This window comes from Orussus abietinus, unplaced genomic scaffold (genome assembly GCF_000612105.2).
Source record: "Orussus abietinus isolate OABI.00-Male unplaced genomic scaffold, Oabi_2.0 scaffold11, whole genome shotgun sequence".
NCBI classification, from domain to species: Eukaryota; Metazoa; Arthropoda; class Insecta; order Hymenoptera; family Orussidae; genus Orussus; species Orussus abietinus.
The window spans coordinates 61,631-198,379 of NW_019396016.1; the positions used below are offsets into that span (position 1 = coordinate 61,631).

The window sequence follows — 136,749 nt, forward strand, 5'->3', positions numbered from 1 at the left end:
ACTCGCTTGAGAAATTACCACGGGACTCGATTATGGGGCCGTGGAATGTCGATCTGGTCCTTTCGCGTGTCTCGGGACTTCGATTTCGGATAAAGGAGACACGTCGCATTAGAATCCTCCCTGCAACAATTGGGGAGGTTATTATCAACCCTTCGCGCTCTACCGATCATATTCGAAAGGATAAGATGAGAAGAATTTTAACCATTCCGAGGAAATCGTTCAGGGGATAATTTGATACCTCTTCCTGCGTGATTCAGTTAACGTATAGTATACGTCTCTTATACATGCCGCATTTGAATCCACCCTGCGATTATTGGGATGTCATTATCAATCCTCTGTCCTTTACCGATTGTACTTGGGGAGATGAAAGGAGATGTAATAAATTAATTCCTAACGTTCCATTACTCACCCGCGTAAATTTTCTCCAAAGCAAGCCATCGACTATCTCGGATTTATTAATACTCACTAATATTCTATGATTATGGAGCGAAGATGGAAATCGAGGGGTTTCAGGTATAGAGGCGGTTCCGCGGATTCCGCGCTAAGGAAGGGATTTCTCCCCCTAGGGTGAGACTTTTATTTTCCCCGGGTTCAGCATGCGCCGTATTAGCATAGCAGGGATAGTTGGCTAAACTCTGGATCCACCTGGCAGCCACGGGGATCCTCATGGCACTCGTGAGAAAAGGTGGAGTACGGTGGAGGCCGGTATTAAGGAGGGCCTGCCGGTCGCAGGTGGTGGGGCGCGGCTGAAAAATGGTTCTAATAGAAAGGATGCCTCATATATTATTTTCCATTGTGCCTACCTATATACGAGCCGTCCATGGGCACATATGTGTGGGGCACGAACGTAGATCGAGGGGCACCGATATGTACACATGTATACGTCATGCGTATATACGCACACTCCGTCGTGGGACGCCGGAGGAGTTGCACCCCGCGCGTGCTATGGGCGGCCAAAGTAATCCCGTTTGGCCCACCATAGAAAGTAAATTTCGGCCATTTCTCGAGGATAATGCCTCGAGGCGGCGCACCGAGCTACATCGAGGTAATACCGCCGTATTTTGGGGTTCCACGGAATCCAGACCTGTCTCCAAAGGGGACGTAACGGATCTCTCGAGTGGCACGAGAAACTCCCCTTCCGAGGGACTCGCTCTCATTTGCCAGGACGAACCCTCCAGGAGAGTCCCGGAAGGTCCCGACAAGGACTCCCCTAAGTAGGCGACAACCCCGGGGGTGAAAAAGCATAATTTCTCAAATATCCCCACGTACCCATGTGCGTCAGCGCCAAGGGGTGAAACTCCTGAGCACCTGACGAGACAGTCTGCACGGGCAGAAAAAATAACCCGTAATTAGACATTTAACTTGCAAGCGTCCCAGTGGAAAAAGAAGAGGAAATTGTACACGCGGAAGGAAAATTCCCGTCATTTCGGGAATGTTATCGGGAAAGGAATTCCAGTTCGCTTGACCTAACTCGTTTGTTTCGGTCAGTTTAAAGTGTTTCGGTTAAATTGTCAGGTTAATTTTGTGAAATATTTTACTCAGTGAAAAGCTTTGTCAACGGTGATGTCCTTTGCCAAGGGTGCAAATGTCCTTTTTTTTTTGCGAAATCGCGTCCCTCTAGCTCTAAATTCACTTTTATATATATATATATATATATATTTTTGGACGTTTGAGGGACTGCTTTTTTTCCCTGGGGAATTGCAAACAAATACCCCTCGGACGAGCGGCATGCGAGGGAGGCCGGGAGAATTTCGAAAAGAGCGTTTAACAATCCCATTACGCGTTCCAGGCCGGGGATCTCTTTTTGCCGAGATTTCGGCACATATCCCGCGGAAAGGCGGGCGAATGGCAGAAAGCGATCGAATTACTCTCTCATTCTGATCCGCAATCGGTCGCTTTGATCCACGCGTCGATAGGATATTTCGGGTTCCAATTAAATCGGGTATCCGAGTTATACGAGAGACCGGGCATGCCTATATCTAATTCTTTTTGCCCCGTGTATGCTACCCGTAATCTCCGGTATGTAATCGGGTATTTGGGTACCCCCGGTACTCGGTTAGAAACAGCATTAATACGATTACGAGGGAGGCTGCCTATGTGCCAGTCTGTGAAAGACGGCACACGCTGTATGAACAACCCCCGGCCACCACCCCCTATCGGTTTGCGTGTATTGCGCGTTTACGCGCACTTACCCCCTACGTGGGCACCACCCCCCGCGGATTCCGCGTCTTACGGTATTGATTTTAGATTTTACTTATGCAATTGGCAACATATTGCGGGGTAATTTTCACCCCCGTCCTGCCCATGGAGAACCACTCGGCCGCGAGAGCTCGGCCGGACGTGAAATTAAAATTTATTTAGGGGATCCCGTGGGAGAGATACCACCCCCTTTGCACGCCTTGGGGTGGATATTTTTCGGACGACGCCCCTTTGATTCTAAATAAATCTCACAGCTGCTGCCCTTTTTGTGCTTCCTCGGGCGAACAAGTGGACACAATGCGTGTCAACCCCTGACGATCGCACCCCATTTCACGTCTTTTCCACCTTTTCCCAAGTTTTTAGGCGAATCTTCTTATGGGACGGTAGCTCGTGTTAACTCGCGTGTCATCAAAGGGACCCTATTTACGATCGCTGATAATCGCACCCCATTTCACGACTTTTCCGATTTTTCCTCATTTTTCAACTGAATTTCTCTACGGCACGATAGGTTCTGTAAACTCGCATATAACGAAAGCTCTTTCGGAGAGTGAAACGTGTTTTTGAATATTTTATGCTTTTTTATATTATTAATTACTGCTTACGATCGCTCATTTTTTAACATTTTCGGCGATGAATAATTAAGAATAATTATTAATCATTCTCATAGCTTAGAAATTTTACTTTCATTGCGGATAGCAGTGTACCGATTTCTTTTTGTCTATTTGCAGAATGTTTTGTGGTTACTTTTGATCGGCTGTGAGATGGCGATTTTAGACATTGATTACCGTCGACAACCCTTGTTCGGGTCGAAGGGTTCGAAGAGTAATTTCGTAATTCTCGGGAAACCAGCCACCTCCTTCCCCACACCAAGAGGCAAATATTTGAACGATGCTTCGGAAAATTGCTTCCTCGGTGTTGTCGGCGGAATCCAGATTCCCTTCATCGGGGAAAGCTCCGTGGGAAATATCCCGCTAATAGTGTCCAAGTTTCGCCGAGAAGGTGGAATCTCGAAGAGGGAAATTTGATATAAAATTCCCAAGACAGGTGTAACTAAAATATAATATATATTTGTATGTTTCGTCTCCATCCAACGATACAGTCGGCTTATATTTAACAAAAGTACCGTCTATTATGTCTAAGATAAGGTATTGCATTCGCGCGGTTCCGCGCACTTGACATACTGATAACATCGAACGTCTCTCGTTACAACGTTTGAGAAGGTAGAGTCTAAAGAAAGAATACAAAAATACAGTCGCGATAGATTTCACCAAAGGAACATTTGAATACTACCGAAGAAATTTTTCCTTGTTTGTTCAAAGAATAATTATTGTCAATCAAATAATCTCAAATAAATTGCCATAATTCCGATGAAATGTTCCATCCAATTCAATCGAGTGCATTTCAGTCAAATAATTATTCCTTGAATTTACGAAATATTTCCTTGGCACTATTCGATGAAATACTTCTCTGGTTAAGAGGAAATACAAAGGGAACGAAAGTGCTTATTATTCAACGTATCGGGACGTGCATAAAAAACTGCAGTCGATAGCGAACCCAGGAGCACCGATAGGTAGCAATTACATGTACATATGTTTCGTCCTTGTACAGGGATTTTAAAATCCTTGTAATATCGACTTAAAAAGGAGAACAGATATATGAGGTAAATTTACGGTATTATTGCACTCGTGGCCTTCGACCGCCTCATTGAACGTCCCTTGACAAAATATGCATAAATCTTCCCGGAATACAATTTCCCTCCTTGGAGTGAATCATGGAGGAACTTTGCGAAGTCTTCCGAGGAGAGTCCGGAGGTACCATCCGAAAATATATCGGCCAGAGTCTCTTGGCAGGGAAATAAATTCCACCAAAGACTTTAAAGGGTCATCTTCAAACCCAAATACAATATCCAAAAGCATTCGTATAAATTAATCCCCTCAAGCCACACCTTCGGCGTACAAACACTTAGCCGAGTTCATTTATCCCTCCTCAATGAATTGCACCAATAGCTCAAATCACTTTTTTTTTTTTTCCCCACGAAAAGCTTCAACCAACCAATTTTTCCCAAATACAGCAAACCATCCATGCCATTGAAATCTCAGCCAAATAATTTCCGCCAAATGTCACAGCACATTTCGCGATAAGTCAAAGAACATTTTGTTTTCAAATACAGATTCTAATTTTTGGTATTTGTTTCGCCGTGGTTCTTAATATTTGTCCTTGGTTGGAGGAAGTGGATAAATCCCCCCGAAGACGCTGAAGAGCCATCCTGAAGACGAAATAAAAAAATGGAAAAGTATTCGTATGAATTAATTCTCTCCTGGGAATTGTGCGATTTCTGGATTCCCGTTTCCGGGGGAGGTCGAGGGATCGATTTTCGAAATTTTCCGCGAATCCCCGAGCAGGCCGACGACCCGAAGAGAGTCGGGAAGAAAAAGAAAGGAGACTTCGGCTAAATCTTTGGACTCCTTTCCCGGCGGCGTTCAGCAAGACGGAAAGAGCCATGTCAAGGGTTTACTTGAAGAGGCGCATTTCAGGCTCTACTTCCCCCCATTCATCGCGATTCTGGAGATAGAGCTCCAAAAGATTTTCCCTACACCGCATCCGAATGGACCCGCTCCGGGGTCACCAACCAGAGCGTTAACCAGCACCCACGATGGCGACTCCCCGAATGGCAATTGTCCGTTTTGTTGAAGTTAACTGGCCCATTAAGTCCACCCACCTACGGACCCATTCACCGCCGACTCCGGAAGATCCTTTACAAAAGACATTCTTGAATTTAACTCGGGCCAATTACGCGATTCATCGCCTTGTCGCCTCGGAGATTCGACGGTACCCCGAGACCGTTCCAAGGAGTCGTCGAAGACCCCCTCCAAAGAAACTTCAATCTGCGAAAGTTCCGAATGGCGTGCCTAAAGGTGCCTAAAAGTACCTAAAACCTGAAACTCCACGATTATTGCTCTGTGACCAAATTACTGGCCCTGACGTCACCTGCCGCGAGATCGGCACCTTGAAGTGCGATTTCCCGTGGATTTCAAAATGGTCCCCAGTTACTCTTCACCTAAATCACGGAATAGACATCTAATTACGATAAGACGCCAGTTGGAAATGTACTCGACAAGTATCTTCAGAGTATATTGGTACTATGGAACCGCCTGATTTTTTTGCGGAATTTCCATCCTCGTAAAATCGTTTTAGAGTAAGTGAAAAGAAATTGCACAGAATGTCCTTGATTAAAAGCACTAGATGAGTGCAGGATAAATCTTTTGAAATCATGCTTTTATCAAATTGCAAGCAAAGGGACTCGTCCGATGACCGGTCGAATTTGTGTCTGTAACTCCTTTCCCTAGATTTAAAAAGAAAGAAAGTACACCCTGTATGTATCGGTACGCGCTTTCGCACGTATTATACTTTGGCTTAAAGAGTAGCGACAGAATTGCGACACATCCGCGCAGGACCTGCGACAGGATTGAACAGAGGAATTCCGGATTGAATTCGTCCTGGAACTTTCCCGAATGGGATGTCTTATTTTTCTTTTCATCTGAAACGCGACGCGAACGAGAGAAAGAGAGAGAGAGAGAGAGAGAGAGAGAAGTCGACGCAAGGCCGGACGAAGGGAAATTAAAGCGTTGCATTTAAATGCATGGAATTCGAAAGACTTTTGCGTGATCGAGGGAAATCGATTCCCTTTCCTCGGATCGCCGAATCGGTTCTTCTTCCCCTGAGATCCTGTCGAAAATCTGCGCCACGTTTCGCACTCACGACACACACGAATTCGCGTCGTCTGTGTGTCGTGCACTCAAGTGTGTATATATCGGACTTAGTTTTTCACGCAGTCGAAACATGATTTTGGCTGAAAAAAAAAATGACTCGATTTGGTGGGCGATCCTGCGCCCACCAAAAATGTCCTTCGAGCCTGGAGAGTCTCCGACGAGGACTACTTTCCATATTAGAGATATTTCAGGACTGCCTAAGATATACTTCCCCAAAATATCGAAATTTCCTTTGGATCTTTTCGATAAAGTCGTCAAAATGATATCACTCTCGTCCTTTATCCTTGGCATGTCAGCGGAATTTTTCTGTATACTCGAAACGAATATTTTCTTTTTTTTTCATTAACAAATAATTCCTGAGCTGCCTAATAGCTAAGATCATTTAAATTAAGGTCAAGTTTTATCCACTCGCTATCAGCCTTCAATTGCGTTCCATTTTTGATTTTGGAAAAGAGCACGAAGTCTACACTTTCGCCGCTTTAAGGTGTCATGAAAGGGTTATTCTGTATACATCAAAACGTTAAAATATTTATAAAACTTGTCTCCAATCTTAATGCATCAAATAATTTGAAACTTCAATACTTGATTACGCATCAGAAAAATTTTATAAATATTTCAACATTTTTACATATGTAGAATGACGTCTTTATAACACCTTAACACGTATGATACTCTAGGAACGTACACGTGAAGAAAAATATTTTGTTACCCATAGTTGACAATATTCCGACCATTTGTTTGAATTACGTATATAACAGTGGCTAAACTATGAAACTTCAACAAACCCGTGAATTTTTGCTAATCTTTGTGTGTAGGTAAATACGTATATGTCATCTCTTCCTACGACTGCGAGTTGAAAATATTCAGCTACATCGAGATAGTCTGTCTAGCTCATCCTACTTCAGAATTTTGATTTTCTCAGTATACGTAGAACTCGTCCCGCGAGTCAGTTATGAGCACCTTTGTCGTGGCAAATAATGTGAACGAGCCTTAAGTTCTTCACAGTAAATAAGTCTTCGTAAAGTTCCACCACGTCCTTCTCACTTATGGAGTCCTGCTCTGCGATCTTCAGGATATGCGGGATGAGAGTCCTAGACCTTTCCGTTCTGCAAAAAAAAAAAAAAGAACGTATTAATACAAAGCGGAATTTTTTTTGTAAACACATCTTTAAATTGTCATTATTATGTACAGTTTAAAAAAAGAATGTAACTAAAATTCCATTACCAAGTACAGGAAAAAATTCAAGAAATTTACCTTTAAACCGCATCGTGTAGATATTAAAAAAATGTACCTTGAAATTGTCATTACCACGTGGGAATTTAAAAACATGTACCTTGAAATTGTCATTACCACGTGGGAATTTAAAAACATGTACCTTTCCCAAAATCCAGCCCTCTTTCATTTAATACCCACGTTGCATCGAGAATATGCAAATACGATAGCACGAACGGTATGAATTTGCATGTTAATATTTGCATATTAGGGAGCGCCAACAAAATCCTTGCTCCGAAAGCCCCTCAAGACCGAGGTGTTGAAATCTCAGAAACATAATCCTCGAAGCTCTCTAAGACACACCTGATGAGACTCAAAAGGACCTACTTGTGATCGAGATTCCACGTGGAAAAGAGGATCAAGTCCTCTCGAGATCTGTAAGGATTGATCCTGTGCCTCTCCCCGTAAGGACACTTCTCTGCATTCCAGACTCCGCTGCACCTAAACTCGCCATTTTTATCACAGAGAGCAATTCGGTTTTTCGGGTCGCTCGACGTCACTCGATAAGGACAAATTAATGGGATCCTTTCCATTTGACTTTTCTCGCGCGAGGACATTTTCCTGGCATCGGTTTCGTCCTGGCCGCAACTCTCGTCCTGGATAAACGTGCCATAGATATGCGCGTCCAGATTCTTCAGCATGCAAGGACAATGGTCGTAGCAATTCCTTTCTTGAAAATCCGTTTCGTCCTTGGAGTTCGATTCCTGCGGCTTCGCGCAACTCCTATCGAAGTAGAAGCCAAAATAGTGGTCCTCTTTCAGCTGCATTTTGAAAAAGGATATCGTGTTCAGAAGGTTCATCCTTGCTTGGCTGTTATTTAAGTACACCTCGGAAGTCCTGATTTGCTCGATCGTTTTATACAAGTATCCTCGTATCCTGTCTTGGCATCTCCTATGCATATAGGCTTCCTAGAATTGGAAAAGAAATTTTATAAATTAGTAATTAATTACATCCTTTTCTTCTCTTTTCTTTATTTGGAGGATTACCTTCGTCATCGCGTTGGTCTCCAAACCCTGGAACCACTCTGGATGATCATTCCTGCTGCTGAATCCAGTTTTCGAATCATTTTTATTCACCGCGCTGTTCAGCACCGCGACCTTGGTTTTCAGATTTTTTGTGAGAAATTTTGATACCGCTTCCCCGGCCATCAGGAAGTCCATGTTGACTCTCTTCAGCGTCTCGTAGAGCAGATCAGCGTCTACGGGATCGTCATAAAATTTGTCCTAATTAAGGTGTCACTCAGGGAGGTCCGCTTTAAATCGCGCAAAGGCTGTGATATTGATTTTAATATCTCCTCGCATGAAAGAAAGTGCCCTCAACTGGGACAGCCTGTATCAGCCTACATTAAACGACCTTGGTGTAGCGTCGATGAAAATTAATTATCCAAGGATCTGAACTTTTACCGAAAATTCACGTAAATCATTGAATTATTATAAAAATGCCCTTTAAATAAAGACACCTTATATCAGCCTACATTAAAACGATCTTGATATGAAGTCGATGGCAATAATTACTCAAAGCTCCGAATGGTCATTAAAAAATCATCTACATTACTTACAGACATTAATAAATTTCAATAAAAAGTAATCAACCGGCGTACCTCATATCAGTAAAAATTAAATCAACCCGGATGTAGACTCGATGCCAGTAATCAGAGAATCCAAATTCTTGCCGATTTATATAAAATACTAATTATGGAAATATTTATCGAAAAATATTGGGCGTACTCTAATTACTAACCCGACATGACCTTCTCTCCTGGCCTGAGGAGGACAAGGGTGGTCTGTGGTTCCAGGGTGCGGAAATATTCCTCGTCCACGAGTGAGCCATCCAGGAGGAAAATTTCGACATTGGTCAGATCATCCGTTGACTGAAAATCCAGAAGTAATCGCATTCGATTATATCGCTGGAGCAAGTCGATAGGGTGCAGGACCGCGGAGGGGGAGGGGTGCACCCGACATTACTCGCGAGTTTGCGGGGGTGCTCTTTTCGATCACCTCCCACGTTCGTCATCTCGTTTTCTCGATAGCTCGAGTTTCCGGGTTTCGGATTAGTCCGCGGATCTCGTGGCTGGCAGTGACCTTGAGACCTTGGGGCGCATCAGGATTCGGCCGGCGACCTTGAAAAATTTCGCGGCCGCGACCTTGGCCCGGCTGGTTCGATACAGCCACCTTCGCCACCTCCACCACCTCCGCTCTGGACCGATAGGATCCCTTTTCAGAAAATCCGTCCGCACTTCCAGAAGGTCACGACTTCAATTTCACCGCGGTAAAATCTGCTCCCCATAGGAAATTCAAATTTTCTCCCGAAAGGATGCCGACTTTCATTTTCATTTTTTTTTTCTTTCCGGGGGATCGGTCAGATTTTCCACGGTTCTGGTAAAGTGGAACTCGAAGGAATCGGGAACCCGATTGGCTTCACGGCGTTGGCTACGTGGACGGATGGGCGAATTTAAGAAGTTGAAATGAACGGAAATTATATTTATTAATCCAACTCACCAGGCTAAATTTGACGCAAGCCTTGCGTTTCAATTCCTGAAGACCCCGACAGGCGATTCCGAACTTCCGAGTGCGGTTAACGTCGGTGACCTTGAACCCCTTCGGCTGCAAGGAAGAATAAACTGCAGCAATTGCACCGGAAATCATTCGAATAATCGCGCCTTGAACTTCCTAGAAGCCATTTTCTCGCGCGAGAAAATTTCGAAAAATCGGATTCTCCATCCCGCACTCACCTGGTCGGTTTTACTCTCTTCGGGGTCTTTCCGCGAGCCCCGAAAAATGAACATGACACTTCGGGGAGGAAAAGCCACGGAAGAAACGATACGTCGAACCCGGCACTTGTTCGGACTCGCGAGCGACCGGTGTCGTCGCTACGGGAATTCCCTCGCCTGGAATCCAGACAGATGACAAGTCTCTCTAGACCACCGAGGAGAAGGAACGGAGGCTGCACTTTTTGGAATGAATTTTTTTCCTGTTTTTTATTTTTTTTTTTCTTCCGCGGAAGGGGATTTATCGGATGACCGAGGCTCGCTAAAACGAGACCGGGTGCTCGTCGGGGAAAATGAAAATTCACACTACTGACAAACTCACTGGGAGTGGGTTGTGGTGTTGGACGACTCCCGATTGGCTCCGAAGGAAAGAACCTGCGCCTGCGAATGCTCGCCATTGCTCTTCGTGATTCTCCCGCTCGCCCTGAAGATGGCGATTCTTCCCGGGCCTTCCCAAGCCCGCAGAAATCTGCCTTACCGACGGGTCGCTCGATAATTCTTTCACGGAAATGACGATAAGACGTTTCGTATCTGCGTGAACTTAACTTAGGCTACCGTACTAAACTATCGAAAAGAGTATATTTAATTTTCATCCAGTGGAATGGTTCGACATTTATTTCAAGAAAGGTGTCAAAATATTACGACGTTCCATATATAAAATCCTAATCTACTTTGGAACATTCAACTATTTAAAATTATATTTATTTCTATATGTTTGCCATTGAACGGAAGTTGGGTCATTTTGACACAGTGATTATGTTAAAATGTGTATGTCGTAACCGGATAGTAAAATACAGAATTTTGTAACATGAAGTATCGTGCTTATCATTCCTCTGTCCGGAAATTATTAATCGCAAGTAATTGTGAGAATATGGTAAATTGTCAGATTGCATATACTCACAAAGGGCAGATGTGGATTAACATATTTTTTCATTAAGAAGGAACTTAACAATTCTCTGCGAGTTCCATTGATTTCAAAATCTTCAGGTTCTGTATTAGGGTATCATTATAAGTTGGGAATTATTTCCTGCTACTAGTTCTCATGATAATTTGTGCGTCATTGAATACGTCAGCTATTTCTAAACGACAAAAGTGGGTCATTGATTATTTAAATTTTCGTCGGACAAAATATCGACAAAATGTATGTGAGAAGCAATTAGTAGTCTGGCATAGTCTAGTCGCTTCCTTAATGAAGAAATTGCACGACGAACGACAAATGAAAAATTGATTCCTCCTTCAGTGCACCTATACATGAGTCCTCCATAAATGTACAATGCAATTGCGAGGTTTAACGACGTTAATCGCGATACTTCAACGAGTGCTTTAATTTACCAAATCTCGAAACCTCAGAACCCTTCGCGGCCTAAGTTAAAATATTATTTGCAAGCTCGACTGACCTAAATAAATTGCAGGTGGAATTTTTCATTTACGTAAGGGAAACCAAGTCAAATCGTATGGAAATCTATGAAGACCCGTGGTTCGATTTTAATTCATTCACGAATTCCGCACTTGATTTCGCCAATCTGACCTCGAACCTCCACTGACCTTGCCCACTCCGTCATATTTCTTCGGTCTGTCTCTTTCGGTGTAAGTAAAAAAGAAAAAGGCCAAATAATTTTTTTACGCAAAAATTCCCGCAAAGGAAATAATGCAAACATTTGATCAGGGAATGTCTTATTAAAATTCCCGTTTGATTTCTTTTCTTTTTAATTATAACCATATTTTACATTTCCTCCGGCCCACGAGAGCGACCTTTGTTACCGATACGATTGCTGCGCCGTTTCGGAAAGGTGCGCAAAAATATGTGCAAAAATATTGGAAATTTCTCGAACTCGGTGCATAATTACTGTGACGTGGCATGTATTAATGTACAGTTGAAGGAAAAAATTTAAGCCCGGGAAGGTTCAGTAATAATGGCTCGCAATCAGGGAGACGACGGATCAAATTTTTTTTTTCGTCGGACAAATCCGTTATAAACAATTTTTTGACATCAAGTACAATGGGTCCTCGGCAAAACGATTTGAATAATTAGCATTTTTGTAGAATGTTTTTATCACTTCCTCCCAGGAGTCACTGCAAACATTTTTATTATTTAGACACATCTTTTTGTTATTTCAAAATTGAGGGGCCTGGATTTATTGTTGCATATTCACATTGTTGTGAATCCCATACCGAAGAATTTCCATTGCACAAGACGAACTGGTTGACCAAGTGAGAGGTAGATTCTAATCATCATCAAATGACTGGATACGTAATCATGACTCGCGGCAGTTACTTTTTTTTTATAAGTTAAGTTATTTTCCCCATATTGATCCGTAAGTGCATGTCGGTTTAACACGAAATGGCGAGATGCTTCATCACTTTCATACCACACTCTATTTTTACACCGACGGGGTCATGAAGTAATGACATTAACTCCCATTCACCCCATCCAATCATTACATGAAAGAAATAATCACGAACACCTATCTCTTTATTGCCGACATGATTTTTATTAAATGACTTTCTCATTAAATACCCCATTATACTACATTTGTAAATATTTTTCCAGCTGCCTAATTTTCTCAAAGCTAACTACCGTATAAGATATAAAAAGTTAATAAATGATCGTTAATAAATTGGGCGGAAGCGTTAGGTTAACCATTACATAAGTCAATTAACGTCCGCGATGACGTTCCTGATAATGCACACATGCACTTCCGCGGCTTATTAAATTAGCAAGTTTATTATTTTTTTATGCACAATTTATGACGAGCAGTAGATGGGAATTTTTGTTTAGACACAAGGTATGATCTGCGTAGACTTGTGGCATTTCTTACTTGACAATTGCACCTGACATAATTGCGCGTAACAACGGTATGGAAGTTGACAATCGACCAATGAGGTGGCTCGTTCTTTCCAGGTTGATAAAAGTGGAGCATAGTTCTGCCTTTGGATATAAATCGAGAGACAAGATAGATTTTCGATTGCCTTACAAGACAACTTTTTGCCGATTTGTATTAAATGACCCCTGAAATAATTGCCACTTCCGGGACCAGCTGCATTGCAATGTCAATATTAACGACGCCCTAAACGAATGGAAGAAATTTAATGAGAATGACTGGGCCTCGTTGAAAATGCTCTGTAACGAGAGTGACTTGAAGACAAGAATCTACTTTCATATCCGACACTCCTGACCGGGTTATAAATTGTTCAACTATTTTTTACAAAATATTTGGAGTCATCATTGAAACGTACGTCAATAAATTGTTCTACATTTCTTTGGAAAAATCCACCTCTGGGGGGGGGGAAGAAATATGTTAAAAATTGTTCATTTAACCGCGGAGCATTTTGTGCAATGGGGTAAAAATTTATTATTGTTACAGGCAAATTGGCTTCATCGAAAAAGCTGTTTGAACTGCAAATCCACGCTTCGGCGTTAATGCAGTCGCTGGGCGGTCATGGAAAATGCACAGCTGGGTCATCAAAATTGCACGGTCGATCACTGCCATGATTATGAAAAGCCATTATTTATTCATCCGATTTGCAACTCGCAGATTTTCTACGACAGTCCCGCGGCTCCGAGTGGCCGAGCCTCAATAACGCGAGGGCCGATTAATTCGGCATATTAATTAGCGATTCGACCGGGATCATGCTGAATCATGAAAAATCGACGTCGACTCGCGGTTCGTCAGCGAATTTTCCCGTCGACGAGCTTAATTCAATCCGCGATCGGATAAATGATCGAGCTTAATGTTGCGTTAGAGTAATGCCGTGCAAATTCTGTCGCGCCTCATAAAAATAACCACAATGACCGGAGTTATTAGTTAATTATTCATATCGTTAATCACGCTTAGCCGGTAACTAAAATAGCTGGAATCGCGACCCTATACATCGTATGGGAAAGTATTAACATTACCAGCTCCTCTTTATGGCGACTTTCTCGATGCAATTGCACTCGCATGCCACTTTATGTGTTTCGGTACTTTGATGTTTCCTTGAGACCAAGGACATTGGATTGCAAATTAACCGGCCGTTAAAGTAAATCAAATGATTAATGCAATGACTGTCCGTTAACTGCACCTGCGATGCGAGCTACACTTGATACGGCGACATTGCCGTTAATTAAAAAAGAAAGACACGAAGTAAGAGTATGAAACTCCAAGTTGAAAAGTAAACGCAATTTTTTCCCCGGGTTACGCAGTCGTGAGAAAAACTGACCTTTGCGGGTAATGTTACAAAAATTCAGGAAATATGCATAGGCAATTTATTTCTCTCCGTTTTTGGTATTCCTGTTTTTTAACCGCGAATGACAAACAGGTGCATTTGGAATTTCAAACGAAGGAAATTAGCGTCAGGGTGAGAGGGTTTATCGTAAACCGTGAATGAACTTGATATTGATATTCATTAGGTACCTCGTCTGGGTGTCATTGATGTAATGACAAGGTATTTAAGCTTGAACCCCGCCTTAGGTAAATTTACTTGTGACAACACTTGGCAGTCAATATTATCCTCGACATGTCGCAAGTGCCGCGAGCCGCGTCGGGTTTTTCGCTGTTTTTCTACCCATTTGTCAACGTTAGGAAACTGACATTAACCTACTTGAAAAACGACCGATCGAATTTCAATGCTCGATAAAGCGAGACTTCTGTTTCGGAAAGGACCAGTTCTTCAGCCTTGGGGAAATTGTCTGACACCGCGGAAGAAATTTCCTTGAACCAAAGGAATATTTAGTAAATTCGAAGAATAATTATTTCACTCGAATAAACTGGAATAAATCAAACGCTACAATTCTTCGGAATAATGACAATTTATTTCAGTTCATTTCAGTCAAATAAATATTTTTCGAATTAAGAAAATATTTCTTTGGCTCGGTGAATTTTTTTTTTCTCTTTATTTTTTCAATGTACTTTAAACCAATTATGAGGACATTCGGCGGGTGAGAATTTCGGGGAAAATCCCGAAATCTGGGGAAAGACGCGGAGGTCGATGTCACGAGGAAAAAATTCCCGGGAAATTACGTTATCCTCAGTCGGCGCGTATCGCGCGTTGCATAAATTAAAGTCCCGATAAAGCACGTGGGAGCGCCGATTTTTGCCAACTTTTTTTCTCTACCCTAACGTTGATACATTTTGCATTCGTTGGGGCTTCGATCGCTAGAAAATTTCAGCCGCCCGGAGGACACGCCGTGACGCAATTCAATTTCCGGCCAGGCACTGTTCGTTGTCACGAGTGAAATGCAAAATGCATATGCCATATTTACATAGGGTTGCGCAATGATTAATGCCGTGTTACTTAAGCAAAGGATGGCTCGCTTCTTCGAAAAATCCGGGATTTCACCGAAGCCTTCCCCTCGTCGACTCTCCACACACCAGTAAAATCGGAAATGCATATAATAATTTTTAATTAATGATTAAACCGAGACTGCCACTAGTCGTGCGTTTGTTCCTTCAATTTTCGACTGCATATTTCGGCAGGCGTTTTGCAACGGCTTGTCGCTGCAAAAATTCCAGGTAAAGAGGGTTCTGGTACATTGTATCATCCCGGTCTAATTACGAGGCTCATCTCGACAATCGCTGGAGGTCATCAACTCGATAACCCGACTCCGTGCTAATTTCTTCTCCAGAAGAAATGACGGTTTTCTCCCGCCTCTATTCTGATGCTGCAAATCTCCCTTCATTTCAGGGGATCACCAAGATGACATTCTACAGGGTCTATTAAAAATCCCCGTGACAAGTCTCGACAATCTTCCAAATAGCGACCCCTCAGATATCCAAGCGAAAAACTGTGAAATCCAGAGGCACATTGTGAATAATTCACAATTTTTCCCCCATTTATTTTTTTTTTCTCTTTTTTTTTTTACGTCGAAGTTGGATGCGCTCCGGATATCAGCGCGGTGGGAATTATTTAAATTAATTACAGAATCTCGTCCACCAGGCGTTTCGAAATAGAGTCACGTAAAAAATGATTATCGCGCAGACTCCGCAAAAGGCAGGCTGCTTTTGTCACAATCTTTTCACTCGAATGGCATTTTTGCCTCGGGATCGCATTACATTGCACGTCTCCGAACGATTAAATTGTTTAACATTGTCTCATTCGCGATGGCCAATGCGGACGTTATCACTGCCAAGTTTTCTGACTCGTGTCCTCGGAATAAATGCAATCGACGGCAGCATCTCGCAGGATTATATTAAATTCAATATTCCGAGAAATTTGTGCATAAAAGGGAGATCGTTGGCAAGGGAAACCGCGCATGGAGAGCGAATCGTAATTGGAGACTATTTCAATCAACAGAGAATTTTTACGAAAACTCCCGAGGGCGGTAATTTGCCGAATTTATGAAACTTTTGGTGGGCGTAGTTTAGAAATGGATTTTAAAATTTCACTGGGAAATGTAGGTGGCTTTAGAAACCGCTGCCAGCGCTTTCGCTTCCACGTTGCCCTGAAAGACGGCATTTCGAGCACTTTTGAGCATACTGACGTCCACTTTCCAACTCCGTCCGTACTTGTAAGAATTCCGTGTCGTAAATGCACTCATACGTACGATTAACAATTTTTACAAAGAACATAAGGGCACCTGAAATTCAATTTCCAAATTATTCGTCTATAATTCGTCAAATTGCTTAAACCTCGGGTGTGTCCACCTGAAATTCAACTTTCAAATTGTTGGCAATAATTTGTCACATTTCTTAAATTTCGGGTATCCACATTTAATGAAATACTTTGAAGTCCCCCTGGAAAATAAGGGGCGCCTCTAAAAACCGTCGCCAGCGCTTTCGTTTCCACGTTTCCCTGAAAGGCGGCATTTTGAGCACTTTTGAGCATAATGACGTCCACTTTCCAACTCCGTCCGCGCTTGTCGTAAGAATTTCATGTAAATGCACTCATACGTACGATTAACAATTTTTACAAAATCTGTAAGGGCACCCATGGACACTTGAAATTCAACTTCCAAATTGTTGCCAATAATTTGTCGTATTTCTTAAATTTCGGGTGTCCACATTTAATGAAATACTTTGAAGTTCCCCTGGAAAATAAGGGGCGCCTCTAAAAACCGTCGCCAGCGCTTTCGTTTCCACGTTTCCCTGAAAGACGACATTTTGAGCACTTTTCCACTTTTCGGGGGTAAAAGGCCACGCGCGTGCCGAATTTCTGGCCAGCATTCAGACCGAGGTGACACTCGAGAAAGACCCACGTCTGCGAAGTCCAACCGAGAAGAGCTTCCCGAGGAAAAGCTCGGGGAAACTAGACGACCCTGGAAAAGTTCCGGCAGCTGGAAGGAAACATTATTGGTCGCGAAATCGCGCACCAAAGGTACCGCCGGCCCGATAACGCGATCACGCGATATCCGAACTCGAGTTTTCTCAGGCGTGACGTGCCAACATTGGCCAAACTTTCAGAAAACTTCCCACCAGGTTGGTCCTCGTAGATTGCCACGAAAGGACGTGCTCGACTCGCGATACATCGATGTGATAGCGCCGAAGACGCGTCGTGATAACGCCTCGGGTAGGCGTGCAATTTTTCTAAATAAGAGATTGGAATTATCACTCAAAATCATGTCTGCTGATATTGAAGCAGAACCGATAATCATATTTGCAGGGAATCGTTTATAAACAAATTCCAACGAATTTAAATGTTCGCGCGCGTAAAGAAACGCAGGTAATTAATTTGAAGCGCCTCAAGTCTCGCGCCAAGATCACGCTACTAGAATTTAGGGGATTCACTATAATCAATTAAACGCACGAAGGGGCGTATTAAAAAATATCCCGTAATTTATTCTAAGCGCACTTTTTACGGAATTTAGAAGTAAAGTCTATATTGGCGCAAAGGTTATGTCACATTGACGGGCGTTTCGTAAGGCAGGACCCCCGGGGGATTAATTTCGCGGACACTTTTCAATCGGATTATGCGAGGTGAACCTTCAAGTGTATTAAGAAGTAATTAAGGATCTTACTCAACGTAGTACACGAGCGGTTCGTTTCAAGCGCGCGGATTCTCGGTACTCGTCGAGCGAGTTCCCTCTCGGTACGGAGAGTAAAATCTTGAAAAAAAGAAAAAAAAAGAAAGGATTACTCCATTGGTAACGCATTTCGTAGACATGCCGCAGGATTTCCGGGCAGTCTGCGCGTTCGCATTCTTCCGTGGAAAATACGCATTTTTCCATGGAAAATACGGAAGAAGAAAAAAAAGAAGCTGCCCTCGTGCCAGCTTTGTTATTTCCCTCGGTCGGCGCTAAAGGTATGACTTTCCCATGGATTATACGTGGTCCACGTCCGAATGGGTCGCCCAGCGCGGTATGTCGGAAAAATGAAAATTCTCGAGCAGAGCTTGAAACTCGCCCGATCCGCGAGTTTCCGGTTTAAAGGGCTCCTTTATTTCGCTCGGCCAACCGGAAGTTAACCGGGCCAACTTTTCCGAGAGACCCTGGGGACGTCGCACGCAAAGAACCCGCCACTCGTGCTTGTCGCAACGATACTCGGGTGCCTTGAAAATAGAAATTAAACAACGCAGGTACTCTGGGAAAATAAATCGCCACGAGTTGCCGATGTACCTTGGAAAACTTATAGGATAAAGCATCTTTCATACGCGTACTAAAATGAGACGATTTACCTATTTCGGAAGAAAATGACAGGATCTGTAAGCTTTTCCTGTATTTCTTGGCGGTTGGTTTTCCGAGGTGACAGAAGAGAGGATGTCAAATGCTGTTTTGCTGGAAAGCACATTGAGTACTCTTCCTTTTCGATATACCACTTCAGAATGGATGCTCCATCAGACAAGTCTGTATTCCTGGAAAAATGAGATACCTCTTCGGGAAGTAATCCCACAGTTCCCTGGTATCGATTCCCTCCCTCGGGAAAGCGGGAAAGCGAGAACGTCTGGGAGTCGGGATCCCCGAAGTGGTTTCCCTTTCTGCAAATCGAGTTCGAAATAAAAATGAACCCGCAGAATTTTTTATTGCTAATTCTAGGGGTTCAAGAAAACCTACGTAAACCTTTGATTTCTCTGTTCCAATTTTTCTCCTTACTCCGACTGTTCCGTTTGAATTTCTCTTGTTAACCCCATAATTACAAAGCGTCACTATAGTTGCTCCCTTCCTTCCTATGTATTCGAAGCGATAAATAAATATCGTATTCATATAAAATATTAGCAGCCAAGCTATCCGTACAGGTGGTACATCTCCACGTCCAACTCCGTCGTAGTTAAAGGGTTAAATCTCGTCGAACCAAGTACAAAACGAAACGTCGTTTTATTATAAAGCGTCACTATAGTTGCTCCCTTCCTTCCTATGTATTCAAAGCGACAAATAAATATCGTATTCATAAAAAATATTACCAGCCAAGCTATCCGTACAGGTGGTACATCTCCACGTCCAACTCCGTCGTAGTTAAAGGGTTAAATCTCGTCGAACCAAGTACAAAACGAAACGTCGTTTTATTATAAAGCGTCACTATAGTTGCTCCCTTCCTTCCTATGTATCCGAAGCGACAAATAAATATCGTATTCATATAAAATATTATCAGCCAAGCTAACCGTACAGGTGGTACATCTCCACGTCCAACTCCGTCGTAGTTAAAGGGTTAATCAAAGTAGAGGCCGCGATTCCCCAGAGTCAGTGTCCCAGCTACGAGGTTTCCTCACCACCTGCGATACCAGAGGGTGTAGACCTTGCCGATGCCTCGATGGAGCCATTTCGAGCCCACCTCGAGGACTCTGCACTGGTGCTCCGGCTAGTGAGTTCGGAGTAGGGATGCAGAACTGTGGGAATCGGTGGCATCGCGCCTCGGCGGCGAAACGTTAAAACGCCGCGGCTGGAAAAGCTTCGGTTGATACGACGCTCCTTGAAAAACGGAGCTTGCCGAGGCTCGTCTTGGTGGTTCATCCGGAGACGGAGGAAAAGATCCGCGGACCTTCCTCGAGTCGAGAAGTGCCCCAGACCGCAGCCTCGATTCCTTTGTCAGTGGTCCTCCGACCAGGGCGTCAGTCGGATCGGACCCGACAGGGTCAGCATTTCGACCGAACCAGTCCAGAACCGTCTGGCACGTCAACCGAAGACCACCAAACAACATTTGATACCAACCAACACCATTCGCCTTCTGATCGGGTACCAGAGGGACCAACGCCTCTTCATCCCCGTCATCGAACGCTCGACTACAGAGGACCCTGAAGAGTGCCTCGAACCTGAATTAAATCGAATCTCTTCGGTGCTTTCTGATTCAGGAGGTCAGTATGGAGCTGGAGACTGATGTTGCAAAAATTAAAAAAAATATATAAGTGTGATCTGTTAAGGATGATTGGGGTCTATGATAAGATTCACGGAGTGGTGGTACCTTTTATCGTGTTAGAGTTTCGTGACGATGAGTGGATGGTCTTCGTGGTCTTGCGGGGGTGGGCTTGAAGACTCATCTTGGAACTGGGCTTGTTGACAATGGTGATTGACTCAAGATTGGCACAATTTCTTGTACCAGATTTCTTTTGGGTACCTGTAGCTCGTTTGCATCGCCGTCCTTGTTATCGAATTAATCATGGGAATCTCGTCTTTCGTTTCTGCAGTCGAAGGGGACGTCGGAAATTGATTTCGTCGAAACGTGCTTTTCCCTCCTGGCAAACAATTTGTTATTGCAATCCTCTTGGAAGTCTCGATACCTCGAGAAGTGGGATTTATTTATTCGTCACGTGGTGATTAAGTCGGCCTCTGGGAACGTACGTTACCAGAATGATATTCCCCGAGTGACGCAGCTGAGATCCGGTACTTCCTGTATGGGATGAAATATTATCGCATAATATTATCTAGATAGCCCAAGATGGCGTATCAACGAATTTCTCATTAAGCCCTCGTTTCCATTTTACATTCTATTTCAAGGAGAAAATTAATTAACCTCCACGAATCTCCGACAACTCCAGGGGTGGAATTTTCCTTTTCAACGATCGAATTCATTGGGTAGGTGTTGGACTCGAGTAAGCCACGGAATCGAAGGTATCTTTCTCGACAAATGATTCAGCACCCGTCGAAGCAGGGAACGGTGAATAACGTTGATGGAACTTGCTTCGCAGTGGCCATTAAATTTGCCGGACTGCGAGTCGAGCTTGAGTAGGTCGTCTTAATGCTCAAGAATCGAGCCTTTCGAGGCATGAAATATCCGGGAATTTCGAAAATCTCATCCTCTTGCGGACGTTGCGGCAATTTCCACGGGAATTAAAGGCGTCCTTCGATCGGAGATTCCCTCCGATCCCTATTAAAAATTCCACCCGATGATTTTCTTGAAAGCCATCCATCAGTTTCTTCGTCCGAAAGTGCCGTATACGTTTCTTCCTCCGCGCTCGAAAACTCCGCCTAAGGAGGAGCGAAAAATATCAATTAAATTTTTCGGTTACTCCTCCAGGATTGCTTAATGCGCCGTAACCGGCTATTTCGCGACTTTTGTTTACTACATGTCGTAAAAAAATATTATCCGGTAATCATACGCTCCACGAGGTTGACGAAACTCCTCTTTTCGGCAGGTCGGCGCGAAACCGCGTCGAAAGTGTTCCAGAATCGAAAAGAGGTCTGGCCTTCGTGAGTGGTCCTTAATTGGACTTGTCTTGTCTTTGTTCTTGCCGATCTCGACTTTGGATTCGGACTTACAGTCTCTAATCCAAATTCGAGCTGCCATTCGCTTGACTCTTGACTTAAAAGTCCCTCGCAAAATAAACTCGATTTGCATAGCGACAGGTTCCTCTTGGAGGCATTTGTTACGTCTCGTGTACGGTATGCAAATTCAAGGCAGGACATTACAACACTTGGGACATTCTTCTGCCGGTTATTCCATAAAGTATAGATTTATCGCGGCCATCTCGCAGGGAAATTACGCTCGCATGTAAATTTCCGTTCGACCACATACGAGGAAACACGTGGAGGAAGTCGCAAAATGAGTCGCACTTAACAAAAATTTTAATTTTTTTTTATTTCCTCATCGGCACGTGTGTCCGTTCGAACTTTTAGATCTCTTTGTCGCTGGAACTGGAAATCATCAAACTGACCATAAAAGTTCTATGGCATCGAGTGATAAAGGAGTCACTACACTCACGTGCGTCATTCGTGATCGTGGATTTTCTTTTGCAAATACTTTTTCCTCCCATTGACAACGAAGTAAATCCGAAGATCTCACCTTGAAGTAGTTTCGAAATCTACCGGATTTTCCTTCAGGCTACCAGACGTAAACATCTGAAACAGAGTTGAATTCAATCAGGTCGTCATTTATTGTAACAAAAGGACGCGATCGTGAACATTTTTTATTAGTTACTTTACAAAGGAGATTCGACGATGCGGTCAGAAGGTATCGTCCATTCTACGAAATCATTTCTTCCGACCCATTCCGTCTAGTTTCTTGAATATTAATTATTGCGTCCTTCTGGAGGACATTAAAATCGGTCAGTTATGGTGAACCGAGAAGTGATTTAATAATCCTCTTCAACCAGCTTTCAGTTATGGAAGAATTGCGCAAATGCAACTTCTCAGCACTTCTGCTCTTTATTGATCCTTTATTCGTTCTCTTTTCTTTACGAGAAAATATAGAGTTACATCGGATACACATCATGTCTAGTAACGAGACACGACGGTCTCGTTGTAATAACTTAATATGACCAATTTAATTGTTCTTTACCAGAGGTCCTTAATAAATCGAGAGAAAATAGATTGCGGAACATTGACCCATCTAAATCATAAAAATACTGTTTCTTGAGAGTCGAAGTTCTCCGACGATTAAAAGATATCGCGTCTTCCCAAAGGAACTATCAAAGAGTATGCCGAGGAGCCAGAGTAGATGTAGAAGCGATCCTGGACCAGGGTCCATTGGCCCATCGTAAACTCATTAGACTTGCTGGAGCTCGACCGGTTGCAGAGCCTTGTAAGGGGGAAAAAAACCAACTCGTTCGCCTTTACATCTCGAATAGCGCCATTGTGAAGCAGAGGCGAGGATCTGCAGTCCTTTGAGATGCTATCCGATGAAGGGCCGAAGCACCGTGGAGACGTTTTCGCCGCCGAAATCCCTCCTGAGGTCCCTCTTCAAGGTTCTCGAATTACTCGGAAGTAGGCCCCGACCTTGCGCTTTCTGAAAAATCTCGACTCCACCTTGTACCATTCACCTCCGAGATGCGATTCCGAGATGATGCCAATCTCGTCCCGGCTTTCTGCACGATCTCGCGTCTTCAAGGTCCCAGGATGCTCTTTGAAGACCTTGTCCTCTTAATCGTCATTCCTAGAGTCCTTTTCATGCCTCCTCTCTAAGAGCAACCGCACCCTGCCCCCACCAGAGGTTATGAAAAAAGTATTAATTAATCGAGAAATTGCTCATGGGGCATCCAGCATTTCTTGTACGATGTTAACTTAACCATTTCAACGTGTTTGATCAGAGGAGACCCGTAACGACGATAACCTGCCGATAATTCGAATGTCTTTTTCGTCGTCCTTGCTGGAATCCTTTTCATGCCTCCGCTCGAAGAACAATTGCGCCATGACCCCACCTGAAATTTAAAAGAAAAAAAAATGATTAATTAATCGAGAAATTGCTCATGACACGCCTAACGTTCCTGGTCTGGTGCTTATTGAACCATTTCGACACGTTCGATTAAGGGAGACCAGTAATGGCGGGAACCTGTCGATAATCCGGATGATTTTTACTGTCCTGATGATCTCGCGTCCATTATCGATGTCATCGACGTAATACCGGTAATCCTGGTAACCGGCAAGACTATCAGTAAATAAGCATTTATCCTAACAGTTTCGTCGGCGTAGAAAGTGACTGGGTAGGCGTAATTCATTGTTACGACAGAGTGTACACAGGTCGTCCAATCACCGGAAAAAAAAGCGGCCTCATTGTCAGCTCGTCATCGACTCGATGCTAGATTGGAAGCAGCGATCGACAGCTGTCAGGTGTCTCGAGCGAAAGTACCAAAACCGGAGCTGGACAAAGTACAGAAAATAGTTGACCTGCTGGAAGGTGTCCTGAAACCGCCAAGAAGTGCCCAATCGAAGTGATCAGCGATCGGGAAATATTGCTTCCTAGGAGTTCTTGGTGCAGGGACACATCCAGACTGTGAACCTGGTAATCAGGGAAGAAAAAGTGTCGAATCGCCCCAGAAGGATCTGGCTCACCTTGGTTGAAACTTGTTCTCAGCCACATTCTTCAAGGGCATTGCCATTGCCGGGCGTTAGCTTGGAGAGGAAAAAGGGACTCCTATGAGCTGATCGCAGTTCTAGATCGCTAAGCTTCCTAAAAATAAAGGTAGAACCAGTGGAACGAGGTCCTGTAAGCGCCGGAAGTTGGATGAACAGAAAGGGATCATACCAGGACTGATGAGACCCTTTTTTGGGGGTCCTTTCGACGATCGCCTCTGGCCGTCATTTCGGAGCTTCCAGGGTGGTGCCTTTCTGCAACTGCACTATGATTATAATTTCGGGAGGATTGTTGGCGCAGAAATAAATCCCGTAGAAATTTTCAAAGCTTGCCATTCTCTAGTCATGAACCACTTCTCGGGTTTCTGGAGTCGCTGTGGGGTTCTTTTGCAACTCGCATACGTGGGAGAATTGTTCCACACCAATTTACCTTCCTCATTGTCCTGATGCAAAAGGTAAATGTGCAGTCCCTGCAATTACGTCCAGTGATTACCGCCTCATTCTGACAATCAGAGGCTGAAAACATGAGTACTGGCATCCCGAGGACAGAGGAGGTATTTTCTTCTCGAGGATGCTGCTGATGCGACATAATTACGGGATTAAGGTGAAGTGAAAACACCCTCGAGTATGACGCTTCGAATTAGACACTTTTTTCGTCAAGGTATCGGACCAAAATGTCTGAAAGTTTGGCCCTAGACTCGGAGCTCCTAATAATTATCCTGACATTGAAAAAGAATTTAGATTTTCGAATATTTTTCGACAGCCTAGACCAGAATCAAAATGACGAGACGAATGACTTCGATGATTTTCATTATTTTTCGCTTATTTGCAGATTGTCCACTGGCGGGCGAGAAACATGGCGGGGATCGTCGAGTGGTATCGTGATCTCATGAACAACAGAAGTGGTAACGAGCCTGATTTAATGAATTAATTTCTCTTTGAGTTTGGCGATCAAATCATTGATCACCTGGTCGATTCCGACGTGGGCTTGACTCTGAATATCATTCTGCAGATCCAAGGACCAAGGACTGGTTCCTGGCTTCTGGACCAGGACCCGTCATCACGATAGTCGTCACGTACGTGTACTTCAGCATCTCCGCCGGACCGAGGTACATGCGAGACAAAAAGCCATACACCCTGAGGAACACCTTGATCGTCTACAACTTCATCCAGATTCTGCTCAGCATGTATCTGTTTTACGAAGGGATGGCAGCAGGCTGGTTCCGGGACTACAGTTTCCGGTGTCAGCCGGTGGATTACTCGGACAATCCGAAGGCCTTAAGGGTAAAAAGTCGATCACGGGCATGAATCTAAAAACAAAGGGATAATGTTAAGGCGGTATGAAACGGGACATTCTACATATATCAATACGTCTAAAATTACATACACAAAAATTGCAGATGAGAACAATAGGTATGTTTAAAAAATACGCGAAGACGCTAGAAAAGAAAGATGGCCGCCGCTCGTTCCCTTGCCCGACATCTTGAGCGTCACACGTTACTTTCCATCCCTTCTTCTAACAATTAGAGACATGGTCACAGAAGTGGCTCCAAAATAAAACTAAAAGACTCTTAAAATCATGGTAACCTAAAAGTAATAAATCCTTAAATTAACATTTCAGATGACGCGCGCCGTATATGCGTACTTCATGTGCAAGCTGATCGAGTTGCTGGACACGGTGTTCTTTGTTCTCCGGAAGAAGCAGAGGCAGATCTCATTTCTTCACGTGTACCACCACGCAGCAATGCCACTTTGTGCCTGGGTGGGGGTGAAATTTGTGCCAGGTGGACACGGGACACTCCTGGGAGTCATCAACGCCTTCATCCACATCATCATGTACACCTATTACATGCTGTCGGCCTTTGGGCCGCAGGTGCAAAAATATCTGTGGTGGAAGAAGTACCTGACATCCTTGCAGCTTATCCAGTTCAGCATTGTCGGGGTCCACAATGCAAATTTGTTGCTCACCGACTGCGCCTTCCCGAAGACGCTCGCGTTCCTCCTCTTCGCGAACGCCTGCTTGTTCCTCTACCTCTTCGGCTCGTTCTACGCGCAGAACTATTTGAAATCCCGCGCCAAACTGCAAACCAATGGCGTCGCTGCGCCAGTCGATGACGCCAAGTCGGACTGAGCTCTGTTTTGCCGACCGAGCCGCTCGCTAGCGAGATGGAAAAACATTCTTCTCACTCTGGGGTACGCTGAAGTCGAGCAGCGGAGAAATGGTCCTTTTCTTACGCGAAGATGGCGGAATTAGGTCGCAGGACGAATTTCGTCGGATTTTCCGACCGACTAGGAACATTTCGACAGGGAAAATTTGGGTTTGAAATGCGATATCTCCGTTTTATGCTCCATTTTGTATATACGCGGAAAGCACGCGGAATCAACGCGGTAGGCGCATTAGGCTGATTGATTAAGCCGTCTTAAGGCCATTCCGCGTCGATTCCGCGTGCTTTCCGCGGGTATGGAAATATGGATATGGCAGTAGAAATCGACTTTTCCTTCGCCTCGGGTCTCCTACTTACCGACGCGGCGCCGCTCGGCCGTCGATAATCCAGCGATCTGCCGTTTCTTCGTTGAAAGTGGTCGATAAGGAAAGAGAATTTCAGACCGATTGTGTTCCGCGTAAATTTTTCGGAAGGGTTTTATTTATTTATAACGGGTGAGAATTCTTGGGGATTTCTTGGGGCGCGCCGCGTCGGTAAAGAAAAGAGCGATCGTCGATCTAAGCAATCAAGCCGGCGGATATCAGCGCAGTGATAACGAGAAAATTGACGTTTAATTACACGCAAGTGCGGGTGATGCGATTAATCGCCAGGAAAAATTGAGTGAACCGAATTTACACTTTCTCGTGGCAGGTAGAATTTACATGTACGCCGAATTAACGAACAATTAAGTACACAGTTAGTATATTTATGTACTGTCTAAGGGTTTCATCTCCTACCCAGAAATTCGATTTTACTAAAAAAGCGCAAATCAGTCTGAATCTCTTTACTTTTCTTCGGACAGAATTAAACAAATCGTCGCCGTTTTACAAGATAAAAGAGTAAATCAAATGTATGCGTCTATTGCCTTACAATTTGTACTGTTTCCACGGAAAAGTGTTCTTTGAACATCCAACTGAACAGTCGGCTTATCGTAAGTCTACCTTGAGAAAGCACCTTTCCAAAGCGAAATACAAGTATCTTTGTACAATTTCACGACAATTACACAGGTTTTGTACATCTTTTTCAAACGTTCGATGTAACTCCTGCCCGATACTTATTAGACTTTATTCCAAAAGATGCCTTCGAATTTCTGAATGGATAAGCGATTGACTTTATACAATGATATTCCGCACTTTTAATGTAACTTTGTACGGGAAATCGTGTACTATTATTTTTTTTTCTTTTACCGAAATTATTACGTACAGTGACGTCAGAGGTTTTTGGACACGAACCCACGTTTTGTTAAATAAAAGAGTTTTAAACCACGAGACTTAGTTAATTTCGAGGTCAAGATGGCGGCGATGGAGAAACTCAGAAGCCGAAGGGAAGAGAGCCTCGTGTTAACGGATATGTTAATAAAAGAAAATGGATTAACCGAATTACGATGCATCTGCATAATCAATAGCTGTAGGTGACCGATGTAAGGTCAGGACCGTGGGACCTGGAAGACCCTGTTTCCGGCTATGCTAAATCGCGTGTTTGTCCTCCACCTCGTCTCTCTACTAATAAAATGAAATGACAAAAAAAAACTAAGAAGCATTTTGGAGTACTCGAGGTATTTTCAGGGCCGCTCGCGAGTCTGATATCTCCGGAGATGCGGAAATGAAATCAGATTTACAGGTGAAAATTGGTACACGCGTCGCGTGCCACTTTGATAACATGAAACTCCCGGTAGGCCTTTTGGAGTATTTACTGGATTTTAAAAGGACACGTGTGAATTACTATACGAATTTATACAACGATAGAAGAATCGAAATGCCTTCGCTGATGAAATATTTCATCGATCGATGATAAGCCGAACGTCTTCAGGGTCTTACTTCCTGGGTGGGGATAAATCGTCATCGAAGGAAGCTCCGGGTGGGGACGAAGGGGACGACGACCTGGAAGAAATTCATTACACGAAACAAAGGTGTGAAATCACGTGGGCTATTTTTTAAATCGAAGCATATCGTTCCCCCGTTGATTTTTAATTAATTTCGTAAACGTGGCCTTACACACTCGCGCAAGCTCGGGGAAATTTGCCGAGGCTTAATTATTTTTATTTAATCAGTTGGAATTATTTATAACCAGTGCCTGCGTAATGGGAGGGACTCTCGTTGAGGGTCTGTCGAAATTTTTACTCAATGAAAATTTCTGCCTTTGGAGGAATATCGGTATCAATGGAGACTCGGGCTCTTAATGACGGATCGTCGCCTAAAATCCCGGGACAATAGCTACTAGGAATATCCGGCGAATCCATTACACCTTAGACAGCCTTTGCGAATAAATTACGACCAGCGGCTATGCAAATTGATGAACAGTGTAATTATTTACTCGTACAAAAATGTGACCCCCGTGACATCGATGACGTCCATACTGCTGAAAAATGTCCACTCTCGGCACACAGAGTGGCCCCGATGTCTTCATATATTCCTCTCCAATTAAGAAATAGATTAGCTGAAATCCTGAAAATTGATAAGGAATTGTCAAGCCAGGGGCGATGGAATACGTAGATTGCAGCTAGGTGTATGTACTATCAAATGACCTTAATGAGCATTGGTACTCGCAAGTAGTCCCTAATGCGGAAAGCATGCGAAAGCTTTTTATTATTAGAGCTGATTGCAACAATTACGGGTACGCATTGTTGGGAATACGGTTTTACAAAGAGATTAGGAAATCGACGTTGGATGTACTTTACCCATTGTTGGATTGCGCTATTGAGCTCCATTTCGCAAAGCCGTACCGAAGAACGTGCAAATTGTTTATGTCATTCTAATAAATTCACGTCGAGTGCCCTTGAATTGTTACTCGACGAGCGAGTCGTTTTTCCCCTGTCCGGAAACACGACACAAAGGAAAATTCAAATGCGCAGAAAAAGATGCACTCGCGAGAGTGGAATTTTAATTTCACCGGCAGGAAAAACCAAAAGTGTGGCCAGCAAAGTTAACAAGTCAAGTTAACACCTGAGAAATGTCTTTCGTGACACTTTTTCCACTTCTCGAGATTCTTTTAACCAGCTATTCGGTTTCCGCGCGATTCATTTTCGCGGCATTTTCCGACATTGAGGAAGTCGTACTATTGACTTGTCAATCGTTGGCGACTCATTGTATGCAAATGATGGAAGAGCAAAAGTTATATTACCGAAGACGATGCAAGTATCATCCTCTCTCCATATCAAAGGGTCGTCATTAATGGAAAGTCAATATCAAGCTTATCTGCTGGGAGTCCATATTAATTTTCCTCTACATAATTCTCTTTCAACAACCAAAAATTAAACATTCCCCTGAAAAAAAAATATATATATCAGTTAAAGTTTCTTCGCCTTATCAGAGCTTTTCGTGGAGTCTATCAATGAAACTTGAAATTCCTCTCAGCGATCAGAAAATAAAAATTGAAGTTCCCCTAAAAAAAAAACGTTTTAGGACAGTCGATCTCGTCGGAGCTTTCCATTGTCTATCAATGAAACTTCAGGTCCCTCTTCTTGGTGAAACTTCGTCGGTGAATGTTTCCTTTGAGAAAAATCTTCGGACAAAGTTCGCAAGCTCGGCTTGACTAAGACTTTCCTGGGACTTTTCGATTTGGCAAGAAAATGTCGAAAATACCTCTTCAGGGCGACCCGTGGACACCTTAAGGTCGGGCCTTAAGGCCATTGAATAAGGGTCAAACAACCGACTCGTCCGCACAGCCATACGCACGATTCAGAGTATGATAATTACAATACAATCGTTACGAGTATTATCGAGGGAAGGAAAACGATTTCAGTCTGTCCTGATACTCCGTGGTGGTTGGGTGGGTCGGAGGGTTCCTTTCTTCCTCGGAAGTCGACCTCAGGTGGACCTCATCAAGGTCTGAGCCTCCCCGAGTTCTCGAAGACGCTCCATCCGAGGAAGAAGACGAAGAGGAAGAGCGGTCGAAATTCTAAGAAAAACGTCTGGAGACATTGTGATAAAGAAGGGAGGATTATACGAGGATTTTGGGGATTTCGAGGATTCCAGGACCCCTCGATTTCTCGAATCCATCGGAAATCCCTGGACCCAGCATCCTTAGTCATCCGGAAGACTCGCATGTCGCAGACATCTTGAGGGTGAAGACGGATAATCATGGCGACCATTATCAGGTCTCTCATAAAGGGCTATCGGTACATCAATGAGGAAGTGGCAGGTACTCGATTCTCTTACCACCTTAAATAGGAGTATGTAAGCCTGTTAGTTAATCAAGTTGTTCTTACATTGCACACGAAAAAAAAAAAAAGGAAGAAACACTTAAAAGGTCCTGTTAATTCATCTTTTTACGTCTCTCCGTCTCGTCCTGATGAGATGCAAAATACCAGGGCATTCTATACCGCGGTTTCTTTTCCATGGAAAAGTCGGAAAGGAATGCAAAGATCACGCGTTATTGCGCGTCACCTGGTAATGACGCCTGGATATCGATTTGCATTTGTAAACTCACGTCGTGTTGGAAGAGAAAATTCGAAACCGTTGCAATAATGCAATTGTGCTCGCGGAAACAGGATTTACATGTAACATCCGCCATTTTTGCATCTCATGCCGTCCGCAAACGGTGACTATTTGCTCGACTTTTATGAGCTACGGAGTAAATTAATGGAATTATTTTTACTTCTCTGGGAAGATCCCAGGACGAAGGATTTCTTCCTCATTAGCAGCCCATGGCCAGTACTGATAATAATGACGTCGTACCTGTACTTCGTGCAAACTCTTGGCCCGAGGCTTATGGCGAATAGAAAACCTTTCAATCTCGACAGGATAATGCAGATATACAACGCATTACAGATCGTGTCCTGTGCATGCCTCTTTTACACGGTAATACATAAAGTCTATCAAGATTTTACATTTAAAGACATTTAAAAGAAATGTATATAAATATTTTAATTAGAAACCAGGAAAGTTACTAGCGATTCGCACGGAGAATTACTGCAGTGATTGCCCATTTGTTTGCAGGGAATAATCATAGCTTTTAAAAATAACTATAGTTGGGTGTGCCAACCTGTGGACTATTCGAACACCCCTGAAGCGATCGAGGTAGGCATTTATAAAAAGAAACCATGAAATACTTCCGATGTATAGTTATACGTCTTTCCCGTGCTTTGAGAAAGAAATGAAGAAATTTAAAAGTTCTTCTTTCGCAGGTCGCTTCTATGGTGTGGTACTACTTTTTATTAAAAATCCTGGACCTTGCCGACACGGTGTTCTTCGTGCTTCGGAAAAAACAAAACCAGGTGTCTTTCCTACACGTGTACCACCATACAGGGATGCTTGCGGGTACCTGGGCTGGAGTGAAGTACCTTGCAGGTGGCCAAGTCACCTTTCTAGGTGTGTACTTCATTTCCTAAAAAGTAAAAAAAAAATCCAATTTACCACGTGGCATAGAGACAAACCTGAAGAGCCAAGTCAAATTTAAGACGGCATAAAAATAGAGTTTGAGGAGTCAGCTATTTCTGAAATTTTTATCCGAACTGGATGTACCGCATTATTTTAAATTTCACCACGCAAATATGGAGGCTCCAAGAAAGGTCCCATTACGCATGAAAATTAATTTATCATAAGACATTTAAAAAAATATATAAACAAATTGAAAGAAAAATTTCATGGGTGTAAGGACTTAAGGCCTTGACATTCACGGTGGTGAAAATTCAAACAATTCGATACATCCGTTTTGGAGAAAAGTTTCATAAACGAGATCCCTCAGACGCCACTTTCGTGCCACCTTAAGGATCCTGAAAAATACACTTTCAGCCTGCAAGTCTAGGTTTTAAATTATTACTTACCGAGGAACAACTGTAGTAATCTTTTATCGTGGTCCTCGATTGCAGGATTAATCAACTGCTTCGTCCACGTGATAATGTACACGCACTATTTGCTGACGTCGCTGAAGATGGGCAGACCATGGTGGAAGAAGTACATCACGCAGATGCAACTGATGCAGTTCATCGCGATTCTGCTGCACTTTTCGCAGCTTCTATGGACCGAGAATTGCGGTTTCCCTCTCTGGCCGGCTGCCGTCTTGATCCCGCAGAATCTGTTCATGATCATTCTCTTTGCGGACTTCTACTACAAGACTTACATCAAGAAGCCGAAGGCGCAGATCGAACGGAACGGCATCGCGAAGGAAAGCAACGGCAAGACGAAGACCACCTAGGGACTCAGGCACCCCTAGGGACTTCACTTTCACCCTAGACTAAAAATCGACCCTCATCCTCGACCTCCCCTCCAAGATCATGCCACTCACCGATAAAGACTAGACTTCATCCCTCCACCCGGAGGATTCTCTAACAAAGAAAGTATCCCAGATGTACATCACCGACTTTGTTATACATTGCAGTATGTCGAAAAATAAGAATCATGTATTCTTTTTTTTTTTTACACGTGGTTCAATCAGGAAATATTCTTCCGTTCTTGAGAAAATGTGAGAAAATCGATTTTTGGGATCTAATTCGGGAGTGGTTAATCACCCCTTACACTTGTAAATTAACACATTAGAGAAATACCTGGCTCTTATTTTCTGTGTACTACAATATATGTCAGAACCTAGAATATCGGTGAAGAACACCTGAGATACTTTCCTTGTGAGACCTCGCCGAGCACCCTTAAGGGCCTTTGCAGATTCCTCGCGTAATTACAACTATAAGAATAGCAATTAGAACTGGGGAACGAAATTGCGGAAAATTTACTATGGCGCCCTATTTTCGACCAGACATTACTTTTACGCTTAGATTTACCGTTTCGCGAGGTATCTGAGAAGGCCTTAAATCGTTCATTGTCGACTTAGTGCGGAGATAATGCAGAATTGTTTGATGCAGTTTTTAACGTGGATTTCTAGTTCTAGTGTTAAAACTGTCATGGCGGCGGCTCGCCCGATCAGCTGGGACTCCCCAAACGCCGTTTCTGTGTTCTTTGCCACTACGGACTAAAGTCTGTTGTGGCGTGCCTGGTTAACTGTAAGATTCTAGTGCAAGGAACGACTGTTATGTACCCTGAGAAAGTAAAATACACACATTGTTTTCCAGTACTTCTGCGTATTTTATCACATAAAGAAGAATCGAGAGTCACCGCATGGAGAAAGACATTTGCAGTTTTAACAATGGACAGCATCCCTGATAAAGTTTTGCTCTCACTACAGAATAATAGCATCAATAAAAAAAATGTTTGCCATTATATCATTTAATTATACCAATTATACCAGGTCCATTTTCGAGTGCTTACATCTGCTGCAGCAAGTAAAATTTCTTATTATGATTTTGATTTTTTTTTCTTTTTCTGTTAACGGTAGCATCATGGTTTCCACATAGAAGTTGAAGACAGAATTGAAATCTAACCACCAGTCGGTATACGTCGTAGATCTCTACTCTTGATCATAGAAAATACCGACGAAGTTTCCCTATTACTTATTAAGATACCTAAACATTTAATCATTATTTCATTACAAATTTATCGATGGCAATTTACGAGGCATTTTACAAGTCTCCCCCAGTCTTCCAACATTTTGCAATGAATAAAATTTCTTCTTCTATTTGAGGAAATCCCGCAGTGATCGAGCGATATTCTCGATCGAGCGTTTTAATGAATGATCGATCGGCTAGATGGCAGCACGGGAACCGTGAAAAAAATCGTAAGGTCTAAGACTTCCCTCGTAAAACTTACAAGTCTGCTAATCGCTATCAGATAATTCTTCCTTTTTTTTTATTTTTATTTTCAATGTTTTTGGACGAGGAACAATATTTTCCTCCAAATGCGACAAGGCGTGAAAAATCCAGTGATAGTCATGATCGCGATGAGGTCGTGTCATTTTCGAATGATCTTTGTCGACCACTGTCTAAACGTGCCCAAGATCTCGGTCGTAAATCGTAAACCAATGACGAAGATCGTGACTTACGTGCATCTCGAGTCATCTTCCCTTTACCGTTCATCTTTACATCGCTCCGTATATCAATCACTGCCTTTTGTGCGGGATTAGTATCTCTAAAGGCCGTAGATTTTACGACATCTCATTTACGAGCCTAGTAACGAGCCTAAGCTCGGCCAAAAGTGAACCCCGCTAACGCGACTTTTCTAAACCAACCTTATTTGATGAAATAGAAAGTACCACTGACACAGATATTTCCAGGATAATTGAAACGAAGGCCCCTAAGGAGGCCGGATGAATCACTTAAAGCCGCTTTTTTTAAGACGAAGAGAATTATTACTCCGAATATTTCCGAATCTTCCACCTTCGATGCTTTCAACGGTACCTCGCTTCCACTTGCAAAATAAAAACCAATGTTATACTTGCTTTAACCCTGCCATAAGAGCGCCGCCATTTTGGAGCAGGATTAAAATTCACTCGACTCTCGCGTTATCCATGATATTTCTTATTTTATTTTTAACGTGTTACTCCATTAGCGTTTTACTCTAATTGCATATTTGGGATTCTTGTCGTTTCTTCGTCGATGGTATGTTTGTGAGTCTTGTCTCCGTTGAGAATATTTTCTAATATTAATATTACACATTTTTCGGACCAATGATCATCCGTCGAGAATATTTTCTAATATACATATTAGACATTTTTCGGAGGATGAGCAATCTCGTAGCCCAGGGCCGTGTAAAAAATGCCGATATCTAGAGAGAATCTCTATGAGTAGTAATTACGTTCGCAGTGACCAAACATCGAATAACTGTTACACGTAAGAGAGGGCGTCCAAAGTCCCGGTGAGAAGGCTCCATGGCCCACTTTTCGGAAGCTGCGGTCCACCTGGAGATGCATATAGCAGATCCCTCTCACCTAAGATCCGGAGCAAGCCGTTACTTCCTCTTACGATCGTCACCGAAAATTAGGGGGTCGACAAAGCGAGAGGTGGAGTTTCATTTTCGACCGCTTCGACGGGATTCCAATCGACTTGACCCTGAAGAGCTACCTCCGAGATCAGCCGACAATTTCCCTTAATTTCATATTGACTTCCGACAATTACTCTGAACTACCAATCATTTTATTTCATTGACTCATAATAATTATTTGACTCGTAAAAACTCAAAGAAATTATCGTAATTCGGAAAAGAAAGGTCGCATCCAATTTATTCCCGTTTCATTGAGTCAAATAATTATATTCGGAATAATTCTATGATTAAATGAAACTTCTTCCTCGGTGTGATAATTAGCAAAGCTCGGGAGGAATTCCATGATTTGTCTGCAACGGAAATATGAACGTCGCCCTTAGGGAATTTCCCCCAGCTGAGAGAATTATGAAATGATCGAAGAGTCCAGGTCCTGAGATTTCTTTGTCTTGATTTCTTTCTAGGAAGTCGCGGAAAATAAATTCCTGTTTTCTTGCTTCAAGGTAACGACGAGCTACTTTGCATACGTCGTTCCCGGGCCGCGCAGGTGTGCAAAATTATTTCGGCATTCTTCTAGGTATATTGCACTTGACACGCTTTGAACAGGAGATGAGGAGTTCAGAAGCATTTGTAATAAGGTGACAATCGAGTACGTCGTAGCGCGTGGAATAACTAAACGAGCCGACATATCCATAATTCAGCGAATTACTCATTACGCTTGGCTTTCTTGGCCGCTCTTTTGCGGCAATTACGCTTTCCGTTACCGCTCCAGAACGGTAGAATTAAGTATTCATAAATCTAGCAGCGGTAGAGATTGCTCTCGATTATGTCGATCCTGCAAGTACTAAAACCCGCCCCTATTAACAAAATAAACGGTTATAAAAATAATAAAAAAATAAACGTTATAAATAAAACCAGGGAATTCGATACCACGAAAATCCACCTTACAAAAGAAACGTAATTGAATGGTATTTCTTGATTTTTCATATTTGTAATTACCCTCAAGATCATCCTCCAGGAAAAACAAGTAAAATCCACGCCGTAATGAATCAGTCTAGAGATGTAATAATTGAAATCTCCGATTTTTAATATTTATTTGAAATTAATCTCTCTAAAATGGAGAGAACAGCCATTGAATTTCAGCGGACTTTTTTGGGACTCGTGGAATGCCATGGGAATTTTTATGTTCTACCGTTTTCCAACGAGTCTATATTTCGATTGAGTATTTATAGAGCTAGTTTCTTCTTGGGGCCCGGACTAGGAACCGAATCTGGGTATCGAATCGGTCCTTACGAAATAAAAATGGTCAATTCTCGCGACCTGACCACTGGAACGTGGCAAGACCTACTTTACGTTCGACACTCGGTCAAGTTTAATTCGTAGCTGGACCGTGAAGCAAGTTCCGCCTCCGACCAGGACTAACGGTGAATTACCAAAGTGTCTAACTAGTGACATACACTTTGGCAGGACTAGAAAGTAGAGGCACCTCTCGATGATATATAGCCGACCTCTGGGGAATTGCGGAGGATTCCCTTATTAATTTTTAGCCGGTTCGTTCCAACCCCAGCGCCTCTTCGGGGTCCTCTTCAGGATCGCCCCGGGTGTTGTCCACGTGGAAATAATGGTCTCTCTTGGCAAGAGAAATCTCTCCACTAGAGCCCACTTTAAATAACATGTATTGACAAGAATAAGGAGGCATCTTATACGGCGTGGAAACGTGCACAAAGAAATCTTAGATTTACATACCGAGGATAATTACCGAATTATATAGGAATTGCATATGCGCGATGTCAAGGTACTTTAAAAAGGATTACCTTTTATTTATACTGCTTGGTTGGGAGAATCATTTTTTTAATCATGAAAGTTAGGGGTTACGTTAGTGACGATTAAGAGGGGTGGGGAGGAGTGGCGATTAAGTGGGTATTATTTGCGTATTTTTATTTTATTTAATTATACGCGTAATGAGTATTACAAAATGCCTCGGCATATCCATTCCATGTTCCATCCATTTTACCAATACCTCGGTCTTTATTCCGGACAAACAGGGCATTAACATTTTTGTCGGTAAATATTCAAACCGTCCACGTACTTCAGTCTTCACTAAAGAGTACTATTCTTCAAAAGACCTCACTAAACACTAAAATTCTAGGAACGCGTCGAAATCCCGGCTCACGGACTAAATATGAATCTGAACTTCAGAACTTCCATTTTCTTCGCGACATGCGTTATCGCGTAGACAAAAGTAACATTGCACGAGCGTTTGTGGCCTCTCTTCGGCAATTAATTCAAAGACTCCCTTCCTTGAACTGCAAACTTTTTATCCCCTTTTTATCTCATACGGATGAACTAAACTCGATAAATATTAATGGCGTCATCTGCAATTTATATGACTCGAGTTTGCTTTACGCATTGTCCGTACATAAGATCTGCTTATTACTTAAATTATGCCTTTGTCTAGTTTTCCATTTTTTCTCCATTGTCACAGACTGCGATCATTTCCGATGCACTCTTTTTAGTACCTTATTCGAGTTCACCGGAACCTGATGACGAGGTCCAAAAACTCGTTCCATTCACCAAACCGGCATTCCACTGATCTACTTATTTATCTAGGCGAGAACCAATAATAATATGACGGCTCGACAGGTATTCATCGCATTAAAAGAAAAAGATCGTGAGAAAAGTCGAGTGTCTTGTGCATCTAATACCTATGTCAAGGATACATATGAATTGCGATGCTATGCACGCACATGATAATTATTTTCCTGTCGTGTTTGTAAAAATCCATCGATTATTCTGTCATGCCGCGAGCTCAGACAAAAGAAATCGAAAATTTATATCTCTTCCCTGGCGAAGAAATATACGAAAAAGGAATGAATCGCAATCGATAAGTCCATGAACATAAAAACTTTGTCGCCCTAAATGACGATTAAAAATCCCCGGGCAAAATTGATAATTCAACCTTACTACCCAATATGTCGGTTTGAAATTGTGCCCATAATTATGAAAGTGATTTAAGTCAAAATTAAAAAAAAAATGAGTTTATCAGTTATTTTACGCCATATTATTTCAAACGAAATTAATTCAATGTAATTTCGAAACAAAAAATATATGACTTAGACCACTTTCATAATTATGGGAACAATTAACCCCCAAAGTGACAATGCATACTTGCCGCCAAAAAATTGATAATTTAAAAGTAACCCCTCACAATGGCGATATATAAAATCAACACCAAAAATTGACAATAATTAACACCCGAAACGTCAATTTATGCCTATCGCCGAAAATCAGCATCTCAAAATCGTCGCCAAAAATGGACAATGTAACCCCTTCGCCCAAAGTGGCGATTTAAAATTATCCCCCGGAACGCGATAGTCTGCCATTATCGCCATTATCACACCTCCTCGGAGTTATCGCGTCGCGAGCCGTACGTGGATTACTTTCGTGATTGTTTTTTTTTTTTTTATCAGAGCTGCATCGATACGCACGCACCCGGAGTGCACCTTACACGCATGACACGCGTGATACGTGCCATACACGATATGGGCCCACCTGTGCCCTCTACCTTCCCGGTGGACGAAAGGCGGAAGGAGTTAGCTCTGGTGGGGAGTCCTAAAGCGCCGGCGATGGTCTCCGAGCGTACAAAGTCGTGCACCGAATGTCAGTTCAAGAAAAGCCGGAGACGAGCAACCGGCTTCGACGAGGACCGGCGGCCAGGGGACTCCTTCGAGAGAATAGCAGGAGCCCTTCCTCCAGGACGAAGGACCCAAGCCCCGTCGACGCCGACTCCACCGTCAGTCCTCTCGCTCGGCCGAGTCCTTAAGGTGATATTAAAGTGGCATGAAAAAGTTGGTGGAAAAAGGAAAAAAGAAAAAGAACATTTCTCCGAACTGGATACACCAAATCGTCTCAACAATGACAACGTTAATCTAGAGGCAATGAAAAAAGGTCCTGGCAATGAAGAAACTTGATTTTTCAAAAGGTTGACTACAGATGTTTAGACATTTTTTTTTTATATCAAAAATGAAATTTCATAGGTGTGAGGTCCTTTCTTGGATTTACATGTTCACGTCAGTTTGATACGATTCGGTACATTCGGTTCGGAAAAAAGTCTCGTGAACGATTGACTCGTTACTTTAAGGTGATATGAAACTGGAGGGTGAGGGATAAATCGCTCATGAAATTTTCCTCCGAACTGGGTGTACCGTATTGTTTGAAATTGCACCACGTGAGTTAATTTGGCTGTAAACATTTTTTTCATTTCTTATGAAAATTCAAGTTTCTTGGGTCAGGACCTTATTCCGGGATCCCGCAATTACGTGTGGAATTTTAAACGATTCGGTGCACCTAGTTCGGAGGAAAGTTTCATAAATGAAACCCTCCGGCGGGACTTTAATGTCACCTTAAAAAGAGCGAATGAGAGCACTAGCTTCGTGAACTTGCCCTTAAAGTTTCCCTCTTTGCAGCCAAATTCCGAAGAACATGGCGAGCCTTATTCGATCGGTCGTCAGCAACTACGATGAAATTATCAAGACGAACAAGGGTAAGCCAAAAAACCCATGAAACAATATTTTTTTTTAGTATGTGAAGCGGACATAAATGAGAGTAACTAAATTAACAAACTCGTCCTTAGGACGAATCTCAAAACGACTCGGTTAGAGGTTTATTAATATGAAAATTAAGCGCGAAATTTTTCCATAATCAGAGGCGGTGATATAATAACTTACCTAGAGATACGGAGGATCCAATTCTGGAGAAGATGTCCAGAGAATACTTCCGGAAATTTTCGGAATCAATTTGAAAATTTTAAGTGGCATATAAAGTAAGCGGCTATGTGAGACTCGTGAAAAGTTTGCGAGAGAGGTTGATTGGAATATCTTCCGGGTGTTTCCCCTCATTTCCATGCGCGCGGAAAACCGACACGGAATGTCTTGGAGACACCTTATGCCGCATTGATTCCGCGAGCATGAAAATGAGGCATTGTTGGGGGGATTCATTGTGAATGAATTTGGAAGAGTTTCGAAAATGGAAAAATTAGAAGCGTACCTGGAAAAGGGGGAAGTGAGGGAAGTATCAGGAGAAATCTGGAAGCGGTTACGAGATGATCCGAAGCCTCTTGCTACGGAAAACGAGGACGCGCCGTAATGGCGGGTAACGTTGCTTCCTGTGCACATTAAAATTTTATGACGATACGGAGCCGAGGTACCATAGTCATTGTCATGGTTAACACTTGCTAGGCGGCGGTTAAACCCCAATAATGGTGCCATGCTTTTCCCCGACAGAATCCTCCTTTCGAGGACGACCCGAAAATCCTGCAAGAAAGATCCCGCCTCGCTTCTTTTGCAAATTTGAAAAACCGCGTCAGCACTTGCAAATTACTGTACTGCTTAGTACACAATTATTTCTTTCATAGTGACGACAAAATTGACGTATGAATATTAATTAAAATTTAACTGCCGGAAGAACGAGCCGAGATCCTCTGCTAGGAAGTTTCGAGTCGCTGGTAATTGTTCATTAATACATTTATTCGAGAAGAATACAGAACACGAGTTAATGAAAAATTGAGCAATCTCGAATATATCGTGCATTTAATGCATTTAATGCAACATATGTACACGCGAAACAATCATAAGGGAGAGAGAACAGATCCCAGTGGACTTTACAAGATATCTTGAAATTATATTAAATCCCGATAAACAAGTAATCAAGTAGATAGAGAATCAGCCTTGTTTAATATAAACGTATCCAAAATTTATAATGACCTGGAATAAAACTCTCTAATAAGCAAATTCCTGCACAATGAGTCGTTGTTTCCCGTGTCGTAAGACTCGTATCATATATCGCCGCGGTTTACATGAGTAGATAAATCCACGTTTATATTAAAGAAGAAAGAGAAAATAAAATATAAAAATATGGTAAATATAAATCCTACGTGTCAGATCCTAAGGTGGACACATGGCTTCTTATGGGATCCCCTGGACCGGTGTTTTGCATCCTGGCCATGTACCTCGCGTTTGTGATAAAAATCGGACCAAAGCTCATGGAGAAAAGGCCACCCTTCGAGCTAAAGACCGTAATGATAGTGTACAACGCCATCCAGGTGGTCTTCAGCATATGGCTATCCTCCTTGGTGAGCATCTTCACTTTTCTATTAATCCAAACTAACAATGGATCGACCTAACCTCACATACTCGTCTTCCAGGTCTTTCGGCACGACTTGAAGCAGTTACTCAACAGCAATTGCGCGAACCCAAATGTCTTAACACAGAGCGCGTATACCGAGGTAAGTACGTCCGACGTCTTCGTAAAAAACCATCCGGCAGATTAATCCACGTGCGACAATTTTTTTTACATGTCGTCGCTCCTGCAACTTCCGTCGCTTCGTTTGCTGCCCACCCTAAAGTTGTACTCTGCTGCTTGGTGGTACTTCTTTGCGAAAATCGTCGAACTTATGGACACGGTAAGTGCGGACAAGAATTGCCAAGATGGCCGCGCAATCGGGATCTCGCAACGGCAGTCGGGCCGGAAGACTTATTGCAAATACGAGACCCACTGCGAAATCAATCGACTTTTTCGCGGTGAACGAGTCACCCGCTTGTGAAATGACAATTGTTCGGACCGAGATCCGTTTGTTGGGGCGTTTATTCAAAGAATTACCATGCGCCTCCTTTTCCCCAGGTCATCTTTGTCTTGCGCAAGAAGAACAATCAGGTGACCTTCTTGCACGTGTACCATCATACAGTGACCGCCTTATTTTCCTGGTGTTACCTGAAGTTGGCGCCAGGTGAGCAGGGCATTGTCTTGGGATTCCTTAATTCGACGGTCCACATCATCATGTACGCGTACTACATGATCGCCGCCATGGGGCCGAAGTACAGGAAGTACATCTGGTGGAAGAAGTACATGACGTGGATCCAGCTGGTAAGCATTATGTGTAGACTGGGATTGAATGGCATGAAGTTTGTCCACTCACCATCTAATCACTCCAAATTTATCCGTTCCACCGAAACGATTTTAAATCCGATTCCACCCCGAATTAATCCCGAAATATTTAATTAAGAGATTAAAGGGTCGTTCTGTATATATCAAAACATGAAAATTTTTATAAAACTTTTCTATAAACTAGGTGCAATCTGAAACTTTCCCACGTGATTAAGGAAGCTCTAATGAAGGTCTTAAAAATCACGAAATTTAATTTTTCGAAAAAAAAAATGTCTTTTTTCGTTCTTGTCCGGGGTAAAAACAAATTTTTTTTTTTTTTCGAAAAATGAAATCTGAATTTTAAGAGCGTGTTTGGGTCTCCATGAGATTGCATTGTTTAAGACGATTCGATGTTTCGGCACTTTCGAATTCAGATGTGTAGTAAAACCGGAAGTACTTGAAATGGAAACGTGATACATGTATGCTGAATTTCGAACAATCCCGACTCCAACGGAAAGGTCGAGTACATGTATTCGATATTTCGAACACTTTCACACGCAAATGTATACTAAAACCAGAATCATTCGAAATGAAAATCGGAGAAATGTATGCTACGATACGAGAAACACGAAATTTGTACAAAGTATTAGTGAAAGTACTCAAGGATTAATTTAGCCACGAAAATGTGAACTCTTGAATTTTTACAATTATATCGGCGAACTTATGGAACAGCCTAATAACTCGGCAAGCAAGAGAGAATCCTGATAACCTTATCTTACTGTGACAGATTCAATTCGGCTTGATGCTCAGTTACCTGGTATTCGTCCTGGCAATGGACTGCAAGATGCCAAAGGGTGTAACGTACTTCTTCGTCACGAATGTCGTAATCTTCATCTACCTCTTCAGCGACTTCTACCGGAAGGCATACAAGAAGAAACAGGCCTAGAACAAAGAATCTCTCGCGTTCTCGCGAAAATGTAAACAATGTACAATGCAATTCTTCTCCTCGGCTGCGGAAGTTGGATCAAAGTGTCCGATACCAGTCCACAGGTGGAAGGTAACTTTAGGGCTAAAGGTTCTCCTGAAAGGGCGTCGGCCATTTTTCCAAAAAAGGGCCGATGAAATGCAGAGAAGCCCAGAAAACCTGCCTCGATAAATTGATGAAAGCTCTCTCGGCGTCCCTCGTCGGGAAATTTCGAGCTTTTCTGAATCTCTCGACGAGGAACTCTTTCGAAGGTACCAAAACCGACACGACGCGAGACGTTACCTAGGAGTAAGTTTGGATATCGAAATCGGGACCTCCCCCCGGATTCCTCGGTTGAGAGTACGGAGGAGATACGCTTGTTAATTAATTAATTGTTATTTATTGACACAGTCACGCGAAACAAACGACTGATGTTCTACGAATATGCTTTATTGTACAGCAAGTGTGTAATCGTGATATTATACAAAAGGTGAACGTAATTCTCGACCGAGCTTATATCACCTAGTCCTCCTTAATTGTTAAGCACGTTCCTAGTATAAACTTCCTCGGATAAAATATCCCTTCGTCGACGCGACCCAGGTGAACCAGGTTAAAGGTCGTCCTCGAATCTCTTTGATTTAAGGGCGGTCGGTACAAAAAGGGCGCCTCTTTTCTACCGGACATCTTGTTAATGGTTTTAGGGTAAACGATTATCCATGGCTAGGGGGTCGAATTGACAGTGCACCTGACGTTAGTCTCCCCACAGGGGATTTTTGTATTAGCCCTCCGGAAACGGGGAGGGATGACACCTCCAGGAATGCCGCATGTAGTATAAAGACGACCGCGATAACAGTGATTGACGGTGATAAAGATGGCCACGCACGTGCGACTAATCGTAACCAAGAACATCTGCACAAATTTAACCGGCAATTTAATCGACGGTTAGTAATATCTTCCCTCGTGCAGTTCATGGGAACGAGTTGACATGTACAATCGGTTTATCTACACCGACTACATTTGCGCAGATTTATCGAAACGCGTGGAACTCCACGCGGAAAATAGAAACTTGCACTTTTAGCAAAGGACAACGTTGCTGATAAAATTTTCCCCTTCCTGCGGGAATAAATAATACTTCGACTAAATTAACAAATAATATTCCGCAGAAAGGTTCCGAGGAATTTGATTTAACTGCGCAGATTACAAATCGCTACGATTTGTCGTCGTCTGGCCATCTTAAGAGGCGACTCGCGGCCGAAAAGGCGGAGAGGAGAAGAACATCTGACTCGCAAGCTATTATTATTGCGTCGGAAAAATCCCGTATTGACTCATTGCAGTGACATTACGCTATCAATGCGCGATCACCTCCCTTATCACGTACGCGAGTTGATTTTGGAAGACTTCCTCGAAATTCCGAGCTTCAATTGAACTTCTCGACCGAGGGAGACTCGTACGAGAACGCGACTTCAGGTGGAGGGCAGAATCGAGCATGTATGAGTTCAACGCCGAGTACATACGCACATGTATGCTTTCCATATATAGATGTACCGTATACATGTATAAATATACATAGAAAATTTCCACGCATAGGTCGCGCGCCTGTTTCGGTATTTAAAGCTATCGAATGCGCGTAATGAGCATTTGGAGTAGGCGCGACCTTAAGGAAGATAAGGAAGAGGGAAATCAGGAAAGAAAGTCGAAGAGAAGTCTTGGGCCTGCTCCTCAGGGATGCTGCGAGCGCGATTCTGGCAATAATCCACCATCTTTGGGCCTTGTTACACCGTCGAAAAGTAGCTGAAGAGTCGCGAAATCGTTTCAACAGTTGTTTCGTCTCGAATAATCGGAAGGGGGTAGAAAAAGGTAGAAAATGTAGAAAAACGAATGTAATCAGGGAAGACTTCACCGTGCAGGTGAGCCTCGCAAATCTCGGCGCCGATTCCAGTACCTTGTACTATCTAAGTACCTGACAATCTAACTTCTCCTATACCTAATTAACATTAATTGCTACAGTAACGAGTTAACCAGGTCTAAGTCGCCGTTAATCGATGACGGTCTCTCGGAAGCGATCGGATTATTTGATAGACTTGTATTAACGTACCTAAAAAATATCCCACGGCCTTAAGACAGAAGTCCTCGGCATTGTACGATACAGTCCAATTATTACCACTTTGCCTATTTAAGGCGGCATGAATTTAAGCGTTTAAGTAATCTCGTTTATGAAATTTTTCTCTGAACCGGATCTACCGAATGGTATAAAATTTTACCACTTGAATATAAAAGCCCTAAGATAGGTCCTTACATCCATTAATTCTATTTTGTTAAAACTTGTCTATAAACATTTTATTAATTTTGTATAAGACAAAAACAAATGAAACTACATGAGAGCCAGGACTATTCTTAGAGCCTCCATCCTCACGCGGTAAAATTTCAAACAATTCGGTAGTCCCAATTGACAGAAAAGTTTCATGAACAACTGACTTTTCCGCTTCCATATCGCCTTATAAACTACAATAAACTACATTCATTTTAATGGAGAACGTGTCCCAGGGCCACTATTTCCATAATTTAGAGTATTTAATTGTATTCGAAATCTGCGGCTCCTGTTAGCGTCGTCGAAGTCACCTGCATAGGAGAGATCGCGAGTCGCCGCACTCTCCGCATCACTTTTTCTTTTATTAATTTACTGTCAATTATTAATTACTCAATTCCCTGTTCTAGCAGTAGGGCGACGTCGCGACTGAGTCTAGATATTCAGAAGAGTGGGATAAACCTGAATTCTGGAGATTTTCCAGGGATTTCTAATGTCTACTTTGACTGGGCGAGCCGCGCCCTCGACCATTGTCTTTGGCCGTGGAATATTTCCTTAATATCTCGAGTGAGTGAGCAAACTCCCAGTTATATGTATTTTCGGCCAGTCCAGCCGCCGATTAATGTTGAGCGGTAGAGAGGGAACACGCTGACCCAATTCTACGACGCATATACGCCCGATGAAACCGGACCGTCGAGCAGGTAAAGTAGGGATCTATATGCCCCACGGTAGGAAACCTCAGACCGATGAGGGGAAGCAGGGGGAGACTTAATAAGATCTTTTCGATCTAGGGAGGGATCGCTTTCGAACGAGGAATTCGATCGTCGATCGGTCACTCGACCGCTCGATTTCGCGAGCGAAGACTGACAAGGCTCGGAAAATCCCGAGAGAGTTTCCGTAGAAAATGATGAAATTTAATTCTCGAAATCACGGGCAAATCAACCGAAAATCACGAACATAAATCACGGGAAATCGTTAGAATACGTGGAAACTATGACGCGATTTTAAGGCCGCACGTCACTTGTTACCGAATCACGTTGTTGCTTATCGCATGACGTCAAAGGCAATTGGTTATCAAATAAGGGAACCGTTTTCACTGATTTCCAGGTGAATAGCCCCTCGGAGAATCCTGAAGAGAGACCTAGGACCCGATTCTTGAGTCCATACGATCAACTTTCGCATGCAAAGTGACAGTTTCGCATACGACTTTCAAGTGTTGACCAATCACGCTGTTTGCAGCAATGCCCAATTTTTTTATGCGAAGCTATTCGTATGCGAAAAAAAATCCTTACGGACTCGAATTCGGGTCCTGAAGGAAAGCGGATGGGATCATGGACGTAGATCGTATGGACCCCAAATGCCGATTCAACTGTGACGGCAATAAACAGGGAACGCTCTCTTTCTCTAATTTTTTCTATGATTTTGGAAAACGGCGGCAAAGCGCAATATGGCGACAGACTATCTGAGCAAGAAAGAAAGGATCGTCCTTTTCGCATTCTGTTTATCTTGGTGCTGTCGGAAGAACGTCCAAGCAGTGATTACGCATTTGGAAACCATATATCCTAAGTCCATAGGTGGGAAGAGGTCGATTAATTTTGGAAGCAGTCGTTTCGGGGAGAGGGGGCTGTGAAGTCGATCTCGAAGAGGGTTAATCGCAATGGCAACTTCGAAGAGTCCCGAAATAAATCTCGGAGAGAGTTAGCCATGACGTCAACCGCGTTAACCATGACGTTAACCTCGTCGTCGAGACAATGACGTTGAAGAGATCGGTCGAGAACCTCGAAGAGAGTTGAGCGAGAGGTCGACCTCGAAGAGAGCCGCGAAGTGAATCTCAAAAAGACTCAACCATGTCGTCAACCTCGAAGAGAGTCGACCCGACCAACCAAAGACTAACTTCCCCTCGCCCCATCCGATCGGTCGGTTTCCTCCGGGATGGACGGTCAGGAATTGCGGGAAGACGTCCGATCCGGGAACGGCGGAAGCTCGATTCTACCCCCTGAAGAGTCCCCGGGAGGTGCGCGCCCCCAGCCGGAAGTCCCAGCCAGCGCGAAGAGGTCCCTCGGGAGGGCCGGCGACGACCAGGTCGGGCCGACCGGGAGTCGGCCGGAAGGTCCGATCGGGAGGTCGCGTTCGCTTAAGTTCTACCCGGAAGAGCCGAGGTCGGTGTCTACGCGTGTTTCCTGAGTGCGAGCCGAGGTCGATCGGCAGCGCGGACGTCTTTTCCCGGCCGTTCGCCCAGCCGCCCCCCGGCTCAGGCTTTCTTCGCTTTCCCCTCGTGGTTGACCCCGTTGGTGATCTTCCTGGGGTGGGTGTCGATCTCCTCCTCCTTCCGGCTCCTCTCGGCCTCCTGCTCGAGCTTGTTCCTCAGGCTCTCCCTCTTCTCCTCGGCCGAGGTGTACGCCTTGTTGTAGAAATCCGAGAAGAGGAAGTAGAAGAACATGACGTTCGGCAGGATCAGGACCAACGACCACCGGGGGTAGTCGCAGTCGTAGAGGAGCAGCTGGAAGCTGTGCACGAACGCCAGGCAGAATTGACCCTGAAGAGATCATAAGGAGGCCGTTGGAATCGTTTAGAGGAGACCTCGCTTCCGCCGGTGAAAGCGCGGATCGAGAGCGAGCCGATCTTTGCGTCTCCTACTGTTACCGAGTATAGACTGTGCGTGTACACCGTACCATTTGCAGAGTCGTTATGTACTTCTTCCACCACAGGTACTTCTGGTACTGCGGCAGCAACGCCGCCAGCAGGTAGTACGCGTACATCACGATGTGGACGAAGCTGTTGATGACCCCTGTCGATTGAAAACGACTCGTCGGTATCGATTTACTGCGACATATCTCGACATATGGAAACGCGGGCAGGACTGCTCGACGACTTTCGATTCGTCGAGACTGGCTCCGCTGCCGAGGTGACGGGAGAAACGGACAGTCTACCCGCGACGGAAACTCCGCACTCGATGGACAATATTAAATACTCGGCATATATTCATATCCATAAATGAAGACGGGCAAGAAACGTCATTTACCGGCTAGCGTTTTTCGAGTCCACAATACGCGGCGGAACTTTTATATTTTATCACTGAATGGAATTATTAGGGTTAAGGAACATCGATCAGCTATTTACGGTGATATGAATGGCATAGGACCATGTGCATAGGATTTAATATGTGTTATTAGACACTCATTGCGCGTATGTTAGGCATTCAAACATAAATATCCATTAATAAAAATATACCCAAAATGGTGTTTTTCCATACAAAGTTTTTAGAACCCACAGAGTAACGCGGCAAGAATTTTACGGCATTACTTTACCATATGCACGAAGTTTAATGTGGCATTGCACCCTCATTGCACGCATATTAATCCCTCAGGCATATAAATATCTATGAATAGATATGATCCAAACATGGCGCTATTCCATACAAAACTGTTAGAAGTCACAAAATAACGCGGCGAGAATTTTACGGCATTACTTTACGACACGCACGAAGTTTAATGTGTTATTAGACACTCATTGCACGCATATTAAGGAGGCAATTGTTAACAAATGGGTTATTTGGCGTTCGTTCCGCGTACAGCTCACTTCTTCGGGTTTATGACGCGCCCCCTTCAAGTAAAGCGATAATACCTGAAGAGCGTTTAGTCGAACATGTAACATAAAGTCTCCCGGATGGAATGATCTCACTTCATCTTTACATCATTAAATACCAGTAATTCGTGCCTCCCGTAATTACAATAATTAATTCGGGGGTAATCAAACCCTGAGAGATCATTTTGTCAGATGGAATCCTCGACGTTCCGGAACAATTGCAGCTTCTTTACATTATACACGTTTATACGTTTACATTTATGCGCGGATTTATACATTTATACGGTATTTACGACGACTTCTGTAGTGCTCTTCATGTTTGCCGAGTTTACGAGCAACGACTCTTAGCCATGGAAAACTCGCCGAGAAGACGAACGAGACAAGTATTGCGGGGACTAAATGAATGTCTCTGGTATTCTTGCCAGTAACTGGCATTGTGGTGGTTAAACGAAGGAACTTTATATTGTCCAACGAGTTAATTACCGAGGTACGTACCTATGAACGTGCCATGTCCTCCTGGATAGTACTTGGTGGCCCCCCATGATATCAGAGGCATCACCGTGTGATGGTACATGTGCAAAAACGTTATCTGCTTCTCCTTTTTACGCAGCACGAAGAAGACCGTGTCCAAAAGCTCGGAGATCTTCGCCAGGAAGTAGATATACACACCTCGGGCGATCTATGTAAAAAGACAATTCATATCACCTTCAGAAAGTAAAAATTAATTTCTCACGATCCATTACAGGATAATACATTCAAGGCGATGTAAAAGAGGCCTCGTTTATGCAAAGTACAGGAATGGTGAAATTTCAATTTTTTTAAATTTGTTATTTAGACATTTATTAAATGTATTTAAAAAATGTAATTCTATGGATGTCAAGACCTATCTCATAGCCTCAATATTTAAGTTGTAAAGTTTTATATGATATGGTATACCCAGTTCAGAGAAATATTTCATAAACGATTCACCCCTCAGATAACAGATAACACTATCGCATTAATGTGATTTTATTAGTAATGAATAGTTGAAAGGAACTTTCTTTTATTGCTACTTCAAAATATGATCATGTGATTGAAGGTGCCATTGCAGGAATTATTAAGTAGCTTTCCCGTTAAGAAATAATCATATCCCAGTAGCATTTATCTCATAATCTTAATATAATATTTTAGGTTAATGGAGATTGTAAATGCAACTATCGCTCTACATTTGTTAACTTGGGTGCTGACAATTATTGCAGACCAGTAATACCTGGATCAAGTCTCGTGATATCCTATTTTAATTCTCGCTTTCGGTTCGATCAAGACGTATTCCGATTTGTTATAAATAAAAAGGCCTGTCTGGCGTAATTATTGCCCGCGGGACGGCGGCGATATGTTCAAGGAGGAAAAGTTTTACTCTCACTGCCAGTTTCCCCTCCCACAGCGGCTTTCCTTTTACGTGGCCTGAGGAGGTGTAAATCCCGCGCACTGACCTTCCTTAACAAAGGATATCCAGGACTGAACTTGACAATACTCCTAAGACTCTTCACCATTTAGAATGACAAAATCCCCTCGAAGAGAAAATAAAAAAAATAAAAACCTCTCCCGCCCCTCGAAATCCGGATTTGATCAAGGAAAAAATTCGCCGCCAGAGTCGCGGTATCCTTTTTATCGGTTGAACTTTTTTATTTTGGGTCTGAGTCAAGGAAACTCGGGGGTCTATTTTCGTACCCGGGATTTCTGGAGCCGATAGGACAGGATCTCAAGACGTCAGTGACGCACCGAGAGCATTCGCAAGTAATTGCAATTTCGTCACACATTTATTCCCCGATGAGACCGCGCGATGAGACTTTTCCACGGTGATTAGAAAATGGCGAAAATTGGATGACTCCAGCGCTAAATGTCTCCCGAGTCCTCCTTAATACCCGGAAAAAATCGGCACGGATTGGAATTGCTCAGTCGTAATTGCACCACGTCGATCACGCGTTACATCGACGACTACTTGAGAGAAAATTGCGGATCCGGAACCATCTGACCGCTTATCTCCCGGCTTATTCGAAAAGAAGTGACGTTACGTTAACAGGAGTTACGCCGAGTTACGCGTGGACGAGTTACGTCAAAATTGCACATAATTTCCGCGGACTAGGTTAAGAAACACCCCTCGATAAAAATGGGAGCTGGAATGGTTGGCGTGACATATATGGAGCCCGGAAATTTCCTCGATATTCTTACGAACACAGCGGAAAAAAAAAAAGAAAAGAGAAAGATCAGAGGAGCCGTTCTCTCTTGCGGATAAACTGCCGCCATCTTGGACGCGCAATTCACGAAAAAATAAACAGGAGGAAGAAACCGCCCTATTTTTTTTTTTTTCTATTCAATTAGACTGTTTGTACACACAGAAAAAAAAATAGATCAGTGTACGAGGTCCATACATCCTACCATGCCCGGAACTCCAGAAACATTTGGAAAGACAAAAGATTCTCAAACCGTCCACGAGGTTAACCTCTGTCCAGAGCTCAGGAAATGGACTTTCCGCCTTTTTTTTTTCGGCCAAAGTGATGACTCGGTGTTTTTATATTACTGGATCCAGGAATGACATTCCGCTGTTCACGGTGTAATCCTTCATCCATATTGCGAAACCCTCGACAAGAATATAGTCAAGCTTGACCTGACGTGACAAAAAGTCGGCGTTCATTTCTAAATAATGAAATCGTAACACAGACCATCAAACCGAAATTCTCAAGGGGTGGAAAAATGTTGGATATTTCGTTATCGACTAAACTGTTGAGTTGCAAATAGTGCATTACTATCCGTAAAGCATTGCAATTCCATTAGGCATTATTTTCATAACTATTAACAGTAACAGAATCCATTATTCAGTAATTTGTAACTAGTAACAAGATCATGGCTCAATTATTATTTTAATAAATAATGGACTCAAATCATATTTTCCGTTAATTAAGCAATGCATTGTCTTTACGTTGAGATTTGTACAGTCTTGGTTTTCGGGGCAGAACCCTGACCTTACCCTCAGAGCTTCTGGAGAATTGGAGAAGTCGACGGGCTCGCATTTCCAGCTGTATTTCCTGAGCCAGGCCGCGTCGAGGCCTTCGTAAAATAGCCAGATGCTGAGGAGGACCTGGAGGAAGTTGTAGAAGACTAGAACGTTCTTAAGGCGATACGGTTTCCGGTGTTCCATGTGCCTGGGGCCCCAGGAAAGCACGAAGTAAAGGTAGCCGATCATTATGCTCGCCCCAGGAACCGGCGACGACATCAGAAACCAATCCCTCGTCCGTGGATCTGTGCAAACCGACTTTTGTACCGTATCTAACAATGACTAAATACCTAACACGGTAGCCCATCAATCATCAAAAAAAATGAAGAAACCAGAAGAGATAGAACACCACTTAAGATTCTCACTTACACGCATTTGGAGAAATGGAAAATAGATTTTACCGGCGAGGTCGTAGAATGTGTGATGGTAGAAGCGGACCACGGAATTGTTGTAGATGTTCGACATCTCGGTTGGCTGTGTACTGCTGGTGTTCATCGGGATTTTACCTGCAATCGAGAAATTAATTACCAGCCGGAAGAAAAAAAAAAGAAAGAGCTTGGGATAAAATTAAGGGATAACGCAGCGACCAGGAGTAATCGGAGAAATAATTTCTCGTCGACTCGAGTAACGTGCAAGTTACTTTTGGGAATTGTGGGAGACGATTTTCTGCCTTGGCAGAGTGCCTCAACGATGAGGGTTGACAATGTCTGCACTGCACTCTTTTCGGGACCTCCGACTCCGATGAACTGAACTTCGAGCTGAATTTTTCAATCTTATGACCCTCGAAATTCGACGCTTGATATTGTTTATTTTCCAATCAAGTTGAATGTCTTTGTCACGCGTCGAAAGGCGATCCATTATCTCCTGATAAGGGAAATGTCGTTTCGAGTTCAGTCACGGATGCTGTGCCGAAATTAACGGAGATACCGAAATCCGCTGAGATTTCTTGTTTTTTTTGTCGCAGGTGAATCGACGTTAATCCTCTGGCATGCGGTGTATAATTTATACAAGCATAATGCAATGTAACTTTGTACATAAAATTTAAAAATTACATATAGCATGAGTTTGCCTAAATTAGACCATTTGTCTAAAAGTACGTTTCTCATATTTAAGCTAATTGAGTTTCGTCGAATTCACCGTCGTGTGATACGATTAAAATGGTAAGAAGCATAAAAAAACAACCTAAGCGTTTTTAGGGAGTAAACTCCAAGTATCGTGTTTTCCATTTCCTATTTATTTTCAAATATGACAATATCAAGATTGGTGATTTTTTTTTTAAATTCGTAATAGAAATTCGTGAATATCGAAGATCATCGACATTACGAGACTCCCGGTTTCATAATGACACCCCGATAAAACGATCATTATTGACCTTGGACAAGCACTAATGGATTCGCTGATGATCCCGGTCTATGTCTAAAAGACCAACAAGTATTACGTAATTTTAACGACCTCCACGTGTCGTCATTTTGCGTCATCGCTGGATATTCGGTATGTTCTAAAATCGAAGCCGAGGAAGGTGTAGCCAACAGATGCATCGCTAAACGTCTGAAATGCAGAAACGAGTCAACCGAGAAATGGACACTTTGGCCCGATCGAGGGGAACAGAAAAATCATTTCTCCGGCTCTTTTTGGACCGGGAAAAAAAAAGTCAGGGGATAATTATTCGGTACGTTCGAAACATTTTCAAGAATCGGGGATCCGAGAAAGGTCCCTATGCCGAGGAAATCGTAGAATGTCGATCAAACGGGAAGGCAAAAACCGGTGATTTCAATGAAAGCACGGGACGGCAGTACTATTACGTGAGATTACTCAAAGTCGTAACGCGCGTTACGCGAAACCCTCGTAACGAGGAATTAAAAGCCAAAAAGACGAAAATTACCCTACGAGCTGCAGGTTACCGTAATCGGTTTCCCATTTCTTCCGCGTCGTAATTTCCTGACATGGTTAATTGTCAGTCGTCAAAGCAAATTATGACTGTCGAAAGTGTTTGTACATTTTACACGCACGGGTATACATTTTTAACATACAAAGTTCCACTAAATAAAAAAATTCCAGATGTTCGCAAAATTTTTTATAGGAAATTAATGTCGAAAACTAATTTCGATCAACGCGTAAAATTTGAAGTTTTGGTACAAGCTTGTATTTTCATATTCTATGAAATTTACAGATATTTTTATCAGTGCAGAGTCGACAAAGAATGTTGAAGGGAAGCGTAAGGAATGTCGGAGAATTATTTTCCATAGTTCATGGTCCACCGATGGATTTCTAATAACGATTACTGTTGATTGTAAGGAGGTAACCGATTGAAAAGAAAAAAATTGTGTTCAATAAGCATTGATTGTTAATCAAGACCTAATTGGTCTTCCCCGCAGGCGGCTTTTTCCGCAAACGGGAAGTGCATTACATTGCAACTCCGTTTCAATATCCTCATCCATCAGCAACACATTCCATTGATCTATCGACACCCGAGGCATATCATTATTTCAAATCTCGGTGAACAGGTCATAAAAAGTCCTCACGGAGTGCGCAGCTCTAGACACCAAGCCGTAATCACGGAAAGCTCTTATCGATTCCTTGCTTCACCTGCGCACCGACTTGTTAATTCAATTTGTTCAGTAACTCTGCCCCGTCATGAGTGATTTTCATGATTTGTATTATTTCTCACGGAGCTAAAGAAAAAAAAAAGCACCTCACGATGAATTTAATTCCGTTAATTAGAAGAACCTTTTTAAGAATTCCATCCCTTTTTAAGTGAAACTTCTTATCACACAGAAGTACATATAAGTTCCCGTGTTACGAAAGGGACTCGTTTAGTAAAGTGAAATGCTTATTTCTTTTCCAGTTAATTATAATATTAAAATAATTCTCATAAACGTAGGAGTATGACTTCCAACGTGCCACCGATTTTTCCTTCCGAGACGAACGATTGAGCATTAATTCCCTTCCTTATTAAGCAGTTGTAATGTGCATATCAGAGGTGACGGTTCCATGGCGAAAAATGTAAATGTATTATTCATGCGTGTGCATTCCGCGACTTCCTCCCACGGGTCATGATTCGCGTCCGCGAAATCCATTCGGTATACGGCGATTATTTCAAATCCTGGCAAACGGCCTCTAATAAAAAGCCATTACGAAATCGCTAATACGAGTCACCGAGCTATGCTTGCATTAACGCACAACCAAGTCACCGTGTTACGCCAATGAACGGTTCGCGTGTCCTTTCGTTGTGTGCAGGTGCGCCGATGAATGCAAGTCGCTCTTAAGTGCATTCGCACATACGTCCATTAAGGGTCGTAATAACTGGCAATTTCTCCATTGCGACACGTGTTTCCCTCGGATGATGTTTTACTTTTCCAACCGATGGGGAACCGGCCATTCACCGTCTCGCATCGAGATACCGAGATACGAGCCGCTGGTGCACTTGCATGTGCAAGGCTCGGATCGCGCAATTACTCGCCTAAGTTCGAGTCTGAATGTCGGATTACCCCAGTACTAACCTATCCACGCATCGATTTTGCACGAGCACCGATTCGCCGTTTATTCCAGCGAAATCCGGGAAAATATGGTAGAAAGTCATGGGGCTTAGCGAGAGCTGCACCGCTGCAGCGCTGCATATAGGGATGCATTTCTGATGCTCGCCAGCGGAACGAGGATTTACTACCCTCCGATGTCTTTAATCTATTTTTTTCCTTGTATTTAAAACATTCAATAGTGAAAATATTGCAATAGGATTTTTATTAAAATTTTTACTATTAAATTTTTTTTTATTTTGGTGTTCATCGCTTGAGCCGAGATGGTGATTTCTGATAAAGCTAAGGACAAGGCAAATCGAAATTAATGGGCAGATCAGTTCCGTGAGAAATTCTTTAGCTCGATGGTCACTTCGCACTTATCTTGAATGGTAATTGTCGTTCGTAATCCACTGGAATGGCATGGCGGAGCGAGACCGGAAATTATAAAACAATCCCAGCACTGAACAAGCGTTTATGTCTCAAGTGACCTTTCGATAGAGCCGAACCCTGCATAAAAAGAAATGCACTTAATAGTTTTAATGACGTACGATTGCGAGTCGCAAAAGAATTATTCACAAGGATTCTTATTGGGTGTGAATTGCATAACTTTGGTTCAGATGAATCATCGGAGAAAGTGAATATTATTTTTTAATTATTTTATTATTCACGAGCGGTGATTTACCCGGGTATTTTATTAGTGCCTTTATAAGGTCTTATGCCGACCTAACCTAGAAACTGTCGTTACCAGAACTCGCTACGGTAAAATGATTGTTCCGCTACGAGCGAAGGTATACACGTAATACTTTCGCCGAGGAACAAGGTCGCTTCCCTTGCTTCCAATTTCCCTCTTAAACAACCCATTAAAAAGTGAAGAGCGAAAAGCTATTTTCCAAAGCAACCCCTCCATTTTCTGCAAATCAAATGGAATTAAAAAGAAAACTATCCACAATCTCATCATCACACATTTCAAATATGCAGTGGAAACGAGCCCCGTCATACGTTTTTCAAAATTTCAAATAAAATCAAAAAACAAAACTGCAAAATAGAATTTTATTGTCACAATCTATTCATTGAAAATAAGGCAAAAATGTATTCAAAAGAACCCCTTCAGGGTGCCCATTAAAAATTACGCTAAAATGTTATGCTCTTCGGCCGAGTCGACTCTTTTATTTTTCATCACTTCAACTTAACTTCCTCGAGAAGATCAATGCCCCTAAATAGAATTTCATTATCACATATTACATTACAGACACTAACTGCACTCTCTCGTGTGAGCCCGTAAACTCCAGTCACCCCGCCAATTTCCACTTTCAACTTTCTCACGTTACTGCACGCGTTCCTCGGAAAACCGCGTGCTTGACGAAATAAGTTGAAAAGAAATACGTGGAAAAATATAAATATGTAAAATGGATTATGCGAGAGTGGTCGATCAAAATTGGGAAAGTCGGCGATATCGATTTCGATACAAGTAAACGATCTGGGACGAGTTTGAGCGCCGAGTAGGGCGAGAGAAGGAAGAAGGGTGGAGGTCAGTTTTATGTGAAATGTGGGCCAACGGGAAGAAACGATCTTCTCGTATGGTTTCTGTGCCGAGCCGACGTCCGCGAAGGGGCTCGATCGGCAACCGGTTTGCAAGTAAAGAGTACAGATCACTATACGCGTATTCCCATCGAATGTCCCGACTGAGAGTTACCCAGGAGTTCGATGGCCAATGCTCCAATCAGCACGTGATCGAGATCGATTCGTCATTAGTCACCGATCGTCATCGATTGTCATCGATCACCTCAACGCCGACGTCGAGAACACTCCCCTTGATCCTGAGATACTCAACCTTAGAAAGTCTTTCGAGCGGCCATCTTGGTTTATATAATGCAAACGGGTTTGCGGAGAAAAATAAATGAAAAACCTGAACTTGACAAAAAAATTCGCCCCTTTTGCAAGGAACACCTGTAGACATGTCGGTGCACTGGAAGTACAAAGCGCTTATGTTTTTCTATTGTAAATTTAAATCTAAAATAAATACATTTACAATGTATAGGAGTGGAGACCGCGGATAGCTTCGCAGGAAGCACGCAATTTCAATTCGGGATTTTGAAAAGGGACTCGTGAAAAGGGAATTCTCCAACAATTCAGTGGATATGAAAGCACTACGGTTTGTTTTTTTAACACTGCAAATTTAATTGTGTTTGAAGGAATTTTAGTTATTTATCGTGATAGACACCTCAGAGGTCCCGTGTTGGAAGTACGGAATTTTAATTTGATATTTTTTAAGCGGGGTCTTACGGAGGAATTATGAAAAAACATGATGGAATAGTAACTGTCAGCGGAAAAGATTGAATATGTTTATTGGTGGCGGGGTTCATGCTATGGTCTGAACTTGTATCATGAAAGCATTGACGTATACTGAAATTGACGTCATAATCGACTCTGGGAAAAATACCGCCGAACTTGGGATGATAAATTGTCGTGAAAAAGAAGAGTCGATCGGTCAGTCGTAAAATTCGAGAAATTAAATGGGCCTTTATAACATCCTCGAGGCGAAAAAAGAATCTTCCTGGTAGGCAAACAGGTTACTCTCCTCGTGGCTCTGAAAACCTACTCGAGCGAACGGTTGAAATCTTTTTCTTTTTTTTTTTTTTTTTCATCAAAAGTAGCCAAACTTCTTCCCTATTATTTCACTCCCTGCCTCGTGCGTTACCGGAACCGGAAAAGCAGATTTTTAGAAACGGCGGGAAAAGAGTCGAATAATTATAGTAAACAATCAGCTCAAAAAGGAGCAAAATTGTCAGTCCGATAAAAGATAGGAAAATTCCGATTTTTCAGGCGCACGCAAAATGACAAAATCGACCCTCTCGAGAAAGTGAACCGGATATTTTCTAATCTTCTACCGACTTCTTCACTCCGTCTGTTATCAATCGCACTAAATATACAGACTAAAAGGAAACAAGGGAAATCGATCATAGTTAAAAACTCGCGTGAAAAAGAATTCTTCCTTTACACGGAGTTGAATGAATTTTATATTTTCACCGTCTCCACTTTTTTCAGTCATATTTAAATCCCATGAAGGCTCTGTACGATCGACGATAATAATAATGGCTGTCGAGATGACCAGCACCACACCTCAATCGATGGAGAGAAACTTCAGGATCGGTAAACTCTCCCTGGATCGGACGACAGAATGCAATTGCAAAAAGAGGAGAAACTGGAGACCGTGAAGGGGGCTTATGAAAATCAGAGATAAATTAAAAACTGGGTATTCAATCCGGAAATTGGATCATTCGTTATGACTTAACACCGAAGAATGTTATGTCGTAATTTATGGAGTATTCCTTTTTTTAAAATATTAACTTTTTTGCATAAATATATTTAATCCGGGGCCAAAGTGCATTTTGCAGCGTCCCTTGACGAGTTCGGGCCCGACGAAGTTCACCACATTCGGAATGCGTTGAAAGTGCCCCCCGAAGACGTGGAACTTGTTTCTTGATAGCATTAAAGGCGGATCCACGATCGCCGACATGTAGGTTAACGCGAAAGTGGCTTTTTTTTATAAGGCACCAAAGTTCGAAATTTATTTAAATTCCCGCAATTTTAATTCATTATAACCAACGAACTCACCCGCAGTCCGTTACAACCCTTACGCTGAATGAAATATTCGGCCTAAAGGGTTGAACATTTTAAAAAACGTTTCGTACAAAAATTGTATAAAACAAGATACTAAGTAACTTTTGTTCGAGACATTTTTCGATAAATTGCGCCCTGCACGCAGAAATCGCCAATAATAGCACGGTTTGACAGGGACATAACCCTCGATGACCATATCCGGAGGCGGATATACATAATATTTATGTATCTGAAAAAAATCCAAGACATATACCCGGGATATAAAAAGACCCAGAAGAGTGACAAACACTCTTTTTTACATTAAACTTTTTTTACCCACTCAAAGCCACCGAGAAATTACGATCACACGATCATCAAAACGATATACCGCCTCGTCGACGTCGACCATAACACGGATACACACCCCACTCCCAAGTCCTACAATTATTAACAAAGCCACATACAGCGACCAGTGGTCTAAAACGTCATCCTTAATATTACCCTTACATCCGCTGAAAACAATCACGATCAAACAGTAAAACGAGAAGTACAGAAAAAAAAAAAAAACGAGCTTTAAAATGGTATATAATACATAAGTAAAAAAAATTTTTTTTAACGATTAAAATTTATTTTAAAATCACCCACGACTTATACACCAGCCCAAGAAATGAATTAAACCAAAATCGGCTGAACGTCCTCTCCTCGGTGAAGAAACCGAAAATGGCGGCGGGCACTTCGCTCCGTCGATTCTGCTTCGTTAGCGTCGCATTTCGAGTTATTTCCCAAGTGCGGTGTAATGCGATTTTCGGGTTTCGCCGACGAAGCAGAACGAGCGTCGCGAAATCGACGAGACGGTCCGATCGGGAAATTGCACAACCCAGAAGCCGGCGTCATCGCTATCGGGGCCTGGATGAAATTCAAACGCGGCATCGATAATTTACGTTGTTGCGGCAATCGCATCGTCCGGGATTTATGGGAAAATAAATTTCCCTCCCGCAAGGACATCTCGTCGGTCCCACTCTTCGTCCCCGAGAAGAGGTCGCGTCGCATAGCAATGGCGATCCCGATGACCCTACTCGTGCATAGCACTGCAACTGCACCTTGTCGCCCTATGTGCAATCATTATGCTTCCGAGGTTGCACGAGACTCTTCGATATGTAGTCTCTTTCGCAAGGTTGCTTCCACCTGCGATACGGTTCGAATTTCCACAACACGTCTTTGCCATCGTTTCCTGACTCCCGAGAATCGAGAGAAGTTCCTCCGATAACAATCCTTCGTTAATATTCCATTGCAGCACATTTTCAAGAATTTCTCGGCGAGAAATTAACTGGGTTAGAATTTTCATCATATGCTATACTACACGAACAACCATGTCAACATTATAAGGATTATGTATGTAAGGGCTTAAATTATTTATTACAGTATACAGAAAGGTACTTTTGGCCGCTTGATTTAATCTTTCTTACTTATTATCAGCTCGTTGAATTTCAGAATTTCATTAATCAATGATCTCAGATAATTCCGGTTTAATTGATTCTGGTAACGTGAATATTCAGTCACGAAATGTTCCGTTCATTTTATTAATGTTAAATTCTTTGTATCTGGTGTTTAATAATTGCTGGAAGACATTTTAAGTAGCTGGTACGGTGAGGTAAAAAAGTTCCATTGGATCGAGGAAATATATTTCGTTAATTCGAAGAACCCAAACAACCCTTTTTTTTTTTAACCCAAACAAACTGAAATAAATGCTCACAATCCCGGAACAATGTTGCATCCAATTTATTCCAGTTCATTAGAGTAAGATAATTATTCCATGAATTAAAAAAAAATATTTCTTTGGTTCATTAAGATTTTTTTTTTCTCTCAGTGTAGTCGATTCTCAGGACCGCGGGAAAATTTCCGCTGAGATAAATGGGAATTTTGACCCCAGCCAAAAGGATTCCTATCTCGGCGGGTCATTTGTCACTAGTCGGTGTCAAATTCTTGTTCCTCGAACACGTTGCGGAAATTACGTCGAAGTTCGATTTAGTATGCTCGTTCCACTGGTATTTAACGTGGAATTAATCGCGGCGACTTATCATAAATATTTATTCCCCAGAATTTCTCCGTCCGGCGCAACCCTTGCCTGTTGATCGCGGAATGACGTACCTCAATCATGACTAAAAAACACGTTTGATTGACAATAAACGCGGGGATCAAGTTTGTGGACAAAGGTACAAAGGTGCGCCGGAGGATCCTGGATCTCTTCGAAGGAAGGATGACACATATCCTGGGAGCAGAGTGTCGGTTTTTCCGCTTCCCTCCTTCTTGGGCATGAACTAAGTCCTCGGCATCTTTACCAATAGTGCCGTAATCGTAAACCCGATAACGCGACCCTGATCCTTAGGCCGAAAGAAGAAACTACGCGTCGTTACCACTCATCGAAGAAAATCGTTAAAACGTCTCCCGAGTCCCGGTTCCAATCGGCTGATTTTCAACGACGAGTGAACCGAGTCTGCCACCGATTTATATTATGCAAACGCGTGTTAGCGCGTACATGCACGGGCACCGAGCAAGTGCACACGCGCCTCTCCACGCACGGAAAGTGAAAGCGAGATAATCTTTCGAAACTCCCCAGCGACTGAAAATAGGGCCGCTTTTGCGAAAAACCGGGCCGATCACAACTGATCGAAAAAGAAAAAGGTCCCCTCACCTGAATAGTACCCCATGACAGTTTTATTCATAAAATTTGGTTCTGCTGTCTTTTCGACGATATCTCGCACATTGTCACATCTATTACGAGATGTTAACGCAGATATTAAATAACAATGAAAGATACACGGGTTACAATTTAAGTAACTAGGAGGAATTGAGCAATTTTCCTACAACCCATTTCTTCAAGAACTCCGGCGCCACCCTTAAATCCGAGGGAGATTCGATATGACCGTTTGCCATTGCAACCGTTGCAAAAATAAAAAGAGAGTAGTGAGTGCGTCCCAAATAAGGATATAAACGGATTTTTAATTATTGTTACGGAATTTCATGAATGCCTTTGGGAACTTAAGTGGAGGTGCATTTTCTTCGGTGCACCCGGTAACGACGCCCGCTAATGCGACGTTAATGGTCTCCGGAAGCTGTAGTTGCATTTTATGTTTTATTTTTTTTTTATTTTGTTCCTGGCGCCTTAGAGGATTTCTTTTCTGTCCTCACTTCCAGTAGGAATCTATTGTGCGAGTCATCAATGGACGAGTAATTCGCGACCGTGCGACAGCTGACTCCACTGCAAGGAGTTCGCGATGTAATAGAGGCGCGTCATCGGCTTCCTGCTACGCTTTCTTCATGCCATTTCTCCGGCAATAGCTGCACGCACTTGTCCGGCACGTAGCTAGTAACATCGGAGTAGAAAGATAGTAGCAGCCAATGGCAAAGCAATCTCTTCCGCCGATAACGGACTACACGTACGGCTCGAACGAATTGTTCAGCCACAAAAATGTAAAATCTGCAAAACGCATTTGCGAAAATCGAAAGTGATGCTAATTAACTACATCATTTATTTATTTTTACACTTTTCATTATATGCTGTGATTGATTACACAGTGATATCAGTAACTGCAGCGAGATGCAATTACGTGGGTAATTGTAGCGGGGAAAAAAGTAATAGCATCCAATCGCGAGGCAATGACTTCCAACATTGTCCCCAAAATTCGAAATTTCAAACAATGTTAACAAAAAGGAAAATCAATGCACATGAAATCGAACCTCAAGTCTTGTTTATGGGCGCAGGCTATACACATAATCACCCAGAAGAAGTGATAAGAAGTTATAATCGATAAAAGCGTCCTAAGATACGAGCAGTAGCTAAGTACAGGTTTGGTGCAACTATGTAGATAATTATACATGTTCCAGGAGAAGGTTTACTCTCGTCGGCAAAACGGAATCGTATGCCATTGTCGTCTATTGGCGAACGTGGAAGATGCAGTAACGGTATTCGTCCAAGTGTAAATGAAATCGGTATCAATTCACTTTAAGACTTAGATGTGGAGCAAAGAAGTATAACAGCGTCCTCGTAGGATGTGACTATGCAACGGGGACAGTGGTTTTTTGGTCACTGCAAGATGAGGTACCAAGGATGGCAGCAGAAGGTGCAGCAAAATGGGAACCGTTGGTAGCAGTGATGGTAACGGGATGTTTCTAAAGAAAATCCGCGAATCTAGGTGGTGGCGATCTAAATCGACGAGATTTTCCTCATCCGAGTTCAATAAACACCCATAAACGCGGTACCAAAAAATAACCACGTGGTACCGCGTCGGTACCAAGATGGCCGCCAATGGCGCCTCGACGCGACCCGAAGCGCGCTTCTTGCGTCCTCCATTAATTTGTCCACCGAAGAACGAATAATTTCCAGTAAAATGCAATAGGCATAAGTGACGAAAAATCCTATAAGTAAATGCGTAATAAGTTCAATGTCCTCCACGCGGAACTTTCGAATTTTCTGTCAACCCCCTCGATTCGCAAATTCCCCGTTAAGTGCGGCGTTCCCGTTTCCCTCGAATCATTGTGTTCGCCATGAAACGCTAACCCCACGGTTATGTAAGTCGTCGGTAAGTGGTGGCAATTTACCGCACTGGTCCCTACGTTCCATTTGCACCGCTTCTGGCCGATAGATCATAAGAACCTACGTGGAAGTTCGCCGAACGAAATCCCGCAACGTTGAGAAGATATCCGCGAGATATCGGTGCGCCCCTCGGATAAATAATTAAATAATTGGAGAATTAATTGAACCGATTGAGTAGTACCAGCTCCCCATAAGAGCGGTAACGAGTCTCTCGTAAACGCACCGCAAACATCCTTGGGAGAAAGTGTCCAGACCTCGGAGGAAAACGGCCTTAGCTGACCCGATCCCTCCACCGGGCCGAAAAGTGCACGTCGGTTGCAACAGCTAAACGAACATTCGACCGGCGGAAACAAAATTCCTTATCGAGCAACAACGAGATCACCCGATTTCTCCGGGACTTAATTGCCCGGCGTAAATTGCAGCCCGCGGAATTAAACGAGTATACATCGACGCCGAACAGAGCACGCACGGGTGACCGCGCAATTGCAACCAGTGGACGTACACCGTGCATCCCCTGCATTCAAACTCGGAGCTGGAAATCCCGTCTATCACCACGGAACACGAGTTTCGAAACCTGGCCCACCACCCAAAGCCAAGATCAACATCGGATGACCAACATTTAATGCCTTTCCTCTAATATCGATTATATAAATTTGAAAAATAGTGCAAAGAGCCCTGATAATATATTCAAGAGACGTTGCAAAATGGTCCGTACTCCTCTGTATGTTATAAAATATCTGTTCCTGATAAGCAGGGTCGTCTAGGAATCGCATCCCTCGGTGGCGCATCGGTGCATCCCCGATATCATGATTTCCCCAAAGTCGGAGCCGGCGAACTTACCGAGCCCGGCTGCCTCCTCTCCCTCTCCCTCAAAAATTTCTCCCTCTCGGTTTCTCTCGTGCACCTGCGGCGGACGCTCTCTCTCTCTATCGCTCCGGTGGGACCTGGCAGCCTCCTGTGGCACTAAAGGTCCATCGGGTGGAGAGCGCGCGCGCGCCGCCACTTCCTGCCGGACCTTCGAGGGCGGCGGTTCTTCCGCACCTCAGGGGCGGTTCCGGGTCCTGCGGCGCGGGGGTGCGAGAGGGCCGGGTGGGAGGAGGCCGTGTCCGAGAAGCACGACTCAAAGTGCCGCCCGTTCGGGTGTTCCTCGGGAACTGGGACCGCCATAGGCCCTGGCTCTTTTCCCGGCCACGGCGAGTCGCCGCTAGAAGTGGGGCCTGGGGTTTTCGCGGTGGGGGAGACGTCCTCCGGGGGCTTTTACCCCACTTCGAGGACTGGCCCCGTCGCTGTCTCGCGCTCTCTCTTTCTCCCCACCTACCGGGTCCTGGCGCCGTCTCTCTCTTTTTAAGCGCGTCCATCCGACTATGTCGGGCATTGGGACTCGCTCTTTCGCGCGGTGCGACTCTCCTTATTTGTGTCGCCCTCTTGCTCCCTCTCGCGGGCCGCCCCGTTCTCTCGCTCCCTCCCTCCGGGCGAGAACACTCGGGGGTCCACCGGCGCCGAGGTTTGGTGCTCGACGCGTATCGGCTACTTCGACGCTGGTACCGCGCTGGTCAGGGTTACGTCACTCTAAGAAAGTTGTACAATGCTCCTCTCTCCGCAACGGGCGACCCGCGATTGGTCACCGCGGATATTGGCGGATTAGGGTCGTCGGTTTCCTGGCTTATTGGGAAACGCTGGTTTCCTTCTATCCCACCTTTCGGGACTTTTCATTTCTGTCAGATTCAGAAACTTCGAAATTGAAGCACGGGCCAGAAGTCCAGGAAATGCTCTTTTGGAACTTTTTGTGTAAATGAGAATATTGATATGTCGTGTCAATAAAACCGACGCTATTGTTCATCGCGGATATTGCAGGTTTAGAATCGCCGATTTTCTGCATTGTTAGAAAACTCAGTTGTCATTCTAACCTTTCTGAACCTCGCATTTTTTTTCTGCACTATATTCAAGAACTTTGAAATGGAACACGCTTCAAAACCTAGGAAATACTCGTTCTGCTGCATTGACAAGTCGTATCCACAAAACAAACGCACTTAGTCCCTACAAATATTGAGGACCTATGATAGCCGATATCTCGTGTCGTTAAGAATCGTCCCCTTCTTTTTGTCCTATCCTTTGGACCTTTCAAAAATCGCTCTAAATATTTTTCTTAATATTCTCCGCTCTATATTTACAAACTCCAAGCTTCAAGCACGCAATGGAATCCAGGAAATACTCATTTCGGGGCTCGTGTGATATCAGTGATACCATCGATAAGTCGTGGCGAAAAAACCCACCGGTGACGAGACACCCTTCGGGATTAAGACCTCTTCAAGAACAACCGAGACGAAGGATTATCCAAATATGGCTCACTGAGACCAGCGATGACGAGCCTCGTCATCCAGAGGAGTCAAGGGCGAAGATGAGCGTAATCGCGGCAATGATCTTTGTACGTGTTCCCGGGAAAGAGGTATATCTCACGACTTACGTTCTCTCTCTGGCGATGCTCCGCGTGTTCCCGAAGAGCCTCCCCCGACGAGGCCGAAGCTTCCAGGAGGACTTCAGGATGTCCCGGCGTCCTTCCGAGTGTCCGATGGAAAATTAAGGAAATTTATACAGACAGGAATCCAAAGTCTTAGCAACTTCGGGTACGCCGGTGCAATCTGCAACGTGGGGATGCACAAAATGAGGTGCACTCACTCTTTCGCAAATCGCAAAACGCTCGACCTCCTGGGGAGGATTTCGCAATGAAACGCGACGCGACGAATTTCTGGCTCGATTGTTTGCGCCAATCTGCCTGACCGACCGATGCCCTTCGATTTCAGGATACTTCTGATAGTGCACCTCGCTTCTTCACCAACTCAAGCTTCCCGCCATGTTGGTACCGTGCGCAACCAACTTCGTGTCGGAGGAATGCCACCGCGCTGACGGTAACGCAGACGCTGCGCACTGACGAAGCGAAAAGGCTATATCGCAATTGGTCGCGACGTCGTGTATATGCTAATGCTCCCAATTTCCACATACGAAGGAGTCCCGATTGAATCGATTAGACTCGATTATCGCGACGGCCATCGGACGGCGATCCGCGAATCCGCGGAGAGGAACCACCTCGTGTCGCGCAGTTTGCCTAAAAGCTGAAAAATCAAAGAATTATTTGGGAGAAATTCTCATTCACGATATTTCATTTAAATTTTCTCTGGGGTAAAAAAATTCAATTCTTCATATCGCGACTTTGCTCGCGATGTGGGAAACGTATTCATATCTTCACTTGCGAGAGAGGCTCCATGGCCACTCGCCACCAAGCGGATGCGCTGGGAACTTCATTGACTAAAATAATTTATAAAATTAACGAAAGGATTTTACCAAAACGCTTCAGTTGATCGAAACAAACGAGTTTGGTCAAGTGAACGAAAATTCGATTCACTCTACCGAGAGGTTTTCAGAAATTAAATGAATAACTGAATCGGGCGATTTTGTTAAATGAACCGAATGTTTTATTTCTTTACCAATGTTCCCGAGCATGCTGTTTTATTTGGTATACCAAGTATGGGGGAGGTTGATTATTTAATTAATTAATGCGCAATGCAGATTTAACGGGCTGCGCGAAAATATTCGAGTGTGAGGTTATGTAGCTCGCCAGTTGATTTTCCGGGCGAATGGAAGGTGAAATAAAAATTTGAACGTCGATATAAAATAAATCGCTGAGGTTCGTCGAGCTCGAAATTTGGCAAAGCGACGGAATATTTCCCGAGTAATCGAATTCTTGCACAGCGCACCGTCGCTTCGAGGTGGGTAAGCACTTGCGTACATCGACTCATTGCGTCGGTTAATGTACACGTCAGCGGAAAATGTCGCTCATTTGTACCCTAAATGTAACAATGGACTATACCGATAACGATTGTCGAGCAGTAATGACTATGTTTAAATATTCAGTGCAATAATTCGTTTCCGGAATAAGATATTCTCTGCGTCGGAGAGAGGAAACAAGATGGCCGCCGGGCTCCGCCATTTTGGAGAACCATGTCTTCAGTGACGCGACGCTTGGCCAGTGCATCGTAATTTCGAGTAAGTAGCGGCACAAATTACAGTAATAATCTCATTTTTACATCCCACCATTAATTTCACATTATCCCTGACTGTAGTTAAATAAATCATTCCCTTAAAAGGGACATTAAAAAAAGGGAAAAGAAGCAGGAAATGTAACAAAGAAATCATACAAAAATCAAACGACACAAAAAGTTCGTAGGCAAAACCAGCTGTCAAATATCGAGATCCATTGGCCTAGAATGCATAATATAAAGTAAAGACCGGGTAGTAAACGGGCGATCATTCTCCTCGACGTTTACAGTTTCCGCGCAAGGTTACTCGTGAATGGCATTCACCGGACAGAAATCATTTTCAAAGATATGTTAAACAATATCGTTCGTACGTATAACTCGACGATTTATGCAAAACTTCGTTACACTAGTCTTTGCGGCCTAGCAATCACTTCCCTTCTTTCGTCCACGCCGTAACGTTCAGCTTTCAGTCCTCTTTTTGTCGCTTTTATTACATTTCTCCTCTTACCCAATAGCTCAAGTATATCTTGCATAATTTCCCGCGCGAAACGCGAAAACCGGAGCGCGGGAAATGCGATTGAGAGGTTATCGAAAGGGACGCGCAGACGCCATCTTGTTTTTCCTTGGCGTCGTCTTCGAGCGAGTTGGGGGCGCAGAAAAAGGTGCATTTAAATTCGTTTGTGGGCATTTTTGAGGCAAAAAAACACTGCTTACATTTTCCTCGGACTTCCGAGGTGGATTTAACCCGAGATTAGCTAACTGTACGTAAGATTAGCGTTTCTTTGGTCGCGGAGAGCTACTTCGGTAAGGACAGGTCGGCTAAGTAAACGCCTCGGCTGTCGGAGAGCCACGGCAATATTTGATCGTATGTTGCAACTTGGCGGGAGCGAGAGCGACGAAAGGGAGAGAGAGCGCTCGGGAAAGAAGGGAAAGGAGAGCAAGAGGGAGAGATGGAGAGAGATAGGCGAATCGTTTAGCAACGGCGAACACGCGGTCATCAGCTCTCCTCCGTTTCGCAACGAGGTGCTAGCGGGTGCGTTTCCCAGCCTCCGAATGGACCGCATCGGTGGTACTAAAGAAACCAATTGACGAAATACCTGTAATTGGTGGAATTAAAAAATAAGCCTAAGTGCACCTTGTAGACACGAAATCAAAATATCTTACGTCCTAACGAGACCAGCCGAAGGACTTTAACCGAGATGGCTTGAAGTGCTTGGATGATCAAAATGGGTAAAAAAGCAGAAACTTATAACCCAGTCAGCAAATCGAATGAGGAAAACAATGAGATTGGATCGAATGGAAATAAGATAGATAAAATTAAAAACAAATAATTTTAGTGGACCATGTAGACGAAGGAACTTATGTCGACAAATATATGAAAATGGCCGGATGATGGAAATGCACCAGGAGGCAAAAATGCAACCCATTCGGAAGGCTGATTAGGAAAAGAGGGAAAATGGACTGAATGGAAACAATCGATGAGAGTGCATAGTCGGCAGTGACTGATGCCCCGATGCACAGATAAAAAAGTGTACCGATGTGTAGAAAAGCATAGACTGATTGGTCAATACAGGTACACAGGTGGAATGCGGTGGATGGATTGATCGAGCACAGAGAAATTTGAGAGGGACATTCGAGGTCCATTCGGTCCAGCGAAATCTGTCGGCATTCGAAGGTCGGCTTTTCCGAAGGTCGTCGAATATCTATCGAGGGACCCGAAGGTTGGACCAGGGAAGGTCGCCAGTCCGCCTGCGAAAGGAGCGAATTACGAGAGTGCTCTTTCACTCGGCCACGCCGGTCCACCTTGCGCCCGCGCCTTGCCACGTGGGGCCTCGTGGAGCGGCGTGGAACGGTTCCGCAAAATCCTAACAAATGTCAAATATCTTAAGGTGATATGAAAGCGGCGCCAGAAAAGTCTCGTTTGTGAAACTGTTCTCCAAACTGCCCTGAAAAAACATAAATTGTTTGATTCAAGGAAAATTATTCCTTCGAATAATACTCATTCAATTATTTTATTTAAAATAAAAGCTTTTCGGAAATTAACCCAAACGCACTCGAACTCGAACGACTTTGGTCAATAAATCAAATTTGTCCACTGCGTGTACGAAAGAAGAAATAAAAAATTAAAAACCTAATCGAAATCGCAGTTGAGGAGCATCTTAATTACGGGTAAATCGTAAAGGGACATATTTAATGATACACGCTCGATTAAAATCATGAGTAACGTGTGAAACAGAAAACAAAGAATAAAAAAACCGAAGCGAAATCGCACTTGAGGTGAGAACTTCCTTTCGAAGTCATGTTTGGCAACTCGTGCAGGAATGACTCTACTTTCTCAGGCTCCAATTATTAATTCACCGACTTCGTAATTCGGGAGTTGAAAGACACCGCGGGGAGGTTGCATCGCCCGAAGTGAAGTGCAACGAGAGTGCACTAGACGGAATCGGCACGGCAAATGTGAGGAGGTCAGATTTCAAAATTGTGCAAATTGAAAATTTCGAAATTTCTGGTGAGAACGGTGGGCTTCATTGTGGGGAAAAATCGACCCTGGTGCAACAGGTCGTCGATCGAATAGATCCCCTAGGGATTGCACTCGTACTGCATCTCGTGACAAGTGTAAGTAGTCACGGTATATGACTTTCTGCGAGATTCTGCGCGCTCCTAAGCGGAGCAATTTGCTTGCGGGCTGAATCTGATAAGAGTGATATATTTCAGGGTGTGATAAATCTATCCAGGTGGATTTTGAAAAATGTCCCTGGCTACCTGTTGGGAAATTGAATCCTTGCTTCAGACTCCAAGTCTGAAATTTCCTGCGCCGTTTAATATACAGAAGAAAATATTCTCAGATGCAACTCGATTTGCATTTTAAACGTTAGGTCTACTTTTGCTTATACATTAGTGATTCGATAATTATGTATGTATACGTGGCGCTTTTTTGTTAACGTTTACGCATCCGGAGGATTTTTAGCGACTCTTCTTGCAGGGTGCATGTCAAATGCACGTGGGAGTGCAACGGCGCATCGTCATTGCGCCCGATGGAAAGGTTCTCGAATGTGGGAAAGAAAATGTCGAAATGTCACGGTTTGTTCGACGATCGACGAGACCCTCGAGATCGTTGCACACCTTCGGATTTGTCGCTGCGATATTCAGAAACGAAAGCTCACATCATCGTGTACGAGTCTCTCCAAGGACAATTTTTTTCCGTCGCCATAAAAGGCCCTTCGATTGCACCTCCTATGAAGAAATGTATACACTCTACGAAGTGGAGATGTATTTCAACGTTTTCATGATTTTCTCAACGGAGTGACTTTCCGAATTTTTCGTGAAAATTTTTCGTCTACGAAGTGGAGATGGATTTTTTAACTTTCAGATGATTTTCTCGACAGAACGATGTCCCGAATTTTCGCGAAAATCTTTCAAGACTCAACGAGGCCGCCACGGTCGATTCCGAGATTTGTCAAAAGTCAACCATTAAATGCAAAAAAAAACCCACCAGGAGGGAAATAAGAAGGAAAAAGGAGCACAGAGTCGTCAATCACCATTAACCGTGACTAGTGGCAAATCTCGAATTTGCAATTCGCCCTGGTGGCCTCTGGGGCCTCTTCCTGAGTCGTAATCGGCAGAAACTCTCCGCGATTACGTTTTCACAACTATGTCCAATCACCTAAGTGCCCTGAAGTGTACTCTAACCTGTACTAAATTACACCCTCCTACATAATAAATATTAAATATTGATTACGCTCTCTTTAAGCTCCTCATTCTGCTTAAGTAAAGTATTGCGTAAAACTAAGCTCATGGGAACCTGTTGCTGAAAAAGCGACCAAAAAAGTAACACCATCTTCACCACGACAATGCAATCCATACTAAATTATACAAATTCCAATCACATATTTATAATAAGTAGAATTTACTGTCAGCGCATGTTCACGTGAAAAAATGCTGAAAAAATTATTCTTTCTCATTACTGGATTATCTCAAGTGAACATTACCTCTCTTATTAGAAAATGTCTACTCAATAAGCCTAAACGCTAACAATGAGAATCAACGAAAAGAATAGAAACTCGATTCACCAAAGAATTCATAAATAGAAAAAACATTTAATAAAGAAATTTATTGCCTAAAGGGAGAATCGTGGCAAAAAGCAATGGCCGGGAGAATTTTTCTTTCGCACGAATCAGTGACGTTCTCGATTGCACTTCGCTCATGAGGCGAGCAAGTCGTCGTTGTAAAACGACTTCCGGTGAAGCCTGACGTTGACGTCTTCTATGATCCCGGTAAAGTCCCCCGGGGCTCATTTCCCCCCTCGTTACGCAAGGCACGCGAGCCGGCGTAAATGCACTTCGAGGTCGCGGGTTCACTTAGGGTTGCGGGAAGGCCGACCACTGTGTCAAAGAGACGGCTCTTTACGAGAGGGAGAGGGATACAGAGCGAAAGAGAATGCGAAAGGAAACGAGAAGGAGAGAGATAAAGTTCCCAGCGAAGGGCGCTGCACCTGTGCACTTGCAGCGGCACTTGCAGCGCACTCGACTCGGCACTTGCCGCGACCACCTGCAGGCGCCTCCTGCACGCCGCAGGTGCGTGGGCGTTTCCGCACGACCTACGGTGCGGTGATATCGAGGACTTTCCATTGACTATTGCCGATACGTGCCGGCACGATAAAGATCGATGGACCAATCAGAAGACGCAAAAGCGTCAGGACGCCCATAACCAACGCGATAGATCATCGGATTGAGAATTGATCGTTAATAAAGCATTGATAAGCGAAACTGCTAACTTTTAAAATGACTAAAAATCCGAACCTTTCCCGTACTTTCCCAAAGAACTGAGTTTTAATATATGCATGTACCAGGGAATTGATAATTCTGGACTTCTCCTAAAGCGTTGATAAGCGAAATTGAGAAGCATTACAATGAGTAAAAGTGTGAATTTCATTCGACGCCTGCAAACGCCGTGCAAACGCATGGGAGTATATCAGGAAGTAACGCAAGGCGTGTGATACTATGTACGCGATCCGGTATCCACGCCTGTCGATTGATTATTCTCAATACGTCCCAAATACGTGCCGGCGCGATAAAGATCGATGGATCAATCAGGAGACGCGAAAGTCTTGCGACGCCCACAGTCGACGCGATTGGTCGTCGGATTGATCATTCTGGATTGCTCTGACAATACTGATATAAGCGAAATTGATAAGCTTTGAAATAACTGAAAATATGAATTCTTTCCACCACTTGTCCGGCGAATTGCAACTGCATCTAAACGCGTGGGCGTGTATAAGGCGACGCATGCGATACAATGTCCGAGATCGGTTATCGACGCCTATCGATTGATTATTCCTGATGCGTCCTTGGGACATGTCACCGCTGTAACAGGTGATCGGCCAATCGCGGAGTGGGAGGAATGAGCAACACGCCTTCGAGTAATGCGATTGGTCGGTCTATTGACAATGCCGGATTTCTTCGGAAACGGGGATAAGGGAAATCTGTTTGAGGAGTAGCGGAAAAACAGCAAGGGTGCTGCACCTTTTCCTGTTCTTGCAGCAGCCTCCAATGCAGTTGCAACGCAGAAGATCGCGAAGTCACGCGATCTGTTATCAGCATCATTGATTCGATATCATCTCAGATGCAGCCGTGGAACATTGGCGATGAACTAAGAAATGATAAGACACATTCGATGTCTTCATTATGCACCCCATATATCTCCTTATATCATTAAACATGTTCATCAATTCCATGCACTTCCATCATACAAAGTTGTTGCACCACCTTAAATGCATCTACGAGTGTGCTCTAAATAAAGTGCACCATATTGATATACGACCTCCAATAAATGTTTCATAGATTTATTAGAGTTTCCTTTTAACAGGATATGTACCGATCTGCACGGAGTAAATTATTCCAAAAAAATTGGTTAAACGGCAAATGTTTCAACCGAGGTTTGCAAATTTACTAGGTCGTTTAATTGCACACAAATCGCTGAAACATGCATAAGTCGCTGCATTGCACCCAGTATTGCGTTATTCCTGACCCGAGCGTTCGCTATTGTATATCATTGACATTGTCACGGTATTGTCGCAGCGAGTGCGCATTTACAGTAACTTTTTCGGTTTTTATTGGGCGACCCATGTCGCCGATAAAGATCGTAATCGATTCTTAAGATAGAGAAAAAATAACTGTCACTTAAGCACCTCCCACGTGGGCTGCATGTGCATAACTGCAGCATACGTGCAATTGTCGCACATTCAGTAAGTGCGCCACGGGAGTAACGTTCAAAGGCGATCGATTTGAATTTCTTTCTCGTCTAGGAAGCAGATCATAAGCAAAACATTTCAAACGACGCAACGAACAGACTCCAGAAAGGTCATTGCTGCATCTTGAGTCTAATCATTTACAGGGACGTGATAAGAATTTCATTTTGGACCGTTCTTAGTCCCACTGATTGCCTCGCAATTGCGCCGAGAACTTCGCGTGTCGCTAAGTAACCTCGAAGAGCCTTAATGGCCTTTTTTAATGCACTTACGATGGTCACCCATAATGACATGCAATTGACAGTTACTTCTGCAAGTGTTTAGGAATGTGAACTATAGTAATATCGGGAAGCGGATCGGTTTCCTGGTACGATCTAGCGCGCGATAACATGTCATTGCCAGTTCGCAATATCATTTTAACAAATTTCCAGCGACTGATAAATAATAAGGAAAAGATTCCGCTAAGGGATGCGCAGTACGCTGCCTCCTGCGATGCGCAATTGCGCACGGTACTCGAGATTGTCTTCAGTTTTTATTGATCTTTTCTTTTCTTCTTGTTGTTCTCTCGACCTCATTGAGTATCATTAACCGATCCTGTTTTTCCCAGCTTGTTATGTTAACAATCACGCATGTGCATGTCATCGTGATATCCGCTGCCTGCGATATAAATCAGTCGTTGATTTCGGATCGATGGAAAAGACTAAATCCTGCAGGAATTAAATATAAAAAAATTGCGAGAAATTAGTGCCTTCTAAAAAAATTATTGCGTAATGTTCCGTCTTCATTGTCACGATTCGATCCGCGATGGAAAAAATTCAAATTACACAATGGCAGGATCAAGGCGGAGGATACGACACATCGCACGCGCGCAGAAATGAAATTGCGAATGGAATTGCCGCAACTCGGAGCGTGCAAGAAATGCAGACGCAAGTTAATCTGCTGAATGGGTTTTGCCACTGTTATCGATGAAAAACTAGCAAAAGAACGACGCGCGTGCGATTGTTTAATTATTCATAGGAGCTCCCCAGCAGTGTTTCTCCTGGACCGATAATGCACTATTTAAATTAAAAAAATAATAAACTCATGAAATACATCGTGGAACCCTTATTACAACACGGTATACTGAACTATGATACACTCGTGTCAATCATACATGCATTTCAATTTTACAGGCTGGCTTAAAAAATGCTAGATGACATGTCGTCAAAATCAAAACGTTTACCAATTGGTAAGTCTTGCACATAATTTTAAATCATCGTGTCAAGGTATTAATTTTAGAATAACTTTGTGTGCTTAAATTGTACGGTATTTATAGACAGTTTTAGCAGTTTACGCTGTTAAGAAATAAATCCGTAAGTATGCAGATTCGTCCTATAAGGCGATAACTAACCTCGTGTAGCAGGATGGTCGATCGCGCTGCCGGAAGAGGCAATTTATTGTAGATATGTAATACAGATTAAGACATGAATTAATTACAGCAAATGCGTAGCATGTGCAGGCGACGATATCACGTGCGCTCCTTGTCGATCACTTAATCGAGCCATTTTTAACTTTTATAAGCTATCGAGATACGTTCCCGTGCTACCGTTTGCCAGCGTTCTCCAGCGTTCTGCGGTTCTGCGTTCGCCAATTTAACATTCGCCAATTTGACGTTCGCCATTTACGTTCACGTGTACATCGCCCTTCTATGCAGATCGGAACCAAGGTCAGGTTTAGACAGCAAGGCCGACGAGATTTTCCAAGATCGTTTACTCCGTATGATCGCAATTTCCTCGAGTCGGCATTCCTGTTGCTGGTCCTGCTGACGTGCTGTATATTATTTATCGGATTCACCAAAATAAATAAAAACGCCGTTTCTTCCGCTGCAGAATTCCCCGTTTATCTGATTTATTATCATCGACCAAAACTCAATATTTCTCGGTCTAAGGCGTTCTCCAAGTTTTCTTCATGCGTTCTCCAGTGTTTTTTCATTTTCTATAGGATTCACCTGGATAAATGTAACTGGCATTTCGTGAAATTTAGAATCCACTATTTATCCTGTATATTATCTCGGCAGAACGCCATCTTTTACGACCTAAGGCGTTCTCCAAGGCGTTCTTCAAAGTGTTCTCCACGTCGAAGACACGGCGTCGTTGTCGGGACCGCCACTCGCATCGCTCTCGCAAATCTACGTATCGGTTTCGAATAAATAATACCTTCTTTCCGCAAGTATATTATTATAAATAAGTATTACGGATTATCTTATGAATTATTTATAGTAATTGCATGATGACATCGCGTTCACTCAACCCCTCCATTCTGAACGTTTCTACGTCACCGGGAAACATTCTTGCATTACCATTCGCCAGCGTTCTCCAACATTTTTCAATGCAACGTTGACCATGTATATATTACCGTTCTATGTTGATTTAAGACAAGGTCAGGTTTAGTTAGCGAGGTCACCGAGATTTTCCAAGATCGTTCACTCCATGAGATCAGTACTTCCCCGTTGCTGGTCCCGGTGATGTCTTAATTATTGTTTATCGGAATCGCCAAAGTCAATAAAAATGGCGTTACTTTCCCCTACGTGGTTTCCAAATGTTCCCGAGCGTTTCCTCATTATTTATGGGATTATTTATATCGTTTAATATCGCTCGATAAAACTCGCCATCGTTCATGATCCGAATTGTTCTCCAAGCGTTCTCCACGCCGAAGACGTGGCGACGTACTCGGGATCGTCATTTGCGTCACTATCGCGAATCTGCGTATCGATTTCAGATAATTAATACTTCCCTTCGGAAGACACGCGATACCCAGCACATAAACATATCTGATAATCGACACGCGTGCGGAATTTTTCAAACTTTTTTCCAGCCTTCTCGTGACCGATCTAACTCGGAATTCACATGCAAATTACCGCGAATTCGCGATAGTCAAATATTTTAGGAAATTTCACATTAATTTGTAACCTTTTTCGCATTATATTCCGCCTTTCGCAAAAATCTTGGATGTCTTAACGGTACGGCAGTCGGAGTCTCGGGAAATCCTGGCGGAGAAAATCGTAGCGGAAAGGAATCCGTCATGCGTTGCTACTATTGCGGTATTTTACACCACATATCCGATGTGGTTGATCTCACTTTGATCGTGATCTCTGATCGGTCCGTAATTGCACCGGATGCAATTTTTTAATCCGCACTGCGCAATACTCCCTTTTTCGAGGTCCGCTTTTTATCGTTGTCTGTGACGCTATCTCTCGGTAAAAAATGTATCCGCGGTTCAAACGAGGCCGCAAAAGGTTGATATCAATATTTAAAGAAAAATTCCCGGCAATGAACCGTCGAAAAGGAAAAGGTTGATTTATAAACAGAATTTCTGTGGAAAAATGAAGGCAGAATTTCGAGCGCACGAGGCTAATGCATTATTAAATCCTTTTCTTGTGAACGGAATACCAGATTCGAGGAGACAATAAGAAACGTCACTTTTATCAACTGCTCGGAACTTCGGAGACAAAAGTCAATTGTCATTTGCAAGCAACAACAAAGAACGGCCGTGCAGTCGGATACTTATGTATTTATGAGATTCGTCTAGGCTGTTCATTAATAATCCGACAATTCCTCGTGCCGTTATTATTTCCTGTCTTCGGTATTCTTTTATTTCGTTCATAATAGCAGAACCTGCTTTATTCGGGCTCCGATGACCTTCCTCTTTTTAAGCCCCTTTTTACCGGCATTATTAACCCTCTCGAGACCGCTCACGCCATTTTTTATCGCACTTTTTTCGAGATGAAGATATGTCATCATCGAAATTATAAACGTCACGTTTCCTGCCACAATTTAATCGAAGTACGTTTATCACATTGTTCTGTGGAGAGAAAAAAAAATCATTTGTCAAAGGATAGGCGTTTTGATTAATTCGCAATAATATAAAATTATTACATATTTATATCTTTACGAAAAAGACACCCAAATGTACAAATTGCTCGTCTTGAAGATTAAGATTTCAGTCATTCCGCCAAGCCGAGTGCCTCGGAATATTGATGTGATTCCATAAATCACAGAATATCCGTACCCACCCGACAGGTACTCACCTTGCAACGAGGTAGCTAATTAGTATTATCCATACTTCCTGCCAAGAATCGCATCCACACGCTCGCGTAAAGTCAATGGTACCCGCAATTCTGTTTCGCACGCGCGCAAGATCGTCCAAGGCCCTCATCAATTACGATTTCTTAGACATGAAAGTCGGTGCTTAAGCAATCGGATTTCCAGAGAAAATTTGCCTCAAAGCTTTCCATTTCTTAATAAGAAATTAATACAAAAACTCCCCGAAGAAAAAAAAAACACTTATAGATATCCTGAATAAATTGTTTTTGTTTAGATAGGTGCATCCTATTCCCTAGATTTAATTTTTCATTATCAATTCATACGCTGCACATTATTTCCGCGTGCCATTTTCCTTATTTTCTATATACCATTTCTGCACACGCCCACGTACTCTCTTATCTCCTATACATTCTCCCGGATGTCATTTATTTTCTGTATATTATATATATATTTTTGTGTCATTTTCTCTCTCATTCTGCTCGGCCCGGCGAAATCGTGAGTCTGCGTGAATTTTTTATCAGGCGGAAGTCGCGAAAGAGTCCCCCGAGGGACCGAGAAGAAGGAAGAAGGAGGACGAAAGAGTTCGGCCTTCCACGGCGTTCGGTCGTGCCACGCGGAAAGTCGAATATCTCGGGTCGTTTCTCCTCCGATGGTCAGCATTAAAAATAAAGTTGGAAACGAACCCTAAACCGGTTCTCGCCCGAAACGCGAATCAAAGAGAAACGAAGGCTAAATCCCTGAAGGAAGCCCCCGAGATTTGCGTTCTCCAGCGAGGAGGCCTTCGAAGCGCGACGTCCTTTTGCGCCTCCATTGGATAAAAACAAAGCAAATCGTAGGTATCAAGTGCGCAGGTGAATCCTCCTCGTTTACGAGATGCGCCAATTATCGGCTCGTTTCTGGAACCCGGATGGGAAAAAAGATGGGAGAAAAATCGGAGCCTCTCGATGCGTGCACTCCAGAACTCGGGTGCCATCGGAGATCACCTCGTGGACGTCCCCTACGTTCGAGGAAGCCGATCTTGACGTCGTGGTGACGTCGTAAAAATCTTCCTGAGGTCGATGCCGAGGATTAACGACCTTTGGGCGGACTCACTTGATCTGTGGATAAAAGAAATCCGCGGAAAAAGCGGAGCTCCGCTCGCGAGAATTGATCCCGCTTCGGCGAATTGTCGCCGGCGAGATTCCGCGGAAAATATCCAGAGCCGATCGAAACGTAATCAGAAAATTTATCGATCCTTGATGGACCGAATAGTAAGCAATTTTCACTGAACCCCCCTATACCCACAAAACACTGTCACGTAACAATAATATACCCGTTATATAACATTTGTAACATGTAATGTAACATTCATGTAACATGTAAGTAAGACTTGTATTACTATTTCCTCCGCAGCTATATAATGTTATGAAACGAATAACATATATATAATGTATTGGTAACATGTTATATATCATGTTATTTCGGTGTTACACAGTGAGCTTGGTGATGTGCTTTTGGTTCTTGCACCGGGATAAATATATTATTTTTGAAAAAAAATTAAATTTCGCAAGATTCAAAACCTTCATTAAGACCTCAGTAAACACGTGCTAAAGTTTCAGATTATTCGATGCACTTATTTTGGAGAAAAGTTTCATAAATGTTTTAACTCTTCTGATGTGCACATGTGACACTTTCATAACACCTTATGTATTTAGGTAAGGATCTTAGAAATGTGTTAACATATGCTGAAGTGATTAAAAAATGACTCGATTACTGGAGAACATTACACAATTCATGGAAACGTTAAGGAACTCCGGTGGGAAATATTTACAATCGTCGTTTCTTGTTCGTTGTTATGCGGAAAACGAATGGTGGGAACCGAGAGGAGGAATTTTCCGATACGTGGAGAACACTCGTTCTACAAATCACTCCTATGACGATATCAATGAAATGCCACCGTGCATAAATCCAAAATCGGGAGCTCGAAAACTCGCAGCCTCCCCTCCGAAATCTCTTATCAAACATTTTCAGGTATTTTTAAAAACTGTCCATGTACTCGAGTCCCAAAATTAATTACTGTAGAATGGAATACGATATTCCTGACATTCGCGAGTGAGATGAACAAGGAAATTCCCCATCAGCCCTGAAGAATGAACTTCGAAGTCCGGTCATCGACCATCCTCGGCCGGTTCTGAAAAAAACGAGACTCGCAAATTCGGAGCCAGTTACATAACCGCCGAAAAAGCGAGAGGTAATCGCGGATGAAATATCTTCTCGAAGCCTCGAGAATATATTTCTTTTGATCCCCTTCTCGTCTCAAGGTTTATCGATGAGCGATCGCAGGAAGTTCATTATCGATGACGTAGATCGGCGAATGATGGTTACGCGATAATCATTCCGATGGACATACGGCGTAATGATCATGTCGCCTATATTCGACAGAAACAATTTACTTAATCTCGTAGCACCGATCAGTGCGTTTCGAGACATGCGTATGTGAACCCAAGCACGTAAGTACAGACAAGTACAAGCGGTACGTGCAATGAGAGTTACGGTCGTTCCGTGCTTAATCGATGGCCTCTTCCTGAAATCACCTGCGACGGAGTAATGACTCGCTTTTCGCTTCGCGACAGAGTCAAAGAGGAGGAACAACGACTCCAAAGAAAGGTACCTCGGTTAAACAAATGCATTACACATGTACCGAGTCAAGAATAATGAATGTGCGCGACAAGAGTTCAAAAAACTTCTGCCCTGCAATTACTCCGAAAATCCCATGACACCTAAATACATATAATTTCATCAAAAAATTCCGAAGGATTATAAAAATTCTCAGTTTAATTATAACGATCGCAATTAACAGGGATTAGGGTAGAGTTGAAGTAATGCATAGGAAGGAAATATCTTATAATAAATGTCTTATAAATTTTAGTCGCCTTATGAGACTTGGTAGAGTTCCGCGCCAAGTACACGTGTAAGCGCTTAAACGCGTTAACGTTCAAACAAATTCTCTACTAAAGTTTCATAGATCATAATTAATTCTGTAATTAATTTCTAGCGTAAATGATTCACAGGAAGGGAATATTTCTGGGGCTCCTTAAAAATATTCCCGCCGTTTCACGGAGTTATACGTGAACCAGTGATGTGAGGTTTTCTCCGGAACCAGTTACGATTACGCCATCTAACAGGTCCGGAACCTTTGACGTCTCCAATCAGACGTAAGATTTTTTACCTTGTTGTTTCCTTTTCCCACGAATTCGCGATCGAGCATAGAGTTCCGATAGGTTCTGAAAGTTTCGTCCTTCGCGAGCTCTCGGTGAAATCACCTTCTCCGTCGATCTTTGATCCATCGGGGAGTGTAATGGACGAGGGGGATCGGTAAAGATCACATTCACTAGAAATTGATCGGAACGTATTATACAGTGACATGGCAAATTCTAAGGCAGACCTCGCCAAGGTTTCTCGAAATTAGTGCCAGTCATTATGAGCTCTGATTAAATTAAGATAAACGTGGGTTGACGTCGTGATGTAAATGCCAAGAAAGGATTAACGATGCTCATAAAATCTATAAAATAAAAAATTTTTAATCGCATCGTTTCGAGCTATACATGAAAAATCAACATTTTACCGGATAATATGATGCAGAGTGCACATTTTTAGTGCAATAAAAAAAAACGAGATATTCTTAATGCATTGACAATCAATTGACAGAATGGAATCATGAATGAACTTCTTGATACTATCGTTCCAATGAATGAACCACTAACAGTATTTCATTCTACCCGAGTGCGTGACAAATTCTATCGAGAGCAATCAGATACCGATATCGATCCTGAAACAATGGTGAGAAAATAAAGAATGAGTAACGATAGGAGTACAGATCGATACTAACAGAAAGAGCAGAATTGGCAGCAACAAATAATACCTAGGATCCCTTTAACTTCCCTACGGTTAAAAACGCTACCTTCGTTACCACACTAATTGTAAGAAAAGAAAGCTCATTGAACCAAAGAAATATTTATTTACTTCAAAGGATAACGATTTGACCCTAATAAACTTAAATGAATTATCGCTCATTCCGCAGAAACGTAGCATCCGATATATTCCTGTTTAATCTAACAAAATAATTATTCGTTGAATTACCAAAGTATTTCTTTGGTAGCATCCAAAGAAAAATTCCTCCGGTCCAACGAAGCATTATTCTCAATGCGGTATTAAATCGGTATCAAAAGGTGAACTCACCCCGCCGTCATGGAAATTAAAAAACGCAAGGTCGACCTCCGACGCAAAACTTGAAAAAAGGATGTCAAAGAAAAAACCGCGAAGGAAACGGAGGAGCGAAAGTGCAGCCGGGAGTGGGGGTGGAGTGGGAAAGAAAAGATTCTAGGAAGTGGAATTGTTGGGGAGAAAATTCGATAATCGATTGGATAAAGGATAATGCAAAGGGCCCAGGTTAGGTTAGGTTAGGGTCCGACGGGGCAAGGCCGTAGCGGCGAGGGGCCCGACTCGCGATGACGAAAATCCGCCCCTGGACGGAGAAAAAGATGGCGAGGGGAGGAGGAAAAAGGAGGGGAAAAAAGGAGCAGGGCGGTCGACTCGAGCGGCGGTCTGGCCGAGACCTTGACTCTTGGGCCGCTCGCGCCGATCTGCCGATCGAGGTGGGCCCGACTCACCCGGGGACTCCCACTCTGGGCCCGGCGGCGGACCCCACTTGGATAGGCAATACTTAAGCCGCGAGCACGCGGCGCCGCGGACTATTCCCGCAGCATCGCTCGGTGGACCGATGTGCGACCGGTCGCATCCCCCGTCGAGCAGACCTCCGAGAGTACCGCCGACCGCACCGCCGACCTCACCGCCGACCGCACCGGCAGCCTCACCGATCGGTCCATCGATCAATCGCTCGCAGATCGGGTCGTCGTCCACCTCGCCTCCCAGTCCACCCTTCGATAGGATACCTTGAAGAGGCCCAGGTTTCGCAGTCCAGGGTGGAGGGTTGGGTATTGGACGTGGAGTTCTGCATCTCGAGACCGAAGATCCGAAGTTTGACGAGCACTCGTGACAGTTGATCCTTTTCGATAGTCGGATATTCCGGAGGAACTGAAGGACCCTGCGTGCAGTGCGCAGACGCGGACTCGGTGACCGGTGAAGAGAAGTTCGGAAGTTCGGGGGAAGTTCGCCGGGAAGGGACCGGTCTTCGACTTTCGGGGTCCTCGCCAACTGCTGCCGAGTGAAGTGCCAGTGCAGTTGAGCGGCGGACGGGTTGGCTGCAAAAGGTAAGCTACATCTTCGGTGAAACTGCGGGGCCCGACCAGGTCGGCGGGATCCCTCGATCTACATAATCGCGAGTTTCGTCGTTGCTTGGTTTCTCTTTGCACGTGGTACTTGTGGATTGCACTTTCCGACTCTCCGCAGCTTTTCCTTTGCCTTTTCGCCGAGTGGTTCGTCTCTTCCTCGGAGGAAATCGTCCCGAATTTTCGGGGTGAACAGTTAGACGACTACATTTCGGATACCCTCGCGACGCCGGTCGACTTTCTTAGTCACTGTTGCTGATTTAGAGCAATGTTTCGATCAGACAAGACCAGAGCAACATTCCCTGTTGCACGACGAAACTTCCGATCACTCGCTCGCCCATTTTTGTCGCGCCTAACGGCCGCAATCTGGAATCTCGTGGGGAATGTCGAGAAAGCTCGAGCTACTCTCGGCCGCGGCTTAAGGTGCACTTGTCGCGTCGTGCACGGTCGTCTAGCTCCCTTAACGTAACAAAACGTTTACTATTGCGCACGTGAAACGCGCTTACCCAACTTGCTACCGAAACCCAGGGAAAATATTCCACACGTATCGGCTTTCTTATCGCGTATCGCAAGTCTCGATCGAGACCACGGGACCAGAGCGCCATTCCTTGATGCACTAGCAACCTTCCGATCGGTAATTCCTCGATTTTTCTCGCTTCTAGCGGCCGCAATCTGAAATTTTCTGGGGTAAAGCGCGTACGCTCAAGGTGCGCCGACCGGGGTTGAAAGTACACTCACCGCGCAGCCTTGCATGGTCACCTACCTGCCTTAACGTAACCCAACGTTTATCGCCGCGCACGTGAAACGCGCTTCGTTACACAACCCTCCACCGAAACCCGGCGGGAATATTCAGCACAAGGTCGCTGGACCGTTTCCACTTCGGTCCGTTTCTCAATGACCTGCAGTGCAGACCTTGAAGAGCGGACCATCTCGAGTGGACGTGGGGACCATCACGTAAATCGCTCCAGAAACCATCACCTGGTCTCCCCATGCGCAATTACGTGAACCATCCGGTCGACTTTTACATGATCGGATGTGTCGATATGATCTCCCCAAGTCTATCCAGGTAAACTTCGATGTGGATATGGAAACTCCTCCTTTTTCGAGGTTATCCAAACTTTACGTGCGTTATCGGACCCCTGACTACCGCAATTTGGTCCACCGGGTCGACTTTAACGGGACCCGATGTCCGGAGTGCAGCGATTTATCATACTTCTGGTATGAGTGCATCCGAGATGAGAAATCCCATCGAGCTCCACTGGGGATAATTCCCGAAATATAATTTTACGAAGACATGAGTCAGGGATATTAAATGGTCGAGTTCCCCAACCGGATCCACCGCTGGACCTCTTGAAGAAAGTCGCGACTCTCCAGCGAAATCCTGTTCTTTATTTCGGAGGAGCAAGAACCGATCGCCATTTTCCATGAGAGGAACGGCTGAGAATAACGAACCTTAAGATAGAATAAATTCCAGACAAAGACTTCCTCCCGGAATATCAAAATTTTCAAGTTTTATCTGGGTGAAAAAAAAAATTGCTGAAGGAGGAATTTGAAATTCCAGAAAATTGAATCGTGGGAAGTCTTGGGAGCGAAGTATGAACCGACCGCCATTTTTATACTTGAGTCTGCTGAGACAGATGAACCTTGAGATAGAATAAATTTGTGGCAAAGACTTCCTCCCGGAACCCCTCAAATTTTTATATGTATATATAGAACGACCCTTACGTAAGACCTTAAGACAAAGACTTCCTCCTAGAACGGTAAGATTTTTTCTAAAAAAAAAAAACAAAGCCGTTAAAGTGGGAACTCGAAGCTTCAGAAACTGATCTTGTAGGAAGTACGGAGCGTTCCCCTCTTTCAGGTAATGAAGAAAAAAACGTTAAGGCTAGTCGGAATGTCGGCCCGGTATGGCTTTCAGAAACCAAAATGGCGACTATCGACGCGTTTCGCCGAAACCAGTTTACCCGATCCCAGGGACGAATTGGCAGTCGATATTCGACGCTTTGGTTTCTCCGGCGAAAAAGGCCAAACGTGGGAAAGAAGGAGAAGGGGGAGGGAGAGAGGGGGGGGCCTCGTTCCCAGGATCGATGCCGATCGGCGCCAATCGATGCCCAGGGATCGAAAGGGAATCTCCGAGCCCCTTAAGTGGTACACTTCGATTTTCTCCGTCGATTTTTCGAGGTCAACCACTTTCGGCGAGAATCGGCCAGCTCTCGTTTATCGTGTCGCCTGGCGTTTCCCGATGTACGGAGCAAGTGTCAATTGTCATTCGTTAGCCGACAAAGGCGAGTCCGAGTGTCAAGATTGACACTTTGAAGGATCGCTCTCGCCTTCGATCGGCGCACCCTTCCTCGAGAACAAACGAGGATGCCGTCGCCCATCTCGCAGTTTATCTTTGATAAACCTCTTTACGATTTACCCATTCAGGTCGGCACACAAGTACATTCAAAATGGCCGGATTTCCGTTCGCCCACAAATTCGGCGGATGTCCTGTCTTGCGAAGTTTCCGAGAAAGCAGAAAAGTCATTGATTCGATTGTTAACCAAAGATAACATCGCACATAACAATGAAAAATATGAATTATTACGGGGACTCGTGTAAGAGAGGTTAGTACGCAGTTCCCAAGTATTACTCATTTATTGGGTGTTAACCCTTTATTGGTACTACAAATTCAGCATCAAACTATTTATTTCCGTATAACGTCACTTCTTAATAATTTTTGTTGCTATGGAATATGGATTTCTTGATGGCGTATATTGAGGGTTAAGGAGAACACGAGTCCATCGGCTTTGCTTGGTATTAATTAATCATTAACGATTTCTCGAGGAAACGGACCGTCCAATTGCGATGGAAAGTGACGAGATTGGAGTCTCGTGGAAAGTTCCGTAATTAAAGATGCGCATTAATGTCTCAATAAACAGTTGTAAGGGTTATTCGAGCAGCACTGACCATTAAGACGTCACTTCCACCAACCAGAAGATCCGGATGTCCAAAGAAACCGAAAGTCGTATCATTTCTGAGACCTCGCTCGACCTTCCTCGCAGGAGGCGTAAACGGGATTCGTTGACCATTCCTTGGCGACCTCAGCCCTGTACCGAAACCCAAGATTACATCTCAGTCGCGGAATGGTCCCTTGAGACGAAGCTTCCAATTTCCCACAACTGGACAGTCACTTCGAGTGAACAACACCCAGAAGGTTGTACGTGACGATGGTCATATCATCGGCAAGTTTCGCCCACAGAAGGTCTAGTCAACCTTGAAATGCCAGCAGGTCTGGAATTTTATGAACCAAACTTCAAAGCATCTTCCTACGAGCTCCAATTTCGGTTTACCAATATTTTATCGTCATTAAAATTATTTATTTCCATAAAATGTTCACGCGGAATTATCCCCGAGGGTGGGTCTTAATCTATATATAAATACAGATTAGGGATCGTTAATAAGACGAAAGTCCTGATTGGTACGGATTTAATTAAGTGATTAATATCAAATTTACGGTTTTACTTGTGACTTTTGTAAATTAGGAAGTTGATAAGGGGATTTCCATATACGTGGTGGGGGGGTGGATTTTAAAGGAAAGGAGCGCCCACATTCGTAAGGAGTCACTTTCCGCTTCCTGGACATTCGTCATATCCAAGGAGAGACTTTCAAGCCGAGTCGATCGCGTCCGAAAGGAGAAAAAGGATGTCCCGATCTCGGCCAATAGCCCGTCTCGAGAAAAGGCTCGACCTCGCCCAGAGTCGAGGTCGATCCTGGCACGTCGACCCGACTCTCTACTTTTCCGTCCTTGTAGTCGGCGTCGAGACGCTCGAGTCCTTGTCCTTCCTTCCACGGAAGCGGTCAGTTTATCTTCCTGCAGCGCGCAGAAAATGTGGAGGAAATTCACTACCGGCAACAACGGCTGCACACGTGGTGATAAATAGTTGCAATGAATTCCATAACTTCATGCAAACCGATCTACATTAATTTAACTGACGCCCGGACATTACAGAATGACTTGATTCGATTTTTAATTTGCTTACATTAAAACTCGCTACGGTTTAATGTACGATTTACCGCGAACACGTAAATAAATCTTGCGATAAATTCACTAAATCCAGGTAAACCGATTAACACAGATTTAACTGACGCGTGGACGCTACAGAAGAGCTCATCTGATATTTAATTAGCATAAATTAAAAATCGCTACGATTTAAGGTAAACGCGATAAAACGAGACTCGCTACGGCTGAATTTTTCTCCAGGTCGAGCGATCATTGACTGTTCCACTTAAAAGAAATTAAAAAAAAAAAAGAATATTAAAAATCCAATAAAAGGACCGCCTAATTAGCAGAATTTTTTCCACGTGCCAGGAGAAATGAACCGCCTTCTCTTTAGCGGAGGAATTTCGCCGCTGATTTAGCAGCGAAATCCTCGGAGATTCTTGTTGCTCGTGCCTCGGCGACGTTTTTTGTCGCATCCGTGTTTCGAAGGCGAGTGAAATGTCCTCTCCGACATGTTTCTCCGTTTTTTCCCCCCCACTCTCGGTATTCAGATCTCAATGGATCGCCGAGATCGATTCGTCTTGTCGCGGAGAGTTCCGAAACGTGGTCACACTTCTCTGGTAAGTGGGTTACCCAGGAGTTTAAATCGCATTCGGTCTGGAATTCGAGTATCTATGCCCACTGTGCTTTCCAAACGAAGTTTCCAGTGAAACGAGCCAGATAGCCATGTCTTTCTCCGGCTGTCGGCCACTCTTTAATAGAGACGCTATCTTTGTGGAGCAAGATGGCAAGAGAATTTCTCTGGACCCGTCACAGCTGTGAAACGTCATCTGACCGGTGGAAAAGGCGAGATCTAGAAAACGGCACTGCCAATGATACATGCACTTGAGATAACAGCGAATGAAGAGTGCTCATTTCGTGATAAAATTCATATTTCGTACGTCGGACCAGAAACAGGACGCGTACTCCTGAACGTTGATCGAGCACTGAAAGCAGACGCGAAAATATTGTAAAAACGTCTCCTAATGTCGAGGTTCATTGCGAAAGGTCGATTATAATGGAGTCACTTTGCATTTTTTTTTTTTCTTCAATTTTTAATAACGCCCAATGCGAGCTGCCAAAGTTTTTCCACGATAGGTGCAACATGGCTGACTAAGTCAGCGACCTTTACTACTTGCGCGACGCGCAGTAGTTAAGGGGTTTTGCCAATATTAAGGCAGCCCTAGACCATCCTCTAGAAAATATTCGATAACAAATTATCAGACCAGCCAACCGTTATCTCTATGGTTTATTTCATCCCCATTCGCCGCTATGAAATATTGGTGAAAGTCTCTGTCACTACCGGTTCGTAAGATGTTTCAGACGGAGGGTATATACAGCTTAGCTGGGCGTCTTTACCGTGTTCTCTCATCAGCGACAATCCACACTCGTCTGCAACAATGTTAGTCACCGGAAACCGGATATTTGGTACATTAAATTCCTGCTATCAAGAAATTAAGACCCCTTTACTCATCAAAGTGCACGTACACGTGAAAGGGGATCGACTTCCTGCAATAGTTGCGAGCCATTTAAATGACAGTCATAGGAAAACGATCCCCATAAATGAATTTAAAAAAAGAAATCAGTGTGATTCGACAGCAAGTGACGTTTGGCCTTAAAATCGTCTCAGTCTTTCGATGATTTCCACCGATTTCCAGGTGATTTCTACATGATAAAAGCGTTAAGATCAATGATTTTCTGATCGAATACCCCATCGATTGAAAGAAAGAACGTCAGACCAAGACCAACCCGGATGGTCGTTCCCGGGAGGGGAGCATTCGACATCGGGGACCAAAATCGATAGGTCGACAGGAAAGGTGTTACGAGCTCGGGGCCATCGGCGACACGGTCGGAGCTCTCCCAGGAAACGAGGACTCTCCAGGTTAACGGCGCCGTACAGCGGATACCGTTCGATCGGGTCCCCCGGAAGAATCCGAAAGTAAAAAGCGAGAAAAGCAAAAAGTATCCGGGGCCCGTGGCATTTCGCCGCGAGAAACGGAGGCCTAGACTCTACGTGGGACCCATGGGCCCCCTTGAGCACAGTAGTGGGTCCGATTAGTAAGCAGCTAGGCGGCCTACTTACCCACTAACTGCGAGCGTGCGAGCGGCCATACTGACGTATGTACACGCATAGGTGCACGCATAAGTGTCCGTATAAATATAGGCACGCACCTATGCGTGGACCAACCACGCCATCGCTCACGTGCTCACGTGTATGCCCATCCATGAGGACATACACGCGAATGGCCGTTCCGCTACGGACACAGCTACACCTCGCCGGCGATGCTGTACAACATCCTAGAGCCTCGGGAGTCCTCGATTCAGCAGACCAACCAGATCCGAGAGAGATTCTCCTCTTTCTCCCCCTATTTCTCTCCTGCGAGGCGATAGGCGCGACCGGGAACTTTCTCCGTGTAGCTGGTACCGTTCGTCTGCCATCTGCACCGTGGACCGGCACTCATGGCCTTGCACTCCACCTCGATATCCCGGCATCCATGGGGAATTTAATCCGAGGCCTGGGGCCTTTTTCGTCGCTACTTTCGTCGATTCGGGCCCGATCCTCGAGGAAAGTTTCTAATCTCCAGGACGATTATGCGCGACATCCGCGTCCGTTGCCATGGCGATGGAGATGACGCCGTGGGAGTGGTGGAATTTTTATCTTCATTCCTTTTATTTCATCTTTTTTATCGGAGCTGCCTGGCTCGTGGACGAGACGAGACCGCCTGGATTTTCGAAGGAATTAGTGACTTGAATGAAAAAAAAAAACAATTATTTTCGTTGAGCGATAATTCACGCCGAAGGTGATAACTGGGGCGTCGACCTCGGTTATTACCCCAGTAACCATACCGCAGGAGTGTATGGGTATTTTTCACCTTTTTATTTTTCTTCATTTTTTCCGCATTCCTATTCGTCGCTTCCGCCTCCAAGCTGAACTTGGATTTTAAGTGAAAGCAACCACTCTCAGACCCCGAGGCGCGTAATGGCACCTGGCTTTCGAAGATGTCTCTCGAGCTTCTTCGACCCATTTACGACGCCGCTGCTTAACCTGAATACCTTCTTAAACTCCTCTCCGAAAAACCTCCGCGATGCCGACCTTCCGCGTACCTGCGCACCTGGAAATTATTAACCCGTACTTCACGCCAATTTTCCAAACCATTCCCCATAAATACGAGTGCCTGGTAAGTGCCTTCGGTACCCAGCAATTAATTCCAGTAAATTTCCGGAATCAATCTCCACAATGAGTTCACCAAAAACTCAGAAAGTCGATTCGAATGATATGATTTTAATAGATTTGTCCGGTGAGATAATTCTAGTGTTAAAAGTGGGACTGCATAATTGTATTACTACCAATATGTCGACTTTGTAAGTGGTATATGTGAAATAATAATTAATCTTAAATGAAATCGCAGTGAAATCTTTTTCGTCGATGGCAACCTACTCCGCGAGTTAGTTATATGAAACTCTCGTTTACCGAGAGTGTTTATTGTTATGTTTCCGTTGTACCAGATACGCCGACAATATTGTAGACACTATAGGCTCCTCTCGTGGAGGACTTGATTAAATTTCACGATCGTCCGAACGGGACTTGGTGGCCTCCTTAGTGAGGCGATCGTCGAGAGCTCGACCACTTTCACTCGCTCATCTCGCACGTAGTCGGTCTTAACGTCGCTTTTAATTGTCTACGTTTGGCTGCGTATAAGCGATCGTCTCGTCCTAATTAAGATAAACGTTAAATAAGTCGCATCAACGAGGAGATGGATTTCTCGCGCCGCGCGACGATTCCAAGATGGCGGAGGGGCGCGCTCTTTCGCGCCTCCGTGTTCGAAACCGGCTACGAGTAAGCAAGTGGAGTAAAATAGAAACTGAGCCGAGGAAACAGAAATAGTCGATGGATCGTCGAGAAATGCCGGATCGGCAAGGTCGAGGACGCACTTTTCCGAGATCTGTCTTGAGAGATGCAATCTGAGGGGAGCACGAGTGAAACAAGATTAACGACCGGACGTCGAGGTGGGCTTTCGAGGCTAAATGTCACTTCCTCATACCCGGCTACGCTTTTACGACGACTTATAAACAGCGGTTTTCCAAAAGAGGAGAAAATCTTTTCGCCGAATCCGTACTTATTTTTCCTTCTTCTTTTTTTCCTTTCTTTTTCGTCGAGCCTTTTCTCCGCGAGTCATTTGCAATTACGCACTCGCGGGGAAAGGCGGGCAGAAACGTGGACGCCGCAAACTACTTCTTCGAGAAATTGAAAAAATAATTCCCGACTCGCGTTGAGGGGCAATTCTTTTCGCCCTCTCTCGCGAGGAAAAGCGTGAAAAGTCAAGGAGATATGTGGATGCCGTGAGGTGCTTCTTCACTAAATTAAGAGATTAATTCGGGCCTCGATTAAAGGGGACATTTTTTTTTCGATCTTCTTTCGCAATAGAGAGGTTCGGAGGGACCTGGAGAATTATGGAAGACACCAGGTACTTCTTCACGAAATGAAGAGATTAATTCGGGGCTCGATTTAACGGGGAATGTTTTACCATCTCCACTTTCGATTGAGTCGAAACACTCACGAGAGTCTTTACGATCTATCCAGCGAAACCGGGATAATGGCGGGCTCTTCAAAGTCGTTTACACCGTCTTACGTGCCGCGTTTTACGGCACCTTGAAGAGGTGCCCGAACGAGAAGGGAATATTTTCGCCCGCTAAAATATTACGACCGTCAGCTCTGGCAGAATTTCGTTTTTCCGCAGCGAACTCGAGTCCTTAACCTACTTGGCTAATTTCCGGATGGAAATGCGAAATGACAATTCCTACGGGATTTTCTGTACATACATATACTTAAAAGAGCGCTGGACATCCATGACTAATTCATCCCATATCATGAGCGATTTTTTATCGATCATAGGGTGCCTCATTATCGTTCCGACTGTAATCAGATATGGTGCGACAGTGCTTAATCGAGAACTCTTTTCAAGTTCAATGTTTCCCTCTATTCACTGGGAACGGATCTCGCTCTTTAGACGGAACACTTAACGCGGTACTTTCCGTAATAAATATTCCGCGCCTCCGCAATTATCACGTCTCGTCATTACAGTATCTATCCGAGTTTCCGGCACGAGTGCTCACCTCGTGAAATCGAGAAACTCTCTTCATGTTCTGCTGGTCTTAAAGAGAATTCCTAGCGGGCTTCTCGAGAACCGCGTGGGCACCTCACCTTAAGTACACATTTACCTTAATCACCCGAAAGACCGTCTAATTTCCTTCCGCCTGTCAAAAACATCCTTGCCGAAGAGAGAAGACCCTAAGTTAATTTTTTCTTTAACCAACCATTTTCATAATAATGTTTCAGAAGTAGAAAAAAAAAGCCCCTTAATTCGCGGGCACATTTTGTTTCGAATAAACTTTCTTTAAAAATAAATTCACGTTTGAGTTAATCTGCCAGGAGGGAACAAATCTAGTAATCAACAGTGTCTAAGAATGCAGTATTATTTAATGCGTGATTAATTTCGGGAGAAAAAATTAATTTTCGAATCTTTGCAAATTTTTCCGCGAACGGCCCAATAAAATCGGGTCTTCTGACGATCGCATGTTGAATGACTAAACGCTGTTTTTCCTTCTTTCTTGTAATCTCCCGTCATTGTACAAGGGACGCAGGAAGTGTCCCATTAAACAATGCCAATTATGCGTGAGCGTAATTTATTAATTTTCATCGGTTTCCCTGGAAGTGCAGGATGATGCTATCGGTTTGCATCACGCGGGGTGAAAAAAAAAAAGTGACCCCCAATGCCCGGAAGTACACGCAGAAGTGCATCGTGGCGATTTGTAGGATTCTAAGAACTGTCATACATTGTTTCTAAGATCCGTTTATGGATTATTGTAATAAATCAATCGGTTGAAGGCTGATCTCTAAATCCTGATCGAGTAATAACTCGAGGTCGTGGACGTAATTCAACCCTAATGAATAGGCGATGGCGGGACCGGTGATAAAGAGAGCATCAGGTTGTAATTTGCGGTCGCGGTATACCTGGAAGATTAATATTCCCGAGAGGAGCAAAGAGGAGAATTCATCAAGTACTGAAAATTGTTCCTTGAATAATGAGCGAAAATCCGAGGTTTCCTCCTCACTTGATAAACCGTTTTAATCCTTAATTGTTCCGCAGATGAAAGCGAGATCCTAGAATTTTTCCCTCACTAGGTAAGCCACATTCAATCCTGGTCTCCAACAACGCATTCTGGAATATAAACCCTCCAAAGCAAAACGGATATTTAATTTGGCTATTTGATAGTAAGAAATTCGGTATCTTCGTTGGACGCGCAACTAATAAGCCCCTGGAATTTAATATTAAAGTTTTGCTACTTGATAGTAAAAATATTCGTCATTTAATATCGAGATGCTCTTCGCAGAAGGCAGGATAGACCCAGAAACAAAATTTTTAGAATTCACCATGTGGTGATAAAAATTCATTTGATGTCGAGATCCTATTCATCGGGTACGCAACAGACGGACCCCGGAAGCTGGACAGCATTCGAATAGATCGGCAAACGATTGGCCGCGTTCCCGATTCAATTGAGCCGCAAATCCGTGGAAAGTCCGAAAGTTCTTCCTGAAAAGGTCCCCGTCATCGTCGTCATCGCCGACGTACCCGGCGTTGATTTATCACAGAGAGGCGCCGACGATCGCGAGAATCTCCCGCGACGCCTTTATGATAATGACATCCGCGTAGTTTCCAACGGGCGATCGTTTTGTCGTTACACGGACACCTCCACGAAGCCATCGGCCCGTTTGGCGAGATGTTCCACTTCCGTCTTCCAAAGTGCGCGTAATCCCGCGATTAGCCTCGGTTGGGGTGAAGAAAATTTTCCCTGTTCCTTCCTCTCCCTCTTTTTCTTTTTTTTACAATCCTCGGACTTTCTCGGAGAGTCGCGGTCGGATAGGCGATCTAAAGAGCCGCTGATAGGCCTTTGATAAGAAGATCAGCAGTCATCTTCCCGCCCGGAAAGAAACATTTGGCAATTTAATTAGGATATGTTAATATGAACACGCAAGTCCCCTTTTGTTCTCTACACGATCGAGGTGAAAATCTCGTTGCGAGGTACACCCTGGAGCAACGATGGGGGCCAATCACCATTTAGCAACCAGCAGACATCTCGGAGGCACTTTGGACCTTGATGCTTGAAACTGAGAAAGTATGACCCCGGATACTAAAGGCAGTAAAGTAATCAGCCGACATCAGCTGTTTACAAAGGAATCCACTATACACGTGGGTCGACTTCTGAACAGCATCACGCGACAGATTCGTCTCACCATAGGAGGTCGAAGACTCTCTCCAGCTTCTAAAAACCAGATTCTCGCTAGAGTATGGAAAAATCCCTCAAACGCATCCAGGAAGCGAGTCAAAATCCAAATAATGTTTAAAATATTTCCCTTCTAAAATAGTTAAAAGGTGCAATGATAGCATATACGATACGATATAAAGATGAAAATCAAAAGCCACCGCCTCACGGCGAAGAATAACAAAGTCAGATAATTACCATATTGTCGACTACGTAACCCAGGCGTCATTAAAACATTAGCCTAATCGAGCTAGCACGGCAATAACTTCATCCCCCCCGTCGCATCATCTTCCTAGGAATTAAATTTTTTGCGGGAATAAATTATAAGACGCCTTAATCAGCCGGGATATCTTTCAATAAGCACGTCGGGCATATTAATATGCCTGAATAAAGATGCAGTTGAGCGATTAAGCCAAGAGATCAAGACAATTGCGTAGATGCTAAGCCCTGCTCTTCGCAGCCACTTACACTCGTCCTTTTTCCCCAGTTTTTTGTTCCTACTATTTGCATCCGACGCCGCGGAAAGTCCATACACCGGGAAAGGATTTTCTGTTTTCCGTCGATGATTAATGACCCTCCATTGTTTTCCCTAGATAATTAATAATCCGCCTTTGTTATTAGGAGGTAATTAATAATGCCGGTGAAATTCCAGGAGAAAATGGCGTCGGCAGCGGCGGAGTTGGTGGCGGAGCGAGAACCGGAGCCAAGGATCGAGATCCAGGACTCGAACAGGACCTTCGTCGGTGCCGAAAATTTGGTCAGGATGGCCCTAGACCAGTACACGGAGATCCTGACGACGGTTTCGGACCCCAGAGTCAATAATTGGCCTCTGATGGACTCGCCGATCCCGACAGTGATCATCGTCCTGGCGTACCTGTACTGCGTCACCCTCCTAGGACCCAGACTCATGGCCAACAGGAAACCCTTTAAGCTGAGGAACGCCCTGGTGGCTTACAATGCCTTCCAGGTGGTCTTCTCTCTGGGAATGCTCTACGAGGTAAGCGAGGAAAATCCCAAAAATATAATCATTCATCCTTAGACAAGAGATCGTCCGATCGTCCTGATGACGATCCTGCCGCGTTCTTCTCCGCCTCTTCTCCTTTTATCCTGACATCGGAAATACAGATAAAGCGCCAGGGAATTTTGCATGGAGCCACCTTGACCCACTGACGTAGCGGGCGTTTTCCTGGGATATCCACCCCGTCTGTCTAGGAATCGACTTGCGAAATCCTGATTTGAATACGTACCGGTTCCACCGGACAGTCGACTCCCGGGCGATTGATCGCTGCCCGCAAGATTCCGGGGTTCTCCGTTTTCCTTTCCTCGTTTTATTTCCCTTTCTGTCGTTTTCTCCTACTTGGAGCACATCTACAAATCGCGATCTTGGTCTCTCATAAGGCATTGACATTTCCGGTCGAGTATCGATCATCTGACAGCCATCGGACAAAGTTCTCCACTCTCGACGGCAGGTTCTCGCGCTCCCGATTCCCCGGTTTCCTTCTCCTCTTTTTTCGTTTCTTTTTTTTTTTTCTAAATCGTTTTCTTTCCGCGCGAAGTCCCTCCAGAAATCGCGAAACCGGTGCCTCGTCGAGGCGATCTCTATTCGCTAGAAAGGCATCAGCACATCCGTTAATCATCGCAACGTTGTGCATAGTTTAAAGTCGGACGTCCATTGGCCAACGTCCTCTTGCACTCTCGACACGAGCTGTCTGGTGGGAACGAGAAAGCGACAAAATTGCTCGGCCCGATCGCAGGCATAATGTATTTTTGGAGAACCGCGATTCACTCTCGCTGAACAAGTCGGTACAATTAGATCTACAGTGGGCGTTTAGAGAAAAAAATCTGGCCGGTAGATAAGTGCACATTCTGGCTCGTGATTAGAATTTCTCGTCCACTCTGATGAGAGTGGGAACCGCTTTGCTAAATAGGACGTCAAACGCGATGCACCTCTTATTACACAATTTCCATACATTACGGTAGCGTGACATAACCGAGTCTCGTTTTTTCTCATTTTATTTGGACACTTCTCAGCTGATTTAGACGACATACAGGGGGTGAAGACGTTGACATCAGTCACCGGTTACCTGGTATGCTAAATCAGACCATATACCGGTCAGGCGTAAGTTCGCAGCGCTGCGGCGTTAATCCGCGCACGCGATGAGATTTCACAATCAGGTCGAACGGAACCGATCGAAATGAAATCGTGTTATTATAACTAATTCGTCGAAGCCGAAGAGCGTGGCTGATCAGAGCGCCAGGAGGCACAGGATGGAAATGGCTAACAACGTCTTCCGTGCATTTTCCCTTTCGACTGATCGTCCTCTTTTCAGTTCCCCATCCAGAGAACATATCTACCACAGCCCATAAAAATCAAAATAATCCTAATTAATCCAACAAAGTCTAGAAGCGCCGCACTATCAGGATGCAAAGATGCAAACGACGCACGTGCCTTATCAGAGAGCCAGGATGCACAGGATGGAAATGGCTAACAACGTCTTCCGTGCATTTTCCCTTTCGACTGATCGTCCTCTTTTCAGTTCCCCATCCAGAGAACGGATCTACCGGAGCCCATAAAAATCAAAATAATCCTTATTAATCCAACAAAGTCTAGGAGCGCCGCACTATCAGGATGCCAAGATGCAGGCGACGCACGTGGCCGATGACGTCTCCCCATCTGATCTTCCTTTCGTCAGATCCTGAGGTTGCGAATCGAGATCCCAGCGCGGCAATTTAGCGTCTCGACGTATCCACAGGTGGACGTCGAAGCCGAGGCAGTTGCCCAACCTCGATTTGTACATCTGCCGGGATTCGTTAAGGCGAAGCATCCGGTTTTCGAATGTTTGTGCAACGATCCTTTTCTTCGAGCCCAGGCAATCCCCTCGTCGGCACTTTCCATAATCAAGGTCGGGCATTAACTCGGCCATAGAGGCGAGCAAGCCCGTCGGAAACCGCTCGAAATGTCCAAAAGAGCCTCCACGAGTTGACATCTCCTCGTGGCCTCGGAGAGATCAGCTGGACCAGCGAGTGCGCAGTTGCGCTTACTTGCACGCGCGGTTACGCGCATATTCAGCGCGCGCCGCGCCTCGGATAGCTTTCACCTTTTGACCATATCTTTGACTGGTCGTTAGTGGGCCTTTAGGAACTAAATGAAACGAGTCACGGTACCTAGGAAAGAAGTGCAAGGAAAATCGGGCATTGGCCAATCCGGTCGAGCCTCTGGTCATGAGCGACACCGCGCTACCGTATCTCCTTTCTCGACTTCCAGGACTGGGTTCCTGGCCACCCAGGATAACAGCAACAATGGAACAGCTGGATTCGAGAAAGACTCGGTTTCCTTTGTGGATTTACCAATGATTGTGCCGTTCTTATCGGTACGGATTTCGGTACATCGGTTTGCTTTCGCCACCTGATACTGACTACAAGTGCCAACCTATGGACTTCTTACGCGAATCGTTTACCTTGTTAGTTTCGGAAATGAATTTAGATTTATACTTTATGGATGTTCCAGCTTTCCCTCCCAGTTTCCCATGAGAGATAAAAACCCGCGTGGCGGTTTTTCCATCGACTTGCTTCACCAGGATCGTCATCCTCTTATCATAAATAGATTTTTTGTATTGTTCTCTAACTTAATTGACATTTTTATTCGACAAATTATCCGTAAGAAACCGATAAAAATCGGCTCGGTAGATCCCGAGTTTCGCATCTACGTACAAAAAGAAACGATTTCGTGTTCTGAATTTTTCTATATATAATCTAACTCTCCAGCAGTTGGATTAAGGGATTTCTTAAATTGGTGCTGGTTAGATGTATAAATGGTTTATTTTTAGTACATGACTGGGTTTCTTTCAGCACCTGATGTCCGGCTGGCTGGTGGACTACAGCTACAAATGCCAACCTGTGGACTACTCCCATAAGCCGTCTGCCCTGAGGATGGCGAACCTCTGCTGGTGGTACTTCATCAGCAAGTTCACGGAGTTCGCCGACACGGTTAGTAGAACGGATGCAAAATGGCTCATCTTGACCTGGCAGAGTCCACCAAGACCTGGACCAGTCGTCGAGATCGATCCTTGAAGGGCTCCTCATGATACTCTCCGTTCTCCACAGATATTCTTCATCCTCCGCAAGAAGGACAGCCAGGTGACTTTCCTTCACCTGTACCACCACTCTTTGACGCCCCTGGAAACCTGGATCTGCGTAAAGTTCATCGCAGGAGGCCATGGCACCCTGGGGAATTTAATCAACAACGCGGTGCACGTCGTCATGTACGCGTACTACATGCTGTCCGCCATGGGGCCGGAGTACCAGAAGTACTTGTGGTGGAAGAAACACTTGACGACGGTCCAACTGGTAAACCATCACAAGATGATGATAAGGAAAATCGGTCTTGGTCTCCCAGGCCTGGTCTTGCAAGTATCAAGTCCAGGTCTTGCTCTAGGTATTGCAAAAAGTCCAGGTCTTGCTCTAACTCTTGCAAATAGTGCCACTTTCTGCCCCAAGCCTATGACCCCAAGACCGATTTTGCTCATCACTAAAGCCATCCTCCACGGTTCTAGAGGGGAAACGGGGGACAGGGAACGAGGTGCATTGCGGCACGTGTTGGCTGTAATTTCCTAATTCACCTGTCGGCCGATTTCGAGAGCGAATAATAACCCGATCCGACCCAATCCCTGTCTCGTTGCGCAAACGTTGGGGCGAGAAAGGGAAATCGCGTGTACGCATGCGCGAGAGGGTAAGAGCTATCAGGATTGTCATTGCGCGCGTCCTCGCGGTGGTCGCCATCAGGCTGATTACACCTGGAATCGGATAATCAAACGCAAGCTCGATGTTAAGACCATTCTCGAAGATTTAGACATAATTGCCGTAATTAGCGGCAGCCTGAGGCGCTCGTTTGTAACATGGCAGGATCTTCGATCTAGATCTTGCGGGTTGTGATCAGCCTGATCAGGCGTGGTCCAGTTGAGAGCAGGATGATTAAGTGCAGCTTGATCAAGAGTCGTTTGATTAGGCGAATTCTAATTAGGCATGGTCTAATTGGACATTGTCAGTTGTCATCAGGCACAGAGTCCTCCTTGCACTCGTACTTACATGACCACCGATAGACCACGGTCAGGTTCGATTAGGATTCTCGCCCAGCAAGATTTTGCATGCGGCATCAGCTGCCAGCTTCCTTCAACTTGCAATTCAATCTGCAACCCTTCCTTACTCTCGCTGACAATTGAACCTGATTTCTCGTTATCGGGCACAACCAATCGCAGTCGTCTCAACGTAACACTTTCATCTTGTAATCCAACGCGAGCTTAACTTCAAGATCTGCGCAAATATCCTCGGGCCGATCGCGATAGATCACCGTCAATCATGGCGAGCATAATCGAAGCTTATCAGGCGCAGCAGGCGAGACTGAAATCTTATCAGGCACGCATTAAAGGCGTTCACTTTCTTTCAACCTGGAATCAGAAAAGATTTAGTTTTCAGCAGGTCCTTCATCATCCCACGTGGACCATCCATCCGCTTGCTGCCGCTCATCTCGCATCCCATCAAGATCAAGACTCCGTCAGATGCTCTCTGACCTGACCTACCCAAATCTACATCACATCGTTCGTCATGTCATCAGTAACCAACTCCTTTCTTGAAATCAAGACCACTTTGGTTCCCAGGATCCCTGTCATCATCCCACATGGACCACCCATCGTATGCCGACTCTCGTCTTGCATCCCATCACCATCCTGGCCAGACTCCCAGACCTTAATCGGTCCCCTATCGGGCCTCGCTCTGATAAGAACTAAGCCACCTATCCGAAGAGTCCTCGGCCGCGCAGGGACCCCGCGGATTCTGGGCCGCGAGCGGAAATCCTTTCTTGAAATCAAGACCAATTTGGTTCCCAGGATCCCTGTCATCATCCCACATGGACCACCCATCGTATGCCGACTCTCGTCTTGCATCCCATCACCATCCTGGCCAGACTCCCAGACCTTAATCGGTCCCCTATCGGGCCTCGCTCTGATAAGAACTAAGCCACCTATCCGAAGAGTCCTCGGCCGCGCAGGGACCCCGCGGATTCTGGGCCGCGAGCGGAAATCCTTTCTTGAAATCAAGACCAATTTGGTTCCCAGGATCCCTGTCATCATCCCACATGGACCACCCATCGTATGCCGACTCTCGTCTTGCATCCCATCACCATCCTGGCCAGACTCCCAGACCTTAATCGGTCCCCTATCGGGCCTCGCTCTGATAAGAACTAAGCCACCTATCCGAAGAGTCCTCGGCCGCGCAGGGACCCCGCGGATTCTGGGCCGCGAGCGGAAATCCTTTCTTGAAATCAAGACCAATTTGGTTCCCAGGATCCCTGTCATCATCCCACATGGACCACCCATCGTATGCCGACTCTCGTCTTGCATCCCATCACCATCCTGGCCAGACTCCCAGACCTTAATCGGTCCCCTATCGGGCCTCGCTCTGATAAGAACAAAGCTACCTATCCGAAGAGTCCTCGGCCGCGCAGGGACCCCGCGGATTCTGGGCCGCGAGCGGAGCGGCCGCGCGAAATTTCAAGCCGGTGCGTCGCGGCGGTGGGAGAGACGAGAGAAAGTGAAAAGTACGTTGGGCAATTCTGGCTTGCTTTGCCGGACTCGGCCGTGGCTACGAGTGTGTGGCGCAACAATTTGGCATTCCGATATGCCGGGCCGCAGACCGGCCGCGTGCCGAGCGACGCGGGCCTCACCTCCGTAGGTTTAACCTATTCCCGAGTTATTTATCGCTCCCAGCAATCCCAGGATCGGTTGCCAGAGACCCGAAGTAGGACCCCAACGAAAGGCCGCGATGGAAAGGCCCGACCCGTCCCATCCGACCTCCACCAGCTCCCAGACCCATCGGGTGTACCGCACGACCTAAACTGCGAAATCAGCCCCCAAACCCGCGTTTCCACGAAATGTTGCAACCGTAAACAGACCTCGTCACGTGGTCACATTATCAGGATTACATCGATCATTCCTCGCATTGGTCAATTTGCGAGCGAGCGGATCGCTGAGTTGGCGCTAATCGCCATCGCCTCAATTTTCCACTCGACTCCGTTCCATTTCAACGGGTTTATCGAGCAGTTTCGATTAAGCGCCGACATGGTACCGCCATCTTGCAGCAGGTTCGTCATGCACTCTACGTAAATCGCGGCGACCGCTGTTGCCGGCATTACGTCATTTGGGATTAATTTAGCGAATCCGCGGGACGGCAGATTGATATTTTTGCGGTTACCCTAATCGCTCGTTGGGATATGCTGCGGTGGTGGATCTCCGCTGAGATTCCATAATGATCGTTACGCTAATCGGAATATGCATTTCCCTCTGCGCAGGTGCAGTTCTTCCTGGTGTTCGTGCACAGTGCCCAGGCGCTGGTCTTCGACTGCGGTTACCCCAAGCTGGTGGCGGGTCTTCTGCTCCTGCACGCGACTATCTTCTTCGTCCTGTTCTCCGACTTCTACCGGCGAGCCTACCAGAAGGCCAAGGCGCGCCCTAAGGAGCTGAAAGGGGAATAAACGCGCGAAGGGCCGGCCAGGAAAAGCTCGAAGGAGACCCCGCTAGGTCGCAGGTTCCCACGTTTCCTGGGAATCGCAGCCTGAAGTGGAGTCGCTTCTACGTCGAGGACACACCCAGGCACTTCTACCGCGTCGAGAAGTCGTCCTCCACGACGTAGCGCCTACCACGTTAGGAATCCGTCTCCCTGTCCGAACTCTTCCGCCGCGTCCAGGAGGTTGCCCGCCTCTTCATCAGGGACTTAGTCATGGTGCTGAGGGTCTCCCATCCTGTCCAGGGGACGAAGTGTCTCCACTGGCGGAGGGTACCACCCCTCGCTCTTCGACATCCTCTTCAGGAACTCGCTGCCCTGCCTGGTCTCTCCCGGATGGTCGCAGCCTGGAAATCGTCTTGTACAGTTACTTCTTAGTGGGCGAAGCAGACGGGACGCGAGACCTGGACAAGGTGCCTCTACATGCCAACTCGGGACGCAGACCTTGTAAAAAGATCCCTTCCATTGTTCCGGAGGAAGCTGCGGCGCCCACGACGTGCCCTCCTCCAGGTCGAGGAGTAACTCGAGAGGGATTTGCATGTGCTCTAGAGGTTTCCGAAGACTCGTCGTCGGGTTCTGCGAGCTCTTCTGCGAGATGTTGAAGAGTCCCCTGAAGATCCTACGGGTCCCTTCGACAAGGGATCCTCCACTCGTACAGATACCTTCCGCTCGGAAGAGAACTTAGCCACATCCTATCGCAATCCCTACCCGTACACTCCGAGGTACGTCTCAGGTCTGAGACCACGAAGTCGGTCTCGCTTTAAACAGTACCGTGCAAACCCACTGTACATAGGTATACATACACAAACGGCTTAAACATACCCTAAACCCAACTACGGTGGAAGTCGCTGCTTGACCCAAGCCTCGCCGAGTCATCTCCCATAAGAAAATCACGGGAATCGGACCTCCTCGACCACCAACTCGTGTTAAAACTCCCCGAAGAGGTCTTCCGGGATGCATTGCACCAGCTGCCAACCGTACCCTCGGGACTTTTAATTCATGCTTCACCTCGCATAAAGAACCCCGTCCCGTGTCAATTTCACGAGTGAAGAGGTCCCTATCTAACACCAGACACTGACAAATCTCCAATTTTCCACGGTTTCGGCACTAATGACAATCCTTTCGCTACTCTTCCCCAACACCCCCGAGGAAGTTGAACGACCACAACCAAGACATCACTCACTGACTGGCATTGACTATCCAGCTCAACCGGAGCGACGTGCAGTCTTCCCCGCTCGCCAGGAAAGACTACAGCTCAATGTTGAACGATCTGCCAACTACTCATACCGTCAATGGACCATTAGGCTATCTACCTAACTACCTGTCAGCCTGTCAAGTAGTCAGCCACGAGGCAATCGGTGCAATGCATCCCGGAAACATCCTTATCCTATATGCGAGCGGTCGAGCTGATTGGTGACTCTTCGGCATCTACCCAGTCCTTCTCATCGAGATCACGGATATCGTGGTGGCTCTCCGATGCGATTACTCTCTTCCACTCTCTCTCTCTCTCTTACCTAATTGTCGGTGCTCGGGTTCCGGGCGCGAACGTAGGAGCCTCCACCCTGCTCTTCAGGGTGCACGCACTGCGGTGTCCAGCCTGTCGGTTGGGGCAATCGATAGCCGGGGACCTTCCCTGGATATCGGCCAGTTTAATGACCAGCTCCTCTCATTCGGAAGCCCTCACCGGGGTACGTTCCTCCAGGGTCATCTCGTCCGGTCGACGTCTCGGAACTCGCGGGTCGGCCCTCGTCGAGGAGCAGCCGCGTGCTCGGAGTCACATGACGTTCCGCCCGACGTCTCGGCACCGGCTAACTCTCTGCGGGATTTAATAACTACTTTACTACTATTTAAAATTAATCCCAATCCCCACGGCCGCTGCTCGCGGGGCGCGTGCAGCTCGCGACGAACCGTGGTCCGACTACCCGATCGATTTTCCTCGAGGGGGGTCCACGTACGGGTGAACAGTGACGCTCATCTCGAACAGGTGCGAGCGCATTTGCGCGCATGTAGATCCCAAGTGGTGCGGACTTTAGGAGCCAGTTGTCGCAATTAGCCGGCCACTCGTTGAGTCCCTGCAAAGGAGAAAAGAGCGGATTAAAGGGGTGCGAAAGTGACATCCGAGGGGTCTATCCAAGAGTCCACGAAACTTTTCTCCGAACTGGACGTGCCGAATCGTTTCAAACTTTACAACGTGAATGGGAAGGATACAAGGAAGGTCCCTCCGGCCATGAAATTTGAATTTATAAAAAATTTCTTTATGGATATCTTCAAATTTTCTTGTATAAAAAATGAAATTTCATGAGCATCGCGCTCTTCCTTAGGGCCTACGTAATTAATTGCTGAAGTTTCTAGTGATGCGGTGCACCCTGTTTGGAGATAAGTTATTAAAGTATTTTAACGGTGTCATGTTTATGGAATTTTGCGCTTTGCGGGATACCTGAGATCGCAATTTGTCCGGCTTTTCTTGTCCGATGTAGCTCTAAGTGCCAATTACTAGCTGGCCAATTACCGGTGCCAATGACTGTGTGGATTACCCTAGGTGATCATGTAGGGTCATGGGGTCGGATCGTTGGTGAAAACTGTATCAGGATTCGTCCTTCTTGGGTGGATATTTCTCGAATTACAAATGTGCTCGTCCTTGTTCCGGAGCATCTGCGCTTCGTCGTTAGTACCTAAGGTTTACGCTTAATTTTAGACGTTGTAATCATTGATATATATTATTATTAAATTATTTCTCTACCAATGGTACTGTCACAGACACTCGTTTTTCTACTGAATTATATATAGAGATATGTATACCCGTTTGTATTGCCGCCCGGATTATGGCGCGGCAGAGCGATTAGCGATTTCCTCATGATGAAGAAATAGGATAAGTTGTAATAACTGATAAGCTCGTTGCCATGTTAAATGGGAAGGTTACAGCTGTGTATAATAGTCCTTTGCAATTGACAATCTCCTGTTTTCAACAACGTGCATGGTATTAAACGCTTTAGATGATATTACAAATCTTAATACAGTGTGTAATATTTTATGTGTAAATACATAATATTAAACGTCTCATGTTGTTCTCTGTACCATACTTTTTAATTGACGGAATCGGGTGGCGTTAAACTGAGAGTGGATAGGTACAATCTTTCTACTTAATGTAATTATATGGAGTGGAGTAATCGAGACTAAGTATTTATTTGTTTCGCAGGTCCAATTTCTCAGCGCAAGGAAACAAATGTATTTTTATAATAAAGACGTGCTATGATAAGGATAATGTTCGGCTGTTGATATTTAGCCCTGTAATCGATTAGCTCGATTTGTTTCTCTTCGCTCCATTGAAGAAAAATTAGACAAACTCTTTCTTCCCACCACGCAATTTTGTATACCTGTTTGGAATAACAAGATGATGCTGTTTTGTAAATATTACGTCAATAAATATTTTTGGCATAAGTCCATGCCATTAAAGGAACCCTTGTATCGTTAAGTAACCATGTAGTCGACTTTATATTGAGCACCGTTCAATGCTTTATTTCTAGATACAAGTATGTACATGACATGGCCCAATTCCAGTATGACGATTAAGAAAATTCTTACCGTTTTCTAAGAACCAAACGACAAAGGATGACTTATATGCTATCTATAAAGACTGATCAAGCCGCTGCAGCTTGTGCCTGCTGCTGTTGCAACTTCCTCTTCTGCCTTTTCAGAAGCCTGCGTTCGCGTTCGTACTCCTTCATTCTTAAAACATAGCTGAAAATGATAAACTTTATTACTTACTTATTTCAATTAAAAAACTTTAAATTAAATCAAAATATGTAGAAGTCATTATGACCACTAAAAACTTTTAAAGAACGCTTACTCATCAAATTCACACTCTTCCAATGAGTGTCTCTCGTGGTGACACTTGTGAAAAAATGGAGCAACTTTTACTCTACATGTTTCCAGTTCTAAATATTTGTGGGCACAATAATCGCGTGAATTTTTAGGAATACGAGCAGCCTCCATTTCTTCCTCTGTGGCGATCATAACTGGAATAAATGAAAAACAATTCATAAACAATTACATCCTCTTAACTACTGTGGTGTCTACCGATAACATGATAACAATCGCACAGACAGAATAAGTATATAAATGATTAACAGATTAAACCCCAGAAATCGAAACCGACACTACCTTAAAAGTGTAGAATTTAAGAAAGAAAACATGTGATATAGATAAAATTTTCACCGACCAGGAATCCAAAATTTGTAGGTTATAATGAAACCACTCACCTCTAGTCTTTCTGCCTTTCGGGAAACCTATATTTGAGTCGAATTGGGGAGCGACTTTAGAATCCGGAGTTGTGTCCGGATTTCTTATATATTTTTCAGCATAATTCCCCATTTCCTTTAAACAATCCTCCAATTCGAAGAAATCCTTATAACGAGCAGAAGAGAACCCGACAGTTGGCGACACCCCTGCCATCTATTGATCAATCTTACGTAATTTACGCGCTTAACCGATCTGCTTCTTCCCCAAAAAGGACATTTTTTTTATAGATAACTTTTACAAAAAACAGACCCTATAAATCAAGACAAATGTCGACTCATCATTTACAAAGCTCAAGGAACTTAAGAAAACGTTGAACATTTGCAAATAATGTGAAAACCAATGGAAACATTAAGAAAAACAACATTTAAACTTTGTAGAAAACGAATGTATTTTTTCTGCCCACTGAAACGAATACAAAACTGAATTAACTTTTTCAGAGTTTAATATAAACTCACTTCAATCGCTTCAAAGCTTCAAAACCATTATTGTTTCTTATTTTCGAAATTTTATTTCTAAGCAATTTCGTACTGCGATTCTCTTAATACAATTTTTTAGAAGACCCTATTCGTGTAGTTTTCATACTTTTATGAGCTTCGTAATTAAAGGTAGTTGCATGTTCTTATGAGCTTAATAATTAAAGGCAACACGTTGACATGTGGACCGCATTTCATGGTATACTTACACTTAGTCGTTAGATCGATACTTAATTTATGGACGTAAAAATAAACCTGTACAGCTCAATCATCATCCTCTTCCATAGCTTCTGGTGCTCCCGTACCTATTATTGACAGTGTAACATTAATGTTAAATGACAAAACACATGACATTTATAACATATATCAAGATTAATAATACAGAAAAGTAACTGCAGGAATAGTTATTCAAATCCATGAGTTCGCTCCTAAATATAAATTTATCGTGCTATAATATTTATCTAATGCTCATGCGTTTATATACCATTGTGAAGTTTCTCTTCCCCGGGTATATGACCAGCTTGAAGTAATTTACTTAATCTTTGAACTTCCTCAAGTGAAGATGCACTTGTAATAGCTTCTCTGATTTTGGATCGTTCATCTGAGCTGGTTAACGGTTTCTCCATAGCAGTGCCTGGTGCCTGCGTCTTTGCCTTTTTCGCAATGTCACATGCCATTTCCTTGCCCTTTTTGCTCTTGAAGTAAACCGTGGCTGCCTCACGCTCCTTTAGTTTGACCTTACGGAAGTCAAGCAGACGTAGTTGTGGCAACCTATAAATGACATACTGCCTGTACTGTGGCTTCGCCGATACTGGATTCTGTAGCAGGCATAGACTCTTAAGATTTATCAGCGGCACTAGTGGATCCAGATCTCCGAGATCTTGAATCATGTTTCCTGTGAGCATGAGAGTTTCCAAACTCGGTATACAGTGTTCCAGACCTTCACCAATTCTGACAATGCGATTATTGTTAAAGAACAAAGTCTTAATCCTCTTCAGAAGTGGAAACCCATCCACCTTGCGAATATCGTTGTCTGAGAAGTCTATCGTATCAAACTGATCCTAAAAATACAAAAAAAACGACATTTTGAACGTCCCTCCTGACCTTTTTTTTGCAGCACTAAATGTAGCCATACTTTGAACGACCCTGCTCGTAGAACTATTGCTGATATCAAAACATTTGAATTAAATACATACTCTTCAAACGTATGCTTACCAACGTTGCTCCCAAATTCTCAATGGTGGGTATTTTATATCCTACAATGAAATTAGAAAAGGAACATCGTGATTAAAATTAAGGGAACTCGATTTTGAAGAAAAGAATCAAAAACCGTATGTTTTGAAGTCTAACCTCTAAGATCCAACTCTCGATCTCTCACTGGATTTATGTACTGCATTGACTGTTGTATCAACTCGGGAGTTAATTTTACCATATTTAATGAATTTTCTGAACTCCCGAAGTTTGAAAGAGACGAGAACTTGATATTTTCGTTGCCGCAAATCTGAGCGTTCCCGCAATAATCGCCAGCGACGTATTACAATGTTCGAAAGCGTGCGATGAAATAAAATACATATGAGAATGGTTTCAAGATAGTATTAAATAAAGCTTCTCTTCCTCAAACGCTTACTAGTTTCAAAATCAGATGGCGCGCACTGTGCCCCGATTTTTCGCACGCTATATAACATGGCGGGATATTTGAATCAATTAAAAAGCACGAGGCCCGAATCTCAAATAAATAAAGAACAAAAAATGTTAGAAAAGACATAATTTTCTGGATTTAAAATCGCTCTTTCCTGAATGGAAGCTATTTCGTATCTTTGGCTATAAATACATACATTCGACCAAAGCATCGACGAAGTCGATTACACGTGGAAGATCAAACTTTGCAGACCTCTTCGTAGTTAGCGTCCTCAAGGCACTTGCGTGTCGTAAACACGCACTTTGCCGACAAAAAAAAAGTGCTTTGGAAACATCATCTGCCAAGAGGACTACCAATATACAAATCAAGAATGCTCTGTTTATCCGATTCTCGGATTACCGAATTACCAAGAAACCGAGAAACGGGTAAACCATTTCATTACGTAGGACAAATAATCATGTGCGCTGAATTGCGCACCGAGACCGCGCAAAGTATTTCTTTCTAGTTTCGTCGTCACCTTTGTTTATGAAATAAAAATTTACAAAGTCAAGAAACAAAAAGTTCCGGCAGTATTTCGGAATGGCGGCGTTTCGGAAATGGCAGAACGAGTTAATAACATGTTAAAAGTAAGACCTTTGTGGAAGCACACCTACCCTCCTTTGCATCGTAAATTCGCATTTTGTTTTCGCCGATGTTACAAGTCGGCGCATTAACAATTATTTTAATTATTTAAGGCCAGAGTTCTCCAGACAAGTGCAAGAGCCTCGGGAAACTTATTCATGACGATGTTAGCCGTGTCATCGTGAAATTCAAATTTCGTTACGACTTCTCTGACATTCGAAATCAAAGTTGTACAAACATTACGCTTTTTTGCACATTCGGAGAATATGCGGGCTTATTTGTAGTGTCGTCATTGTGCTGATGACAATTCCTGAAATAGACCTATCGTAGTCGTCAAAACTGTCAGAACGATTTTCTGCCATAGAATATCTTTGTCAAAGGTTTTGTAAGAGATTGATCCGTAAAAAAAAAAATATTCTCGACGTGAGTTAAGGGGGCTCATAGGTGTGGACGTTGTTAAAACCACCCTTTCTTCAAGCAAGTGTCGGCGAATTCCCGGAAAAAGTCAACCTGTCAAACAAGAAAGACATAATTTCCCACCTTAAACTCACATGATGGCCGATAATGTTTTCTTGCAAAATTGTTATAAGTGTAATACGGACAAATGTACGTTTGCGAAATTTTTTAGTGCCATATCTCTCTGACAGGGCGGAATCGTGACCTTTCTGTTGACACGCCGACAGAAGGATGTATAGAATTACGAATATCTCGGAAAAGGAGATTACACCTAGGGAAAGGAAAAAAAAGCAACCTCTATTACTTGATTGGACACCTGAGCAGGTGTATTACTTGGAAAGGTCGTTAGAGTGATTTACTGGGAAAATTATTCAAAGGCACTCGCTATCTAAATCCTGGAGCTATGAGAGACGAGAGACATGATTTTCTAGTATGCTCTCGTGCAATGCATTTTTTAAACAAGGAACTTAAACAACGCAAAACACGTGCACGAAATCACTGTCTTTTTGTCGAGCTCGATAGTGCATAAGTGCAAAGATGACGTAGACATTTAATGACATGTTTCAGGGGAAACTTTTAAAAAGGTAACATTCCACAAATTAGGTACGATTAGCAAAAACGTAGGTCAGTACACAGTAAGCATTGCATAAATAAAATAAATATAAGGTGAAATTAATTTTCAATTCCAAACGCTCATTTTGTATACATTCCTTTCGTGCCGTTTTCCCGGTGTATTATAAAATAATAAATGTAATATATCTTTTAACTTCCGGCAGAGTGCGACAACAGTCGATTATAATTTATTATGAATGACAGTCATGCATTATTCTCTCATAATTTAGAGACAATCGAAGCGTAAAATCTTATTTCCTGATGTAATCCTGATGCACGTATTTATGTAATATTTCCACCAATTCTCCGAGCCTCCTCGAATCGAAGAGCTATTATCCGACGATTGTTTTTCTCAAATCGAGAAAATCGAATTCTGAAATAATCGGGGAGATTATATAAGTGCGAGTCATCTGTCACGTCTCAATATTGAGCCTAGATATTAGCGGCATCATTCATTAATACACCATTTTCTTCCGACATCTGACAAACATACATCAAGGAAATTGTAGACCTGGGAATGCACTTAGTTTTTTTTTTTTACAAAAGCTCAACCTGATAAAAACTGAACACGACTTAATATCTGAATGCATAAATTGAATACCTGCATTTAATGAGCACAATGAACTACTATACGTTTTTTTGTCTCGGATCGTTATCTCAATTCCTATCAGCATGTATGATTCTAATTGAATTCGATTATCTCGCCTAACGTCATGTTAAAAGAAACATAAACATCGAGGCGACAGGGTGCAAACACACATCATACATGCCATAATAACGAAGCAGTTTTTATTAAATGCTCTTTTTTTTGCAGTGAATATTTAATGCAGATGACCGAACGACGTTCTCGGAGCACAATGGAGACAATGAATACCTGCAGGAATAATATCACCTAGTGGTGGACATCAATCAGTGGTTTACATGTATGTATAACATAATTATTAGCGAATTCTTCTTATCACACGTAAGAACGTCTGACGTCACGCGCCCCTTCCTCTCGATGCATTCCTGCGAAACATCCCACCTATTTGTTAAATAATCACTGGAAGGTACTCGAGAAACGTATCATACGGCTTCGCAGCATGTCGAGACACATGTCTCTGTACGTCTTGAGATGTCACGGCCAAAGGTGGCCCCAAGACACCAAAAGGAAAACATTCTTCCGCCATGCTTTCGGTTACTTGTCGGCCTTGGCAAGCGCATTGGATTAATTGTGCGCCGCGTTGTCTGTGCTCGTCAACCCGGTTTTCGACCGACCGTATATATCATTTATGTTGTTTTTACACCCCAGCAAGAGAGAGAACACGTTTCCCGGCGATAAAAAGATTGGGTACAGCCTTGATAAGCGTCTTCAAATTCGGCCGTGACACTAACCTCGTGCACGCGGGACCTCGCGAAAATTACCAGAAATTTAGAGCGTCTATAAACTGAGAAATAAAATATTCATTAAACCAAAGAAATATTTCTTTTTAATAGGAGCAATGAAATATACTTTTATTTCAAAGAGATCGGCTGGAATAATTTAGGTATAAAGTCGCGAAGAGACGTCGTATCCAATTTGTTCGATTTTGAGTGAAATAATGATTCCTTGAATTCATTTCTTTGGTACTGTTCAATCATTATTTTTGGTCAGTGTAATATCTTAAAATAATATTGCATTGCACATTGAGAAAATGTTAACGTTAATATATTTGTTAGCGATATCGATCGGCTTAATTTCGTCCAAGATCATCAAACGGCTCGTATGAGAATCTCGCGAGGACTTTGATTGTTGGAACCTGATATTACAGAGACAAAACACTTGTAAAGTACTCGTTAATCAGCGCAGCTTACGGGATATGATTCAACCTGACAGGACGATCGACGAGAACGTCAAGGTACATACGAAAGGCACAAAAGCACGTATTGTAAAATCGTACGCGATACGCGCTGTAGAAAAAAAGAAGAAGGAAAAGAAAAGAGCGAAAAAGAATTCCACTTTGCCGAATCGCGCAATTGGATTGCAGAATTGAAGACCGTGAAAAAGGATGCGAACGTTTCGCTTTGACATTCCAACAACGGATGAGCGGGTTCATTAATTAAACAACGAGTCGACAATTAGTTGCTAATTCCACCTCCGGGATTTGCATTGCCAAAAAACAGCTCCGTAAATGCAAAATCTCTCACCTCTGACAAAAAAAAATGCAAAGTCGGCATGAAAAATTCACAAAAAAATAAATGGGTGAACGCAATTTGCAAAAAAAAAGAAAAAACAAAAAACATGGTTCATCTTTTCGCATGCATTATTATTGTGAAAGTCGAGTTAGATCGATCTCCTCCTTTTGTGGAAACGAGGTGAGGATTCGAGACGAGTTTGCAAGATGGCGGACCCGAGAGAGCCGTTCCTCGAAGAAAGTTGCAGAATTTTGTCCAAACAATTCGGGGAAAAGAGATACGACTTCCCCGCATATGCGAGAAAACCTGGAAGAATTCAAGGCCGAATATATTACACGTAAGTAAATTATAACAGCCCGCTAATTTTATGCATTTTACCTTTGCCACTTGCAAATCGACCATTCCTGAGTTACGTGCAAACATTTACCGAATTTGCAGCGTCATGCGGACCTGGGATTTTTCGTCCTCCAAACCTGCATCGTCATGCGAACTGGTTTGTGAACAGCATATAAAATTCATTCCGGGGGAAAAAAAGAGGGGAATGAAAAAAATACGTCGACGACCACGCAGATCTGTACAGGCAGGCCGAAGGAAAACGCTGCATTCATTTCGCACCTATACAAGAGGCTAATTCGCTGAATCCAGTTTTCCGCCGTAATCCACGTTCAATGCCAGAGGCAAAAGTTGTTCCCAGCGTCGTTCCGAGCAACTTTTATCTGGAAGATTCTTTCCCGTGATGCATCGATTAGTCAAGACAGCGTAATTTATTCGGAATCGAGGAAGCAAGATGGCGGCTCCCTTCTGGCGTCGCGTCGAGGCTGCTTCCACCATTGAGGCGTTCCGGATTTGATAAACAGCAAAGGACCGAAAGGTGTCCTGTTCCTTGCGACATTAAAAGTAATTCCATAAATTTGATCAAAATATTTTCTAAAATCAACAAAACGCCTTAACCGAAACACTTCGGTGGAAGTGAACGCGTACCATCGAATTAACTAAAAAAATTCGAATCACTCCACCGAAAGGTTTCTTGAGATTAATGAAATGCAGTCAAACGATGCCGTTCGGTGAACCAAATGTTTATCTTATTTTATGATATGAGTAGCAAGTTTCACTTGCCAGTAGCCATGAACCTTAAGAGAGTTCGCTTGGAACCCTCCCACTGATCATTATTTATTTATACGGAGGTACCTTTGTATCGGAATGCCGACACCTGAATCGAGACGATCAGAGGTCGACCGGTAGAACGTCTGGTGGTCGGAAGGCGCGCCCACCTGGAAACTGCCTGTACTTTGTTGCGACATGGTGACGTCAATCCTTGGAAAATACCACATCCGAAGTAATATCCGATATTCCTTACGATACGTTTACTACGCGAAGTAATTCCGATTGATCGCCGATCGCCGTTATCGTCGAGGAAACGTCACTTAGAATGACGCGACGTCCACCATTTCCCTAGGTCCCCGAGGATGAGGAAGTCCGACCAAGAGATTTCCGCCTGTCTTTCCCTGACCTGCAATTTAAATAGATTCACCCGAAGACAATTATTCCGAAGTGACCGGGGACCGAAAATAAAACAACGGGTAGCGGGACTCTTCAACGAGTGCATGTAAATTTCGGCCTTTTGCACAAAAAGGTCGATCGTAAAACTGCGTTTATTACTGATTAGGCGGCATATTGACGTCAATACTCGGAAAATAATCCCGTTGAAAATACTTCCGTGATGGAATCCAAGGAATGTTCGCGAAAGTGCACTCTAGTGGTTTTTTAGGGGGTGGATGCCATCAATGATGAACGACACAGAAACATAACTCACCGTTTTAATAAAAAAAAAAATAAAAAAATGGACTCACTTCAGGAAATGGTAAATAGTTAAAGATCTGCCGGGCTTTATGAGTTGCATCCTCAGGCCAGGCCGGGGAAAAAGGGAGATGGAAAACGGGTTTGCAAAGGACGAACTGCACCTACTCGAGAAAGGAGCTTCGGGTGAAGCACCTCCGAGGTCGTCCTTCGACCGCTCCGGCGGATAAAGAATCCGTCGATCCGAACAAGGAAAGACACCGCTCCGATTATCACTAATAAGAGTGCAAATAAGGCCGGCAAGGACTTCAATTAGATTTGGTCAATTTACCGACTTCCGGCGAAATGTCGCTACCTTGTCTCACACGAGGCATTTCATGTGTATCCACCGCCGACCACATCGCGAACGTCACACGTTAAGCGTTACCGCGGTATTACCATTTATAAAAAGATCCGTCTGTTAATATATCACGGTGCGTAAAAATGCATAGTTTTCCTTTAAAGAAACGCTGATTACTAATTAACCTCAGAACTTAGATTTACGAGTCGCCTGCGTCGCAAAAAGCGTCTGGTAGTGGACCCTCAAAATCTGCCAAAATGCCATGCAATGACGACAGCAACCATTTCTGCGGCTCGACGAGACCCAAAAGACAAGGTTAAATTGTATGAATGCTAAAATAAAGAAATAGAAGTGCAAAAAAAGGTACAAAAGTGTAAGAAAAAAATAAATGTGCAAACGTCTGTTTCTCCGCGTAGGGGCGAACGGTTGGAACTATTATTGCCCTTGTTTATGTATTCACTTCCGCGCGTTTGTAACCTGTCTAAATAACGAGCCGACGACCGGGAGCTGCTAGTGTTGCTGCATTACGGCTGGTTTTGTAAACTTTCTCAAACTGGTCCACGTATCCTTGGGACTTGGAGTTGCAACAGTGCACCAACCAAGCCGGAACGCAGGAGTGCAAGCGACTTCAGGTGCTCTAGGTCATCAGGAAAAATTGGCAGAAAAACAAAATCTCTAGGCCTGAGGCTGAAGACGAACACTTAGCCGATCTCGCGGATTATGCCATCCTGCAGGCAGGTGCAACAAGTGGATGCATCATCGCATCAGTGTCGTAATATTTGGAATTCCATCGTGTTCGAGACCCTCGCCGACGTTCTCCTCGACCGTTCCTCTTCGGATCTGGAAATGAAGCACTGATTAGAAACGAATTCGGGAATCGAGTACAGAATTCATTCTAAAGAGACATTACAATTATTGAGGAAAACCGAGGAATTCCATAACTCGATAATGAAGTTCTTGAAAACGAATTTCCTGTTCTCGGTACAGGAGGATTTTTGCGCGACCTTTGTTTTAGGTGTGCCCTGTGGTATACAATGAAAATGCGTAAACGCAAGCCCAACCGTACTTTGACTCGAAGTTATAAATACAAATGATCTAAAAACGTAATGCATAAGTTCTCTTTTATCCGAGAAATTTTTATTCACAACCGGTGTGGCACTTTTGGAGGGGTAACTGGCCTAAGTGCGTGCGCTTGGAATATAAAAAATCCTCATTTCCCAGGTACGATTAATCTGTCATTTCGGCCGTTAATCGAAGGATCGTTCACTGGGAAAAAAAGTCATTTACAATTTTATGGATTCCTTTTCCATGCTGAGTATGATAAACCTGTGATGTCAGGGCCCTAGAGAAGACTCGAGGTCTGGGAAATAATCGAAAAAACTTCGATTGAGTTTCGATTAATTATACCGACCTCTTCGAAATACACTTAAAAGTTTTACATTTGCATCATAACTGACGCACATCAAGTCTAGAAGGTTCGGTCATTAATGTTCTCGGTGTAGCGATTTATTCCCTGTTGGTGAATTAATCGAGACCTTGACTATGGTTCTCCTATACGTAATTCCGACTTCGAGAATGTTCTAAAAATTATGTATACAAACAAAGGGTTCACTGGCATTTGAGAATATCTACTCAGATCTTGGATGTGTGCTCAGATTAATTTTTAATGCCCTCGCGGAAAATCACTACCAAGTCTTAACGTCTCATAATCGAACAGTCCGACTGTACGACTTGTTAACAAATATTTGCGTTCTCGTGACCATACGTAAGTGCAAAACAGTAATTTCCTTTTTTTTTCCGGCAAATTATCTCTAATCACGGTAAGCTATGAATTATTGAGTTAGAATACCTTAATCGTTCATTTTATCTTGCATTATGTTGCAGTAACGCATTATCGTCTCTTACTTTGAAATTCAAATATGCAAAGCGAGATATATTGTACGATTGACATATAAAAAATTGCTCCGATTCACTTCAAAGTCAGTGTTATTGGCGCCGACAATGTTAGGAGACTAGTTTCTAGGATAGGCACTATACTTCTTCAAATATATAATGTAACAGACAGGGTCCAGTCCAAAGTCCACATTGCCAATAAGAAGAAGAAATGTAAAACCGGTGTCAGTACATGTGAATTAATGTTGAGTAATCGAGTCCTCTGGGTCCAGGATCACGGACTTCGCCCCCAAACTATCCGAAACAGGTCCTTGGCTTCCTTTGGCGTCAAATCTTTTTTTAGCGAATATTTAAATACAACATGCTTGAGATCAGCTCCAGAATTCACGTTCTTTTCCGTCATCGTGCTAAAGATCCTGCAAATCGCGATGCACAGGACTCTGAAAAAAAAAAACCATTGAATAACTTCCATTCCCATCTAGCTAACCACACACTGCGAAAGAAATTTCGTTGAACCAAAGAGATATTTTGTTAATTTAAGAATTTCACCCAGATGAACTCAAATTAATCCTGATAATCCCGAAGAAAGTTTGCATCCAACTGATTGAAATTTATCCGAGTCAAATAATTATTCCCTGAATTGATAAAGAAATATTTCATTGGTTCAATGAGATTTTGCCTCGGTGTAAAATATAGCACCTACAAAAAGGAGAGTGATGAGATTGAGGCGATAAAATTCTGACGATAAAAATTTCAGTGATAAAAATCTGTTTATGACATCCTGTCGAAAAAGGTGTGACGATGAATTTCTAACGCTAATATTCTGGCTATAAAATTCGGGCGATGAGATTCCATTGAAAAATTCTTTCGTGAAAGTTTGTAGAAAGGAAAAAAGCAGATATTATTTTGCATCAAATAATCGCATACGTTTTATCCCGAGATTCGGTAATACCGATTCCTAGAGAGCATTTCAGTCTTCCGGGACATTTTCCTTCGATATATGCCAATCATTAGGAAAACGATTGTTCACGGTCGAGCGGCGTCGACGAAATCGCCGGATGAGCAACCACAAATATTTTCCCGGCATTAGCGAGGAATTAAATAAACTCCTGAAGTTATTAGCGCCCAGGAGACGGGCGTCAGTGGTGTGCATCTAATGTCAAAGGATATTGCGTTAAACATTAACACATTAGCTCAAACGCATGATCGCGATTTGGCGAGGTGGAAAAATTACACTGTTAAAAAGATTCATAAAATTCATACACTTTTATTACATAAGGTTGGGATAAAATAAAAAATGTCATGTCTTAACAGTGAATTCCTATACATTTATTATAAAATTCTAAATAAATTTACAATTTTGTAATACCGTGTTGGAGTTTTCGGAAATTGCGGAGAAAAATGATAAATTTGACATTCGAGAGTCATTTAGTACGCATTGTTTGCAAATTTTTCAGATTAGTTTTTAATTTTATGATCGTTTACGTAAGTTTACTTTTAAAGAAATTTAATCGATAGATAACAAGAGAAGCATTGTCATATAAGGTGTTTTCGAGGTATAAAAAACTCATTGAAGAGTGATTAATACATTAATTACCGAAGATCCTATTGTGTCGGAAACCTGACGATTAAAAAGGCGGATGTCAATCAACGCCGGCAAAAAGCTCGATATTTCATTGTATAATCGCGAGGCGTTGCTCCGAAGCGTGTTGCACTTTATCGCTTATTTTTTGCGGTGACATAACTTTTTTCTAGACCGAGTCATCCGCCTCAAACGACTGCCGTGATTGCCGCATTAATTAGCGGCGGATCTGAGACTAGTCTCAGGGTCGTCTCAGGGAATCGACGAAATTAAGAATGTCGCGACGATCTTCCGGTCGAACTTTAGTTAACGAAAAAATATTGACCCTTTTTGAATTCTAATTTTACCCACTTATGGAAAATAAACAACCTCCGAAGCATTTAGCATTACGACTCCATTACATCAGGAATTAGCTAAAGCAAAAAGCATAAGAACGTAAGCAACCCGGATAAAGGATGTTGAATTAAAAAATTAACGACCTAATGTTGATCACTTTATAGACCCGGAAAAGAGATGCATTAAACCAAAGGAATATTTCGTCCATTCAAAATGTACAATTATTTAATTCAAATAAACTGTGACAATTCCGATGAAACGTTTCATCCAATTTATTCGAATTTATGTAAGTGACATAATTTTATCCTTTGAAGTAACAAAATATTTCTTTGGTACTAATGAAAGAAATTTGTTATCTATCAGTTGTATATTCGAAGATCTGGCATTGATGGAGATCATAATCATAAAAACTCCGCTGAATCCACGTAATGGATGGACCACTTTCTTGGGGACTTTCCACTATTTTTCGGCTGGACTGAATCATTAATCGTAACGGCAAAATCCATGGACCGGTTCATCCGCTCATTGCCTGCTCAACTAAAACCTTAGGCATCTGCATTTGTATTTCGAATGATTCCATCGAATATTCGAGATTTAATTTGCATCCGGCAACGTCAATGATTGATAACCAGTCTCGATGCTCGACATTCTATGAACTAATCCCAACATTCCTTGCACTCGTGCCGCTGCACCTCCCACAAAGAAAGGAATTAATTTCTAATGTCAATGATGTCTTTATAAAAGTAAAAGTGATTTTTCCCTTCAAAATAAATTATGATGAAGATTCATTTTTTTAGCTATTTACAGGAGAATTATGATTATCCTCGAAGGGCATCATAGTCTAGTTTTGCAGAAATCTGGAGTTTACCCTTTAATTGCAAAATACGTACACATACGTTGAACAATTGGTCCACTATTGCTTGAACGTATTCATGAATTTCGCCCATACGTTGAAAGGACTCAACGATTAAAAAGTTGATTTTTCTCTAGAGCAGCTTAGAACGAAAGATGATCCGATGATTATGAACAATAACAACACAAGGGAAATTGCTATCGTTTTAAATTTCAATTAACTCCATTCAACCAACCCTAGGACTCACTTTGTCGACAGCAGAAATTAAAATTGTTGCGACAAGAATTCCTTTATTTATAAAAGAATTTTATGTTACGCTCAGTGGATAAAATGTCACTTAACCTATAAACATAAATTTAGTGATTTTTACCGAAAATTTTTATTTCCAATATTTTTTCCTATATACTGACAGACATTATGGGATTTTCATTCCCATGAAACGAATCCACGTGGAACGGATACTCCGCGTAAATTGAGGGCCGCCTGTATATAGATTTCGAGCTATGTACCACATTATATCTTCCCAGGGTATATCAACAATGACAAAGTCCCGCAACCTGTCGATCCGAGAGGACGTCAACGGGTTAACCGGGTGCAGGTTGGTCCGACGCGGCGGTGGAGGGGCGGATAGTACGGCGCGGTCGGTGCGCGATCCGGACCGGAAGGCGTCGCGAACAGACGCGATATAAGACCCAGCGCCCTGCCCGAAGAGACTCCAGTTGGTGGCCGAGCGAGCAACGCGCTCCCTTCTCAGTCTCGAGGTCCCGCGTGGTCGGTTTGCGCGCATCTCGCTCGGCGATTGGTCATTCGCGCGGCGCCCTCTCGTCCTGTCGCCTCGCGGTACGCTCTCGAGTATCCCTCGCCGTCAGAAATAGACGGGTTCGAGAACCCGTGGTCGCAGGCTTCGCGCACCCGGAGACGTCGAAAGCTCTCGACGCCCCCCGACGAAGAGGTTAGGCCTCATCCCGCACCCTCCTCTCTCTCTCGGCGCGGAGGAAAATAGCGCGCGCGGGCGCGCGCTCGACTCGGCAGGGTGAGTATCCTCCTGGAAATGGCCGAATTCGGGCAGCCTCCCCCGCGGAAAAGTCCCGGCATCCCCCGCGGCTGCGCGCGCACCGCGCCCCGCCATTGACGGGGGATCGACGCGAGGGAAGCGCGCCGCCATCTTGGAAATCCTTAAGCCCACGTGATCGCTCCTTTTCGGTGGATCGATTCGCGTTATACGGGGTGGAATCCCTCGATGAAGAATTTTTAACAACGACTCGTACACTCGGAGAGGTTCTTACTAGACTGGTTTTCGAGTTTCCGGGACGGTGGGGCTGGTGAAGGATCGGTAGGAAGCGGAAATGCTATTTCTTCCCGGTCTTGCGCGACGCTTTCAGAAGCTGTACGCTTACTACGCGGCCGCCATCTTGGAAATCTCGAACCCCACGTGGGTGACCTTCCCGTATGACTACTTTCCAGATAAAAGTGCAAGTAGTACGAGGCTTTTTTTTTCTTGTGGTAAGTATCGGGTGGTTATATAAAGTGGGAGAGTGCACGAGACTGGCTAGGTTAGGAAAATCTTAGAGACAGGAAGGGACGTTTTGCAACTTCCGTCTGACTATTTCGCGGCTGAAATTTAGATAGATAATGTGCCGGACCTGACGGGGCTTGGAGATAAATCCAATATGGTATTTGGGACATTTCCGGCCATTCTCCTTGTTCATTTGACGGGTAGACTGGTCTTTAATACCTTTACTAGCGCGGAACATTTATCTCCGAACAAAGGGAATAATACATTTACTGTAATGTCGCGCTCACTCGACTTCGGGGAAAGAGACGCGAAATCGAATAAAGAGGTGTTTTTCTGCTTCTAGAAATCGGGTGTCGTCCTAAATTTAAATATATCAGCAAATATTTGATTGAAATCGGTCGTTTCTACCGACAGGAAGAATTCCGTTCATTGACTACACGACAACGTCCTTGGCTCGATATTGCTTCGCTTGGCGATGCTTTTATTATTCTCGAACGGAAGAAATTCTCCAAGGCTGTTGGATAGTTGGTTAGGTTAGGTTACTCCACCTGCTGCAGTTACAAAGAGCACAACAACGATACCTGGTCCGACCATCAATTCCTGCCGGATACAGTGCAAATGAACTGCGCAAAACTGGCAGGAAAAGATGCAGATCCCAAGTCATAAAATTAAAGATGTAAATAACAAACAAAAAAAAATGTTCCAAACCGAACTGTGCACAATTAACTCTCAGGGTGGAATAAGAAAGAATAAACTCACGACCGTGGATTTTTTCCGGGTGGCCAGTCGGATTTTTTCTAGAAAAAAGTTCGCAAATTCGGCCGCTTTTATTCCATTATTCGTCGCAGGATTTACTTATAGTCATGACGTCCGTGGGTCCATTTCAAGCGACTCGAGGAAAAAGGAATTGCTAAATTCGTCTTCTTTTCTTGTATTTTATTATTTATCGTAGTTGTCGAGGTTTAGTAGTGCGTCCACGGGCTTGGTGTGCGCGCGCCGGGCTGATTCCCTTTCTAACAATTATTATTCTAAATTTAACAATCATAAATCCCATGAAAACTTCCTTTCACTCGACATCGTGAAAGGCGCGGTCCGCGCCGGAAGTCGATTCATTATCCTAGGCGCGTGTCGGCCGAATTGATGTCTATTAGTTCAATGTTGAGAAAATTCAAAAGGCACAAGTTAGGTTAGGTTTCATATGGACCACCATGCGAGACGCACATGGTAGTCCATATGAAAATGACGCACGGTACATGGCAATGAATTCCCGCGCAATATTCGCAATTTCACACGTGCTCGCTCTTATTTGAAAACCGTAAACATCAAATAGCACAATAACTCTCTGTACAATCTGATAACAGAAAATTTTTAAAGACTCGGGTTAGGGTGGCCACTCAAGTAACGATAAATCGTAGCAATTTGTGATCGGGGAAGTTAAATCGAGTCCTTCCATAGCGTCCACGCATCAACCACGTTTCATAAATCCAAACAAATCTGCTATTACCATTACAATTTTCCTCGAGTAGCCGGCATCACTTAGGGTACATCGATCGCTTAATTCACGTACTTATATTAAATTCCAAGTGTAAACGACAATCTCACACCTTTAGTGCGCGCGGTAAAGGCTTCATATCAAATAATCGTTTACACCGAAAACTAGGTACAAAGTACGCCCGCGGTACTCGTACAAAGTCGAACTAAATTCACGCGGTGTAAACTAAGGACAGAGGTATGTCCACGAGATACATGGCAATGGATAACAAATAATGGCAATAATCGCAAGTAATGGCAGTAATGACGAGAATCGCAACTCCGCGAGGCACGTGCTCGCCTTGACGTAATCGCCGCCGCCGTGCAGTTTTGTCCTCGAGCTAATCAATCGCTTTGGGAGGATTCCTCAGGGCTGAGTTGCCGGGATAATTCTGGGAACATGAGAATAAGAGAAGGGAAACGGTGTCGATTAGAGAAATCCTCGGCGAGTGGACGTGCTGACGCGTGCTCTCCTGGGCCGATAGGGCTTTGGCGACTTCCTCGTGGCGGATATACTCCGAGTTAACGTTCTTAACCTTGTCCCCCCCCCCCTTTACAGAGAATTCCGCAGGTGCGGCACTTTTCGCTTGATATTTCGCGAAAACTGCGACTCGCCGAGTCGGCGCGCCGCCCTTGAACTTCTGGACGCGAGGTAAGCCTCGTCGGTCGTTGGCACCGATTTCGATCCGATCAGCTCGGGCAACGACTTATGGGTTTCGTGGTTGAGTAAGAGGAATCCTGAAATACGTCGTGTCGAAATGGGAAAATCGATAGGAATAATGGAACTCGATAATCCTCCTCTCTCATCGGCCCCCTGGTCCGCGGTCCTCTCTTTCCCCCGTTTTCACTTAACCTCGTGCGGCAGAAAATCTCCATTAAGTTGGAGGAACCAACCAAATCGAGATTCGCAACCTGAAAAAATCGACACGACTGGAAATTAAACGGAAACTCCAAGCTGGTAAACGGGGCTGATAACAGAATATGGAAACCGAATGATGATACGTGTGCGATAGGTTAAATGGCAGAAGTGGATGGAATGGAAAATTTCATATATATATATATATATTAATCGTTCGTTAAAGAAATTTCCGAGGAACAAGGAGAATTTTTTTTTTCTTTTCTTTCAGATCATTTTGTGGAAATCGTGGATGACATGGATCGTGCCGGTTTTAGATCGAAAGATGTTGAAAAGTGAAGGGTGAGAGAGCGCGAGGCGGGTACAAAGTGTAGATCGCACAAAGCGCAATTTCAGTCATCGGCTTTGCACCTGACTCGATAGTAAATTGCGGTTAAGCCTAATGCCGAGAGCCCCGGTCGATGCTCGACTCCTTTTACAGGCCGAAATTGCCGATCGATTTCCCTCGTCGAGCTTTTTCGCTCCTTCTCGAGAAACTGCTTGTGCGAGTCTCTTTGTCGCCGTCCTTGGTGAACACCTTCTGTCGGCCTCGGTTACTGGGTCGAATCGAGTCGGCCAAAAAACCCGGGAAACGTTCAAGGAACCGGCAAGACCGGATCATCCTCTCGGGACCAGAGAGGAACCTCCGGTTCCTGCATCCCGAACCATTCTCCTTCGTTCGCTTCCCTCTTCCTGTGACCGAGGACTTGCCTTACTTCCACTCTCTGCATCCCGGAATATTGCTATTTTGATCGTTTCTCTCGTTACACCAATGGACAGACTTTAGATAATCATTCCTGGTAATTTCGCTGACTCGTTACTCGAAATTCCATCTTTGAGATTCAATGGCTGTGGACAATCGACGTTCGGTTAATGTTTTAATTTTTAGTTCCTTTGCGTAATCTATCACGCGGTAAAATAATTCACGGTAATGACTTTTATCAGCAATACTGTCCTTTGCTGAAAGTGCAAATTTTCATTTTTTCTGGGTACCCACAATCTTCTTGTCCGAAGACCCGGAGAATACATCAAAACCAAATTTAATTATTTCTTTTTATATACAACAATTGACATATATATATGCATATATAAATGCCAAGAACCAAAGTTTTATGCAAATAAAAATAAAAGAATATAGCGGGATCATGAGAGGCCCCTTACGGTAGAAATTTAGAATGTTTCAAACTCGGTGATTACTTTGATTCGAACGTTACTTTTGATTGTAGTCTCGATTAAGGAGGGAAATAAATATTCGGCGACCTTTCCCGGAATCGAGCGAACTCAAACCGCGAGTATAATCGAAGGCTGTCGTTAAACTATTTACGTACATCGACGAGAATGCGAACCTCTTCCTGCCTGCGGAAATCTCGACGAATAACGTAACGTAAAGTTTAAACCCGCACTCGAGTAACGCAATCTTTTCAGGGAGGGATTAATTAAACTTTTAATTAAACGTTTAATTAACCCCGTGACCCGAGACCTCGACAAAGGGCCTGCGATCGGGAATAAATTTCGATTGGCGAACATTCAAATAATGAATTATGCGAAATGAATATATTAAAAATTGGGAAAAATTCGATTCCTTGATTCGCCCATTAAACCTCTACTTAATAATACCTTCAGCCGATAGACTTTAATAAAGAATCGAGAAATTATAGTCATTACGCAGTGAAACGTGTTAAATTAACAATTCCCATTGAGGTCACAGTGAAGTTCATACTACGAGTCTAGGTATAGGTGCAATTGTTTCACGCGTGGTTGCTGCTTAACTGCAATTCTACGAGGATATAAACGAAAATATATGCAGAATCCATCTGGCTCGGTGGTTTTACACTTTAAGTTAATATCGGTTATTTCGGGGGGATAATAAAGTTTTAAGGTGAAATTGCTTAACGATAGAGATCGTCGCCGGGAATGTTCGGCCGATAGGAGGCTCGGGTTGCGATTTCATCGATCCGGCGAATGGCGGGAAAATTGCCTCTAGGTGTAGTAATCACTCGATAAAGGATTACGGACGGGAAATCGGCGGTTGCAAACCGTTGCCGGGTGGTATTTTATTGTTTATCCCGAGATTTAGGAGAATCGTTTCTCGGCTGGTTCGGGCTGGCGAATTGCTTTCATTGCCTCGTTTACGATCGTGTAATACTTTGTTACACCCCGACGTTGAGAAACCCCACTCCTGCGTGTATTATAATCGTAATCGTATGATTCAACAGGTATGTCGTAATGTGTGCATATAAATTCACGGGAAAAATGGCGTTGCGCGCGGCGTGTTACACAGAGGGGATTATCGGCCGGCATTAAATATGATCTACATTGCAAAAGATAATAGACTCTGATTGAATTTTCATTCCCCGCGTCTCGAGGCGATGCAACGCCACAGGGGAAACATTTGTGCAGCTGCATTTCCTTTTATCAATTAATCGTTATCAATTGAACGTTGAAATTTGTAGACCTTAAATACACGATATACTTTAATATGTATGAGGTTCTTTTAGGCCTTAAAAGTGGCGGATATTCCCATTTTCTTTCTCCACCCATGCGCCTAAAGCAAGATTTAATTTGTATCAAGTACGTGCAAGATCGCAAGTAAGACTTAAAAAAGTAAAGTAGATCTGAAAGTGAGTTAACTTATGTCAACGAGAATTCGAAACAAGGCTGAAATTTCGACTCGGGCATGCACCTCGAGTACGTTAAAAAATGATCGCGCATTGTCGCAACCCATCGACCGGTTTCGTAACGCGCGAATACTCGATATATCGCTGGCATCGTCAATTATTATCTCCTTCTCAAATTCTAATGACATTACGTGCCCTGTAATGTCATATGCCTAAGCTTGAGTTACATTGAAATTACCGCAGGACCTCGTCAGCGAGCGATATTGTAAGCGACCTGGAGAACGCCCCCGCTTATTTACTTCCTCGTTTTATTACTTTTTCTCTCCCTCTTCCTCTTTTTTGAGACCCGGAGAGAGAGAAACGGAGGCGTAAAAAATTCGATGAAAGATGACGAGGGAAGCTCGCCAGCCGTGATTGACTCTCGATCGGTCGAAGAGCACGCTTGTGTCGAATGGATCGAATGACTCCGCACCGTTGGACTGCATTTTTCCTAGGTGGAAACGAGTTCTGTTGGTTGCAGTCTTTGGTGAGGCTACTTTTCCTTTCAGCCTCTTACGAAATGCATCGCTCGGTCTCGAGACACCGGCAGGCTCGACCTGCCTCGAAACTTCCATAGTTATCGCCGTCGTCCTCGGATTTTCGAAAGGACGATCGTTTCCCGATTATCCTGGGGACGAGGAATATATCAAGCACATTTCGAAAGGGAAGACATATCGCCGGTAGTCCTTCGACTCCGAAAGGCTGCATTTCACTGCCGCGCTGAATCCTAGACAGATGCACTTGGAAAAATTGCGAAGTCGTTGACACTCATGCCAAACTCGAATTTTCACGATTTTTGTGAGCGCGGCTTGTTAACGAATGTTCGGTAATGAGACGTTTTTTTTTTTTAAATTATGTGTTAAAAGTAGGAAAAGTGGGGAAAAAATGGAAAATTCAAATTTTCGTGAATTTTTTATGGGGAATTCCTGTGAATAATTGCAATGAAGCCGTTGTCTGCTTTCCTGCATTTCGTTGGTTACGTTGTTCGGAATCGTCGAATATTTTGCTCCTTTTTCCGGATGTAGAATCGCTCTCCATAAGCGGAGGAAATACGTACTTAGAGTCAGGGGGCGAAATAGTCACCGGCGAGTGACAAGGCGTACGGCACCGTACTATTAATGTCCAATTCCTCTTAATATCGGTCGTATTCCGTGCCCTGCGTAAACATTCGAGAAAATCTTAGTGAAAGGACTGGATAAGATTTCGAGTCGTGCAAAACGTAGGCCAGGAAGGAGAGCGCAGGTTCGGCAGGGGCGAGAGATCACGGCGGAAAGGAGAAAAAGCCCGCGCCATGTCAGACATGGAAAGAACTCCTTAGGTCGGTTTTTCGAAATATGTAAAAACCGAAATAACGATGAGAAAATAAAAAATGGAAGGAGATGCATAAAAAAGATTCGCCAGACGGCACCCCTCTCTTCATCGAGGTGGAGGAAGCTCGAGTTGGCTCGCTTCTAGCTGAAGTCATCACCCCGATGTGAACGACTGCTCCTAGGTAGAGTGTAATAAATAACTCCGAGGAATCGGTTTCAATTTACTACACTTGGCATCGTGTCAAGCACCTTGGCTGACTTTGTGTACATGTCTTTTACAAGGGGAGCCAAGAAAGAGTGGAGGAGCCACCTTGGATCATCGAACGAGGCGACGTTACTTAATCCTTGCCGTTTCATTCTTTTTTCCCCTTTCAGATGGCGCTCCTTATACACACGATCGTCGATGGCTACCACGACTTGATGAACAACAAAAGCGACCCCAGGGTGAACGATTGGTTCATGATGAGCAGCCCGTTCCCCACGTTAGCTATATGCCTATTTTACGCCTACTTCGTCAAGGTCCTCGGACCTACGCTCATGGAGAACAGGAAACCTTTCGACCTCAGGAGGGTCATGATATTTTATAATCTCTTCCAAGTTGTGTTCTCCACGTGGCTCTTCTACGAGGTACGTAAACAAATTACGATTTTACGGAATTTTTCTAATTATATAGAATTTTTCGTTGCGTCCCATGGACACGAAGTTTGGGTCTACGGGCAAAATCGGTCTTGGTCTTATGGGCTTAGCCTTGGTCCACACAGGAAAATATTCGGTTGAGTAAATACATTTTTTTCTGTTGATTTAACCATAGGATAATGGTTATTACACAGGCAATCAAATATTTGAGCGGCATGACTAAATTCATTGGGTATACATTTTTGGCCCATTGTAAATGAACGAAATTTCTTTTCTTTTTTCTGCGTATCTAGCACACTTTGCAATACCGTGCAAAATCAGGAGCGAGACTGCAAGACCGAGACCGAAATTGCTCATCACTGTCTGTGTCTTCTCGGAGGGTACGGTGTAATTATACGTTTCGCATTTCAGAGCCTGGCGTCTGGATGGTGGGGCCATTACTCGTTTAGGTGTCAGCCAGTGGATTACTCTCATAACCCGAGAGCCATAAGGATGGCAAGGGGGTGCTGGTGGTACTACTTCTCCAAGTTCACCGAGTTCGCCGACACGATATTCTTCGTCCTCAGGAAGAAGAGCAACCACATTTCGACGCTGCACGTAATCCACCATGGTTGCATGCCCATGTCCGTATGGTTCGGCGTCAAGTTCACCCCAGGTACGAGATTCTATAGCGATCATTAAAAAAGCCTAGATTAAAATTGTCCATTTTTAAGGTGACGTAAAAGAGGCCTCCGAAGCGTCAAATTATATTATAAACCTATTCGCCGAAATCGTTCCAAGATCCTGACACCCGTGAAATGTGAAATTTCATGAAAAATTAAAAAAAAAATACCTATAAAGAAATTTAAAAAAAAATGAAATTTTATGGCCGTCAAGACCTTCCTTACAGCCTCCATATACACATTGTAAGGTTTGAAACGACTTGATAAACCCAGTTCGGAGGAAACTTTCGTAAACGAGATCTCTTTGGCGGCACTTTCGCATCGCCTTAATTTCCCGATTAAATGATAATTGCCCGAAGCCAATTATAGCGAAATCATCGAATTACCGAATAGTTGTCTCGATTACAGGTGGCCACAGCACCTTCTTCGGGCTGCTGAACACGTTCGTGCACATCGTGATGTACTCGTACTATCTGTTGGCTGCCCTGGGACCTCGGATCCAGCCTTACCTCTGGTGGAAGAAGTACCTGACCGCCCTGCAGATGGTCCAGTTCGTCCTGGTGATGGTCCACGCGTTCCAGCTGCTCTTCGTCGACTGCAACTATCCGAAAGCGTTCGTCTGGTGGATCGGGATGCACGCGATAATGTTCTACTTCCTCTTCAGAAACTTCTACAGGGAGACCTACAAGAGGAAGGAGAAGGCGAGGCTAGTCAATGCAAGCAAAAGGGCCGAGGCCGAATACGCGAAGCGCAACGGCGAGGTCAAGAGCAAGGAGGCCGAGGATAAGGTCATCTACGCGAACCAGTACAAAATGGCGACGGGCTACATATCCGACAACGTGATGAGAAATCGGGTCTTCATCGACAATCGGGGCTTCGTAGAATGAGAGGTCGCCGCGGGGCCCGTCACCTTCCGGTATTAGGAGGATCGCGATGGATTTTTTGGGAAACCCGGACACTGAGAGTCGTCCCCGGATCGATCCGTCGACGGAGATTTTGTCGACGGTGGGGACGAGCTATGGGCGATTCCGATCCTTCCTGGGACGACGAGTCCTGCGACCGCCCGACAACCGATCCTAGATACTCGGGCCTCGGCGGACTCGCCGGTCCTTTGTGGTCCTTTTTGCGCCATCGGCAGCGCACACCGGTCAACCGGGTGCCGGGGACTTCTAGTTTGAGCGCTCATGTCTACCGGCCGGTCTCGCCGATTCTAAGGGGTCTACGATCCCTGGAGATTGGTGGGGATCGCTCCGGTCGACCCTGCGGAATAAGGGAAAACTTGTAATCCTTTGATCAGGGGAGCGCTGGGAGAGTGGTCGGTTCTCTGTCGGTAGGAGACTCCCTAGGGCTCAGCGGTGGCGGGGCGCTCGTTCTTCGTAGTGCATTTATGACGAGTCCGGCAGAACTCCTGCCGAGGATCAGCTGATCGGCGATTTGAAGTCTGCCGATCGGTGATTTTGCGTTAGCTGGTCGGCAATCTCGTGTCAGCTGATCTACGATTTTGCTTCTGCTAATCGACGATTTTACGTCGGCTGATCGGCAATGTCGCATCCGCTGATCGGCTTCGAAATGCGAACTATCGACGGCGATCATTCGCGATCCGTGGCAACGAATTCGGGGGTCATCGCCCTGAATCATCTGCGCTCGCGAGCAACGACCATTCGTCGAGTCGTTGAGTCCTTGGATTCGAGAATTTCTCCGAACACGGGAAGTTTCGAATGCGGACTGATCGGATGATCGTCAATGACGGTCTTGGGCAGGAGGGATGACTTCGGACTCGTTAACTCTTGGCGGAGGACGCGGGGAACCACGTGCACTTCCGGAAGTGGATCCAAAATGCGAGGAGGCCTTGAGGTCTCGTTTTAAGGTCGTAGGAAAGTCGGTATTTCTCTCGATGGACCGGAAATGTGGAGCAACTAATCATTGGCTAATTATTTAATCTCACGCACCTTGAGAGTGATAAAAGCTTCTTAACGATTTTCAAAACACACGCCGACTGATTTTATCCCATTGACAAATTCGTACTATGGAGAAGACGTCGAAATTTCTGTTGGCTCGATTGTAGGCATTTTATATATGATAAAGCGAGGAAGGAAAAGATAATGGCATATAATTTGTAACTACCTCGAGTCTCAAGGATAAGTCGTGATTTTAGAGGGAGATCTGCGGAAATGTAAATTCGAATAATCAGGAATAACGTTACTATTGAAAATCGATCACTGTCGAAAATCTGCGAAATGTGTAAAGTTTGAAAACTAGGTGAGCAAAAATTCGACTTCGGACCGACACTTCCGGGATTGAATGGCGGAAAGTGGGGGCTGAGAAGGGAAATTGGTATTTTACTTAAATGATTAAATGATGAGGAATGGCGATTTTTGGAAATGTTCGCAAGGTATGCCGACTTTCGAGATTGCGAAGGACAACGGGCTTTAATCCATCGAAGGAAAAAGGAAATTGGCACGGTGGGATGGTTCGGAAAAGCGAATCGCAATTGGGGAAACTGCCTCCATCTTCGAGTACCATTAGTCAAATCTCGGCCCAGTAATAGCGATTAAGAGTAACGCAATTATACATATCGTCGTTAGCATAGGATTTAACGTTGTACAGGCGTTTTAGCGTGTTATTCTTTCGAGATATCTTGTCAACGGGCGAAAAGGGAGGAGAAAAATTGACATGCGATTTCTGCGTGGACTTGCACGTACCACTTTCCATGTTTCTTTTTCTCTTTCCTTGTACTTAAGACCCTTTTATCAATAGAAGCTCGAGGATGCGGTATCGAATCCTGCTGTGGAGACCTTCCGAATTGTAAATTCATAACGTGCGAGGCGTAAATGTTACGGGTTAAGTCTCGATTATAGATTTAAGGATAGAAACTTCGAACGCCTAGGATAAGTATTTTTGTATCATACGAGAGCGCGATCCAGTGCAGTGGGTGTATTTATTTTCTCAGAATAAAAACATTGTGTTCTTTGCATTAAGCCGGGCCCTTTACCTTCGGGTCACTTCTGAGCATTGTGAATGGACTCATGCCTGGTAGAAGAAAGTAAGACGTGCTCGACTTGTAAGGAATTAATGTACGTTCTTCTTTGTCGCCTATCGATGGGGTGAGAAGCCGCCATCTTGGTTTTCCGGCAGCCTGAAGACCGTTCCTTTATGTGAACCGGTAAGGAAATAAATAATGGAATTAATGTACATTCCTCTTTGTCGCCTATCGATGGGGTGAGAAGCCGCCATCTTGGTTTTCCGGCAGCCTGAAGACCTTTATGTGAACTGGTACGGAAATAAATAATGATCCATAGCACGTTCCCTTCTACCATCGGTAAGTTCCCATATTGCGCGATGAGTCCGGGAACTACTTTGCCGGCCATCGGTAAGAGAAATGGAAACGTCTCGCAATTTTCACGGTACTGATATACCGACCATCGGTCAAGTTGTATCGCCGTCGGGGATTCCTCCGCCATTTAGGATATCCGTAAGCGTCGCTGTAGCTCACTTGTCTAGCTCTAAACGTAACAATTAAGGATAATAGATATTCTTCGGGGACGGAAGTCCAGACAAGGCGTCCTTGCTCGAGTTATCGGACTCTATCGCGGTGGATTACTTGATGACGACCAGCGCGAGCTGCAATTTTATTTTACTTTATCCTAACCAGCCGCGTCCTGGCGTGACGGGATTACGCTACATCGAGATGTATCCCTACTTGTAGGATGTAGAAAACGAATTGCGAGTTGAAACGACCCGAATGTCAGTTTCGTTCGTCGCCACTTGTCGGCGAGTAATCCGTCGGCATGGCTCGATTTAATTTCCGCACTCGGGGGGGACCCAAGGGCCACTTCTCCTCTGGGCCACAAACTCGACCCGACATTACGCGATTACGTAAACTCTTCCGAGTCGGCGTGCAATCGCGGTTTGATATTTCATGATCGAATTCATTACGACACAGGGCCTGGCCGCAGGAGGACGCGAGAAAGCGTTGAAATTACCTCCGGGACGTTGGCAGGAATTTTTCAACGGCGCGGTCATCTTTCTCGGAAACACCCAGAATCATCAATCCGACGTACGAAGGACTTTCCCCCGGACGTCTAAAACTTAATGACATTTATGCAGAATTTTTAAGATTATATGAAAGAGCCATTCTGTATATACCGAAACGTGATAATATTTATAATACCTTTCTCGAAAGTGGATCCACCGAATTATCTGAAACTTTAACACGTGGCTATAGAGTCTCTTATATGTAGTGGGTTGTGATAGGATGCGCTTATATGTGCATTTGTTTATCAGTGATATCATCCCCCTTCGCTTTCATCCCTATCTTCGACCGGTCCTTCAGATCTCGAGATATCAACTTGACCTGGGGAATAAAGGGAATTGAAAAGTGCGCCGATAGCGCGAGATTTCGCGCTGTCGGCCAATCGGTCCCCCAGATGAAGTGAATTTTCAATAGTGAAAGTCCCCGGGACCAGGGTGAAAGTTTAAGCCGCGCAGACCGCAAATCCGGGCACCGCTTAAAGGGGCCGCCACAACGACCGACGCGATTCCCCGGTTGGTCGCGTCACACCAGTGTTACGTGTCACGGTGTTACGAGTCCCCGGTTTATGACGACCTGGTAGTCGCGGACGTGAACGGGCCATTCGGAGAGGATGGACACGCCGCAGGCCTTGGAAAGGTCGCTGGGTGGACTCTTCAGGGCGTGATCTCGGGTCAGATCTCAATTCGGGTCAATGGATGTCTACGAATGCTTGATCGAGGAGACATGCGCCATGTACGTTCGACCTGCGATACTGAATAAAACGTGGAAAATTGCACAGAATGGTGGACAAATTATACAGATTGTTATGAGGCGAGAATTCTTGCAAAGCCGATTCGACATCCACTGTATACGCGGAGTGAAGTTCTCCCTCGGTGGAAAATTTTTATTAAGATTTCAATTCAACAAGAACGGAGTGGAACAAGACGGAGTGGAACAATCGTTTATGACAGAATTGTAGAAAAATTAATTCATTAGGTTTTATACGTATTATTCAAGAAGAAATCGTGGAATACACATGTGACGTTAATAAATTGCACATCTTATTTAAAAAATGTCAATCGAAAATCTATTCGACGAGAAGTCCTGCACGGAACTTATTCGAGATTCACTACTCAGTGCGCAATCAAATGAAATCCTCGTTTCAGATACGAAATTTTATTTAAATTGTAGAGAGATGAAATCTTATAGGAATTGCCGCCCGTCGATGCGAGTCTGAAAGAAAAAAGAAAAATTATGGGAGGCGTGTTGGATCCGTTATAAAAGATCAGAGTTTATGGTATATCGAGATCATTTTTTGCCGGAGAAATTGACGGCAATTTTGGAAGATTGGGACCCGGTCGTTGGCGCTACGGTTATATAAGTCCTGTCAGGATATTTTAGAAATTCCTCCCAGCAAGGGAAACAGGTTGACCTAAATTGCGGGTAATGAGAAAGTGCAAGATAGGTGGATAGCGGAGAATGCGTGGCTTATCGCTCTTATTGGAAGACGGACGCCACCGATGCTCGATATCGAAGCGACGTGCGATTTAAAATGTAAACCTCGAATTATTCCCTGGGAAATTTCCACCCCCTGTGCTGACCTGGGACGTGCGTATTTCCCGACACGTTTTTCCGCAGAGCCGATCATAACTTTCCACCAGACCGTTCCATGACAAGTCAAGACGTCAGGTATGGCTGTGACGCAATGGCGATTTCCATACTTGTATCGAATCAATATCAATCCGTTATTCGTCCTTAATGATGCTGGAGCGACCAATCGCTTTACGTAGATCTGCAAAATAAACAGGAATAACCACGACTTCCGGAAAATGTATCACGTTTACCCCAAGTTCACCTGCGGCGTTTCGCTCTCGCTTAGGCGGCGATTTTCTGGCTTAACTATCCATGGTATGGAAAATAGGCTTTTACAAAAGGTGTCGAGAATGACGAGAGGAACAACTTTCGTTCAGGTGACTTTTTGACACCGAGGCCCGATGTCACTGTGTTTACCTGAAAAAGGAGAAAGTCATCAACCACGCCCATTCCTCGATTCGCCGGGGATTCAGTTATGATCGGAATTCCGTCATTTTTCTTCGGTTTAGAAGAAGAAAAAAGAAAAAAAAGGAGAACGATCGGGAATTCGATGCTGACGAAAAATACAAAACAGTTTTAAACATTCAGATAGATACAATTCGTACGCATCTCTTGCGTCAATAGCGTTACATAATCGGACCTACCTCGGCCCCGTGAAGTGGAAACTTTTTTTTTATAAACAATGACAAGATCGTGTGGCATTGAATTATGCGATCGCACTTATTGACCTTTCAAGTATTAGTGGTTAAAGTGGAACGTATATACATATCGGCGGAAATCGAGACGTTACGGAAAAAGTTCCGATCGATTTGGAAGTCGAAGTGCAATTAACAATGCAAATTATTATGACGCTCATTTCTTTTTTCTTATTATTAGCTACGCAATGTAATATCACTTAATTTGTAATAAAGTGCATAATCTCGCTCGATGATTGTCCGGTAGATAAGTTTTTCAGGATGAATAAATTGACGTAAAAATTCAATAATGCAAAGAGACGTTCGTTTTGATACTAGGAAATTTTTCTTCCTAGCGAATTTAAATATAAAAAATGACGCCGAGAGCGTTGACCTTGAATACCTCTAAAAAAGACTGAGATTTAAATGAATGAAAAAAAAGCGCCACCTCCGTAAAAAGTGGCAAATATTAGCTCTTAATCGCGAGATATTTGTAAATGGAAAAAGAAAATCAAACAAATTACTAGTCAGTGACGCAAGTCGTAATGTTGGTAAGCACAGTTTTGGAGTATTTAGCTTCTTCCCAATAAAAAAATTAGCAGTGACGCCGTCGCTATTAGCAAGAAGATTTGAGGAATAATTAGGCGTTCCTTCAAATCCTTTTAACTAGGTAATGGGGAAAAAAAAGAAGCATAGATGTCTCCTTAATTTGGTTAGGATATAGAGTCCTTTGAGCCGTGAGAAAATATAATATGCTAATGCAATCCGTAAAATGAGGAAAATTCAGTCATAAGTGATAATGACCGGCGCCAAAGTTAAGTACTCCTGGGGTTACAAACTGAAATGTTCATTACCTCCTTAAAACGACATTATACTAACAGTAGTTAGCGTAATAGTCCATTGACTGCTGGTTACTGCTACACAAGGTGCACCGACGGTCAAGTACCATTTTAATGATAATGGTTTAATTAAAGAACCTTAACTTTCTATCTCCCCTATATTTTACAATTTCCAACAATGTAGCAAATGAAATCTCTCCAAATAGCGCATGTTCAGCCAGAAGTAACGAGAAATGACCTCGAAGAATTCGGATCCAGGAAGCATTGTTACAGGTGAAATCGGGATGTTTCCACGGATAACGAAACGCCGCATTTCCATTTCTACGTCGAGGAAACTTTTTCTGTATCTCGGTCTCGGCGGAATAACACCAACTCTGGAATAATTTAACGCAGTAATCGATTCGGCCCAGAGGTCCTATTTGGTCGTGGAAGTGAGGCAAACTTTCAGGAGCCAATCCAGGATTATTCAGTCGTAAAATAAATGCATGATTTGCGATTGCCCAAATGTCAGACGAAGAGGAAAGTACTTTCCGCAGGAAAGAAAAAAGTGCACATGAATCCAAGAGATATAAAAAAAGAAAAAAAGTAGAAGATGAATTCTTAGCTTACGGATATGATACATAATATATGTATATCGTAGATATCTACAATAGATGATCTATAGATTCATATGTGAAAAAATCCGAGTATGGACTAATTTTTATCACGTTGGAATTTAGAGATAAACATTAAGTATGTATGAAAAATGTTAGGTTACATGAGATGTCTGATTATTTTTCTAAACGTATTTTCAACGACGTTGATTAACTTCTAGTAGTTTTCTACTAGAGCTATATTTTGTATGCGTCAAGAAATAAGTATATAAGTATATAATTTTCGTCTACAACAGATATAGATATTTATATATATCCTTTAGATATTTTTTTTGTAGGTGGATGATAGACGATATACATTTGTTATACCTGTAGGCCTAATTTAGACGATTAATTTACGTATATTCCACTTCATGGGTTGCCTGGGTACGTGGCCCAGTTGGTCAATCCGATTGCCAAAGGTACTCCAGACGAAGCTCTAGCTCGACCGTAAACGCGAGGACCCGACTACCACGAAGAAATAGTCCAGGCCAGCATCCGTGCCCATTGAAAACAGGTAGGATCACTTTCGCTGACCGCCGTGT

At 43.9% G+C, this 136,749-nt stretch overlaps 9 protein-coding genes across 12 annotated transcripts; 5 read left to right on the forward strand and 4 right to left on the reverse strand.

The window, feature by feature from the left end:
- Positions 1-6,552: 6,552 nt before the first annotated feature.
- LOC105704255 (DNA fragmentation factor subunit beta) lies at positions 6,553-10,348 on the reverse strand. The gene is made up of 6 exons (XM_012433316.1): positions 9,973-10,348; positions 9,740-9,844; positions 8,982-9,111; positions 8,228-8,439; positions 7,569-8,149; positions 6,553-7,075 (listed from the first exon to the last, which is right to left on the reverse strand). The coding sequence occupies exons 1-6, from the start codon at positions 10,024-10,026 to the stop codon at positions 6,916-6,918; spliced, it is 1,242 nt and encodes a 413-aa protein (XP_012288739.1). The 5' UTR covers positions 10,027-10,348; the 3' UTR covers positions 6,553-6,915.
- A 9,347-nt stretch (positions 10,349-19,695) lies between these two features.
- LOC105704188 (elongation of very long chain fatty acids protein AAEL008004) lies at positions 19,696-27,608 on the forward strand. Its single transcript, XM_012433210.2, has 4 exons — positions 19,696-20,208; positions 24,972-25,044; positions 25,152-25,423; positions 25,761-27,608. Exons 2-4 carry the CDS (start codon positions 24,996-24,998, stop codon positions 26,268-26,270), a joined length of 831 nt encoding a protein of 276 aa, XP_012288633.1. The 5' UTR covers positions 19,696-20,208; positions 24,972-24,995; the 3' UTR covers positions 26,271-27,608.
- A 2,488-nt stretch (positions 27,609-30,096) lies between these two features.
- On the forward strand, positions 30,097-33,348 carry LOC105704249 (elongation of very long chain fatty acids protein AAEL008004). The gene is made up of 5 exons (XM_012433309.1): positions 30,097-30,483; positions 30,952-31,142; positions 31,281-31,361; positions 31,469-31,652; positions 32,153-33,348. Exons 1-5 carry the CDS (start codon positions 30,423-30,425, stop codon positions 32,476-32,478), a joined length of 843 nt encoding a protein of 280 aa, XP_012288732.1. The 5' UTR covers positions 30,097-30,422; the 3' UTR covers positions 32,479-33,348.
- A 5,465-nt stretch (positions 33,349-38,813) lies between these two features.
- Positions 38,814-43,532, forward strand: LOC105704131 (elongation of very long chain fatty acids protein 7). The gene is made up of 7 exons (XM_012433094.1): positions 38,814-38,971; positions 39,614-39,690; positions 41,087-41,277; positions 41,350-41,430; positions 41,551-41,607; positions 41,826-42,068; positions 42,856-43,532. Exons 2-7 carry the CDS (start codon positions 39,630-39,632, stop codon positions 43,012-43,014), a joined length of 792 nt encoding a protein of 263 aa, XP_012288517.1. The 5' UTR covers positions 38,814-38,971; positions 39,614-39,629; the 3' UTR covers positions 43,015-43,532.
- On the reverse strand, positions 43,467-66,482 carry LOC105704130 (elongation of very long chain fatty acids protein AAEL008004). Of its 3 annotated transcripts, none has more exons than XM_012433092.2 (6): positions 66,130-66,482; positions 52,358-52,462; positions 51,930-52,201; positions 49,418-49,601; positions 48,010-48,125; positions 43,467-47,873 (listed from the first exon to the last, which is right to left on the reverse strand). In XM_012433092.2, the coding sequence occupies exons 2-6, from the start codon at positions 52,449-52,451 to the stop codon at positions 47,589-47,591; spliced, it is 951 nt and encodes a 316-aa protein (XP_012288515.1). In that variant the 5' UTR covers positions 52,452-52,462; positions 66,130-66,482; the 3' UTR covers positions 43,467-47,588. The 3 variants fall into 3 exon arrangements, with proteins under 3 accessions (XP_012288515.1, XP_012288516.1, XP_012288514.1); XM_012433093.1 differs by lacking the exon at positions 66,130-66,482 and adding an exon at positions 64,506-64,806; XM_012433091.1 differs by lacking the exon at positions 66,130-66,482 and adding an exon at positions 52,597-52,709.
- A 16,265-nt stretch (positions 66,483-82,747) lies between these two features.
- LOC105704114 (elongation of very long chain fatty acids protein AAEL008004) lies at positions 82,748-105,250 on the forward strand. The gene is made up of 5 exons (XM_012433063.2): positions 82,748-83,277; positions 95,292-95,636; positions 98,489-98,626; positions 98,744-98,986; positions 101,982-105,250. The coding sequence occupies exons 2-5, from the start codon at positions 95,298-95,300 to the stop codon at positions 102,162-102,164; spliced, it is 903 nt and encodes a 300-aa protein (XP_012288486.1). The 5' UTR covers positions 82,748-83,277; positions 95,292-95,297; the 3' UTR covers positions 102,165-105,250.
- A 199-nt stretch (positions 105,251-105,449) lies between these two features.
- LOC105704116 (NADH dehydrogenase [ubiquinone] 1 beta subcomplex subunit 7) lies at positions 105,450-106,808 on the reverse strand. Of its 2 annotated transcripts, XR_001104426.2 has the most exons (4): positions 106,453-106,808; positions 106,041-106,209; positions 105,776-105,931; positions 105,450-105,567 (listed from the first exon to the last, which is right to left on the reverse strand). XR_001104426.2 is itself a non-coding variant. In XM_012433065.2 (3 exons), the coding sequence occupies exons 1-3, from the start codon at positions 106,643-106,645 to the stop codon at positions 105,832-105,834; spliced, it is 462 nt and encodes a 153-aa protein (XP_012288488.1). In that variant the 5' UTR covers positions 106,646-106,808; the 3' UTR covers positions 105,683-105,831. The 2 variants fall into 2 exon arrangements, 1 of the variants encoding a protein (XP_012288488.1); XM_012433065.2 differs by lacking the exon at positions 105,450-105,567 and having other exon boundaries at positions 105,683-105,931.
- A 54-nt stretch (positions 106,809-106,862) lies between these two features.
- LOC105704115 (U2 small nuclear ribonucleoprotein A') lies at positions 106,863-108,568 on the reverse strand. Its single transcript, XM_012433064.2, has 4 exons — positions 108,316-108,568; positions 108,181-108,221; positions 107,450-108,026; positions 106,863-107,270 (listed from the first exon to the last, which is right to left on the reverse strand). The coding sequence occupies exons 1-4, from the start codon at positions 108,395-108,397 to the stop codon at positions 107,230-107,232; spliced, it is 741 nt and encodes a 246-aa protein (XP_012288487.1). The 5' UTR covers positions 108,398-108,568; the 3' UTR covers positions 106,863-107,229.
- An 11,386-nt stretch (positions 108,569-119,954) lies between these two features.
- LOC105704167 (elongation of very long chain fatty acids protein AAEL008004) lies at positions 119,955-131,432 on the forward strand. Its single transcript, XM_012433172.1, has 4 exons — positions 119,955-120,281; positions 127,532-127,783; positions 128,204-128,447; positions 128,863-131,432. Exons 2-4 carry the CDS (start codon positions 127,532-127,534, stop codon positions 129,339-129,341), a joined length of 975 nt encoding a protein of 324 aa, XP_012288595.1. The 5' UTR covers positions 119,955-120,281; the 3' UTR covers positions 129,342-131,432.
- Positions 131,433-136,749: the final 5,317 nt, after the last annotated feature.

Excerpts from the sequence above, each read along its gene's own strand:
- LOC105704114 (XM_012433063.2), top strand. The coding sequence starts at position 95,298 with ATGGCGTCGGCAGCGGCGGAGTTGGTGGCGGAGCGAGAACCGGAGCCA. Across the intron at positions 95,637-98,488 it reads CTCTGGGAATGCTCTACGAG|CACCTGATGTCCGGCTGGCT; the intron begins GTAAGCGAGGAA and ends GGTTTCTTTCAG. Across the intron at positions 98,627-98,743 it reads TCACGGAGTTCGCCGACACG|ATATTCTTCATCCTCCGCAA; the intron begins GTTAGTAGAACG and ends CGTTCTCCACAG.
- LOC105704115 (XM_012433064.2), bottom strand. The coding sequence starts at position 108,397 with ATGGTAAAATTAACTCCCGAGTTGATACAACAGTCAATGCAGTACATA. Across the intron at positions 108,222-108,315 it reads TCGAGAGTTGGATCTTAGAG|GATATAAAATACCCACCATT; the intron begins GTTAGACTTCAA and ends ATTTCATTGTAG. Across the intron at positions 107,271-107,449 it reads GGAAGAGAAACTTCACAATG|GTACGGGAGCACCAGAAGCT; the intron begins GTATATAAACGC and ends TGTCAATAATAG.
- LOC105704131 (XM_012433094.1), top strand. The coding sequence starts at position 39,630 with ATGGCGAGCCTTATTCGATCGGTCGTCAGCAACTACGATGAAATTATC. Across the intron at positions 39,691-41,086 it reads AATTATCAAGACGAACAAGG|ATCCTAAGGTGGACACATGG; the intron begins GTAAGCCAAAAA and ends CCTACGTGTCAG. Across the intron at positions 42,069-42,855 it reads ACATGACGTGGATCCAGCTG|ATTCAATTCGGCTTGATGCT; the intron begins GTAAGCATTATG and ends TTACTGTGACAG.
- LOC105704116 (XM_012433065.2), bottom strand. The coding sequence starts at position 106,645 with ATGGCAGGGGTGTCGCCAACTGTCGGGTTCTCTTCTGCTCGTTATAAG. Across the intron at positions 106,210-106,452 it reads GAAAGGCAGAAAGACTAGAG|TTATGATCGCCACAGAGGAA; the intron begins GTGAGTGGTTTC and ends CATTTATTCCAG. Across the intron at positions 105,932-106,040 it reads GAAGAGTGTGAATTTGATGA|CTATGTTTTAAGAATGAAGG; the intron begins GTAAGCGTTCTT and ends TATCATTTTCAG.
- LOC105704249 (XM_012433309.1), top strand. The coding sequence starts at position 30,423 with ATGGCGACCATTATCAGGTCTCTCATAAAGGGCTATCGGTACATCAAT. Across the intron at positions 30,484-30,951 it reads CATCAATGAGGAAGTGGCAG|ATCCCAGGACGAAGGATTTC; the intron begins GTACTCGATTCT and ends TTCTCTGGGAAG. Across the intron at positions 31,653-32,152 it reads TGGCCAAGTCACCTTTCTAG|GATTAATCAACTGCTTCGTC; the intron begins GTGTGTACTTCA and ends CCTCGATTGCAG.
- LOC105704255 (XM_012433316.1), bottom strand. The coding sequence starts at position 10,026 with ATGTTCATTTTTCGGGGCTCGCGGAAAGACCCCGAAGAGAGTAAAACC. Across the intron at positions 9,112-9,739 it reads CTTGCGTCAAATTTAGCCTG|TCAACGGATGATCTGACCAA; the intron begins GTGAGTTGGATT and ends CTGGATTTTCAG. Across the intron at positions 7,076-7,568 it reads ACGTGGAATCTCGATCACAA|AACGGAAAGGTCTAGGACTC; the intron begins GTAGGTCCTTTT and ends TTTTTTTTGCAG.
- LOC105704188 (XM_012433210.2), top strand. The coding sequence starts at position 24,996 with ATGGCGGGGATCGTCGAGTGGTATCGTGATCTCATGAACAACAGAAGT. Across the intron at positions 25,045-25,151 it reads TCTCATGAACAACAGAAGTG|ATCCAAGGACCAAGGACTGG; the intron begins GTAACGAGCCTG and ends ATCATTCTGCAG. Across the intron at positions 25,424-25,760 it reads ACAATCCGAAGGCCTTAAGG|ATGACGCGCGCCGTATATGC; the intron begins GTAAAAAGTCGA and ends TTAACATTTCAG.
- LOC105704130 (XM_012433092.2), bottom strand. The coding sequence starts at position 52,451 with ATGAACACCAGCAGTACACAGCCAACCGAGATGTCGAACATCTACAAC. Across the intron at positions 48,126-49,417 it reads AGGACATGGCACGTTCATAG|GGGTCATCAACAGCTTCGTC; the intron begins GTACGTACCTCG and ends TTCAATCGACAG. Across the intron at positions 47,874-48,009 it reads ACATAACGACTCTGCAAATG|GGTCAATTCTGCCTGGCGTT; the intron begins GTACGGTGTACA and ends TGATCTCTTCAG.
- LOC105704167 (XM_012433172.1), top strand. The coding sequence starts at position 127,532 with ATGGCGCTCCTTATACACACGATCGTCGATGGCTACCACGACTTGATG. Across the intron at positions 127,784-128,203 it reads CCACGTGGCTCTTCTACGAG|AGCCTGGCGTCTGGATGGTG; the intron begins GTACGTAAACAA and ends TTCGCATTTCAG. Across the intron at positions 128,448-128,862 it reads CGGCGTCAAGTTCACCCCAG|GTGGCCACAGCACCTTCTTC; the intron begins GTACGAGATTCT and ends TCTCGATTACAG.